Source organism: Lampetra fluviatilis, chromosome 6 (genome assembly GCF_964198595.1).
Source record: "Lampetra fluviatilis chromosome 6, kcLamFluv1.1, whole genome shotgun sequence".
In the NCBI taxonomy this organism is placed as follows: Eukaryota; Metazoa; Chordata; class Hyperoartia; order Petromyzontiformes; family Petromyzontidae; genus Lampetra; species Lampetra fluviatilis.
In genome coordinates this window covers 13217767-13319808 of record NC_136280.1, presented here as the reverse complement: position 1 = coordinate 13319808, position 102042 = coordinate 13217767, and the positions used below count along the sequence as shown (strand labels likewise).

Here is a 102042-nt window from a genome sequence, read left to right as displayed (position 1 = left end):
TATAAAAGGGAAATTTGTGAATGTGTCTGTTCGAAATGTTTAGCATACTTACCGACATGCAAATGTACAATATTTCCTATGAGTTTAACAATGTTTCCCTTTTTAAAACGGTAAAACAATTTATAGCAATGAGTTATGTGCATTTAAATATAATACATTTTTGACGACCGACTTATAAAACCGTTCGACTTATGAACAGGTCCCAGGAATGAAATCTGTTTATAAGTCGAGGGCTGCCCATATATTTTACAATATTAAAACATTTAATCCACCTCTCCACTTCTCCCACAACCACAGACCAACTCAATAAGAGCACGTCCGAACCGACGCAATCTCTTGCGGATGGTTAGTGATTTGGATTTAGGGATCTGCATTTTTTCTGCACTGTTCATGTCACTCTGCACCATGGCTTGCTTTTGTTCAGCATCGTGAGGCTTAAAGTCTGCCTTGACCGTGCTCTCGGACTCCAGGAGAGGGTTAACAGTGTAGTCTGCGTTTATAGGCGGAGACAATATGGAGCCCATGCTCGTCTCGGCTTCATTTTGGGTCGTCTCGGCTCCATTTTGGGTCGTCTCATCGATTGCCTCAATTGAAATAGGAAATTCCTCAACATCCTGAGGCTTGATGTCCATATTAATTATGATCTCCGACTCTGGGAGAGAGTCAGCAATTGATGCTGTAAGAGACACAGCAGTGTTCAAATCTTCCACCTGAATGCTGCATTTTGTGGTGGATGTTGAGCTAGTGGCTGTAGGCATCTCCCGTTCCAAAATGGTTTCGATGAATGACCCAATAGAGACAGAAGCCAGGAAGGCGTAAGTGCTTGGCTGAATGAAGGGGATTGGAATGGCGGCTGGAGGTGGAAGTGAAATGACACTGGACACCTTTGGAGCCAAAATGGGAATTGCCACTCCGGAAGAGCTGCTGCTCTTCCGGACTGGCAATGGATGAGCTGCACTCATCCATGGTTGCTTGAGAGCACTTTCCGGAGTTAGGCGGTCATCTGGGTTCCAGCTGAAAACAAAGAGACAAGTACCGATGAGAAGATCAGCAAAATATACATACCCATATTACACATTATGGTGATGCAATGAACTGACATCCACTTGACAAAGTAAGGGTTTGCAGGTAAGTGAAGTTAGGTATGGTAAGTCCTCGCTCAAAGTGTGCTTACACAACGCGTTATCGCGAAAATACATTGCTTCCATTTGGAAACGGGCTTTCCGAGTGGTTCACGGCAAATCACTTTCTTCAGCTGCGTGGCTGCAGAGAGATGCAGACTTGCTATACTTTGCAAAGGGGATGCGTATTTCCTTATGATATAGAAACTGACTTGAATTTGTTAAAGTTGAGGGAAAGTCAAAGAGTGGGATACTCACCATAGGATGGAGCTGATGAAGTCCAGGAACAATGGGTCTCTTGTTTTCAGAAACTCCTTGAGCGGGCAACACTGAGGGGTCTCCTGCAGACATTCCTCGGTGAGTTGCCCAAAGAAGTCTGCAGTGGGTACAATCGCAAACGATGTTATGCATTAGAATATTATTCATGTGTACAAGGCTGTGTTGTATAATTAAGGCTGTGAAGGACGTGGGGAAACAACCCAACTTTCACGTCATTGTGCAGCCAGATGAGTGATGTTATAACACCTAATCACATATTAAAAATAAATTTGCATTACTCACGGAAATACCGATGACCGTCTGGTGCAGCGTGCAGCATCTTTAAGGGTGGTGTTCCCAGAATCTGAAAATAAGCGATACATTTGCTCTTATGTCACTGGATAGTTGAGGAGTGTTTCTTTACGTATTTACATGCATGGTTTGTATCCTATTGATTCAATTATTCATAATTGAGTAAACACTTGAAGTCACGTAAAACTAAGCAGTAAGTTATCTCAAAGTAAAACGATCACCGAGGCAGTGATCATCGCCTGGCTGCGCCCTGAGTCAATAGCAAAACTCTGCATTCCTACGGCAACGGCGAATCTACTTCTATGTCAACCAATGTCGACTTCCCCAAAAAGTGGCACTCATTTTATCGACACTGGAGGGCTGAATAAACCCCCAATCAGATGTAAACTCACAACGTTGCGATTGCGAGCAAATTACTCAACCGCTGAGCAAACATAGAACTGCAACAACCAATCAAACATGAAACACTTTCCGTAATAAAATAGTTAAATCAATTAATTTCGAAACGAATCTTACCTTTGTGATCCCAGCGACCTCCTGAATCGTGCTGGTTATTGGCAGGAGTCGTTTCCCAACAGAGATCTCGGCCAGTAAGCAGCCAGCAGCCCACATGTCAACTGCTGTTCCGAACGGCAGGGCCAGCAAGACCTCAGGAGCCTGGTATCCGGCCGTCCCAAAGAAATGGTCCGCTGGAGAAAAATAAGAATACAGTACAGGTCTTTCATAGCTAATGCAATTTTTAAGTCTATGTCACTCTGCAGCACAGACACTTGAAATTAATTGTCAACCTTCTCAGTTTTATTATTGGCAACAAAAAAACGAAAATTCAGTCATTTGAAATATCAGGTCCCGCCATAGGTGGGCATTACTAGGTCCCAAGAATAAATGGACCAGCTCTAAAGGGTTAAGTGGACGATCGGAGTCACAGTTTTACTGCAAGAATCTCCAATGTGTTCTCGCCCTGTCCTGCATGATATGTGAAAGGACGTGATTTTACACGGAAGTGGACATTCCCAATGCGCTGTTGTGAAACGGAGATCGCAAGGTGTTGTAATCATACCTCGTGTAGAGCTACCATTCACACTGAGCACTGTGTTAAGCTCTTGTAATATCACATATGTTAATTTAACATTATCATCGTTTACGCAATTTGCATGAACGATGCTATAGAAAGCAAAATATTATTGTTCCATATAACAGGATCTATAGGAATGTATAAATGCATATAAAGTGAAACTTACGAGGTTCATTGTCAAAAAAACTTCCTCCGAAGTCGGCCAATCGGATAGCTGCCGTGTGGTGACCTTGCACCAAGATGTTTTCCTGAAAGAAATATAAGAATGGAAGCATTTTATATATATGTTATTTAACCAGACGAGGATCTGTTAAAATGATCACTGTCTGCATAGAAAATGGCGTTCATTTTTGCACTGTCCATCTAACGTTATAAGTGTTTATGCATTATCTATGTCCATTTGTAATGGAGAGGGAAGCAGGGGGATCAATAACTCTCCTAAAAATGATCCAATATGAAATCTTGCAATGAAGTTGTTCATGAAAACAAGACGCTTATAATGAGAATTGCCAAAGCGACTCTTCTCATCAGCAATAACAGAGTTGTTCCACAATGCAGGATGGTAAAACAAACCTCAATAATTATGTATAAAAAGAAAAATAGGGCCACAGAACATTGGTGGTTTTATAGACTCGACAGTTCCCATGGATAATGGGAGTCATGGGTAATATTGTCACGGATAAGAGCTCCACTGTATGAGGCAGCTGCTGTGATGGGAATTAAACTGGCCAGTGTATGTGCATCATGCAGTGTATGTGCATGAGGCACATACACTGCTAAATCTGCTTAAAAGATCACGGTGAAGGTGCAGCCCTGCAATTACTTGCTCACCCCTCTACTTCTAGAAAGGCCTCCACCATAGAGAGCTGAAGAGAGCCCCTCTAGATGGTTTTGGGCTACTGTTACACAGCGTCAAATGTCTCGGAAGAAGGAGAAGTACCCACACTTCACCCCGCCACTCGTGACATGATTAACTGTGGCGTACCTGTTTATACTGATGGGTGTACAGAGGTGGTGGGTGGGTGGGGTTGGGATTTGAGAACCTGTCCACTGTTATAATTGCCAAGACGGAGGATCAATTTAACCAATTCCCTCTGGGTTTCAAGTCTAGTGTGCGATCCATGACACCATATGAGCGTCCCTTAGACCTGTTTAATTCCTCAAAGAGATATTAATGATAAACCCTTACCAGCTTGAGGTCCCCGTGGACTATGCCGTTCGTCTTCAGGAAGGCCAGCACTTCCATCAGGGACTGGGCATATCTCTTGACGGAGGACAGAATAAATGCTCCGTTCGCTTTCAGAACGTCAAAGAGGCTGCCCATGCTGATAACAGAAAACGAACACAGTGCAACATGGTTAAACAGCATGAAGCACAAAGGCACCAGCTCATCCACACATGCAAGTACTGGAACACTGAGGGTGAGGTAAGGCATTCGACGGGTAACAATTACTTGAATACGTGCTGACTGCAGAGTTTTTTACCACTGGGCCATGACTGGGTCCCGAGAATTGACAAACCAGCTATGAAATGGTTAATGCAGCTACTTGTTAACAATGCAGTGTAGCATAGCTAAGGATTGTGTACTGATGTGGATCAATCAGCTGCCAAGCTTATATTTGTATACATCCTGCAAGTGCCACGGTTGTAATGGACTTGGTGTTATTACCTGATGTAGTCCAACACGAGATAATGGTAATCTCCCACGACAAAGTCTTCCTCGAACCGGATGATGCTATTGTGTCTCAGCACTTTGAGGAAGACAGCCTCGCGATATGCTTGCACTTCCTTGATGCTGCGTGAAGAAATACAAACACTTATGAGAATGTTGGAAATTGCATCATCATTAAAATAGAAAACGTATTGCGTCTTGTCTAGGTAAGCACACGTCAGTTTCTCTGACAGGAAGCTACTTTTCAGTGAAGATTGTGAAGCACATCATTACTTGGTCTCTCACCTTAATGTGATGTCAGTCTTCTTGAAGGCCATCTCCTTGTGGTCCCTGTGGTCCCAGCATTTGTACACCTCGCCAAATCCTCCATCGTCTAGTTTTTCCAAAACCGTATAACGATTGTTGAGGAGATTAGTCGCCATCTGGTCAAGAGAGAGTGTTGCAGTAACAGCAAGATCAATAAGTACAGTGACAGTTTCGATAGTAGCTTCCTAACCCATCATTACTCTGAGTGATACAGCAGAAGGCCTACCTCAAAATCAGTTTTAATTTATAATCAATATGAGGTTTGCTCAGCCAAGCATTCCCCTAGGGTTGATCAAATAGGAACCACTTTATGAGTCGAGAGAGGTTGCCTAATGGAGAGACTGGTCCTGGCTAGAGAAATGTGGATTTGACGGCACTTGCTCATGGCCACACGTGGGGGTTTGTGAGTTTATTTGAACAAACACTTTGATTATTTAAAATAATCAGGGCCTATTAACGGGCTATGACATTAATTTGGCGAAATAAGTGCTCAAATAGTCCTGAGCAATTGTTGCACCCAGTCTGATCAATTGTAAGCAAGCACAGCCCTTCAATTGCATGCTCAAATAGCTTATGGTGAAAGGGGCTCCACGGGAGGGATCTCTATCGAGTAGTCTACCTGCTCTTTCACGCTAATGAGACGTATTGATAAAGGTGGGAGTGGCCACATTCTACCACATCACACACAACTTGCCAAATTCCGAACTGTGGTGTAACATTTTCACTTCTGGGTGAACATTAAATACACCCAAGATGAGGGCCTCCGTGGAGATGGATCAATGAAATCAGCTCGTTTGTAGTTACTAGATGGATCATTGCATCGAAGGACTTGTGGGAGATGGTAAAGGCTTATCAGACCTTCATCCACCAGTGAATTGATCATGTTTGATTATAACCTTTATTTCCTTCTTGCATACATTCCGTAAGTTCATGACATTTCTCTCCCTTATCTACTTCTCTCATATCGCTAAATAGGTATCTCTTACTCTTTGGTTATTTCGGTAAAGTCACGTAGGTATAAAAATAATAGATCACGACGTTTCAATCGCAACACAAGCAATTGTCATCAGGTGGGACAACCACAGCAAGAAAAAGGTATCTCTTGTTTGTATGTTTTGTCAACTCCCTTTTCATTTGTTTCGTGCCTATTTATCTCATTCATACTATGTATCTTTTCTACAACTCATATGTAGGCTCTAAATCTTATTTGTATCTCGTTTATCTAATTTCACGACTTATTTTTGTCTGCATCTCATATCATATCCCTACATGTCTATCTCTTGCATGTGTTTAATTTCATGTCACTGCATCACTGAATTTGTATCAGGATGGTGCTGCTGCATTGGGATGTTTGAGAAAATTCCATTAGTGAGAGGTTCACTTCGTATTGGGATGAAACCAGACAATCCATAGAAAAAGCACATCGTGGGTATAACACGAACAAGCTCTACACTGATGGATTAATTCCACGAGTCTCTGAACCAAAATCTCTCCCATTTTCCTATCTACTGGCAAAGCACAGACCTCCCTGCAAATATGTGCCTGTGCATATATCAAATTGCTTGCTCATATCGCTTATGGTGAAATGGGCTCCATGAGACGTATTGATAGAGGTGGGAGTCGCCACACTCTACCACATCACACACAACATTCTGCCAAACTATGACCTGTGGTGTAATATTTTCACTGCTGGGTGAAAATTAAATACACTCAAAGGGAGGGCATCCGTGGAGATGGAGCAATGAAATCAGATCGTTTTTAGATACTACATTGGAGTGTTACATCGAAGGACTTCTGGGAGATGGTAAAGGCTTATCAGGCCTTCATCCACCAGTGAATTGATCATGTCTGATGATAGCCTTTATTTCCAGCTTGCATACATTCCACAAGTTTCTAGACATTTCTCTCCCTTATCTACTTCTCTCATATCGCTAAATAGGTATCTTAAGTTTGGATATTTTGTCAACTCTATTTTTAGTTATTTCTTGCCTATATATCTCATTCATGCTATGTCTCTTGTCTACAACTCGTATGTAGGATCCTTACACCTCTAAATCTTATTTGTATCTCGTTTATCTATTTTTACGACTTAATTTTGTCTGTATCTCATATATCCCTACATGTCTTTCTCTTGTTTGTGTCTAATTTCATCTCACTGCGTCACCCATGTAGGTGTGATACACACGTGATAAAGCTAAAGCACAGGCATAGGAATGCAGTACAGACAGGACATGAATACATCTGTCCACCATCTCCACTCTTCAGTTTTCTCTTCCCCTCTTCGTCATCCCAGTTATTTCACCCAGGAAAGCATCACTGACTTTTTCTCAGGATTGTGCTGCTGCATTGGGATGTTTGAGCAAATTCTATGAATGAGACTCTTAGGTCTTTTCGGTAAAGTCACGTAGGTAACAATAAAAATAAATAATAATAAAATACAAATAATAGAAATAATAATAGAAATAAAATAATAAATCACGACGTTTTGGGAGCAACACAAGCGTCTGTCATCAGGTGGGACAACCACAGCAAGAAACAAATGCTGAAGTGGGCAAAAGAGCTGCTGTAACAAGAGACTATAATATAGGTAAGAGACGGGGTAGGGGGAGCGCTGCTCTAGCCTAGAGCAGCGTTCCCCCTACCCCACACCTCCTCCTCTATTTCTCCTCCCTGGCTCCTCCCCCGTCTCTTACCTATATAGCCTCTTGTTACAGCAGCTCTTTTGCCCACTTCAGCATTTGTTTCTTGCTGTGGTTGTCCCACCTGATGACGGACGCTTGTGTTGCGCCCGAAACGTCGTGATTTATTATTTTATTTCTATATATTTTTATTAATTTATATTTATTTTTACCTACGCGACTTTACCAAAAAAACCTAAGAGTATGAATCCTTACAGTCATGAAAGCTTCAAATCTAGAATCCATTATTGAAAGTTTTGCTTCGTATTGGAATGAAACCAGAGACTCGAGAGAAAAAACACATCGTGGAGATAACATTTACAAGCTCCACACTGATGGGTTAATTCCCCGAGTCTCTGAACCAAACTCTCTCCGGCGTTCCTATCCACTGGCAAAGCGCAGACCTCCCGTGCATATGTGTGCCCGTGCATATTTCAAATTGCGGTCTATATCATTTGCTAGATGTTTTCATTAAAAAAACGTTAGTTTAGTTTTTATTTATTTATTGAGAGTGATTTATTATCTTTCCTATAATTTGCACACCGATCATTGCTTTTGCACCGCGTGTTGTTGTAACTTTCTGACCCGCCCCTACTGGACGGCTGCGAAAAAGAGCTTCATAGCTCATCGGATTTCTCCAGCGTAAATAAAGATTCTGATACATGTAATTTTGGTATAAATCAAAGCTTTTTGTTTTCCTTAATAAATAAATAAATCGGTTATTACCTTGCGTTGAGAAGAAACAATCTCTTGTGAAGTTTGGGAGACTCGATACTGCTGCTCGCAGCCGTCGTGTGGATCCAAACGCTTTCAAGGTTGTCGTCACCAATCAGGTTAGTGACGTCAGCTGCACAGCCCCTCCCCCTTCTGGCGTAGCCACGCCCCTCCGGCTGTAGCCCCGCCCCTCCAACTGTAGCCCCGCCCCTCCAGCTGTAGCCCCGCCCCTCCAACTGTAGCCCCGCTAGGCCTCGGCAAGGTAAGCTAATTTACCCTATTCTTAGGTTTTTTTCGGTAAAGTCAAGTAGGTAAAAAATTAAAATTAATAAAAGTAAAATAAAAAAATATTTTATTTTATTTTTATTAATTTTAACTTTTTACCTACGTGACTTTACCGAAAAAACCTAAGAATATGAATCCTTGCAGTCACGAAAGCTTCAAATCTATAATTAATTTACCCTTTTTACCGAGTAAAAGGGTAAAGGTAAAGGGTAAAGGTGTCGACATGCCAAGGTGTAAGGTAAAGGGTAGGTAGGGTAAAGGTATCTCGGAAGAATTACCCGGTAGGGTAAAGCTATCGCAAAGCATTACCCGGTAAATACGGTACCTTGTTTACCGCTAAAAGCTCCGTGGCGCAGTCCGTGGCCTCCATTTAACAAGGAATATTTAAACAAACTTTATTAAAAACATTCCTTTATAAAATGTATTAGTAATGGAAGAACTCCACGACTCCAGCAAGTGGCCCCCAAGCTTGCCATAACGTAAGGGGCCGTGGCCAATTACAGCCAACGTCAGTTGACGGTGGACAACTAGACCCAAGCCGAAACATTACATATAAAAATAATGTTTAAAACATATATTTTTTTATGATATAATATAGTGAGTGTTGTCATCTGTATGACCTAAGTATAACAAGTTTGCAGTCGATACCACATTAGGAAGTGGGTAAAAATCGAGTTTCAAGATTAGAGGATACAACAACAATAACACAACAACGACAACAATGACGACAACAATAACGACAATAACGACAACAACAACAGACAGAGTGAGTTTAAAGAAAGCGTGTAAAATTGGAATCATCGAGAGTATTCTATATGATTAAAGCGCTCTACCCAGCATTTACCGTTATAAACCTTGTTCATGTGTAGTAGTTCCCTAGTAATTACCCTGTAATCGGGTAATTTGTATGGGGTAAGGGTAAAAGGTAGGGTAAAGGTAAGCTCGTTGCTTTTTATCTTTTAACTTTTACCTTGCAGAGGCCTAAGCCCCGCCCCTCTCAGGCCACTCCCCCAACACGGGCCCCGCCTCTATGGTGGCCACTGTCTCTCCCACGGGCACGGCTGCTGTACATTGACGCCCACGTTCTCTATCCGTGTCCTCCCCACATCTATTCCATCTCCATGGAGAAGCCGGAGCCGTGCAAGAAAGCTCGAGGTGGCCCGTGGCGGGGTACGTCTCCCCCCGCCTCAGCATCGCGTCCGCGGGAATCGCGTGCGCGCGGCCTAGTATTCCGCGGTGCCTACCGCCTTGCCTGGACTCTGCTGCCGGCCAAGGCGCGCGACCTGGTGTGGAAGATATCGGGGAGATGTGCGAGTGTGTGGGGAAGTGTTGGAACAACAAAAACAAAGACGTCAATATTACTTAGAATAAGTACAGGGTCATTAAGTAATATTGCACAACAAACGATCGAGGTATTTGACTTTGGTACGCGAAACAGACGTGAATAAATACTGCAACTGTAATATGACAAGTTTGATACAGGTGCACATAAGCTCTATATTTTCATTTAACAGTGATATAAACACACATCTAAAAAGGTTTATCCATATAAGGGATACTGTGTTAATACCGAAAAAAGTAGTAATTGCTTGTCGGTAATATTGTTTAAATTTGTCTGTTCAATTAAAATGGATTAAGTGAACATTTAATGTTTATTTTTGCGCAGTCATTGGTGACCAGGCTGATTATATTAACTCCCTAAACTTGAGGATCTAATTGAACAGTAATATCTTAATAGCTCACTCTTGAAGAGAGAACTACTTGGAGGTGCGACGAACCACAACTGGGCCAATCAGCCAGCTGGTCAGCCAGTGGGAAATCCCTTCCCCCCCCATCCAAGCTCTGCAGTCCCCTATATATGAAGGTGTTATCGTCCAATTCATGAGTCGTTACGTAAGAAAACCCATACGTGGGAGCCAAGCCTGGTGTCTCGAACGCAGCACCCAACCCCATGGTCCATTAAACCACATTGTCTGTGTAACAACTCCAGGAGACTGACTTTTGATGGTTCTTTATTGAAGACACATTCACTTGACAGCGAAGACCCCGACTCCAGCAGCAGCCCCGAGCCTCTCCTGTCGACCTCTTTTATCCTCAGCGTGGCCATCCCTTGACCCTTGGCCACGCACCTACTCTTGAACCCTCTCGCTGGCTCTCGATCCTTCTCGTAGACCCCAGATCATTCCCTTGCCTGTCCCTTAACCTGTCATTACCCCCTGTAGCCCCGAGTCTCATCCTTTGCGAATTCCCCTGTCATTACCCCCTGTGACTGCTCGTCCCCTGTACTGCCTTTACACCTGTAAAATAAACTCATGTCATGAACAGAATCTTTGTCTCTATCTTCCCTCTCTTTACCTCTCACTCTTTTTGTCTCTTGCTCATATACATTTCTTAGTTTTCCTGTATTTTTCTCACCCCGTCTCTCCCTCTGACTCACCACTTTCTTTTCCCCTTTGTCTCTCACCTTCCTTAAGTTACGTGTCTTCTCTCGTGTTGTGTCTCACCCTCTCTGAGTGTGTATCTTGCTGTGTTCTGTTCTATTCTGATTAATCTCACTCTTTCACTCTGTTCTTAGATGGCAGAAGATAATGTGTGGCCCACACTAAAAAACCTACAGCTACGTGAAATATCAGGATCGGCCACAAGAGGGCATTGCCAGGTCTTAAGACTAAATAGACCAGCTCTAAGCGTTAAGTGCATTGTCGGAGTTGATTTCACTGTAAAAGATAGAAATTTCCAATGGGATATTGAGAGATCACAAGAAGTTGTAATAATATCCTTACCTCACGTAGAGTTACCATGCACATGTATCACTGAGCACAGGTAATATTACGTATGTTAATTTAATTAGCACAACACATTCCTGGAATTTTATTGTGAATATAGCTTACATTTGGCTTATGCATGAGGTTGGTGATGGAATGGCAGCCTAAGAAGAGAACGTGTTCAAAATTGACCACTGTGGAGATGCAGCAATGACATCGGTTGATGTGGAGTGAGATGGAAGGTAGCAGGGTTGGACCATGTGGGATGGTGATGTGGACAATGGATGATGCAAAAATGTAATTTCGCATGTATTCTCTATCACCACAATGCAGAACCCCATAGACCATTCAAGGAAACTCGGGAATTATTTATAATAAAACAAGCTTTTATTTCAACTCAAACATTGCAGTTTTACAGACATTACAAAACCACTACTGCCAATACATGTAGTGAAGACTGCCCATCTCTACAGGCTCACTCCTCAACCTTCAAACCTAGAGGTTGGGTTAACGGACCACACAGGGATGGGAGTCTGAATGACGAGGTCTAGCATCAAGAGCTGCGGTGATGCTGGTGTATGTGCATCAGATGCCCATAATCTGTGGACGTGCAATCCAGCGAGTGGGTGCTGAATCTGGGTCCCATGTAAGCAGGTGCGCATACCATCCTAGTTTCTTTGTTTCATGAACCTTAAACCAAAGTGAGAAACTACATGGGTGCTTGTCATTACTTGTAAACTCTTTAGATTTATACAATACAGATTTATGAAACAGCAAAGAAATCTGTGCCCATTTTCTCATGATATCCAGCTACATGGCACGATTGCCAGAGGATATCACTCACAATATATCCAGGTTTGAAATCAACCCAGCCGTTCATCATATCTCCAGGGCCAACAAAATGAGGACTCATTTTGTGGGAAGTTATAGTGGTCATTCTACAAGGAAACTGGTCTCCACCATGGGAATGTGTAATTTCCACAACTCATTCAAGGATGTCAAATGAGATTATATTATCACCACAAACATGCTTATTTGGGAGTGCCTCATATAACCTTGCAGGTGCCTGACCATATTTATATTCTGTAAGATTGACACTGCACAACATATCATCTGTAAAATATGGTACTGTACACCGCACGCTTGAATAAATTCTGCTTAACATAGGACACGATGGCCCATCTGCTTTGTGCCCTTTTGATTCATCAGCCATAACAAAAAAACACAATAATCACTTTATACATTTGTAACGTAATAAACCAACATTGTAATGCAAAACATGTTTTGGCATTATCAAATAATTACAATTCGTACACCCACGTTGGCAATGTAATGAAGCAATTGCAAACAATAGGATATTTGAAAAGAACGCAGCTTGGAAAATTATTGGATTATGTTTTTACACCTTTACTTGCATGTGTATGTTTTTCTTCTTCAAATCAAGTTCCTGCATTTTTCGTTTTAACACGTGGTCCCACAAAGCACAGGTTGATATTAAAATTAACGTTCAGTATGTGACTGGGCGGCTTTGAATGGCTGTGGCCAAAGGCACTCAACCAATATCGTTTCAGCCACCAGTTATTGAAGCAGGTTGTTACCAGGTTGTTACCGGGGGTATCAAGTTTTCTGTTGGTCTGTGTCTCAAGTGTAGGGAGCAATACAAGCAATCGTCATCAGTTATGATCTAAACGTGATATTTTGATTATTTTTTATTCACTTTATTTAAATTTTGATTATTTTATTGTTCTATCTACACAACTTTACCGAAAGACCCAAAGAATATGAATTCCTGCAGTCACGAAAGCTTTAAGTCAAGATTTTGTATGGAGTTGGTCTAAGTCTGGTTACCAGTTATTGCACACACAAATAAAATTCAGCTTTGTAACACATGAAAAAGCTATTACACGTTCACCAGAAAAGTATGAACACAACTAAAATTATAGAATTAAGAAAGACAAGTTTGTCGCAAAGTTACAACAGGAAACGTGGATGCATTTCTGAAGAAGCTAGTCCCTGAATTAAGATTGATGCTTAATTGAGATGTTAAAGTGGTGTAGCTGTAATGCAGCAAGCACACAGTTCAGACAAAGTTGTGTTAACGTAACACAATATTCTATTTCCTTAAGACTTGTTTTTTTAATTCTCTTCACACCTTAACGAGACTTGTGCATAAGTACTTTGTGATTATATATATTACATTTTAGAATAAGTGACAGCTAAACGCACTTGCCCCGACTGCAAGGTAAAATCTTTACAATGTATGATATATTCATATTAATATATGCAATCACACACACACAGACAGCTCGGGTTCAATTCCTGGCAGTTTCACACATCAGTGGAGAATTGGTATGTGAATACGGGATGGACCACCCCTTCCCTAGGTCACCACAGCCTGAAATGAAAAGCAACTCTTTGTTGCTGATGTTGATGATCCCAACACCACAGCAGGTACAGTACTCGTTAAAGACTGAGTCAACCTAGAGGAAGCCAAGGACAGTTTTCAAATCCCCATGCCACTGGTGTCAATTATGGCTCGGATTCAAATTCGAGTTGCAAGGATTAGGGTGTGGTGAGCGAACCACGATGTTACTACTTCCCATGCACACACGCACGCACACACACATTAATACTGACATTTACAACAAAGGTGCCGATTCTACAGGGTGGGGCGTTATATCATTCCACAAGGCCAAGGCTCTTAAACCACATTAGCACCGATGTATAACTCACATTTACTGTCATGAAGACACATATACAAACACATACATTGGGGGATGTTAGTTGACAGGTACAGTATATACTTTCCCATGACCTTCAGTTTTTTTTACTGCTAAAGCTGCAGTATTTCTTTCAATCTCAGGGATGTAGGTGAATTGTTTGAACCCTGTTCTCAAACTCATGATTGTGTGAAGTTGCCACTCGTGAAGACCATCTGTAAAATGTCACTGCCAGGTCCTAAGAATCGTACCCCACACTTTTTCTGGCGTGGTGTTTTGACATGTGCTCACAAACCATATAGAGGTATCTTCAAATTATGTACTAAAAAAAATCGCTATTGTATGTACATCAATCAGCCAGCACAGTAGTTAGTGTGTCCAATTCACAAGCAGGTTTCCGAGCTAGAATCGTGTGGTAAAGTGTCAAGTCAATCCATCATCCTGCCATGGTCAGTAAACTTCGTACAACCCTGCAGGAACTCAACAGTGGTGGTTGTCCCATGAGAACGCGACTTGCGTAACAGAAATGTGAAATTTCCACCAACAACCCAGGGTCATCAGAGACGAGGGTGGCTCCAAATTACTCCAAGAGATATTTTGATTCGCTGACGTATCAATATTATACACATGACACGGATGGATAGCCTACCAGTAAATCAGACTCCTGGGATTTAATGACTTGTGTCTCACTGTGACACAATAACTGGAAGGAAAATGGTCAAACTTCCAGGCACTTCCATTCATTCAAACACTCTGTTGTGTTCCACAATAGGGACCCAAGTATTAAAGACTTGTGGGAGCCCCTCCTTGCTTAGCCAATAGCTGTGTCGTCGGCAGAGGCGTGGCTACTATAGGTAGATATGGCCACTAGCAAAAAGGCTTTTGCCTCCAGCGCGTGGCCAGTAAAAGCGAGGTGTCCATAACCTTCTCTCTGCCTACGCCTGACCAATATTTCCCATCGTCTTATCGTGTTGATCCCCAAGCTCACCGTGGGATCATAAGGAGGACATCACTGCCAGGAAATGGAAGGGCCTACTGCTGGCCCCGATCACAACGCGTGTGTGTGTGTTTGCGTCTGCACGTTAATCTGCTTGCAAGCGTTGCTGGGAGTGCCGTGCGTTCCTTGCGTCCCGTGTGTCGCGTGCGTGGCCGCCGTGGCACCGTGCCCCCCGTGAGCACGAGCGTGGCTGTAGAGCGCGACCCCACCCACGACGAGGGCGCTGCCCGCGGCGGAGACGACGCTCACGGGGTTCCCGAACACGAGCACGCTGAGCCAGATGGAAAGCGCGTGCTTCGTGGTGCTCGCAACGCTGCTCGCGGGAACATGCGTGGATGCACGGGGAAAACACAGGGAGACGCGATCAACGACAGGCATACGTACACATGGCTAAACAGGGGCACACCGATTACACACATCTACACATTGATGTACACGGAAACACGCGTATATTGATACACAGGGAAACACGCGTATATTGATACACAGAGTACACAGATACACTTCGACACACATGGTTACACACGGATGTACCCATATAAAAACAGGTACACAAAGACGCATTTGCAAGGGCACACAGATCCACACAGGTACACAATTAGGTACACAAATAAATGAGTGCATGGACATGCAGATACAACACGGGCATGGGCAAACGCATTGACATGGGTGGATGTGCTTTTGCGAATTGTGTGTTGGTGGTCAGGGAAGGTCTGTGTATCGTGTGGGCAGTGTGTTGTGTCGTGTTGTGTGCTTTATGTGTGTGGTGTGCGTTGTATGTGAGTTACGTGGCATGTGTGGTGTGTGATGTATGTGTTGGTGCAGTACGGTGTGTGATGCATGTGTGCGGGGTATGTCCATGTTGAGCCTACCTGAACGTGACGGGGGAGATGTATCCCATGAGAGCGAACGCGCACACGCTCTGTGCATGGAAGAGAGCTCCGTCAGTCACGAGTAGGCCAGCCAGGTCTGGCGTGATGGGCACGGCTAGCCACACCATGTCCTGCACACACCACATATACGTAGTTCCTAATACATAACACCCACCATACCACACTCCACGCTGTCCTGCAGACAAACACATTGAATACATCACACCATGTCCTGCACACACCAAAGATCCCCTGTGTAGCCTTCAGCAGAATGTGGAGGCAAGCGCCGTTAGCGAGCACCTACGAAGGCCGCCACGGCACACAAAGGTGGGTGGTCAGCATCATTCCCAGCCGCACTTTATCTCCCCAGTGGCGATGTTTACACACCACACCAGGTACTCATTTGAGGTAAAGTCGACCTAGTGGAGGCCCAGGACCGGTTCAGAAAATTGTCAGCGGGAATCTAACTCGGGTCGCCGGGTTCGTACCACAGGGCTCTAAGCGCTGCTCTACCGCTCGCAACATGTCCTGCACACGCACGCACGCACCGAATAACTTCCCGTATATTACACACCACAGCGCACATCATACCACACCATGTCCTGCACACACCACATACACCCACATGCGCCCCACACGCAGACTCTGGGTGGAGAGAACATGAGTGCTGTACCGTCATGAGCAACCAGGCAGGGATCATCATCAACACGGCGGCTCCACTCGTATAGAACTGCAACTCCGCAGGCCTGCACACACACACACCCACACGATGAGACAAAGATCCTCCGTGTAGCCTTTTAGCAGAATTGAGGAAAATGCCGTTCGCAAGCACGTATGAAGGCTGACACGGCACACGAGGGGGGCGAGTGGCCAGCCTTTGTCTCCCCGGTACTCGTGTTTGTACACCGCAACAGGGACCCATTTGAGGCTGAGTCGATCTAGGGGAAGGCATAGGACTGGTTCAGATATTCGTCTGAACCGGTCCAGACGTCTTGGAAAAGGTCGAATTACCCACACTTGACTCCACCGTACGCAACCTGCTAATCAACTAACTGTGGTGTGCCCAGTTGCACTGCTGAGTAGACAGAGGTGGGGTTTACGAAACTTGTCCCGTTGTTTCAACTGCCGCACCGGGAGATCGAACTGGTGACTTCTGCATTGGAAGTCCAGTGTGCAGACCATTACACGTGTCAATTCGGCACATGCTCGTTACATGAAAGTGTGCTTGTGTAACTACGTATGTATGTGGCTGCGTTGGCTGGGTCATGTAACCTGCATGCCCAGCCACCTCTTTCCCAAGCGGTTTCTGTTGGGCCGGATAGAGGGGGCTAAACGATGTATGGCACTGGCTAGAGAACAGATAGGCTGATGTGGTACAGGAGAATGTGGAGCCGAGTGGACTTGCTGAAGACTGGTACCAGCAGTGTCAAGATCTGCCTCATGGAGGAGGCTCGTGAAGTACGTTACTGTGCAGTCGGAGGCAGTCGTCCTCCAACAAGAGAGGAGCGGCGATGCTCATGTAATAATCCTTCTTGAGACGGCTTCGGAATCAGTCCTTTTTATTTCCACTTCCACAAATACACTTTACTCACACACTCTCCGTTGCTGGCAGACAACGGAGAGAGGGCAGACTTCACACCAAGTCCCCACCGCGCACGTGGCACCCAGAGCCCCCGTACGCGCGTGACCCTGCTCTTGTCGTTCCCAAGTCTGCTCCCGATCATTCCCTCTCTCTCTCTCTTAATCCCTTCGTCACGTGGTACCCCCCAGCCAATCCTCCATGGACAGCCTTGACCGTTCTCGATGGTTTCCTGTCAATCCCGGGACCACGCCTCTGATCCGGCTCCCCATTAGCTGGGGCCCCGAATGGCCAGGCCAATCACCCCTGCTGACATGCCGTGATCACGCCGGGGCCATGCTCCCTGTCTCAACCCTTATTGGCTACAAAGCAGGACCGGCAAGCCAATCCCCACGTGAACCCTCTATGGCTGTTATTACACTCACAACAACAAGCAGAGCGCTGGACTGCTAAAAAGCAGAAAGTTAGTACAGTGGGGTGGACGTCCGTCAGTCATGTCAGTCATGTCAGTCAACCCTTGGCAACTGGGTCTGTGCCGTGACCTCCTGCCAGTTAGCCTTCGACACTTAACGTGAGCTAAAAGTACACCTAGCCTGGCACAAGTAGAATGGTGGTTGTTGTGAATATGTGCGTGCATGTGCATGCTCGTGTGAATGGCGTGGGTTTGAGCATGTGTGCTACTCACGTAAATCGATATTTGTCACCACTCAGAAGCTTCTTGGAGAACACGTTCTGTAAACTGCACACAGATGCACATGTGAAACACCGTTAGCAACTTTCCCATTCCCACTATACACACACACACTAACTCAATGTCAAAAAGCGGCCAGGTGTAGCGCTGGATGACCAGCGCTACACCTGCACGCTATGCGTCTTGCCTGCGCTATCCCAGCGCTCACCAAGCCCCACTAGGGCTGGTACTACACACACAACGGGGTGTACGAGATGACGGTGCATCGCACGCCACGGCCCTTCCGGGCCGGCACCATACAGTGACATCCCCAATGTCACTACACTTGCACCGGGACTCGTGCCCACCACATTTCGCCACTGCACCCCCGGGAGCCGGTGGCATTGACGAAGTGTAGGTGGTGTGAGAGATGTGAGAGGTGGGTGATAGGTGTGGAAAGTGGGAGAGAGGTGTGTGAGGTGGGAGAGGTGTGTGAAGAGAGAGAGGCAGGAGCAAGAGAGGGGGGAGAGTGAGACAGGAGAGAGAGGTACCAGTCAACGATGTTGGTGGAGAGGGCAGCACTGAAACCCAGCGAGCTGAATCCGACCTCGGTGGCTGTGCACATGGACAGGCCCAGCATGACGGGCATGAGCGACGCGGACACACGCCAACCTGCACGCACAAAGATCACCCGTATAGACTTAACAGACTGTAGGAGCAAGTGCCGTTAGCGAGAACTTACGAAGACCAGCACGGCACACCAGGGGTTGGGTGGTCAGCACCATTCCCGGCCGCGTTTGGCTTTTGGTAATGTTTTCACGTAGCCTTGAAGTGCACCTGGCCTGGCACAGGCGCCATGGTGACCTCACCGCCACTTAGGGGTGAGGATCCAGTTGTCAACCGCCCCCTGTGGTTAAACCATGGAGATTTAACTGCACATCTTTGTGTTCATGTTTCTGTTGCGTTGGGTTTCTCTTCAGTTACAGGTCTGAATGATCATCCCCTTAGAATTATTGTTCCCTCCGTAGTGTAAAGGTTAAAGCCCTCTCCATATATGTGGCTCCCAGAGGCATGTGGGATCAGTAAACATTTATGGCCGTGCCGTGCTGAGTAATTAATGGACTCATCCTGGTTCCTGCTTACTGCACAAAACATATGTGCAGTGAGCGCAGGGTGTGTACTCGTGTGCATGGTGTGTAGGGTGTGCATGGGTGTGCAGGGTGTGTATGGGTGTGCAGGGAGTGTCTGGGTATCCAGGGTGTGTACCGGTGTGCTCTCCAAGGATGAAGCGTGACATGAGAACGGTGAAGATCGGTGCGGAACTTTTCACCGTCTCAGCGAACGACACCGCCACGTTCTTGAGGCAAACAAGGCCCAGCACCACCGTGGCACACCTACAACCACAACAACGCACTTACTCACAACCACAACAACAAGCAACAACCACAATACACTCACAACAACAGCCATAGTGATCGTCATCACCATCATCACTACTTTTGAGAACCAGGACAACCGTGGCACAACTACAGCCCCAATGACCACAACAAACTGACCAGCAACACTGCAACAACACACTTGTATCAACAACAACAACACAATAGTCACAATGATCATCATCATCACCAGCACTGCCTCTGATGACTGGAACGATAAGGGAACATTACTGCACCCACATTTAACTTTGTATGTTGTCTTGGTGTGGTCTGGGACTGTTTTTGTTGTTGTTTTGCTGCCTGGCCCAAGCTTGCATTGAGTGTTGAAAAATCAGCAGGAATGTATGTACTTACGTAATTTGTATTTTAATACTTTGTGTTTATTATTTTTCGTGATTTGCTTAGCTTTTCTCTATTTTGCACTTCTATCGATTTTTTTTTGGGATTGTTCATTGTTTGTTGTTGTAACCTGCTGACCTGCCCCGACTGGACATATGTGAAAAAAAAATTCACGTCGTCGAGATGTTAACTACCTCGCCTGGTATGCAGGTGGTATGAAGGAGGTAGTGGGTATGATCCCGACCCTGACGTCAAGATATTTGAAGTTTGCATGTTCTCCCTGTGGTCGCGTGTAATTTTTCTCCGGGTCCTCCGGTTTTTCCCCCCACATTTAGAATCAACATCACGGCGTTTAGAGAATTTGGCTGTTATACATTTACACACGAGAAGCCACCTCCGTGAGTTATCATTGTGGCCAGGTCACTTCTGAAACAGAGCTATATAGCCGAGTGGGCCTTACCTGGTAATACATTTTAAAAAATTTGGCTTCATCAGATTCTTCCTTCAGTCAAAATACAGATTCTAAATTCTGAGACCGAACGCACTGCCCCACGATGTGCTGCACCTCATGCCGCCCATGAGCGTCATGGCGGAGACGAAGTTGGGGGGGAAGTCCTTGTGGGAAGACTTCCGGAGGCACATCTGTATCAAGCCGATGACCGACGTGGAGACCATCTGCACCGCTCCTACACACACCCACAAAAGTATGATACACACAGTACATGTCAGCACTACTCCTACAAAGACCAAGAGCCCCGTATAGCATTTAGCAGACTGTTGGGGCGAGTGCTGTTTGCGAGCACCTATGAAGGCCGGCACGGCACACAATGTGGTGGATGACCAGCACTACACCTGGCGCGCCTTTGTCTCCCGAGTAGTAATATCTACACACCGCCCCAGGTACTCATTTGAGGCAAAGTCGACCTAGGGGAGGCTCAGGACCAGTTCTGATAATCGTCAACAGTGATGACCGTGAGCAGGAATCGAACTCAGGTCACTGGATTCGTAATTCAGCACAATAGCTGCTGCACAACCACACACAAAACCACACACATAAAAATCTCGGACAAAATTCCCTTTTGAGCCGAGACAGAATCTTGAGGCAAGTGTTGTTAGCGAGCGCCTATTCAAGTCAGCACTCGAGACGCACGAGTGGGGAAGACGACCTGGTTGTGTCTACATTGGGAATCTGACCTCGACCCCCCTGCAACGTCACACGACGGGGTGGTGTGGCCATCACCACGCCTGGCCCCTTTGTCTCCCCAATGTTGATGTTAGCACACTGCACCGAGGATTTATTTAAGGCTTAATCGACCAGGAGGAGGCGCGGGACCGGTTCAGATCTCTCGCCATTGATGGTAGGCATGGCCAGGAGTCAAACTGAGGGAACCGGGTAAGTCGCATAGTGCGCCAACCACTGCACCGCCACAAATGCCCCCACCTCCAACAACAGCCGCCGTTCGCTACTCAGTAACGGTGACGTCTCCACGGCGCTTGTGCTAGCCGAGGTGCATGATGAGGCTTGAAGTGTTGATGGCTCACTCGCAGAAGGTTACAGGTATCATGGGTTGACTGAGATGACTGGCAGATGCACCACCTGTCCTCCCCAATATGCCAACTGCCTGCGTTTTAGTCACTCCGGCACTGCGCTCATCATTGTGAGCATCGCTCCTCTGCCCCCCACTGTTGTTGGAGGCCGACTGCTTCCAACTTCCCAGGAGCGTCCTTCACGAGCCTCCTCCACAGAGGCCGATCTGAACACTGCTGGTACCAGTCAACAGCAAGTCCACTCAGTCCTACATCCTTCTGTTCCCACAGCAGCCAATCTCTTCTCCAGCACGTACCGCGATCGTTTAGCCCCCCCCTATCCAGCCACTCGCGCACAAACACAGTGCATCCTCGCCCATGTCCGCATGCGGTGCGTGCGTGTGTCTGTACGTACCCAGCGTGGCGGGCTCGCCGCCCAGCAGCGAGAGGATGTACTTGTTGAGCACCAGCGTGCAGAAGCTGAGCCCGTACCACAGGCACAGGTAGGTGAAGGCATGGCCGCCCCACAGCCCTGATCCGTGCTCCAGCTCTACTGTCTCCTGCAGGGTCACCCGGACCGAGCCCTGATGCGGGTTATGGGGTCACGGGGTAACAGGGGACATGGGGGGGTAATGGGTAACGGTGGCCACGGGGGTCACGGGGCTAATGTGTAATGGGTAACAATGGTCAGAGAGGTAATGGGTAATGGTTAGCGGGGGTGATGGGAGTCGTGGGTAATGAATGGGTCACAGTGGTTATGGGGGACATGGAGGTAATGACCCTGTGGGTATAGGTGACCAGGCTGAGACCATCAGCTCGCTAAATTTGAGAACCCAGTTTAATCACAGGTGGCGAAAACTCTTGATATGAACCAAGTGGTGGTGGCAGTTCAGGATCTCTTAACCCTGAACCATTCGGCCACTTCACTCAAATCAGAGATATCCATTGTAATTTATATGACCCCTCTCTGGTCTTCGCACCTGATTGGTTCACAGTGACGACATCATATTTACCCCTGTACTTAAGACCGAAAAAGGAGGATTTCTCCATAATTCTGGTTGTCGCCTAATGAGGCTTGTAATTACCAGCGAAGCATCGTACTCGAATTGTTAATGTTGTGGGTTTACTCTCCAACACACCGGTGTGCTGAACAAGTAACTGATTGGCATGTTTTGTTTAGGTGAAAAACCTTACTAATTGGCTGTGTCCTGTGGTGGCGGGTTTAAAGAAATACTTATATTTACGTGATCTAACCCAAAAAAACTCTATTATGGACACCTCACTCTGTTCTGTTTAACAGATGTAATGCAGAGACAGGTACGGTTAAAAGTTACAGAGCCTCCCGCTCAAACGGGTGGCGAGCGGATGGCGACTTTCGGATGGCCAGTGGTGGAAATTCTACATTACTATGGTAAAGTTATACTTGATCTAATAGATGGGCTATTGATACTGGGTTCATCAAGTGTACCCTCAATTGAAATTTGAACTTGTGACTTTATGACTTCTGGTTGAGTACTCTAACCACAGCGCCACCTGGGCAGATGGGACACGTTGGAGGTAACACGGGAAGTGGAGGCAACACGGAACAGTGGGGATAATACAAAGTGGGGTTACCAGGCAACACGTATGTGAATCAGTGTGTGGCCACATACGCGTGTGCATGTTAATGTGGGGGGGCAGTGGTGCAGTGGTTATTGCACTCTGCTACGAACCTGACGACCTGGGTTCTATTGCCAGTCACGGCTAACATCAGGTGATCATAGAACCAAAACGTTGGGCAGTTCACGAGCATTGGTTCAAGCAAGCCTGACTGCGAATGATACGGTGAATGTTTAAAATCGGTCCAGAGTTTGCGAGTCAGGAACCAATGCTGTTTATAGGATACACTCCCAGAAGGCCGTACGGCAAATGGGATTTGTCAAAATATGTTTTCATGTGGAGAGACAAATATGTGATGGAGGCATTATTTTATTTTGCTATTTCATGTTTAGGTTAACCAACCTCAAATAATGCTGGTTACACCACACTCAAGTAAACCATTCTGGCATTAATAGGTTCTCACTAACAGCACTTTCCATAAATATTTATGCAGACTATAAAGGTCATACTCTTTGGCAATCTTTGGAAGAACGTAATCAACCAGGTACGGTGTTGACTGTTGTGTTAGCCGACTCTCTGTGTTGTATTGTATTATATTTCTAAGTTTACTAGGTTTGTTTTCTACCTGATGACGATTGCTTGTGTTGCAATCAAAACGTCGCATTCTATTATTTAATTTATTTTCTTTCTATGTGACTTTACCGAAAGAACCAAAGAGTAATGCCTGCAGTCACGAAAGCTTCAAATCAAGTTTATAAAGGTCATGTTTGTCTTTACTAGTGTTAATGTATTGGTGCATGTGACTGTGTATGCATACACGTATACTAGGCAGGTATGGATGCATCTATTAATCAATTCAATTTTATTATCTCACTCACGAAACATGCACAGAATTGTGCCTGTGTGAATAAATTATGTACAGTTCATGCCAATTTATCATGTTTTTGTATTGTTTGTTGTTGTAATGTTCTTACTCGCTCCTACTGGACATTTGTGAAAAAGAGCTCATTGGATTCCTCCAGTATAAATATTCTGATTCTTATATGCATATACAAATAATGTTGCATTTAGGCTAATGGGGCCAACAAAACTGTACAAACGAGAAATAATAAATTACGACATAAAAATCGAGGCAACAAAGAATCGATCATTGAATCAAATCACGACCCCACGTCGTGACATTTCATCAAACCTCTGGGCTGGGGGGAGAGGGTCACTTATTACATGTACATTATGTTACTCTACATGCATTTGTGAATGTTAATGGCGAAACACATGGGCAACAATGGAGGGAAGAGAAGCGACGCTCACAACAATGAGCGCAGCGCCAGGCAACTAAGATGCAGGGAGTTGGCACAGTGGGCACCACAAAGGGGGGCATCTGCCAGTCATCTCAGTTAGCCAACCCATGGCACCTCAGTCTGTCCCGTGACGGCGAGCCTTCCGCACTTCAAGTGACAACCTCAAAGTGACCCTTAGTCATGTCACCGCTACCGAATGGCGATTGGTGACTGTTCATGCGACTGTGTATATGAAGCGGTAGTGCAGTGGTTAGCACGCTGCTCTATAAACCCGGGGACCCGATTTCGATTCCTGCTCATGGCCAACGCCAGTGACGATTTTGTGAACCGGTCCTGGGCCTCCCCTAGGTCGACTCAGCCTCAAATGAAGTCCTGGTGCGGTGTGTAAACATCGCCACTAGGAAAACTAATGTGGCCGGGCGCGGTGCTGGCCACCCAACCCCTCGTGTGCTGTGCTGGCATTCATAAGTGCGGATGTGTGTGTCTACCTCTGCAACTTTGTCAGGTGTCAGAGATGGTGGTAATAGAACTTCTTTCTCCTCCGGTCGCTCCATTATCTACACAGTGCCACAAGAGGAGACAATGACCATTCAGTCAGCAAGCGCTTGCAAAGGCTGGCATGGTGCACGAAGGGCTCGTGCGACCAGCACCACCTATCCAGGCCACCTTTGCATTCCCTGTGAAGATGCACACGAATCATATTGGGTACGTACGTGAAGTTGAGTCAACCTAGCGGTAGCCCGCAATTAATTCTAGTACCTCATTAACTGATAGTGATGATTTGTAACATAGCCATGAAGTCGGGGTCAAAGTGTAGTGCATTAAACATTACAGCACCATTGCAAAATCCCCCGTTATCGCCTTTAATAGGCCATTAGGGCAAGTGCTGTTAGCGAATATCACCGATAAAGGCCGGCACAACACGCAAGGAGGTGGTGTGGCTGACACCACACCCGGCCGCCTTTGTCTCCCGAGTGCTGATGTTTACACACCACACCAGGTATTCATTTTAGGCTGAGTCACCCTAAGGGTCCTAGACTGGTTCGGATATTCGCCACCAATGTTGGACGTGGCTCGGATATTTGATGTGGTGGAAGGCTTTTGACCTACTTACAAAGTGAAAGCATACACAAGTGGAAACACACAACAAAATCACACACACAACAAAAGCACACACACAATCCCGCATATAACAGCACGTTCATGTGCCAGTGCCACGTCATCCGTACACTAAAATCGACATAGAATTAACATCATTAACTCTTCATGCACGTGTTAACACCAATAAGGTACAGTACAACGAATCCGGGTAGGGGGAGTCGTGGCGCTAAAGTTGCCGCCTATGAAATACAAAAAACCCGGACGCATTTGTGTGAACTAGAATATCTGAGAATAACAGCAGAGCGGAGAGCTACGTGTCAACACGTGGTCTTGAGTGGTGCATTATTATTATTATTGACTACACGACTGGTAAAAGCCAGTACCTTGATTTCCTGGGAAGACTAACAGATGTCCAAGGACAGCAGCTGCCTCAAAAAAAGGGTTTTGAATGTCCTGGGAAAACCACCTCAGGTCGCAGCCTGAAGCAGCAGAGTGGTTAGTGCACTGCTGTGCTATGAACCCTGGCCAATTCAGTTAAATTCCCGGCCACAGCTAAAAACCAGTGGCGAGTGATAGCTGAACAGGTCCTACCCGCCCCCCCCACAACACCCTCCCTCCCCGCTTCACCAACACACACTGACCAGCGTGGTGAAGTATGCCCAAACAACTCCCCACGATCGACACAGCGTGGGGGGGGAGCCTTCTTGCAATAAAAAAGGCTGCAAATAATGACAACCGATTGAACCGACATTTTATTTGTGGTTTCAAACATGGGCACGCGATGCAAAAACTCAAACGCAACACAAATTTCCGTCGCGCCAAACCGAAAGGGATTTGCCGCGCCTGCCGCCCGGTGGGTCTCAACACCAAACATACCGCCATCGCGAAACCCTTTTGCGCAAACAAATAAGTAATATTTAAGAAAACTTTTTTAAACACGCTTTAATGAAATGTACCCAACTAGCAATGGAAGAACTCCACGACTCCAGCAAGTGGCCCCGAAGCTTGCCATAACGAAAGGGGCCGTGGTGATTTACAGCCAACGTCAGTTGAGCGTGGACAATTAGAGCCAAGCCGAAACATAACATATAAAAAAGAATGTTTAAAAATATATGTTTTTTTTTTCGTGATAAAATATTGTATTGTCATCGGTATGACATAAGTATACCAAGTTTGCAGTCGATACCACATTGGGAAGTGGATAAAAATTGAGTTACAAGATTTGAGGATACAACAGACAAAGTGAGTTAATAAAAAGCGTGTAATAATAAAAAAATCCCCGTACCTTCACTGTGGAGTTGACGAAACAAAACATCCTGTAAGTGTACATCCTGGCCACCCTGTAGGAGGGCATGACTTGCGTACGCAAGTGCATGAACGAGACGGTCCCCGCAAGCTTTGAGGGGGCCCTCAGCGAAAGACTTCTCCCCTAAGTACGACGACGTCGAAAAGAAAATGTAAAAAATAAAATTTCCCGCAAGTTAGTGTTAACAGTCTCCTGAAACGATGGCGCTGTGCAAGAGAGGGATAACGAGAAGCGCAAGATGAGAGCCCCCGCCGCCCTAAGTTGCGCGTGAATGTCGACTGGGCTCTCTCCTGGGGCAAATGTCAAAAGAGACCAGAGAGCTGAAACATTTCTTGGCATGTGCCTTCAATATAAAGTGACCGAAAACCCCCTACAGATAACCACGTGACTGACACACCCTCTCACAATCACAAAAACACTGCTGACCTGAGCTCGCACTCAAAATGCACATAGGTGCTTTATAGTGTGCAAACATTTGCACACACACACACATGCGCCAAAGCACACACACATATACACACTAAATCAAGAGACAAACACACAAATCCCCCTCAAATACTTTTGGAGCAAGAACCGACAAGCTTTAGGCGAGAGCGTGGCACAAGAGGGGCTGGTTTGGTCATCACCGCACAACAAACACATGGCATTTTGTTTTATTCTGGCTAAGGGGCTTTCAGGGGAGGTATTGTTACAGAGCACCTATTAAGGAAAGCACAATGGCATAAGTAATGACATTGCAACAGCAAACACCTATACAATTATATTATGATGTGGCACACAAATCAAAATGACACTGCCGCGCTGATTACATTTTAAGGGACATGCAATGACTTGATTTTCACACACACAAGTGCAGTTATATAATTTTAAGACGCATAGGACATACACAAAGTATTGGCGCAGTGGGTTTGCACAATGCAGTCCGAATTCAGTGACGAGAGTTCGATTCCTGGCCACGGCCAAAACTAGTGACGATTATATGAACTGGTCCTGGGCCTCCCCTAGGTCGACTCAGCCTCAAACGAGTACCTGGTGCGATGTGTAAACATCACCACTAGGGAGACAAAGGCGGTCGGACGTGGTGTTGGCCACCCACCCCCACGTGTGCTGTGCTGGCCTTCATAGGTGCTCGCTAACAGCATTTTCCCCAACAGTCTGTTAAGGCTATAAAGGGGATCTTTGTCTTTGCATCGGAGCATAAGGATGATGTCCACATTGGTTATTGATACGCTACCAATGCATGAGTCTATTACTGTGTATGTGTTGTGCCATACCAAGGCGCCGTATGCGGCCTTACCTGTCGCCACGATCACGGCTAACAAAAGTGGCTAGTGATATCTGAATTGGTCATGGGGATCCTCCTCTCGGTCTATTCCGCCTTAAACGAGGACATCTGTAAAAAAGAGCTTCATAGCTCATCCAATTCCACCAGGATAAATAAAGATTCTGATAAACACCAGCAGTGGGCTGATAAAGGGCTGTCAAATACCATTATTATTATAATTCCACATTCACACACTCAAAAACACGTACAACCAAACGCACACGCAAACAGAAGGAAATGTGCTAACTTGGCACAACCTTGAAAAAAATACACCTTCCGTAATACACGTGCAAAGACAAAGACGATATTTACACATCGCACCAGGTACACTATTGAGGCCGAGTCGACCTCAGGGAGGCCCAGGACCGATTAGAATAATCGTCACTGGTGTTGTGCCATGAGCGGGACTCGAACTCGGGTCGCCGGGTTTGTAGCGCGGTGCACTAACCATTACACTACCGCTCCCCACGAATACACGTACACACGCACGCGCGCACAAGGAGCAATAACTGCGCCTGAGCGAAAACACCTGAGCGTACCCACCCCCTTCTATATCCGCCACACCTCCAGGCAAAAGAAAAACACGCTGAACGTAGTGTCGCCTGTTTCTTCTCCCCCCCGGCCCACCCCCGATGAGAACACGGAGTTCACGCCCGGTGAACGCGCAGCTTGCAGGGGGGAGACGGCGGTGGTCGCGTGACAGCAAAAAAAATAAGCAGCAACAAAAACACGCACAAGAGAGAATAACGACCGCGCGCGTGGAGACGGAGCGATGAGACCGGTTCCCGTGCAGCAGTGAGACGCAGTTGTGGACCTCACAACGACGTCTTCGCATTGGGAGTGTACAAGAAAGCCTGGTGTGGGTTTGCGCAAAACGATGGTTGTACCGGACGTTACTTCACAATAACAAATAGGCAGATGTTAAAGGTGACGATTACATGAACCGGTCCTGGGCAGGTTCGCATAATCATGTATCATTAACACATTCATGCATTCCGCACCCCTGATTAGCATTATTGGCTACGTATGGTTCCAAAGAAGTTCAACATACAAGTGTAATTACGTATGACCGCAATGCCGTGCCGGGATATCTTGTAAACTAGATCTTCAAGAGTGCCCTTCCTGGATGAATGTTTAATAAATAAACAAAAAAAATCATAATCAAAAAAGGACGTGCATTTGTCTAAGTGGGCTTGGGCAGGAAACATCGCGAGAAGGGTCGATGGCCAATGGGTGAGGCTTGGTGATGGAACGACAGCCAAAGGAGAAAGAAAGAGCGTTGGCTGAGAGGGGTGACCACCGTGGAGACGGAGCGATGAGATCAGTCCCTGTGCAGCAGCGAGATGGCCGGTAGCAGCACTGGACTGTGAGCGACGGCGATAGCTTGGGGTGGCCTTTATCTAGCAGTGGATAGGCAATGGCTGATGAACGTACAGTTCTTGAAATAATGTGGGCGGATATACGTGTCTCATATGTCAGGGGACTTCTTTGGGCTACCCATAACAATTTAACACGAATGAAAACAAACTGAACATTGCACTCACATAGCTCACAAAGCATAAAATATCCAAGGCAGCCAACTTGTTGATCGGCAAGTCCTCACGGCGCACAGAAAGGTCATTGGCTGGGCAGTCCCAGCTTCCGACTGTACCCTACGGCAGCCAAACTCTGGCAATTGCATTGTCTCATCCAAAATTGGATGACTATTTTTGGTTGGTGGTTTTATTTTGACCTTTCTTTTACACTGGTCTACACATTTTGTAAAATATTGTAGAGATATTTAAAAAAATGCTATTTAGATATCACTCGAAGGTGTAAATGCACACACTTTGGCCTTCATGGAAACGGTGGGGTTTTAAGCAGAGCCCGGTATTTTGAAGACACACTGTGCTGTGTACACGCCACATCAGTGGCAACGCGTGCGGTATGGAACAGAGCTCACAGTGACGAGGTCACGAGTTTACATTCCAGTCGGGGTCACTGACGACCACCAACAGCATCATCACTATCATCTTAATCGCAAATATCTTCAGAATCATTAGCTGCATTGTAGTTGTCATTATCATTATTAATGCATCAACAGCACTGCCACAAGCATCATCCTTCTCCTTAATTCGAGCATGGTCAACATTATCACCATCTTCATCATCTCGACCAGCATGGTCAGCACTGTCACCATGACTACCAGCATTGTGAGCATTAACACAAGTATCATCATATCTGCATTATTGTAGCCATGATCACTATCCCCAGCACCTCTAGCAGCAGCATGGCTGTCATCATCATCTCCTGCATCATCAGTAGCAACGTCGTCACATAGATCATCAACACTACTACATGCAGCAGTATCATCATATCAGACGCACTGTTGCCATCATCAACATCATCACCAGCATTGGCAATATCATCATCAGGCCTCCCAGATCGGTAAACAATCACCACTCGATGCAGATAATTCCACAGTGATTGCTGTATTAGGTGAGGACGCACCTGCCCTTGCCAGAACAATGTGGAATATCCATCACTGGTTCAGGACCAGAAAATCGAGTCGGGCATCCTAAGAGTATCAACCATCCTGCCCATCCCACCCATCTCCTGGTGTGATACCGTCGACACCATGGCCTTGAATGCTGTCGACCTAGTCACCTTTACAGCGGTGTTGGCAGCATGGTTAACCAAGAAAGCCCTTTAAATGGCAGTGGCATAAAAACCACACTGAACCAGTTAGTTCACTTACACAACGGCTGTTGACAACTCGTGAATCACTTAAAGCAAATTTACAGAATCAAATGGGTCTATTCTCTTCAATTAAATAATTAAATGTACGCACTGCAAACCCGCTGCACACGATGTCAATCAATGACTGGATTATGGCCTCATCACGCCGAGTCGGTCGTTGAGATTGTTTGACCATACCGCACCACGCTGGTCGGCGCAGGTTGGTGAAAATGCTCTCAATTTTAGGGGCGATTTAACGATAGATCCATTCGTTCGTTCATTCGTATCGATACAGTCCTTGCAACTCAAGAGTTCCTTCTCATAGCTCATGATACCTACACAGTTAGATGCAATGTGTTTTGGACCGACCAAACAGTATGCTGACGTTACACAACTGTACAAACCGAGGCAGAATAAAAACGCCGCAAAGGAGACGGTGAGAACGAGGTGGTAAAACAAACAACAGTAAAAAAAAAATTCATCAATAACATTGTGCCCTTAAAAATATATATGTAATAGGCAACGTTTTGGGCAATGGCCCTTCTTCACAGCAGAAGGGCCAGAGAAGTTACGTGCTGTGATGTGCTGTGAAGAGGGCAGTTGCCCGAAACGTCGTCTATTATATACCCATTATATATTTTAGGGCAATGTCATTGACGAACGTGTCGATTTTTGTATGTGCCATGTGTGCTTCTGCACCACTGCCAATGCGCCATCATGAAATAATTTGTTCAAATAAAGATTAGATTCTTGAAACCGATCGCAACTCCCTAAATATAAATAAATCACCGAATCGTCAGGGATGGGCCATTATCATCCTGTTGTACGTATTTATTTTTTAAAATTTATTTTGTCCTTAATATTTGTAAATTAAAATTGCCCAAAATTTCTACCAGTGCTGTCAGGGGATTGCATTTTAAAATGCATTATCAACTTAAACTAAATAAATTCTGAGTCTTCAGTCTCAATCAAGCACGGGTGCAGTGGTAACCTCTGTCCGCATTTCTGAGCCAGTGGAGATAATTCCACATTTTTATGGAAGAGACCAGTCCATCCATAGCACAACCTCTACTTTACTTCCACCTAAAGTGCGAATATTGTGCCGAGCTGACTCAACCGGGATATGAACTCACAAGCTTCTGATAGATATTAAGTCATGCACTCGAACTACAACCACCACCAGGCTAAATTGCTATTATTGCACAGGAATTACGCCATTCACACAGCAACGATCAAGGCACAAGTACTGGCCCTTTGTCAATGCACGAATTGACAAAGACCTCAGCACACCACCGCCGTTTCCAACGGTCCTACAATGGAATAAACCATCTCACTCCTGCACACGAACTGATCTCATTGCTCCATCTCCGCGGTGGTCATCCTCTCAGCCATGGTCTCTCCTTCGGGCATAATTCCATCACCTGTCTCATCCATCGGCCATCATCCCTTCCAGTGATGTCCTGCTCAAGCCCACTTAGGCAAAACCACGTCCTTGTTTTGTTGTTTAGTTAACACATTCCTGCGGAGGGAGCTGGTAGGAACGTTGGGTTGCTCGGTCAATGGCCAGGGTCAACGGCGGCGTGGTGTATTCCGCAAAAATAGCCGACTGTGAGGGTGGGCACCACGGGGTGACCAGCCACTTCCTACCCAGCCCCACCCCTCCCACCCCCCACCCCCCACCCAGCCCCACCCTCCCCACCCAGCCCCTCTCCACCCAGCCCCTCCCCACCCTCCCTACCCAGCCCCTCCCCACCCTCCCCACCCAACCCCTCCCTGCACGACGGACACAATAATCCCCTGTGGGCTGGTGTAACCAGGAGGTTCCTACCAGTATTAAATATTTATCCAGGAAGGCTCTCTTGGAACATATAGTTTACAAGATGTCTCGGTACTGTGGTCATAAGTACATGTGTAAGAATGACGCATGAATGACTCTTATTTGAAATGCACCTTGAACGTCTGGCCCTTGTTATTGTTAAGTAACATCCAATACAACATTGCATGATTTGTTTTTGACAAGTTCACAATCTGTCCTGTACACTGTAAAGATAATATGCTGTCTTGTGATCTATAACCTTTTTATTCATACTGTTGAATAAAGGTTACGTGTACACATTCACGGACAGACGCACTGGTTACATGTACAGTTGCAATAATACACATATATACTTACAAAAAGAATAACACACACACTCATGTACAATATCCGTAGACACATGCTATAAGACAAAGATACCCCGTATAGCCTTAAAAAATGTTTGAGGCAACCGCTGTTAGTGAGCACCTATGAATGCCGGCACGGAACATGAAGTGTTGGATGTCCAGCACCATGCCTGGCAGCCTTTGTCTCCCAAGTAGAAATGTTTACACACATCACCAGGTACTCATTGGAGGCTGAGTAAACCAAGGGAAGGTCCAATATCGGTTCAGTTAATAGTCATTGGTGTTGGTGGCCTTGAGCGGGAATTGAACTCGGGTTGCCCGGTTTGTAGCCAAGTGCGTGAACAACAACACTACCGCTCCCCACATGCAAAAATACATACACACGTATACATATGGATGCTATGTTATACATAACAGACACCTCCTCGGCATTGGTATTATAATACAAACCCTTACACATATCCTCCTCATGTGATATGGTGTTTTTCTTACTTCGTTGCTGTACTTTGTTTTGTTTGTTTTTGATTGTGTCATTTTGGTGACTCAGCTCAATCTGGCAGATTCATCTCTCTTGAGTGCTCACCTGGTTTAACAAAGTAAACTTGAACTCGAAACGCTTATACACACATTAAGGTACAAAGAGGCGACACCCGTCAACAACAAAAAAAAACAAGACCCCCTTATAGCTTTAACAGACTGTTGGGACAAGTGCTGTTAGCGAGCACCTATGAAAGCCAGCACAGTGCATGAAGTGGTGAGTGGCCAGAACCATGCCTTAGTCTCCCCAGTGGTGATGTTTACACACCCCACCAGGTACGCATTTGAGGCTGAGTCGACCTAGGCGAGGCCCAGGACCGATTCAGATAATCGTCACTGGTGTTGACTGTGAGCGGGAATCGAATTCGGGTCCCCAGGTTCGAAGCGCAGAGCACTAACCGCTACACTCCCACACCTCCTAGAGCACGGTTGGCTATGTATAGTTCGAAATAAGTTCAACATACATACTCTACCGCTCCCCAACAACAAGAACAACCGCCATTCGCCACTACGTGGCGGTGACGTCACCATGGCGCTTGTGCCAGGCTATGTGCACGTTAGGCCGCGTGAAGTGTCGAACGCTCGCTGGCAGGAGGTCACGGGGGCAGATCCAGGTGCCACGGGTCGACGGACAGATGACTGGCCAATGCACTACTGTTCCAACTTGCTGTGCTTTAGCCACCCGGCGCTCCGCTCGTTGTTGTGAGCGTCGCTCCTCCGCCCTCCGTTGTTGTTTGAGGGCGACTGCCTCCAACTGCCCAGTCGCATCCTTCACGAGCCCCCTCCACAGAGGCCGATCTTGACACCGCTGGTACCAGTCATCAGCAAGTCCACTCAGCTCCACATCCTCTTGTACCACATTACTCCATCTCTTCCCTAGTCCGTGCCGTGCCTATTTAGCCCCCCGGCCGAACAAAACCTGTTTAGGCATGCGGTGGCTGGGCATGCAGGCTACATGACCCAGCCAATGTAGCCTTACCTGCCGGAGGAGCTCACTGATGTGACTTTGTCCAGATCGTCCAAGGATTCGTGAGCTCCTCACACAATCCAGCCTGGTTAAGCCCAGAATGGATCGTAGGCAGGCCAGCCTAAATGTTTATAACCGGCGAAGATGTTCCATTAGGGGGGGTCCACGTTTCGCAAGCGAAGAGAAGGGAGGGCATGGCCGAGAAGACCTGAAGCTTCGTGTGGAGTGACAGACCAGGTAGCTTCCACACAGCATTACGCAACCGATGATAAGATGCCACTCGACTGATTCAGAGTGAGACCTCTGCTGTCAAACCAGAGCCGGTCATGAGCACACTGCCCGGGTATGGGAAACTCTCCACTCCTGCCCCATCACCAATTGGGAGTTTTGGGGGTGGAGTGTCTGATGGTACAAAATACCCAGGCAGGTGCTCAGTTTTGGTGGGGCTGATGGTAAGGCCCCACCTCTTAGTGGCACGCTCCAGGTTCAGCAGCAGCACCTCCAACTCCTCTTCTGAGTGAGCAGCAATTACCAGATCATCGGCATACGTAACATTGTTGACCAATAGGGAGCCATCCCTTGACCGCACCCAGGCATCGATCAGCCTCCCATTGTATCTGTACCAGATGGAAATTCCTTTGGTACAGCCATCGAAGGCTTCACGAACTACGTGGTCGATATAGATGTTAAATAATGTGGGAGCCAGAGGACATCCCTGTCACACCCCAAGGTGAACAGGGAATGGCTCCGACTCCCAGCCACGTAGTTTTACCCGGGCCCACTTACCATCATGAAGCTCCTTAATGATCGTAAGCAGAGAGTCAGGGACTCCGAAAGCACGAAGAAGAACCCAGAGCCCAGACCTACTGATGGTATCATAGGCCTTGGCCAGTTCAATAAAGTAGAGTTGGAGGTCTTGTTGGAATTCCCTATATCTCTGCTGTAGCAGACGGACAGAAAATTTGGCATCTGTGCAGGACCACCCTTTCCTGAAACCATATTGGGGCTTGCTCCCCACACCTGTAAACACACACACAGGGGAAAGCACATACACACGAGGTGCATTGACGAGCACCCTTTACTATTCTGCCCAACACCAAACACCTGTATTAGGCGAACAGCTTGATGTGAATTTGAGGCTGAATAGTAAAGTGTATTCAAATGTGATTAAGTAAATTAGAACAGAGAGATGTATGTATAAGGGTGCCACAGTGGCAAGAAGTTAACTACCTCGTCTGATATACATGAGGTCATGGGTTCGACCCCGACCCTGACGCCTATATATGTGGAGTTTGCATGTTTTCCCTGTGGTGCCGTGGAATTTTCTCCGGGTCATCCGTTTTCCCTTCAAATTTAGAAACATGCGTTTAGAGCAGGGGTCGGCAACCAAAATAACAAGAAGAGCCATTTCTTTCCAATTCGGTACAAAATTCAGTATTTCAAGAGCCGCAATGCATCTGAGTACATACTGTACATACGTACATATCGTCAAGAAGCAGCCCGTAAAGAGCCGCATGCGGCTCCGGAGCCGTAGGTTTCCGACCCCTGGTTTAGAGTATTTGGCTACAATACTTTTCCACGTGATAAGACACTTCGTTGAGCTATCATTTGCGGCAAGGTCGCTTCTAAAAAAACAGCGATACAACTTAGTGGGCCTTACCGAGTAAAATAAAAAGTTGTATAGTATGTTGAACTTCTTTCGCACTATACGTACCCAACCATGCTAATCAATGGTGCGGGGGAACGACAACAAACTAAACACAAAACGCAGATTTCAAGAAATTCGTTTTCTATTCAGAACGAAATGAGTTTTCAATTTAGAGAAGGTGCTATGAACAGCATAGCAGAGAACATAAATGGGAGCTGTGATGATGCATCCATTTCATTATTCATTAACGAAACATTGCAATTGACCAGTTTTTTTGCCGTAAGATTATTTAGGCCCTCTTAAAATTGCGGCTGTGCCTGCATCCTGCCTCCTGAAGACAGGAAACCCCCGAGAGGACCCATCATGGTTGACTATTATTACTGAAGGATCCACCGACACACCCAGTGCAATATGGACATACGCATTTTTCTGATAAATTCCTAACATACAATATAAGACACCTAGAAGAGAGAGATGCAAACAAGATAGAGGTGTAATTCGAAATGATAGCAAAAGATGCAGACAGGAGACCCATTTAGTAAGACAACAGAGAATTAGCCAAGAGATGCATAAGGATGTATGTGTTAGACATGAGCTGTATGCAAGGAGATGAGGAAGATACAGATGAGATATACATGTATAAAAGCAACAATATGAGATGATAGTGTAGGAGATGTACATATGACACAAGATGATAAACGATTGATATGCATTCCGAATGGTCACACCCAGGATGGAACACAGGGAGGCTATCCTGAATGTTTCAAGCTGTTGCAGGTCTTCCAGTAAGCAGGTTTCACTTTTTGTAAATATAGAAAGAGAGCGCATGATCGTTTTTGCAAAGCCCCAGAGCTTTGTGTCTAGCAACAGGCTTGTCGCTACGCACACAGCCAGTGCAAATATAATGCTGCTTTACTCATTTGGGGTGAAACTTCCACTGTTGTGGTCACACTGCCCAAGTATGGAAACCTGTCCATAACCACCCCATGACCACCCCCGTGACCCATGGAGAGTTGGGGTAGTGGGGTGTTTGATAACACAAAATGTACCCAGGCAGGTGGCAAGTTCCAGGGTGAGCAGCAATCTCTGAGTCCTTAGAGCGAGCAGAAAATATTAGATCGTTGACCAGTAGTGATCAACGCCTTAACTGCACCCGAGCATCGATTCGCCTGCCATGGCATCTGTATTAGATGGGGATTTCACAAGTACAGCCATGGAAAGCTTTTCAAGCTACGTTGGTCGAAAAATATATGTGTGTGATGTGGCCAGAGGTTATTCTTGTCAAAGGTGAACGGAATGGCTCCGACTCCTAGCCATGTAGCTTTACCCAAGCCTGCCCACTATGGTTAAGTTTCCGAAGGCCGGTACCGCACACGAGGGGTGGTTGGCCAACACGACACCCGACTGCCTTTGTCTCCCTAGTGGCAATGTTTACACACCTGACCAGATACTCATTTGAGGTTGAATCGACCTAGGGGAGGTCCAGAACCGGTTCAGATATTTGTCACCGATCCGATGGTGGTCATGAGCGGGAATTCAACTCGGGTCGCTAGGTTCGTAACGCAGCGCGCTAACCGCTACCCTACCGCTCTCACATACACGTTCTACTTCAGCTGTTACCTGTTGTTGACTGTAATGGCGCAGCAAAATTATAATCTCATAAACACACATTATGGCACAAGGCTTAATACACATGCACACAAATAAAACTACACATCGTACACGCACGCCCTAACCACTCATAATACGCATAGCATACATTGTACACAAACAGTATAAATGCACGATCTCCCTCTCTGTGCCTGTGTTACTCTCTCTCTATGTATCTTGGTGATATCTGTCTGCTTATATGTCTGTCTATAGTTTTCTGGTTAGATTTTTTGTTGCTATTTCATTTATACCTGATGATGATTGCTTGTGTTGCAATCGAAACGTCGTATGCTATTATTTAATTTATTATTTTATCTTTATACGTGACTTTACCGAAAGAACCAAAAAGTATAAATGCACACAAGCCTACTCAGACACCTACACATACAGGTATACACAACGACCCTTGCATCGTCATACTTGCACACACTTGAATGCCTTCTCATTCACATGTAAAATCACACATGCTGCCCATACATACTTCTACACACATGTATACAGCCATTATGTCAATCCACCGCTGGACGAGGGTCTCCCCATGTGGGTGATTGGGGTTATTTGACTATACTTCAGCATGATGGTCAGTGCGGGTTGGTCAAGGTGGGGAGCATAGACGTGGGAGCATAGTAAAGTACAATAATGGATGTTGCTGCACTGCCGAGCACGCAGCCCCTTCACCTGCCTATGGCAACGTGGCACACACACACATATACAATACAACAACCGACGTCACCACAGCGCTTGTGCCAGTCTATGTGCACTTTAAGGGCACGTGAAGTGTCGAACGCCCGCTGGCAGGTCACGCGACAGACCCAGGTGCTATGGGTTGACTGAGACTGGCCAATGCACCACTTGTGCTCCCTACTGTGCCAACTACATGTGTTTTAGGCACCCAGTTATCTGCTCATTGTTGAGCGTCGCTCCCTCTGCCATCCGTTGTTGCTGGAGGGCGTCTGCCTCCAACTGCCCAGTAGCATCCTTCACGAGCTTCCTCCACAGAGGCCAATCTTGACACCGCTGGTAACAGTTATTGGCAAGTCCACTCAGCTCCATATCCTGTCGTGCCACATCATTCCATCTCTTTTCTAGCTCGTGCCGTGCCTGTTTAGTCACCTCTATCCAGCCGAACAAAAGCTGTTTGGGAATGCAGTGGCTGGGTATGTGGGCTACATGACCCAGCCAACACAGCTTTGCCTGCCGGAGGAGCTCACCGATGTGACTGTGTCCATATCTTACGAGGATTTATGAGCTCCTCACATAATCAGCCTGGTAAAACCCAGGATGGATCATAGGCAGGCCAGCCTGAATGTTTCTAACACATGTTCCATTCGGGGGTCCACGTTTCGCAAGCATAGAGAGGGCATGATTGTGGCCCACAAGACCCGAAGCTTCGTGTGCAGCGACAGACCAGGTAGCTTCCACACAGCATTAGGCAGCTGATGATAAGATAATGCCGCTCAACTGATTTGGAGTAAGACCTCTGCTGCCAAACCAGAGCTGGTCATAAGCACACTGCCCAGGTATGAAAACCTCTCCACTCCACAACTACCCCACCAATGGGGTAGTTGGGGTAGTTGAGGGAGTGGAGTGGTTGATCACATAAAATACCCAGGCAGGTGCTTCGTTTTGGTGGGGCTGATGGTAAGGCCCCACATTGTAGTGGCACGCTCCAATATATAATACATATACAGTACTCCACAGACAGTGGTTACTTCATGAGATGTGACGTGTGGAATTTTCCTAAGATATTATTTTATTTATAAAGAGATCAGCACACAATTCCTCAACTAGCTTTAACATTCTGCTTCAATTAAACGTCATGGTACGGTCTTAACAAAACAAAAAAAAGCCCATTTTCCAATCCAACAGTCTAGATGGTCCTTTTTGCTCCCACTCTTCATTATGGCATCTTACGTCACTTTAATGCAGTTTTCTCCGATTTCAAATCTCTTTCCTTGGCAGTGTAAAAGAAAGCTACGCTCCCCCACAAATTACCTGGTGTCTTTTCTTGGATTTTCTGTTTGCACTTAGTCACATATTCACTTTAAGATGTTTTTTGTTCATGTTTTTGTTTTTTGTTTGTTGCGGTTGCACCCGATTCAAGAGCTGAATGGCTCACAGGGCTATACCTAATAAATGAACTTGAACTTGAAGATCCCACACCTCCGATTAGCACGGTCGCCTACGAAATAAGGTGAACATATATATTTAAGTGGAAACGGCTGTTGATACCAAATTAGCAGACCGTTTTAATTATATGTTTGCAGAGACGTGAAATGACTCAATGGTGGAATAATTATTCGGTAAAAAAAAAAGATCAGACAAAAATGGTTTCAAGGATTAGACCCATTCACATCTTGTTCCTACGATGCCAGTGAACGGAATGTGAATAGTTCAGAACATAATTCAACTAACCACATGGGCAACTACACCCTCGAAAAGCCAAACAAACGAGCGTCAAAAACATAAATTGTGCCAGGCTTTTATCGACAACGGAAAGGCATTTAATTCGGTGGAAACAAAATCAGTCGTACCATGCTCCCTCAAATGAAGGTCATTATATATCTTTTGCAAATAAAAAAAAGTCAACAAATAATTTACAAAGAACCGCTACATAGAACATAGTAATACAACATAGGATAGGAAGTTTCGATTTAAAGCTTTCGTGACTGCAGGGATTCATCTTCTTGGTTCTTTCGGTAAAGTCACGTAGAAGGGAAATAATAAAAATAAAACATAATAAAATAATTCTCACGACGTTTCGGCCACAACGCAAGCAGCCGTCCTCAGGTGAAGAAACAGGTCTGTCGAGAAGAGGACGGCTGCTTGCGTTGTGGCCGAAACGTCGTGAGAATGGTATTTAATAATGTTTTATTTAATTATTTTATTATTTACCTTCTACGTGACTTTACCGAAAGAACCAAGAAGATAGGATAGGAAGATTTGAGAGTGGCTTTCGAGAGCTCCCTCCAGTGGCAGACCTTCCGCCAGCTGTAGCGTGAGCAGGCAATTGCAGGGCTACCCCTCTAGCCCTTCTACATGCTACATACAACATGCGAGTCCACACACAAGTACCACGAGGACCGAATAAGACAAGGGGCTGGAGCGGTGGTGCAGTGGTTTTTCGTGACCTACCGCACTATGAACTCTGGCCCCAACCTGAGTTCGATTCCCCGGGCGCGGCTATCAAAGCTGTCAACCCACACGGCTTACCCCGTATTCTTGTACAGGGAAATTGAGTTTTCAGGTCCATACGACGTACTGGCGTTTCAATATGGGCAACAACAACAACCAAAATGTGTATTTGTTTGTGTGTTTCTCCCTTGTGATGTGACTTTGTAGGACGAACGTTGAGATGTATAAATGACACGGGGTGACCGATAAGGTTTGAATTGTTCTGTAATAAGGTAGGGGCACTGATGAGGGATTCACGGTGATGGGCTATCATCTCCCCCCTGACTAACGTGAAGGTAAAAAACAACCTGACGGCCGAAACGGCGTGGGCCTTCAACCAGCAGTGGACCGTGCAATAATAACAACAATTACTGTCATTGACACAGCAATGCACAAACACTACATTCTTACACGGCACGACTCTGTCTGCCGTATGCATGAAGACCATCAATTATGTACTTACACACACACACGCGTTAACCACCGCGAAAGCATTAAAGCGCAGATCACGGTTTTAAGCAGCGAAATAACTCAAGCGAAATAACCCGCACTTCATAAAAGACCATCAATGATGTACTTACACACGAACACCCTTAAACACAGAAGGAGAAATAACAAAAATTCACTTACACGTAGCGGCCGTACTTGCCTGGATTCCCCGCCGCAGCCCGGCGCTGGGCCCCTCGCCAAGGAGCTGCGGTGCGGGGTGGGGGGTCGTCACCCTTCAGCTACACCGCTGGTAACAAAACCAACCATGCAAACTTCTACCGCGTTTGTCATTTACAACGACAACAACGACAACACATTAAGACAAAAAGGAAAAACATCCGTCGGTGGGAAGCTACGGCGTTCCTTATGTACGGTGGTCATGTAACAAGCGGCCGGTCAATGTGTGAGAGCGACTCCTACTGACGATGGTGATGATGCCAGGGGGCTGTCACCCACCACGGCCACCCCAAAACCGTGTGGTCCCAACTCTCATCCACCGATATTACCTCGCTACCTGTGCCCCAACTTGTTCCGACGCCTCTTACTCCCACTTGTATTATTAGATTATTGACTATTATTTTTTTATTTGATCAGCTAAGGCCCCATTGAGGTGTGTAGCTATTTTTTTTTAGGAGCGACTTGGCCATAAATGATATCTCAATGAGGTGGCTTATCATGTGGAAATGTATAGCAGCCAAATGTTCCAAACGCGCGTTTCTAAACGTGGAGCGAAACTAAATTAAAGTATATATTTTTTCTACCAGGTAAGGCCAACTGATCTGTGTAGCTATTTTCAGAAGCGACCTGGCCACAGATTATAGCTCAACGAGGTAACTTATAATGTGGTCATTTATAGCGGCCAAATGCTCTAAACGCGCGTTTCTAAACGTGGGGGGAAGGACCGTATGACCACGGGGAGAACACAAACTCCAAACATACAAGCGTCAGAGGGTCGGGATCGAACCCACGACCTCCTGCATACCACGACTAAAATATTAAAACAAATACTTGCATATGTACCGAACTCTTTCATGTTACACGTGCACTGTTTTTGACTCGCGCGTCTTTCGTTTACGACCGTTAAATGCCTCGTTTGTTAATTGTGCAATATTCCTGAAGGACTCTGTACTCGACCCCTGCAATGTGAACTTTTTAAAATTGTTTTATTGTTGCTGCTGTGCTCAGGCAATGCATCGCGGATCTCCTGTGTAAAATAGCCGGGAAGCTAAACGTTATCTATTATCAAAAATAACAATTATACGTAAACATTTTAAAGTTACAATTGTTTATTATCATCATTAAAAATGCCTCCAGATAGGATAGTTTCGCGAACTATGACCCACACATCGAACAGAGGGGAGGGTCCTTGTCTATAACTATTTGCCCCAGTAAACGTGCCAACGTTGTTGGGCCAATTGTTGGACCCAACGTTGACTCAACGTTCCATGTTTACTGGGTGGCAGTTAACCGTCATGGATTTAAGCAAGCCTTACTCTCGCTGGTGAGACAGTGAATGTTGAAATCTGTCCCAGAGGTTTGCTTTTGTTGAACTCATGCGGCTGAAAATTATACACTTCCGGAATCCAAATGTAAAAAGTGTTTGTTTCCTTGCAAGCAATTTATAAAATGAGCTGGTTAGTCCAAATTATTTGATGATGCTGCTGCATTGGCAGCGGTGTACAAGCGTAAATCACATACCACTTTAAACACATTCGTCAATAACACTGCCTTGAAAAAAAGGCAACGTTTCGGGCAATGGCTATTGGTTTTATGAAGAAGGGCCATTGCACGAAACGTCGCATATTGCATATATTATTTCCCTTTTACGTCAGTATTATTGACGAATGTGATGCGTTGTTGGTTAGTCCACCAGCCTATGAAAAAGCTTTCCACGCAAATGTTTTCCAGCTGCATTTGTTTGAGCAGCAGTGGGGATGTTGGCCCATTGGGGGCTCAATGCAGACATTATTTTTTTAGGTGGGCATCCCCATCGCAATGTAAAAAGTCCGAGTGAGCTAACAGAAGATATATCCAAAATTGTTTTTTGGGTTATTTCGTGTAAATATAAGTGTGTCATTAAACCCACCACCACCCGAAACAGCCAATTAGTAAGGTTTTTCACGTAAATAATAAAACATGCCAATTCGTTACTAGTTCAGCAACTGGTGTATTTGAGAGTAAACTCACAACATTTACAATTTGAGTACGATGTTTCGCCGGTAATTACAACCAACATCATCAGACAACAGCCAGAATTGTGGGGAAAGCCTCCTGTTTCGATCTTAGATTATATATGACAAGAAACATAGATGTAGTAAGATATGAGTATTGTGGACAAACATCGAGATGTAGTGAGATGAGAGGAAAGAGATCAGAGAATAATTCACTTTTTAAATTTAATGATGCTCATGTTTATTCGGAGGTGATTTTGAACTGATGTTTTGCTGGTATGCTTCTAGATTTGAAGTGTTCGTGACTGCAAGGATCCATACTCTTTCGTTCTTTCGGTAAAGTCATGTAGGTGAAAAATAAGAGTAATAAAATACAAATGTAGTTATTTTAATTTGTATTTTTTTCACCTACGTGACTTTACCGAAAGAACCAAAGAGTATGATATGCTTCTGCCTAGCGCCACCACTATTTTTCAGAACAGTCTCGACCAGTTTCGACTTTCAGTTTCTTTAGCAGCGTGGCCTTAAAACCCCCAATGTTGGGCTGGTTTATATTATTTATTATCTGCATCTCATCAGTAGAGTGTAGCCTCGTAAATATGAGGGTTTTTTTTGCAAGAAAACTCGTGCAAGAAATGTAAGTCTGTAATGAGTCCCTCGCCCAATTTACCCTCCACTTTTCAGCCTGGCTACTGGGTCCTTCCATGCATGCTATATAGGTTTATCAGTAGTGTCCACTGACTCAGACGCAGAGGATTGTGAGAGTGTAAGCCCATCATTACTATCACTCCTCCCAGGTCAGTTAAATACGTATTGTCTTGTTGGAAGGCAACACAACAGTGTTTGTTTCATGGTTAGATTGATACCATTGCCATGGGAATGTGGAATTTCAACCATTGGCTACGGGGTACCCGACTGGAGATGAGCACCACCTGATTGCTCGTTTATATCGTAGCAAGTTAAATTGAGCCTAGTTGCATAAAAACTCCTTAGCATTAACGTTGCAAATTTTACAGTAGTTTGTTATTTAAGAGGGAATCACTTGCACAGTGATTAGCGCACTGCATGACATTCGGTGTATCCCAAATGTAATACTGGTAGGAACCTCCTGGTTACACCAGCCCACAGGGGATTATTGTGTCCGTCCGTCGTGCAGGGAGGGGCTGGGTGGGGAGTGGAAGGTGGTTAGGGGCTGGGTGGGGAGGGTGGGGCTGGGTGGAGAGGGGAGGGTGGGGAGGGGCTGGGTGGGGAGGGTGGGGAGGGGCTGGGTGGGGAGGGTGGGGTTGGGTTGGGGGGTAGGAGGGGTGGGGCTGGGTGGGGAGGGGCTGGTCATCCCGTGGTGCCCTTATAAAACTCAACGTTTAACCTACTCACGCCGGCTTGTGCCCGCCTTCACAGTCGGCCATATTCGCGGAATACACCACGCCGCCGTTGACCCTGGCCATTGACCGAGCAACCCAACGTTCCTACCAGCTCCCTCCGCAGGAATGTGTTCCCGGGCCATGGCTAACATCAATGGCGCTTGATATCTGAACCGATCCTTAGCGCTGCCTTTTCTAAACCCACACTGACCAATGTTGAAAGTACCATCCAGTACGTGTATAGTCAAATAAACAACACGAGTCACACAGCATTGGAGGGCCTTTATCCATCAGTGGGTTGACAAAGGGCTGTGAATTATGAATGTTATGTAATGGAGTATAAGCTGAAGTTTGAGTGTAGCACACTTCCTGGTCAATTGCACGATTTCTAAGGTACCTTTTGGGATGAAATTAGATTTAAGGGGTAATTATGGGATTACTCTATTTAAAAAAGTTGTGCTAACATTTTTAAATGAGCTATTTCACATAATTGTAAAAATGTCCTTATGTATATATTGTACATTTTAAATGAATGGGTGGTTCATATTGGCTGTCAGGTCACTCGGTGAGTGAAGTACCATTGATATCTTGGATGTCATTCCCTGAAGATGTGTGTCTTTCTCAGGAGGATCATGAGAGTTGACAAGGCACCGAGCTAGCTTGACTCAAGCCATGGGTTTAACTCAGGGAATGGGTGTATGTCAGGAGGCTGTGTTGTTTCAAGACATGAAACCAGCGCATTCGAATCACACGTTTAAGCCGTCTGTCTATTTTAAGTGGCTTTAAATTACTATGATCAAATAACCGAGAATGTACCAGAACTTCAAGCCAAAAATGTTAATCCTGGATTATAATTGGATGGGCGACCACACATCAGGTTGTCTTAGGCGGCTGTATGGCAGTGCATCACATCTGAGTCCAAGGGATTTAGTGCAAGGCTGTTGACTTTAGGAGTACCAAAATAACATATTCATATTCTTTGGGTCATTTGGTATGTCGTGAACTGAACATATTCAGTTCACGACATAACTCTGCTAGCACAACTTGGATACAAGCTGCGATTGTCAAATTGAAATGCCATGTCACCTCATATTGTATAGTAATTATTTAAAACACTATTACAGGCTTAAGCCATTTTACATGCCACACACATACACAATGGAAATGTAACTGTTTTGTTAAGAGTTTAAGAAAGCATACGCACAACATAGTGTACAATACATTTATTTAGCAAAAATATAAACGTGCGTACATTTGCAAAATCTTCACATGTGAAAGAAAAATGAGTGGCAAGAACATGCGACGGTCAAAACACAAGTTATTGTTCAACACATACGTAACAGCAACCATGCATAAATAACAAAGCATAAATACACTGGGTGTAGTTTTGCGGCGCACGCATGGAATACATGGGATTGGAGATGGGGTTGGTGGATCATGTATTGACGAGACACCCACATGTAGGGTCAGTGATTCCTTGTAGAAGGCAGGACTGCAACGAGGTTCCAGCTGGCATCTGTGTGCATGATTTATTTGTACCGCGATCTTGTGGTATTGTGTTGAACTTCATGACAGTACACTACACAATTTTAACAGAAGTAGGCTGACTGAGATATTTGTCCGGGTTTGTTCTGTGGAAAAAGTGGCACCTTACCGTGCAGTAACATTTGAGTGTTCTCCAATCACACATTGTTTTTTTATCCAAAGTAACTACCCAGTGGAGTGTGCAAATTAAGGGCAGTTCAGGTGTAATGTCAGATTCGGTATTGATATACCAGACTGAACGTCTAATGCAGAATTCAGGAGTGAACTGTACCTATAGGTGCTTGCTTATAGCATGTTCATTAACATTTCACGAAGCGAGACAATAAATGTTTGTCTTTTGTAAAAAAAAAAGTGTCTGGGTGGGTACATGTATAGACAGTGGAGTCTCCTTTAAAGGCCTTGAAATACGAGGTTAATTAATTGTCTTGAAGCACGATTCTCAAACACAGCAATGACGCAAAAGAGCGAGGCGTGCACCACGGATAAATTAGTCGCAGAAGGGCAGACAGAAGACTGCGCACACAGCAGACAAGGGAGTGCAGCTGTACGCAGAGCAGACAGCGGGTTATGCTTGTGTGGGGGAGAGGGGGCTTAGCGGTTAGCATGCTGCGCTACAAATCCGGCGACCTGCGCCCGATTCCCACTCAACACTGGTGATGATTATCTGAACCGGTCCTGGGCCTCCCCTAAGTCGACTGAGCCTCAAATAATGAGTACCTGGTGCGGTGTTATAAATATCACCATTGGGAAGACAAAAGTGGCCAGGCGTGGTGATTGCCACCAACACCATGTGTACCGTGCCGGCCTCCAGAGGTGTTAGCGAACAGCACTTGCCCTAACAGTCTGTTAAAGGGGGATCTTTGGAGTGGAGAGAGGTGCAATTGTGGTTCGTGCAATGCACTCAAATCTCACTGACCTAGGTTTAATTCCTGGCAAGAGCAGCATGTTGAAAATGGTTTCTGAACCTGGCTTGTCTCCTCTAGATAAAATCAGACTAAAATCAGTAAATCATGCAATGGAGATATGGCTATTAACATGAACACAGGAGACGCAAAGACCATCATTTAGTTTGCAATGCTATCCCTAATAGGTGCTTGCTGACATTGGTATAGGCACTTACTCCGAAAGCTTAAACCTAAACTGTACGATGATTGTCTTTGCATGTGATTGTGTGGATCTGTGGGTTAGAGTTTGTGCATGTGTGTAGGAACTGGTCCCGGGCCTTCCCAAGGTAAATTCAGCCCTAAATGAGTACTTGGTGTGGTGTATAAATAACAGCACTGGCAAGTCTTCTTGGTTCTTTCGGTAAAGTCACGTAGAAGGGAAATAATAACAATAATAAAAATAAAACATCATAAAATACAATTCTCACGACGTTTCGGCCACAACACAAGCAGCCGTCCTCAGGTGAAGAAACAGAGCTGTCGGAAAGACAGCATCCCAATGAACACCGCCAAGCTTGGCAGCGTATATTTAAGCTGGGTCGGGGGGAGGAGAGCACTGGCAAGATAAAGGTAAATGGGTGTGGTGCTGATCACACCACCCCATCGTGCCCTGTGTCGGCCTTATTAGGTGCTTTATAAAACCACTTGCCCAAAGATCAAACGCCCCACCTGCTCTCTCCACTGACACAATGAAGAGCATAGGTGGTGCATCTGCCAGTAATCTCAATTAGTTAACCCATTATACCTGGATTATCCCCATGACCCCCTGTCAGCTAGCCTTCCACACTTCAAGTGGCCACATATTGCACCTAACCAGGCACAAACGCCTTGGTGACATCACCACCACTTAGTGGTGAAAGACAATTGTGTGAGTATGTGTGTGCTGGCGTGTGAGTGAGTGTGCGTGTGTCAGTGAGACGGAGTGTGCCTGTGTGCCACGTGTTAGTGTATTCTAGGCTCCGCGAGAAGAAGCTTCCTCAATCGTTCCCCTTCCTCTTCCAGAAGCTGAACCCTGTGCACAAGGCAAATGAAACACACACACATGTAAACAACACAAATACCCGGCAACAACTTGAATATAAACATTAGCAAATGTCTGGATTTGTGAGTGTATACCTTTGTGGTGTGTGAGTGAGCAGATTAATGCTTGAATGTTTGTGGGAGTAACTGTAAAGCTTTTAAATGGTGGATACATTTTCATTTGTATAGGTAGGTGTATGTGGATATGGTGCTGTTAGGGTGCCTGGGTATTTTGTACCATCGGGCACTCCGCCCCCACAACTCCCAATCGGTGATGGGGCAGTTGTGGAGAGAGTAGAGAGTTTCCCATACCTGGGCAGTGTGCTCATGACCAGCTCCAGTTTATCAGCAGAGGTCTCACTCCGAATCAGTCGAGCGGCAATATCTTTTCATCGGTTGCGTAACGCTGTGTGGAAGCTACCTGGTCTGTCGCTCCGCACGAAGCTTCAGGTCTTCTCGGCCACGGTCATTCCCTCCCTTCTCTACGCTTGCGAAACGTGGACCCCCCTAGTGGAGCATCTTCGCCGGTTGGAAACATTTAGGCTGGCCTGCCTACGATCCATCCTGGGTTTGACCAGGCTGGATTGTGTGAGGAGCTCACAAGTCCTTGAAAGATCTGGGCAAAGTCCCATCAGTGAGCTCCTCCGGCAGGCAAGGCTGCGTTGGCTGGGTCATGTAGCCCGCATGCCCAGCCACCGCATGCCTAAACAGCTTTTGTTCGGCCGGATCGAGGGGGCTAAACGGGCGCGGCACGGGCTAGAGAAGAGATGGAGTGATGTGGTACAGGAGGACGTGGAGCTGAGTGGACTTGCCGATGACTGGTACCAGCGGTGTCAAGATCGGCCTCAGTGGAGGAGGCTCGTGAAGGACGCTACTGGGCAGTTGGAGGCAGTCGCCCTCCAACAACAACGGAGGGCGGAGGAGCGACGCTCACAACAACGAGCGGAGCGCCGGGTGGCTAAAGCACAGCAAGTTGGCACAGTAGGGGGCACAGGTGGTGCATCAGCCAGTCATCTCGGTCATCTCGGTCAGTCGACCCGTGGCACCTGGGTCTGCCCCGTGACCTCCTGCCAGCGGGCGTTCGACACTTCACGTGGCCTCAAGGTGCACATGGCCTGGCACAAGCGTCGTGGTGACGTCACCGCCACTTAGTGGCGAATGGCGGTTGTTGTTGTTGTTAGGGTGGCACAAGTGTCGTGGTGACGTCACCGCCACTTAGTGGCGAATGGCGGTTGTTGTTGTTAGGGTGTATGTGTGTGTATGAGTGTTTTTGGTGCTCACAAACAGCACTTGCCCGAACAGTATGTTAAGTATATACACGGGGGATCTTTGTGTATGAGTGTCTGGTGAATGATTGTGTGTAAGTGTATGAATGGATGTGTGTGTAGATATGAGGTGGTGTATGGGTGTGTATGTAAGTGGGGAATGGTAGTGTAGTGGTTCATGCACTGTATTACAAACCTGGCAACCTGAGTTTGATTCCTGATCACGCCCCACACCAGTGACTATTATCTGAACTGGTCCTGGGCCTCCCCTAGGTCGACTCAGCCTCAACTGAGTACCTGGTGCGGTGTGTAAAATATCAGCACTGGGGAGACAGCTGGGCGTGGTGCTGGCCACCCACCCCCTCGTGTGCCGTGTCGGCTTTCATAGGTGCTCGCTATGAAAGCTAAGAGTAGAGGTGTGTGTATCGGTGTGTTGTGCCGTTGCCTGTGCTGCGCGTGCTGGGTGAGCCTCGTCTGCTCGCGCAAGGAGAACTTTAGGTCGGCGACTTCTTGGGTGAGGTCACGTACGGACGCCAAAGACACGTGGAGCTCCTGCACCACTCGCTCCCTCCACGCGCGTTCCTATACAAAGACAAATATCCCCTTTATAGCCTTAACAGACTGTTGGACAAGTGCTGTTAGCGAGCACCTATGAAGGCCGGCACAGCACACGAGGGCGTGTGTGGCCAACACACTCCCATACACACACACAAAGATGCCTCGTGCAGCCTACATCGACAGGCCAAGTGCTGTTAGCGAGCACCTATGAAGGCCGGCACAGCACACGAGGGCGTGTGTGGCCAACACACTCCCATACACATACACAAAGATGTCTTGTGCAGCCTACATCGACAGGCCAAGTGTTGTTAGCGAGCACCTATGAAGGCCGACATGGTACACGACTGTGTCATGTAGCCAGTGCCACTCCCCACCTTGTTTGTGTCCCCAGTGCTGATGTTTACACACCGCACCAGGTACTCATTTTAGGCTGAGTCACCCTCAGGGCCCTGGATAAATTCGTATATTCGCCACCGATGTTGGAAGTGTTTGGGATATTTGATGTGGTTCAAGGGTTCGTAGCGTAGTGCATTAACCACTTGCAGGACAAGTGATGTCAGTTCGCCAATAGAAATGCTGATCCAATACACAAAAGGGTTGGGTGTGGCCAGAACCACGCATGTCCAGCTCTCTTTCCCCACCCTTGTACAGATGTCCAAAGTGAACTCGGGGAGAGGGCTGCATCAAGTTCAGATACCACTTGTCACTGACGGACTTCATGGTTGAGAACTGAAACGCAGGTCATCAGGAATGTGGTGCAACACACAGACCATGGTAGACATACACACATATAGAGCATTATATGTGCACTCAACACAAGGAATTCCCTTTCAGCCTATATGATTATGGGACTGGTGCTGTTAGCAAGCACCTAGTAAAGGTGGTGCAGCGATACAAGAATATAGATCGCCCCACAGAAGTGCAGTGCGCTAATCACTGCAACGCCACTCCCAAAACATGCATACGACACACACCAAACATAATCTCCGTGTAATGTAACTGTGGCATCTGTGCCTGCTTACGTTCTTGGCAAGATAAACCCATCGAATTGTGTGTAAAAATATATGATTTATAATTTGAACATACTGCAATTAGATCAGGTTAAGCCCTGCATTCAACAGAGATTCTACACTCGTCACCAAGGCAGAAAAAAATTAAAATTTTGAATTGAACCGCAAAGCCCCAAAGTGTGACATTTAATTGAACCGTTATGTGCCTATTAGGTTCACTCTGAGACAATGCAGAGTCTCGCTAACAGAAGGTCCGGGGGGTAAAGAGACCCAAGCAAATTTCTCTGGAGAGGTGAAGTCTCGCTGACCTTGCTGGCTGAGCTCTGCGCCAGCTTCAGGTCATGCGAGATGGTGGCCACAGCCTTATCCCGCGCTGACAGCTCTCCCAGGAAGGCGTCCCGGGCGCAGCGCAGGCGGGTGTGCCAGCAAACACGGCCAGCGTTGTATCGCCTTTGGGGGGGGTGGGGGTAAGGGAAATATGGGGCAGACAAGAAGCGGGGCCTCTCTGCACGAGTTCATTAAGTTACTCCAAAGCTGGGTGACTCAGAGGTGAGAGCACTGAGCTGGCACAGCAGAGATCCTGGGTTCGAATTTGCACAACCACCTATGGTTAAAGCAGGTTCTCAAGTACCGTTTCTTGATGGTCTCAGCCCTGCCACCATTTATGCACTGTATGCTGAACTTCTTTCGCATTGTAGGTAGCCAACTGTGTTCATCGGAGGTGCGGGGGAAGGAAAATGACCGCCCAAAACAAATCATTTTAAATGTTGGTTCTGCACTTAATTTGGACAAATTTCAGCTGGAGGCATAAAATATTGGTTTGAATGTCATGTCAGAAATACTTCTTGTAGTGGCAGAGCAAGTGGGAAAATGTGGCTCCTTACTGTGGAAAATAGAGTTCACTTCAGGGGAACTGAGAGGTAGCTCTGTAATATCTGCTTCTGTGGATCGTTCTCTAACAAATAGATCTGTTGTCTCATGACAAGACACCGAAAGCACAACCTGGATTAAATTGGAGAAATGTCGAAAAAAGAAATAATAATGTATGTGAGAGGAGAGAATGAGATTGAGAGAGAAAAAGATTGGAGAGAGATGGCCAGTGGGAGAGAGGGAAGGGGGAGGAGTGAGAGTGTAATAGTCCAGGATAAGGGGGCAAAGAGAGAGGGCGAGAGAGAGGAGGGGAGTGCAGGGCATGAATGGAAGAGGATGAAGTGAGAGTGAGCTGGTAAAAGTGAGACAGAATGTGAATATCAGCTGGTGAGGGTATACGCAGGACAGAAACATCTAATGTGGACAGAGAGAGATTGAGGGAAGATAGAAAGGACAGGAAGATGCATGAGGGAAGGTGATGTAAAGGAAAGGGAGAGAGTGACAGAGTAAAAAAAACCGGCAGATCGTGAGCACGCAAGCAACCCAGCGAGGAAGGACTAGAATCTGACAGAAACAAACTCGAAAAAATCTACACGAAATGGGACTGTGGGTCGTTTGGATTTTAGAACAGTTCATATTCTGCTATTACTCCCTCTGCTGGCCACTCAAGTAAAGTCAATTACAATGCAGATTTACAAACATTTCGGATTTCCGACATTAGGGCTATTGACGGTCTGCAGCATATCGCAAAACGCACCTCATGTATTTGTCTGTTCTCTGTAGGGCTCGCTCCAACTCCATGCGTAAACCAGCCTCCTGGCCCTAAACGCGTACACGCACGTTAAACACATTCAAGGAGCATACACAGTCTTGTAGACCGCCAGTAGCAAGCAGCAATTAAATCCGATGAACAACCAAAAGAAAAGAGCAAGTGCCAAAAATGAGTTGACTTAGAAGAAGAGTGTCTAGACTAGAGACAATACGAACTAAAGCAATAAGATAATGACACAGTGTATCCAAACGAGACAACTCCAGTGGTTTGGATACATGTCTATAATGGATCCAGAATGGATACCACACGTGGCGTTCCACACTGAAGCACACAGAACAAGAAATAGAAGAGATGCGGCGAGTTGACGGGGTGAAAAATCAATCCCCACTACCTGCACGGTACGTGGGGAGGCCCTCACCCAGCAGTGGAGTGGCAAGGGGCTGTACGTGTACATGTGCACACGTGAATTCTATACACATGGACAGATGTAATAATAAGTTGCAGCACACACACACCTGGGAGAGAAGCTGATCAGGTGCGTCTTGCAGTTTTGATTGGTCAGGTGGGCTGTCTTGATTTGGTTTCTTCTGCACAGCTGATCTGTCTTCCCGTTCCACAAGACGAAGCCTTAGCTCCTTCAGCTCCTCCTCCTGATTCCTGACCCTCTCCTTCAGCATCTGACATGCACGTGCATGCACACACGCGAACACATATAACTAGACATGCAATAACAACTTCAGCATCCGTAATTCACCACCAAATGAAGCCTCAGTGGAAGGTGCACTGACATGAGGTCATGGGTAAACCGAGCCAGTTCCTGTGAGTGAAGAGATGAAAGATCAAGAATGGGATATCATAGATAAGACTGCGCTGCAATACCTTAGCATGCTGGAGTGACCAGCAATTGTGCGAACTAAACCAAAACATTTTCAATTTGCTTTGTTTAATCTACCGTGGTGTAATGGTTAGCACAATGGACTTAGAATCTGAAACTCGCTAAGTCGATCTCCTAGTGAGGCAAGTTTCTTAAATCCCACTGCCTCTATCTACCCAAAAATATAGATGGGTACACCAGTTCGTTGATTGGCAGGTCACATGTGATATAAAGTGTAGATACTCCCACTTCTTCCAAGATGTACGGCTATTGTAGAAGAGTCAGCCGCAATAAGCTCTAGAGGTGCTCTCTCGCGCGCCCTCTAGAGGAAATCCTTCCACCAATAGTGGTGTGAGCAAGGAATTGCAGGGCTGCACCTTTACCTATCTCCTCAATACACCAGAGGCCCCGTAGAACCTAACATGAGCCTCCTCCATATAGGCTGTCTCATGCACCGCTAGACCAACTAGCAACAAGTCCGCTCAACCCCAGATCCTACCCTTTACCTATCACATTTTTCTCTAGCCCATCTCATGTGGTTGTAAAATTATAATTTTCATAACCGGCTCTTTGTTCACAAATGAGCCAGTGCAGTGCGAAATAAGTTCAACATACATACATGGTGACAATGGTCTTATGTCAGGAAATGTAACATATTTCACGTAACAATGGCTGCATATAATTATATTTATCTACTCCTAAGCCAGTCATTTAAATAGCACATTGTTAATTGAGACCACTTAATGTGCTCGTCTTTTGGCTGTGCATGTCTGATAACCAGTATCTGTTAATGGATAACTGCCCATGTAAATTCAACACTGTTCACATATCTACTTTCTTCAATGTTTGTTTTCAAGCACCACAATATAATGTAAAATCTGCAACTATAATAAGTCAGTCAATCACTTCAATTGCTTTACTCTCTCTCTACCCTGATACAGGCCAATCTGTGAAACTTTAGTCTATGATACACGTTTATACTGGTAGGAACCTCCTGGTTACACCAGCCCACATGGGATTATTGTGTTCGTCCGTCCGTCGTGCAGGGAGGGGCTGGGTGGGGAGGGGAGGGTGGGGAGGGGCTGGGTCGGGAGGGTGGAGCTGGGTGGGGGGTGGGAGGGGTGGGGCTGGGTGGGGAGGGGAGGGGCTGGGTGGAGAGGGGAGGGTGGGGAGGGGCTGGGTAGGGGGTGGGAGGGGTGGGGCTGGGTGGGGAGGGGCTGGTCATCCCGTGGTACCCTTATAAAACTCAACGTTTAACTTACTCACGCCGGCTTATGCCCGCCCTCACAGTCGGGCATATTTGTGGAATACACCACGCCGCCGTTGACCCTGACCATTGACCGAGCAACCCAATGTTCCTACCAGCTCCCTCCGCAGGAATGTGTTATATAGTAGTGTTCATGACAAAAGTGGAAAGCTTTGATCAGTGCAGTTCCTTATCGTTTAAATTCATAATCGTAACCATGGCTTCACTACGAGTCAACACAGTGGACTTCATGGCCTCCTGCTGTCGACTCCCTGCCCCTGTTCAGGTCCAAGACATTCCTTTTTTACCTTTATGACTGACTGCCTCTCTCTATAAAATAAATCTGCCCATCTCAGGGCAGAGATGAGAGAGCAATTAAAGCAATTGACTGACTTATTATATCTTGATTTGACGCTTTCGTGACTGCAGCAATCCATACTCTTTGGTTCTTTCGGTAAAGTCACGTAGGTATAAAATAAAATAAATCACGACGTTTGGGGCGCAACACAAGCGTCCGTCATCAGGTGGGGAAAGCGTGACGGACCCTTGTGTTGCGCCCGAAACGTCGCGATTTATTTTATACCTACGTGACTTTACCGAAAGAACCAAAGAGTATGACTTATTATAATTGGAGATTTTGTTTCTGTGCGGCGTGCTGTGTACAGAAACAGTGAGCATATTGACTTCATATAGGCGCCACGGTGGCGAGATGTTATCTACCTCGCCTGGTATACAGGAGGTCGTGGATTCGATCCCGACCCTGACACCTGTACATCTGGAGTTTCATGTCCTCCCCATGGTTGCGTGGATTTTTCTCAGGGTCCTCTGGTTTTTCCCTCCACATTTAGAAACATGCGTTTAGAGTATTTTGTTGCTATACATTTCCACATGATAAGACATTTCATTGAGCTGTCATTTGTGGCCAGGTGATTTCTCAAAAAATATATAACTCAGTGGGCCTTATCTTGTCAAATAAAATGTTTAACAGTTTAAATAGAGGTGCGATGACATTGAGATGCTCTAATCTCCTTCTAAGGTAAAGGTACCATCTTTGCCTGGGCTTGGCTGCTTGGGATATTCTTTCCCCACGCACTTTTCCTTTGTGCCTCTTCTCCTGTCGCACTCACTTTACTTATAGTTCATTCCACCATTGGAACCTCCTTTGCCAGTAGCAAAATATGATAATAGTTGTTTTACCCTTTTATCTGGCAACAAAACTGATATCTTTTTTACAAGCAGTCATGTTTGCATTGACCACAATACCTGCGGTCAGAATGCAAACAAAAAACACAAGTCTGATAATGTATGACTGCAGGTATTGTGGTCAATGCAAACATGACTCCTTGTAAAAAGGTGTCAGTTTTGTTGCCAGATAAAAGGGTAAAAAACCAATTATCATATTTTGCTACTGGCAAAGGAGGTTCCAATGGTGTAAATGCTTACCCCGAGCTCTCATACTCTGATGGTGCATTGTCTTTGAGTTGTGCGCCTTTTGGCGTCATCTGGTCCAACACCATGTGAGACTAGGCTCTAAGGAAAGCTGTCTCGGGTGTGGACCAATGAATTTCAAGGACAGTACATACATTATCAGAGTCATGTTTTTTTTGTTTGCATTCTGACCGCAGGTATTGTGGTCAATGCAAACATGACTCCTTGTAAAAAAGGTGTCAGTTTTGTTGCCAGATAAAAGGGTAAAAAAACAATTATCATATAGTTTATTCGTCGTTTAAAGCAAATAGAACATGGAAGGTGAATGATGTAGATATGATTTGAGGTTGCGCATAGTAGGACGTGTGTGCAGCATGAGGGAGGGCCAATTACAGAAACAGGCAATGGAATAGTCCTGACAAGTTTGGCAACCAAGAGGAAAAATTCAGACCAAATGGGGGGGTCCCTGTTACGGCAGAGGTTGAGAAGTGTTGGAGGTCAGATGCATGGTGGAGGGTAGAAAGCGTTGGCGAGGCATGGTAGCATCAGCGACTTTAGCCGTGACGACATCTTGATCTTTATCTCTGCAAGGGCCTCGCTCGGTCCGGATGGAGTGTGCGTTACCGTGCGACGCGCGTGTCCCTGCTGCAGCTCCGCCTGCAGCTGCTGGTGGTGCCACTGCAGCTTGTGCTCCTGCAGCTCCAAGCGCAGCTTACTCAGCTCCTTCTCCAGGGCAGACACCTTCAACAGGACAGCAGTGGGAATACAACATGAGGCACGACTACACCAATGATAGAACAATACTCACGATGGCAGTAACGATACAGCAAAACGTACCAAAGCCAGACTCATTTTGGGCAGAGCTTCGACAGTTATAAGGGATGTCCGTAAAACTGAAAACAAGTAAAATTCACATTTTAATTATAGTTTCATCCGAGTCACTTACCCACCGCCATGTGCAGACGTTGACCATGGAAATATGTGGAAGACTGCACAGATATCCTGATGGCCTTCAATAATTATATATAATCTTGCATATTTATAAGACAAAAATGGAATAAATGTTAAAAAAATTAGAGTGAGTACTAATAGAGCGTGTCGGATGAGCATGGTGCCAAAAACCAAGGTTTGCACAATTACATGCAACAAATAAGTACAACGCATAGCTTTAGAATTGCTATTGCACATACGCACATTATCTCCTACTATGAGCAATGTAATTCGCGTGTAAACAGTGTTCTGAGTGAAGTTATTACTTATTTATTTTGTATGTTATTTTATTTATAGTTATTTAGTTATTATACGCAACCTAGCTTTTACAGGCTTACTCCAAATTCTGATCAACTTGAATCTGGTTTCGAGAGGTTTTACCGTACAACAAATTCACGATCACGTGACTTCCCAATTCAACAATGCAACCTCTATCGGTCACAACGCACTAAAGCTGATCACAGTGACAACAAAACCATTATTATACAACTGATGTTACACTTGTATTGAAAAGCCTAAAAAACCCTGTCAAACCACAAACGCAAATACAAAACTATCAAAATAACCACAAACTGCTGGTCCATTAGCGACACGGATGAAGTGTAAAGTGTCAACTACATAATTGGGTCCGCTATATAGCTCATCATGCAGGTTCTCCAGCTCTGAGGAGCGGTGGCGCAGAGGTTAGCAAGCTGCCCCACAAATCCGGTGACCCGAATTCCATTCCCGTTCACAACCAACAACACCACTGACAATTCGCTGTACCAGTCCTGGGCCTCCTTTAAGTCGACTAAGCCTCAAAGGAGTACTTGATGCCGTGTGTAAACATCGCCACTGGGGAGACCAAGGTAGTCGGACGTGTTGCTGGCCACCCACCTCCTTGTGCATCAAGGGCCTGCAGTAAAGGAGGTAAGTGTATCGGCATTTTCTGTTGTTGTGTGTGTATCGGTGTATCAGTCGACCCGTGGCACCTGGGTCTGCCCCGTGACCTCCTGCCAGCGGGCGTTCGACACTACACATGGCCTCAAGGTGCACATAGCCTGGCACAAGCGTCGTGGTGACGTCACGGCCACTTAGTGGCGAATGGCGGTTGTTGTTGTTGTTGTTGCCTGTGCTGCACGTGCTGGGTGAGGGTCGTCTGTTCAGGGCTATGTGGGGGATCTTTGTCTCATCTTGTGTTCACCTGTGCCACTTGTTCTGCGTCTTCAGCACGCTTGTGCCCTGCGGTGCCATGCATCTCCTCGTGCTGACTCTCGAGCTGGCGCTGTAGGCTCTCCACGCGCCCGTGCTGCCGCTCTGCCTCCTGCTCCCCGCGTAGCAGCCGCTCCTCCCACTGCCGCTCACACTCCGCCGCCTGTGCCGGTGCCGGCGGTTTCAGCGACACCGGTCAACACGGCAATAGCGCACGTGTGTGTGTGTGTCTGTGTGCGTGTGTCTGTATCGTGGTGTGGAGCAGTTGTGCAGTGGTTACTGGACTGCGCTACAAACCCGACGACCCGAGTTCAATTCCCGCTCACGACCAAATAACAGTGGCGAATATTTTAATCCCAAAAGTCTGTTAAGGCTATACGGGGGATCTTTGCCTTTATTGGTGTATATGTGAGTGTGTCTGTTGGTACATGTATTTCTTTGTGTGTTTATAACTGCATGTATTCATGTGTATGTCTGTGTGTGTATGTGATTGTGTGTGTGCATCTCTAAGTAGCGGGGAGCGATAGTGTAGCGGTTTTCACGCCGCGCTACAAACCCGGCAACCCGAGTTCGATTCCCGCTCACGGCCAACACCAGTGATGATTATCTGAACCAGTCCCGGGCCTCCCCTGGGTCGACTCGGCCTCAAATGAGTACCTAGTGTGGTGTGTAAACATTGCTACTAGGGAGAAAAAAGCGGCTGGGAGTGGTGTTGGCCACCCACCCCTCATGTGCCGTGCTGGCCTTCATAGGTGCTCACTACCAGCACTTGCCCCAACAATCTGATAAAGCTATACGAGGGACCTTTGTCTTTTGCATCTCTAAGTCAGATTAGCCCAGCGCTACTGATCTGTCCACTGACGATTGGCTTGTCGTCTGTAAGATATGCCTGCCCTACATCTATGCTGGAGGTGGGCGTCCACCTTGGACCCCATTCAAACCCATATTAGCTTGATATCAGTCAGCTGTTTAAAGTTTAAAGCAGGAAAAAATTATCCCGTTATTTGCAGTTAGGTGGCATCTTCCCCACCTCTTGCTGGGCTCACAGAACATGGGTAAGTTTCAGAACTATGGCTCTGCTGTGTACCCGGTTCACATTTCCCTAAAGCCCTAGCTGTTCCAGCTGAGAGAAAGCGGTGGGCCCATTCTCACCATCTGAACCCACGGATCACTTGTCAACCCTCAAAAATTGTTCACGGACCACATGGTGTTTTGTGAAAAAATGTGTATCTACCACAGACTCGTGGACCATATCCCATGGCCTTGTAAACCACCAGTGATCTATGGACCGCTGGTCTACAGTATCCCACAACTAAGGCTGAGGAGGCAGCCTACGCTTGGAAGTTTGTTGAGCCGTTCAGCACTACAAGGATGAGTGGTGGTCGCCGATTGCTAAGATGATCACAAATTAATCTAGAAATGCATTTAAAAAATAGTTTGCAGCACCACCCAATTTCCATCCCTAAGGGCAATGATGGTGACTTCAAAGATCATGTTTGCAGAATTGATGGGCATTTCCATGATGTTTTGTAGGAGGGGGAACCCCTCAATCCAAACAGCGTGAGGCACAGTGGGGTTGACTCTGCTAGGGCTCACAGACCACAAAGGTTGCAGGAACCCAACTGGATTATTTTAAAACAAACTGGGCTACATGAGCAGCTCGGAGATCCTTGCAAGAGCTGGACATGGTCCCATCAGTAAAGTCCTCCAACAGCGATAATTCATTAGCTGTGTCATGTGGCCCGCATGCTCACCCACCACATGCTTGAGTGGCTGCTCTTTGGGCAGATAGAGGGGCCTAAAATGGCATGGGCTAGCGAAGCGATGGGGTGGTGTGGTATGTGGGACTGGAGAAGAGTGGACTTGCCAATGAATGAAATTAGCAGTGTCAAGATTAGCCTCTGTGGGGGTGCTTAATGAAGGATGCTACCGAGCAGACGGAGGCATCTACTTATTATTTTGAAAGACACAGTACAGCAAGCTGGCACAACACACACCACGGGGGTACATCTGCTAGTCATCTCAGTCAGTTAACCCGTAGTATCTGGATTTGTCCGGTGAACTACTGCCAGCGTGCCTTTGACAACTACACTTGGCCTCAAAGTGCACCTAGCCTGGCGCTAGAGCTGTGATGACATCGTCGCCACTCAGTAACACATGGCTGCTGCTGTCGCTGTCGCTCTTGTGGGTGGTGTGAGCGAGCGTGTTTGTGCCGCACCTTGTCCAGGAGCTGCGTGTTCTGCATCTGCAGCTGCCGCACGGTCATGTTAAGCGCGTCCCTCTCGCCCTCCACCACTGAGAGGCGCTCGGCCAGCACGGACGGGTGTGTGAGTACACGGTGTGTGCACGCGCCCAGTAGCTGAGTACGCGCACACACAGAGACAAAGATATAGCCAACCGTGCTAATTGGAGGTGCGTGGGTAGGACAACAAACAAAACACAAAAGGCAGTTCTAAAGAAATGACTTTCAATCCAGATTTAAAAGTGCATAGCTCCAGTGGCTTCCAGATTTAAAAGGCCGCAGAAGCGCATCTGAAAGGCTAGTGTTGTTCGCGAGCACCTATGAAGGCCAGCACGGCATACAAGGGGGTGGATGACCTACACCACTCCCAGCCGCCTTTGTCTCCCCAGTACTGATGTTTACGCACCGAAACAGGTACTGATTTAAGGCTGAGTCGACCTAGGAGAGGCCCAGGACTGGTTCAAATATTCGCCAAAGTTATTGGTCACGAGTGAGAATCGAACTCGGATCGCCAGGTTCATAGCGCAGGGAGGTAACCACTGTACTGCCGCACTCATACACATACATGTACGCGTACAAAAACACACAAGCACGTGCACATACACACATTCACACATTCACAAGTCACACGCGAGACAGACCCAGGCACTGTGGATGCAGGGGTGAAAGTCTCACTCAACCCAAACAACTCACCTCCTTCTGCAGCAGCTGCGACTTCTCCTCCACCTCCGTCTCCGCCTCCCTCTCATCTCCCACGTTGACTACCTCCTCCTTTGCTTCTCGTGCCACCACGGGGGCGCCGCCCTCCCTGCGGCTGTCCCCATCTTCCCCGGAGCTGTCGCTGTCCTCGCTGGTGCTGTTGCTGTCTTCCCCATCGCCATGCCTCTCCCCGTCTCGCTCGCGTGCCTGCAGCTCAGCGAGCAGCGCCTCGACCTCCTCGTTGCGCTCGCCCAGCTCCTCACGCGACACCTCGGCACTGCGTAGCTTCCGCGCCAGCTCTGCGTTCTGCCGGTGGAGCTCCTCGATCTGCGCATGACAGCTGCAGGGAGGAGGACGGAAACCCCCTCGACGTGACCAAAACGTGCCAATTAGTTACTACTTCAGCACACCGGTGTGTTGGAGAGTAAACCCACAACATTTACAATTTGAGTAGGACGTTTGGCTGGTGATTACAACCAGCTTCATCAGGCGATTTGCCTGAATTGTGTTCACCAGCCGACACAAACTTTACTAATTGGCTGTGTCAGATGGTGGTGGGTTAATGACACATTTATATTTACGTGATCTAACCAAAATAACATTTATTATGAATAATGGTCGTAAAAGCCTTTGTGTTAAAGTGCCATCAGAGCTAACTTTCACCATGACGACACTCACAACACCTTACGCTCAGAGATATATATATAGTTTTGATTTACTACCTGGAGAAGAATGCTTCCAATACGGGCATGGGGCATGTTGCCTGTTATAATATATGGATCAAAAGCATGAAAACTAACAAAGACAATAAAACGAAATCATGAAAAGTACGTAAAGAAGCATGGAGAGCTGCATGCTTGGAATTATACTGAGACAGAAGGAGGAAGACATGAATCAGGGAACAAACACAAATTAGAGACATCATATTAACTGCAACATATGGGCATCAGGGATGAAAAAAAATAAAAGACGTTCAATTGTACGCGACTCCATGAAACAGCATTACAACAGCAATAAAAACCCACCTCTACAACGCGTAAATCCTGTCCGTACTGTTGTATGGCTCAGAGATGTGGTCAATGGCAGCTACTCTCTGTGCAGGAAACTGGATGCATTCGACCGGTGGTGTCTGCGATGGATACTCCGCATCCACTTCAGCGAGCGCATCACCAACGCTGAGGTCCATTATCAAAAAGTATCTCCTCTGGCAGTGACGGAAATGGTCAGGGTCAGGAGACTTCACCTCTTCGGACACACGCTGCCCCAGGCGGACACCTCAGCTGATCATACCAAAGCACTGCGTGGGCCATCATCATCAGCCGACCGAGGAACTAGAGCCGACCTCGGGGCAGACCATGGTTGAGGCCGATATCAAACATCATGGGTCTTGGACTGTGCTCAGCTTGGCGGCGTGCTCAGGATAGGGGTTGCCTGGCAGCCAGGACACAGCGCTGTAAGGGATGATGGCCGATGGATGAAACCGGTGATGGAATGGCAGCCAAAGAGAGACAGCAAAATCTCCTATTGAGCAAAAGTTGACCAGAAGCAATTGACAGAAGAACACGAATACACGGGGCCACCATCTAGATACTTGTGATAACAATGCATCCTGTAGTATTCTAAATATGACATGTTATTTGCTACATGTGTAGTGACATAGCGCAGACTGTTGTACAACAGCTGCAACTGCAGGTGGGCACTTAGCGCACACGCCGTTGAGCATATACACAGGTGTGCCGGCAGGGCGGAGGAACTGGGGCAAGGGTCACGGTAGACCTCGTGGGGAAGCCCCTAGAACCCTCTGGTGGGTTCGAGAAGGGAGGCGCGGCTAGGGCAGAGCCAAGCCGCGCCGAGGGGAATATAAGCAGCAGAGAGTGAGAGATCCAGGCTGCCAGTTCTGGGAGTGGACTCGTCTCATCGTCGCTGTCGTCATCACCGCCTTCGTCACTGCCGCCTTTCTCACTACCGCCTTCGCCTGATCATTGCGTGGCCGGACAGTAGTTGGCTGTCTCGGTCGATGCCGTCGGTGCAACGTGGACAGGGTCGTGTCTGGGCCGGGTCATGCGGCAGCGTGGTCGTGAGAGAGAGGGGGCCCGAGTTGGTGGCGTGAACTCAACAACAACCTCGTCTCCAACTGAGTGTGTGTGCGACCCATGCCACCCGCACACACACACAAGCCTTGAGCAAGAAGCAAGAAAAGACCTACGACACTACACATGTATTGCTTTGATTTAAATACAATACATCAAAACCACAAACACACACTCACCACATGAAGAATGGTCATCTTCTGTATATAGCCCTGAGCCAGGAGTGGGAATTCCACATTCTTCTGGCAGAGCAAACTAAAGTTAAAATTTCGAGTTGAGACTTAAGAAAACATTTTTATTTATTTGGTCTAGTTTTATCTCATTTGTATTGTCGTGTCTCATTTGTAAAGTCTTCTTGACTCCATTAGCCTAAATTTTAAATTAGTCAAGTTCTTGTAATATTGCTCAATTCAAGCATCGTATCTATTACACCCTCAATAGTGCTGTTTGTTGCTGGCTACTTGGCACTTTTGGCCTGTGCTCAGCAACCGTTGTTTGACATAAAAAAAAACATGGCACGTATTTTATTGATCACGAGAGGATGAAGGGCTGAGTCGACCAGGACTTGAACTGTCAAGATTTTGATTTAAATATCACACTCTAACCACAGGACCACCCATTTGGATAAATTAAGAAAACAGGGGCCACATGTATCTTTGCATATGTGAAGAGAGTACAGGGGAGTAGCGGCCACAGGGAGTAATGACATGAGAATTAGCATGGGAAGAGACTAGGGGCCACAAAGGGTAATGACAGGTTAATGGACAGACAGGGTGAATGATCTGGGGTCTACGGGAAGGATCGAGAATAGGGATGTGGCCAAGTGACAGAAGGGAGCAGGTGTGGATCAGGGACCGAGAGCCATCGAGAAGGTTCTAGAAAGGGGGCGTGGCCATGGGTAAAGGGGTGGCCACGCATAGATAAAAGGGGTCGAGACGAGAGGCTGCTGGAGTCGGGGTCTTCGCCTGTCAAGTGTTCGTGACTTCAATAAAGATCACCGACAAGAAACGGTCTTCTGGGGTCATTACACATGATACATGCAGGGACTGTTATGCAGTAGCTATTAAGACTGGCATGGCCCACAAAGGGGTGGTGAATTCAGCACAAAGCTTGTCCAGATGCCTTTGTGTTTCTCCATGGTTGATAACCCCAGACTACAATAGGAGCTCACTTAAGTCTGACTTGATTTAGAGAGAGAAGGCCCAGTTCACGCACACGCATGCATGGAAAACACTGACGAGGGGACACCGTTTGTGAGGGTGGCTGCCGTTGCTGCTGCTGTTGCTGTTGAGCATCTCCAGCTCCTGTTCCTGCAGCTGCAGCCTCAGCGTGAGCGCGCTCCTCTCATCCGACAGCAGCTGCCGAGATTTCTGCATGCCCACCAGTGCAGCACACGCACACACACAAGCAGCCACGGGAACGATTCACCGCTGAGTGGCGGTAACATCACCGTGACACTTACTGCCAAGCTGTGCACTTTGAGGTCACGTGGAGTGACGAAGACTCACTGGCAGATCACAGAAGAGGCCCATGTATTCGCATTTACTTGTACGGCCCCTTTGTCAATTCACTGTTGGATGAGGGCCTCTGCACACATGTGCAAATTATGTGTTTTTCTTTTACCATTCTTCACCATACTGGGAAATGCAGGTTTGTAGAGGCAAGGAGCATACACATGGAAGCATAGAAACACAGTAAAACAAATAATATATCTACATTGCCCACAAGGTAGCTCCACAGCCGCACGACGTGTTTCGTGAATGGTCACCCAACCAAGCACTAACCAGGCTCAAACCTACTCGGCTTCGAGATCTGCCAAAATCAGGTGGATTCTGGGTGATTTGATTATGGGCCCATGAGTTCATGGTTGACCTATTGGGGCAACTGGCAGGTGCACCACCCATGCCAACTCACTGTGTTTTATCTGTCCAATTTTCTGCTTGTTGTTATAAGCATCGCACCTCAATTATTTTGCATCAATTGGAGGAGAGCTGCCATCAACTACCGATTAACATCTTTCACAAGTATTCTACACACGCAAGCTGATAATGAGCTTCTGGTACCAGTCCTTGGCAAGTCCACTCAGCTCCAGGTCCTCCTGTACCCACATTAGCCGATTTATTTTCCAGCCCAAGCTCCACTTATATAGCCTCCTCTAGCCAGACAAAACTGGCTTGGCATGCACTCTACATGACCAGCCAATGCAGCCTAGTCTGCCCAGGAAGACCACTAATAGGACTCTAGTTATAGTATCTATGAGCACCTTACACGATCTAACCTTCATTAATACTGAATGCATGAATCCATATGTGTTCCTGTAAGGAAGACCATGTTTTGCAACCTTACACATTTGCACTTTGCTGACAGTGACCGTTTATGCTGTGTGTTAGTACCTCTGCCTTGTGGTAGAGGTTTTTGTATTTTTCCACTTTGTCACCGATCGTCATGATGTCTGAGGTCTGCGGTGGCGTCTTCCAGGAGCAACCCAACACCTCATGCTGGGACTTAAGCTGCAAACAGAGAGGCACACAAACGCAAATATATACACACACACACACAAAGGCAAAATCCCCCGTATAACCTTTAATAGGCTGTTGTGGTAGGTGCTGTAAGCAGACACGTATTTTGTCTGGAACTGCACACAAGGGAGTGGTTGGCCAGGACCACGTCCGGCCGTCTTTGTCTCCCCAGTGCTGATGATTAATACACACAGCACCAGGTATTAATTTAAGACTGAATTGACCTAGGAGAGGCCCAGTACCAGTTCAGATATTCTTTACTGATGTTGGCTGTGAGCGGGAATTAAATTTGGCTCACTGGGTTAGTAGAGCAGTGCACTATCCACAACACTATCGCTCTCCACACACACACACAACGACAAAGGTCCCCCATAGAACCTCTTATATACTGTTGGGGAAAGTTAGCAAGTACCGATTTGGGAGTGGGGTGGTCAACACCATCACCGGCCACCTATATAAAGATACAGACACATACGTGTGCACAAACAAGTATGTACGCGCATAAAGATGTCGCCACACATACACATGAAGGCATGAAAAATATACACAAAATGACTGACAGAACACACACATGCAAGCACAGACATGCAACCAAAGGCACACACAAGAACACATACACATGCACAAAAAAAGACCAAGGCAAGCATACAATCATGTGCACGCAGAGGCACAAAAACACATGCTCACAAAAAACACACAGACACACAGATGCACACACAGGCATGCACATACAGGCATGCACACACAGGCATGCACACACAGGCATGCACACACAGGCATGCACACACAGACGCACACACAGGCATGCACACACAGGCATGCACACGCAGACGCACACACAGGCATGCACACACAGACGCACACACAGGCATGCACACACAGACGCACACACAGTCATGCACAAATGCGTACACACCGGGCTTGGTGGCGATCGCTTGTAATCCAGAAAAATGTGTAGGCAGGGTTGATGGATCACACAAAGACCATCATGCTAGTGATTAATGGAGAGTGATGGTCATATCAAGTGAGTAATAATCATGGCGATGATGATGATTCCGTGTTGTGGGCAGCAGACGGCAATGGAGTATGGTCAAATGACCCCCACTACCGACATGGTGAGGGGAGACCCTGATCCAGCAATCGATTGACAAAATGGTTCTAAATGTACATGACAACTGTAATGAATATGAGTCTGAAGCAGAGGGTGATAGTGATAACCGAATGATATCAATGACAGTGGTGATGAAGATTACCAGCAGACAAGCTCTCTCGACGAGAAGAAAGGCCACCTGCTCACTGGGAGAGGCCCCAATAATCTCTTCCATGCCCTGTCGTCTCAACATCTCCACGATCTCCTTGCGTTCAGTGTCTGCTCATACACACGCACATCATGTCACAAGATGAAGCATCCATTCAGATCTCTCTCGTAAGAGTGTAACCCTTCCAATTGGAGAATGCCCCACAGAAGTCTATAGCGAATAGCTATCTCTTGAGATTCATACAAGTGACCTCTGTTTCACACAGTAGCAGGCAGCACTTACCCTGCTAAATGTTTGTCATGACAGTCAAACTGATATTTTAATTCTCAGAGATTAAGAGCAGAAACAAATGTAATCTCATGTTTTATTTTTTCAGTCCAGGATGAGTCAATCATCTCACTGCATTTGAGTAGCCCTAAAAAGTGTAAAGGTAATTCTGTTAGATACAGATAGTATGTGGCCAGCAACATTCTCAGCCACCTTTGCATCTCCAGTGACCTCACACATTGTGCCATGTATTAATGTAAGATTGAATCAAACAAGAGCATATGCTATTGATGTTACATTCAGTCAGGAATCAAACTCAGGTTATTGATATTGTAGAACAGTGTACGAACCATTGGTCCTCACTTATGCCGTGCATATACACAATGACAACAGCAACCATTTGCCGCTAAGTGGCGGTGATGTGGCCATGATGCTTATGCCAGGCTAGCATTGAAGGCTTGTTGCTAGGTCACGTGACAGATCCAGATGTGAGGATTTAAATGACTGGCCAATGCACCACCTGTGCTGTCCTCTGTCCCAACACCTCTGATTAGCATGGTTGGCTACGCACGGTGCAAAATATGTTCAACATACATACAACACACACGCACAAACACACGCACCCATCTGTGCGTGCATGGCCTCCAGTTCCTGCTTAAGAGTTTCATTCTCGGCCTCCAGTCCCATCTCCCGGTCTTCTGTCAGGGAGCGCACGTGGTCAACATATCGCTCCACCTGCATAGGGGCACAGACACACGAACACATGTGGACATGGGCAAATGAATACACAGGGTGATAGATACACCAACACACAGGGATATGAACGCAAGGAAATACTAACACATGAACACAGAGGGACATGGATACACGAACACCCAAGGAGACGAACACACGGGGACCAGGAGTGGACAGTAGGCAATGGATGGTATTGAGTTTGTAATGGCAACAAGTTGAATTCCTGGGTGGAAGTTCACTCAGACTATCATTCCTCTGGGGTTGACAAAATAGGTACTAATTAGTGCAAAGTCTAACACTGCTCAGGGCCACCAATGGAGATGGGCACCACCTCCCAAGCTCGTCTAAGAGACACATTGACTTTTTAAGGAGGATGATGTCGAGTGTTCTGTGCATTGAGTAGCCTGCGTATAAATAGTGTAAGAAGCATTCATCATCAGCTGTAATCGATCCACTGCTGGACGGGGGCCTCCCAAGCCGTTGCCATCGCTCACGGTCTCGCAATGTTACAATACACATAGTTCCTGCACACACATTATTTCATCACTCCATTTCTCCACAGTGGACATCCTCTCAGGCAAGTTACCTTCTCTGTTTTTTGTCCTTTGACTGCCAGTCCGTTGTTAGTCTCAACCACCCTGCTGTTATACCTTTGAATGATATATCCTGCCTCTAACTTGTGTAAGTTTTCTGATCCTCGTGTTTCTTTTTCTGAGTAGAGAATAAGCTGTGCCTGTGTGTGTAGATCTGTGTGATGCTACATTAATACCTCCTGCATGTCGCTCGCCTGCTGCAGTTTTAGCCTCTCCAGCTCCTGCAGGGTAAGGCGGTACAGGTGCCACCCTTGCCCCTGCACACAGTCACAAAGAAAAAGATCCCCCACATAACTTTAACGGACTGTGGGGTCAAGTGTACCTATTCGCAGATATTATCAAGGCTGGCACAACCCATGAGGTTGCGGTTTTATCAGCACCACGCCCGGCTACCTTTGTCTTCGCAGTGTTGATGTTCACACACCGCACAAGATAATTATGGTTGAATCGACCTAAGGGAGGCACAGGAAAGGTTCAGGTCCAATGTGCCACTGATGTTCACCGTAAAAAGAAAACAAACCCAAGTTTTCATATTCTTGGTTCTTTCGGTAAAGTCACGTAGAAGGGAAAACAATAAAATAATAAAAAAACAAAAAAATTCTTGCTGTGGTTTTCATACCTGATGATGATCGCTTGTGTTGCAATCAAAACGTCGTGATAATTTTATTGTTAAACCCAAGTTTCTCAAGTTTGTGCGGGAATTGGTGGCACATCGTTCCCCACAGACAACATACACACCCAGACACCATCTATTGCCTACCTTTTTAATCTACCTTAAACGTCTCATTCATTTATACCACTCCACTCTGTTTTCCCTTGATGCCCCCTATATAACTCATAATTGTGACTTATACATTAACTCAAATCTGTCTCCCCTGGATTTCTGGAGAGACCATCACTGGGCTGTCTTTATTCTAAAGGTCCTCATAAACAAATCTGACAATTACCTGTAGGACCACTTAGTTCCACAAACTCCTTCTTTTAGCCCCAGAAGTTCCTCCTTATTCCTAATCAAATTCAATTTTCTTAAACTGTTTAGTAAAAAAGTCTTCCCGCGTTGCTGCTCCACATTTATGGAATACCCTTACTGCGTATCTACATCTCAGTTCTCCGACTTCACTCCCCCTCTTAATTTCCCTATTAAACCTAAACAAAGAGCATACTTGCACCTGTACCTAACCTTTTTCTGGCACCTCTTGCACTCACCTCGTTTGTTGTGCAATATCCCTTAAGGATCCTGTATTCGTACTCTGCAATCATATTTCATCTCTGTTTTCGCTGTGCTCACGAACCATGGATCTCCCTGGCTAAACGGGACTATCTGTGTAACAAATAAAATAAACTCAAACTAAACTCAAATAGGACATACACACTGCATTTATAGATTCTCAGCATTGGGCAGTGCCGGGCATCTTCTGAGCCGATGATGGAAAATCCACATGCAATCGATCCACGTGGATGCTGGTAGTGCTACCTGCACGTGTTATCATTTCGAGTGGTCCCTCGATTAGGAGTGATCACTTTATTTAACCAAGTGACAACTTCAATAACCGAATGGAAATTTGAAAAATCAAGTAACCATTTTCAACAAGTACTCACTCCACCTCAGAATGAGGGCCTCCACCTCCCCCCACCGCCTACACTGTGCGGATCATATGGGTTATTTGACCATACTTCACCACGCTGGCCAGTGAGGCTTGATGAACAAGTGGAAATAAATTGGTCACAGGCAGCTATTATCATCCACCCAAGATAATCCACTCCGCACCAGGGGAGCTCCTGCTGAGAGCTACACCCAGTCGTAAATGTATATGTCTCTTTTTCAGAAGCGACCTGGCCACAAATGATAGCCCAGCTAAGTGGCTTATCACGTGGAAATGTATAGAAGCCAAATACTCTCAACGTGTGATGTTGATTCTAAATGTGAAGGGAAAAAAGCGGAGGAACAGGAGACAACTCCACGCGACCAAGGGGAGAGACACCGCAAACTCCAAATAAACAGCACGCGTCAGTCACGGGGGTCGGGATCTAACCCACGACCTCCTGTATACCAGGAGAGGTAGTTAACATCTCGCCACCGTGGCGCCCCTCGAGCAACACTCGTCGACTCGTGGTTTAAATTCCAAATTTCTGTGCCAGCGGACCAATAGATCCACAGGAATGAAAAAAAACCCACCGTGTTGATAGAATAATCAATAATCAAGCTAAAGTAAATTCCAGTTTAAATAAGCTAAGTTGAAATTCTCATCTCCGCTCATGGTCCAGAGCCTGCGTTGCCAATTCCACATTGACATGGCAAAGACCAGTCCATCCATACTAGTCCATGGCAACCAGTCTATGAATGGACTTTCTTGTACAACAACCTTCTACCGAGTGCTGAATGGAATTTACGCCACAGTAATTACGAATAGTGAATAATTATAATCGTCTCCAGCTCTTTCGTCAATCCACTGCTGGATGAGGGCATTACTTCACCAAGCTGATTAGTGCGGATTGTTGAAAGACGGTGAGCATAGTATCGTACACCAAATTATTGTGCTGTACTGCCCTCTGCTGCCCAACTCATACACACGTTATCAATAACGTATTGCAATGATTAACCTTTATATTACAGATTAACGATTAAGATTGAACCCACGAGCGCATCCTAAATCCCCGTAATAATTGCGATCTCCCGCCAACACACCACCACCAAACATCATCATCACCTCCTTGTCCTCTTCATCTTCATCATCCTCCTCTTCACGCCCCGGCTCCTGCATCGCTACAGCAGCCTCATATACAACATCAACATGAACCACAACAGCAACAACAACAACAACAACCAAACAACAACTAACGCAACAAGTACAGCTATTCGGACAACCACCGGTTTTCACTGAGCAGAGGCTGGGTCAAACCACTATCGACATAGGGGGCTTCTATAATTTAGTTAAAAAAAAATAATTTCCGTAAATTAACAAGGTATATTTCTATAACTTACGTAATATATTTTTAATTATTTCTCATGGTAATAACAGATATATATTTAGTTTGGAATAGCTTTCCACGTAGGTGTAAATTTTCATAATTTAAACCCCCCAATTGTGACTTGGTAGGGTCCGCATGACCCCGGATGTGAATTCCTTTGGCGTGACGAGTTACCATGGCAACGGGAGACTCCAAAGATGGAGGGGGGGGGGGTCATTTCCGGGGGATGCAGGGGGGTCATTTTCAGGGGGTGCAGGGGGGGGTTAGAGCACGTGATGCAGTCCACGTGTTGTAGTGCAGCATGCAACACCGTCCAGTAGCGCAGTCATGTCGTGTACAATGCATAGAGATGACTTTACACTATGAGACCTCCTTTACCGGTAGCAAAATATAGTAATAGGTTTTTACCCTTTCATCTGGTACAAAAAACTGACACCTTTATACAAGGGGTCATGTTTGCAATAACCACAACACAAGCAGTCAAAATGCAAACAATAAGTATGACCCGTAAAAACAAAGTTTTTCGCTATAAATCCTTTATATGCGTGGCGGCTAGAGTCCTCTCTTTCTCTGGCTTGAGATGGCTGCCACCTATGGGTCAGGTGATTGCATTGCAACATTAAGCAATTGGTAATTCAATATAATATTTTTGTCCTAAAAAGTGTAAAATTTTGGAAAAAAATTTTCACGAACATTAATTGTCACGCACAACGAGTCTGTGTGGAAAATGTCAGCTCGATTGGATCACGGGAAGTGGGTTAAAAAACGACCGAAAGATTTGCACGGTCCTAAGCAAGCAAGCGAACTTAATATAAAGGATTTAAAAAGAAACAACTCTGATGATGATAATATGCACTGTCCTTGAAGTTGATTGGTCCACACCCGAGACAGCTTTTCTTAGAGCCTAGTCTCCATTGGTGTTGGACCAGATGACGCCAAAAGCGTACAACACAAAAACAGCGCACTATCAGAGTATTGAGAGCTCGGGGTAAGAATTTACACTATGAGACCTCCTTTACCAGTAGCAAAATTGTGTAAAGGTGTCAGTTTTTGTACCAGGTGAAAGGGTAAAAACGTATTACTACCAATGCATAGATGAGCAATGTGTAACGTTGCAGCATAATGCAACGCAAGGCAGAGGTTCAATGTGTAACAGGGCAGTGAAATGCATAGGTGTGCATTGTGCAACATTAAAGTGTAATTGAATGCACAGATGTGCATTGTATAATCTAAACTGTCGACCTATTTTTATTTTGACCAGGTAAGGCCCACTGAGCTATATCGCGTTTTTGCAGAAGCGACCTGGCCACAACGAAGTGGCTTATCACGTGAAAATGTATTGCAGTCAAAAACTTTACGTGTTTCTAAATGTGGAAGGAAAACCTGGAGGACCCGGAGAAAAGTCCACACGACCACGGGGAGAAACATTCAAACTCCAAATATATATAAGCGTCAGGGTCAGGCTCGAACCCACGATCTCCTGCATACCAGGCGGTTTCCAAAAATTATCTGGCTGTGGTTTTCACACCTGATGATGGTGATTTGCTTATGTTGCAATCGAAACGTCGTGGGAATTTTATTGTTCTATTTTTTTAAATTGTATTACTTCCCTATCTACGTGACTTTACTGAAAAAACCTAAGAGTATGAATCCATGCAGTCACGAAAGCTTCAAATCGAAATCTTAAAGTGACTACGCGATTTATTATTTTATTTATATATTTTTATTATTTCTATTATTTTTATTATTACTTCTATTATTTTTATTATTTATTTTTGCCTACGTGACTTTACCGAAAAAACTAAGAGTATGATTCCTTGCAGTTACGAAAGCTTCAAATCTCAAAGTGACCACGCGAACACCGCCATAAGGAGGGGGGTGGGGGGAGAGGGAAGATGGGGGGGGGGAAGGGGGATGGGGAGGGGGCAGAGGGGGGTGGGGAGGGGGCAGAGGGGGGTGGGCAGGGGGCAGAGGGGGGTGGGGAGGGGGCAGAGGGGGGTGGGGAAGTGGCAGAGGGGGGTGGGGAGGGGGCAGAGCGGGGTGGGGAGGGGGCAGAGGGGGGTGGGGAGGGGGCAGAGGGGGGTGGGGAGGGGGCAGAGGGGGTAGAGGGGGGTGGGGAGGGGGCAGAGGGGGCAGAGGGGGGTGGGGAGGGGGAAGAGGGGGGTGGGGAGGGGGCAGAGGGGGGTGGGCAGGGGGCAGAGGGGGGTGGGGAGGGGGCAGAGGGGGGTGGGGAAGTGGTAGAGGGGGGTGGGGAGGGGGCAGAGGGGGGTGGGGAGGGGGCAGAGGGGGGTGGGGAGGGGGCAGAGGGGGCAGAGGGGGCAGAGGGGGGTGGGGAGGGGGCAGAGGGGGGTGGGGAGGGGGCAGAGGGGGGTGGGGAGGGGGAAGAGGGGGGTGGGGAGGGGGAAGAGGGGGGTGGGCAGGGGGCAGAGGGGGGTGGGGAGGGGGCAGAGGGGGGTGGGGAAGTGGCAGAGGGGGGTGGGGAGGGGGCAGAGGGGGGTGGGGAGGGGGCAGAGGGGGGTGGGGAGGGGGCAGAGGGGGGTGGGGAGGGGGCAGAGGGGGGTGGGGAGGGGGCAGAGGGGGGTGGGGAGGTGGCAGAGGGGGGTGGGGAGGTGGCAGAGGGGGGTGGGGAGGGGGCAGAGGGGGGTGGGGAGGGGGCAGAGGGGGGTGGGGAGGGGGCAGAGGGGGGTGGGGAGGGGGCAGAGGGGGGTGGGGAGGGGGCAGAGGGGGGTGGGGAGGGGGCAGAGGGGGGTGGGGAGGGGGCAGAGGGGGGTGGGGAGGGGGCAGAGGGGGGTGGGGAGGGGGCAGAGGGGGGTGGGGAGGGGGCAGAGGGGGGTGGGGAGGGGGCAGAGGGGGGTGGGGAGGCCGCAGGGACAACCCCGCCAGGATGGCGGACGGCAAGCGGGTAAAGCTGACGCTGAAGCGACGGAAAGTTCAAAGCAACGGCGGCAACTCGTCCGGCAGCAGCGACAGAGCCTCGGCGGAGAAGTCTCCACGACTTGGGGACGGCAACGCCGCCGCCGCCACCGCTGTTTTCGGCTCCGCTTCGAGTCTGACGGCATCGTCCCACGAAGACACCGACCCTCGGATAGATTCCGTACCGAGCGAGGCGTTGGGGGACGGGCAGGGATGTGTAGGCCGCGACGGGGAGAGCGCGGGGTGAGCAGGTTACAGTTCAGTGCGCTGCTGTTATTATTGTTATTATTGTGCTTGACTGTATTTCGAATTAGCGGTGGTGGGTTTACTCTCCAGCGCACCGGTGTGCCCGAATTAGTAACTAATTGCCACGTTTTGTTTACGTTACAAACCCTTACTAAGTGGCTGTGTAGGGTGCTGGTGGGCTACCGACACATTTATATTTACACGATCGAAACCCTCTCACCCCCCCCCCCAAAAAAAAACATTTTTTACGAATATTTGTCGCGAAAGTTTACGTGTCAAGCTGGTGTAATTGCCCACCACCATGGACTACACACGCTGCTGACGAGTATGGGGAAGTATGGTCAAAAATGCGTTCGTGAATTCGCAAAGGCATGTACATTATCATAGCACAGTGTGCTGACTACTTCACCACCAATCTCGATTTGAAGTTTTCACCACCACTGACTTTCATTTATTAGGAGTTTTCCTGTGAGCCGTTCTGCTCTTGATTTGGGTTCAACCGCAACAAACAATAAAATTACAAGATACACCTAAAATACATTGAACACAAATCTAAACATCACATACATAAACAATACAATCCTACAGAAAAAGCACAACCCGTCCATGCTGCGTACAAAAAGTGCAAAACATCCATTTATATGTTTGATCCCGATAACAATCATAATACAATACAGATCAAAATTTTAAGTATAAATCTATACTAAATAAAAAAAATCGGGCCAACCCAAGCCCCTCTAAAACTTACTAAAACAATGCTTTTTAAACAACGTAACAGTTTTCCTTAACAAATATGATTAAAAATTTACAATAGCGACACACAACATCACTAAACCTAGCATCCTTCGCTAGCTGCATAAGTCAATCCATATCAGCCGGATTAACAATAGCAGTAGCAGCGTGCTGTAATCGAAATACATAAGTTCATACGTCGGTCATCTATAGCTATATTTTTATTTCAGGCCACAGGATAGCAGTGGCAGCTATGGTTGTACGACTCCTCGAGAGCATTTTTGAGTGATCGTCTTGTTGGTAACGATCCAAGTGCTGTTCAAATCATACTTCCTCTACTGCATTCTCCCGCATCTGTCGTGTTTCATGAACTGTACTGTAAACCGATTAACTTTAGTTTCATACGCAGTTGGTGCCCTTGAGTGTGTGCATTGTGTCAGTGGATCGCACACTTTCCTCTTGACTATAGTCACCCGAGTTCAATTCCTGGCCATGATTATGCTCAGCCATGCGTCGAAAGAGGATGTTCCAGGTGTCGCACATGAATAAGTAACCATGTAAAGAAGGAAACATATCACCGGATGGATTAACTGTGGACATATGTTGTATGTGGCAACGTAGTGTACATTGAAAACTTGAGTGCACCAGCCCAGGATATGGACTTGTCAGTTACACATAGCTTGAAGGGATGATGACCGATGGATAAGACAGGTAACAATAGCAAAGGAGAGCATGCACCTGAGAAGATAACTATTGTGCAGATGGAGCAATGAGATCAATTCATGTACGGGAGTGAGATGGATTGTGGCAAAATAGGACTGACGCATGGTGACAGCATGTGGAGGTCTTCATTTAGCGGTGGCCAGCTAATAGCTGATGATGCACATCAATGCCAATAGTCAACTTGTATCGTAGCCTGCACGAGGCACTCACGGTCAGCTCCGTCAAAAATGAGTTCCTTCTGCATTGTAGTCTCGGGCCTATGCAAGGTGGCTGGGCATACATAGTACTGGTACCAGTACCTAGCCTTTAACACGTGCACAACGAGCCCTTAATAGATGCTTGCTAACAGCAGTTCCTGCAGTCTGGAAGATGTTTACGTATACACAGGGGAGTATCTTTGTTCCTGCAGGGATTTGCAGGCTGTGTTTGAATTGCTGCTGCCGCGGTGTGGATCCCAAGTGTGGACTGACATGCCTGAGCTCCCACCGATGTGCGAGGTAGTGAACCATAAACATCACCACCATCATTATCGCGGTCAGCATCATTACCATCACTATTGTCACCATCGTCACCATCATCGCTGTCACCATCATCACCATTACCTTCAGCATGATCACTGTAAATGTATTGGCATTTCCATCATCATGGTTCGTTAGTATTTGTAACAAGGCACCATGACTTCTGCAAGTGTATTGCTGTGTACACACATTGTATGCAGTTTTTTGCAGTTTCATACCAATAACAAAACAGTGAATGTAAATTCGCGAAGTTAATCTAAACATCAATACAATTTGAAAGTGCATTTGAAGGCAGTACAATCCTGTAACAGTAATCTATTAAACACATTTTTTAAAATTACATAAAAAATCTCTTTAAATATACATTTTAAAAGTTCACGGTTTTTTTCTGGAGAGACGGATGAACACACGTTTGAACTCTAGATTACTACAGAGCTCCAGGAGGAGAGCTGCTTGTTGCTCTGCGACGTCAAAATGCCTGAAAAAAGTTTCAGGCTTTAATTAATTTATTAAGTATAAGTTTCTTTAGGCAGTAGATGCGTTCCATGAAAAAGGGGCACAAAGCCAAAACGCACGATACAGGTGCCTGCCGAGTAGTGCATACAGTAAACACAATGTTGCCCCATGACCGACCGCATCACCGCATAGGAATGAATTCAAACTGCAGATAGCAAATTGTTGGGTCGAAATAGGTTAGCCACATATATATAAGAAATCGCATAAACCAAACCTGCATAAAGCAAGGGAAGCCTGTACATCGAATCACTCTTCTATTACAATAAAATAATTAGTTTAAACCCTCAGTCGTGTATATTGATACGTGAAAGTAGCGTGACATCTGACAATTGAGCACCCATGTCCTTTGCACTCACAGGAGGATGACCCCAGTGAGCATAAATCTGCCACAGAAGCGATGCTGTTGCTGAATGGTGGGTGGCCAGCCAAGGTCACCTGGTCTCCGCTGCCACCACAGTCTTGAAGACTTCTCCATGGGACAATCACGAGTCACGCAAAACACTGGAGTTGGGCGATTATAAGTATCCGATTACCAGCTAGATTACTCGCCTAAATGGTAACAAAAATACGTGAACAAACGTCTCACCTCTTTTCTTTACTAGATTGGCCATTGGTCCTGGTTTTCCTCAGGTCATCCTTTTGTTGAGGTAGCTGTCCTGGGAAACCCATAAGTCTTCCTGGGAAACCCCTGGTGTCTGTCAGTTGCTTAATAATGATATTTCACTCAAGACAATGCACTTACGAATAGTTATCCCTTCTTGTGGTATTGTGATTTTTCGAATTTTTGTACCTCAGAGGTGGCCAATATTTCTCAATATGTGCCGCTCGACGCGAGGTGATGGGTGGGGTTTAACATGTCATTGACATCGTCTGTTTCGTCACGCTTGGTGTAGCTTGTAGGGGGTGGGGGATTTCCCACCTTCAGGAGGCAGAATGTGGTGGTGCCAGCTGTTTTTAAAGTGGCCTAAGAAATCAACCGCAACAAAAGATTTTTATTATACATTTTTGTTGATGAATCAACGTAATCGACTAACCATGAGCTCAAGAAAACGGGTCACCCAGGCTTTGGGGACCCCTACGATTAAAATGTTTTATGTTATCTAGATTTATATAGTGCCCTTTCCAAGGCGCTTTACAACAATTATACAATTGTACGTAAGAATGGTTTGAGATGAAGAATTGGGTTATTAAAAGTGGTCGTGTAATCTTCGTAACAGAACGGCAGGGAGTATTAAGCCAGGGGTTGGGATAGGCCTGGTTGTAGCTGGGGGGTGCCGGAAAGCTTAGGGGGCCGAAAAATATTGGGGCATATTCGAGGCGACAAAGGGGGGGTTGGCCAGGGGTGGGAGGCAGGTGGGGGAAGAGGGCCACTGCGAGCGAATCCCCCCGCACTGCGGCGTCCACGCAGTGCAGCAGCACAGCCCCCTCTGGAGTCTGGGCCCGTGACGAGGAAGAGGGCGCAGCGCCAGCCCGGCTCTCGCTGTGGATGCGAAGCTCCCATCCACGCCCGACACCGTGAAGACTCCCCCGGCAGGAGCCCAGTCACAGGTCCCTCCCGTCCCAGGGACCGCACAAAGCCTCGGTGACCTCGGGCAACCGAAGCCCAAGTGCCCTCTGCCACTCAGAGTTCAATTCAATCATCCTCCATGTACATCTACAGCTCTTTTTGTTAATTTACTGCTGGATGATGGCCTCCCACACTGGGGGTTATTGGTCATACCTCACTATGATGGCCAAGTACAGGTTGGTAAAGGCAGAGGGCATGAATGTGGGAGCGTAGACATGTACAGCACCGTAACTTAAAACTTTCGTGACTGCAGGAATTCATACTAGGTCTTTCGGTAAAGTCATGTAGATATAAATTTTTCAAAAAATCACGTTTCGATCGCAACACAAGCACGATTGCTTGTGTTGTGATCGAAACGTCGTGATTTTTATTATTTTGCGATCTCCGTGACTTTACCGAAAGACCCAAAGCGTATACACTACACCGGTGAATGTTGCTGCACTGAAGACCTGGTGGATGCTCATCTTGGCACGATCCAGGCTGACACCAGCGTAGGTTTTGAGATCCGAAAAGATCGGGTGATTCGATCGTGGGCCACTAATCCTTCAGGGATAAAATAAGTACCAATCTACTTTGCTGAAAGTCTATAGTGGTTGCCGTTGGGATATTTTAGTTAAGATTTAAAATATTTACATATATTTTTGTATACATCGCCGGAGTGCGCGCGTTTAGCAGCACGTGATCCGAATGATTGTATTCATCTTTTGTGGATTAAAGGTAATTTTGGACATGTGTAGTTTTTGAAACGTTATTTCAACATGTAAACGTGAGTGAAATACGCTGATGAGGTGTGGAGGATGTGAAGTGTTGGTTTGAGAGGCGATGCCCTGGTTGCGTATTCATTGATAGCCAAGATTGATCCACTGCTGGATGAAGTCCTCCCCAAGACGTAGCCATCTGACGGTGCTGCGATGTAAAAATCCACCTAGCATCTGCACTGCAGCCGATTTTACTGCTCCATCTCTTCAATGGAGGTTTGCTTGTGGCTACCACTTGTTATTCTTGACCGCTGGTCATCCCTTCCAGCAATGTGTGCTGCCCAAGCCCACTTTTACAACGTAAAAATTATAACTGAAAAATGTGCAAATGAGTATGGAAGGGTGTTCACTTTGAATTACATTGAGAAACAGAGAAGAGCATATGGATCAGAGAAACATGTCGTAGGCCATATCGACGAGAAAATAACCAGCAGAAGGCAGCAAGTCTAATACTGTACTTTCCTGCTGGTTAACTATTATATGCATTCTAACAAACACCAAGTTTTATCTCGGCACCACATTTCTCCCACAAGCTACTGCCTATAAAAATGGGAAATGCTTGAGCAGAATAAAAAAAAGAAAACATTTTCTCTTGTAGAGAACTGTAATATGCACATGTGCACAAATATTGACGCACATGCACGCACCAAGGACAGACAAAGGGCCGGCACACCACGACTCTTCTCATCAGACGCCAATTTATAATTGTTGGCTGCGATGTTACAGTCCATGGGGGCTCCAAACAAATATTTTCCCTGGTCAACATCAAGAGCTGGCAACACACGACGGTCGTTTGTCAATTTCCACAAAATGTAAATATAATTTTACGAGGACACTGTTGATAAGGTTCGAATGTGAAGAGATTATCGTGGTCAATGCTATGGACATCACTCTGCCTCCCAGCGTCGTTAAATCCCCTTTCTGCCAAATTGACACCCAACCTCAATCGTATACCAAGTCACCAGCTGTGCTCCATCCACAGCTGGATAAATGCACCACCATGCCATCACAAGGTTCTGCAAATACCACACTATCTCACTCCTTCACATGGACTCAGCGGATGTACTCTCACCAGCGTTCTATTGTCTACCAGTCACCATGTGTCCATTGTTCATCATCCCTTCGACCCATGTTATGTCCTGTCCAAGTAGACTTAATTTCTTTATAGACAATATCTCAGATTTCATTCATTCCTTGAACCAAGTGTTGCTCTTAATGCTTCGGTGTGATACCAAGCAACCATAATTTCACGTTGTGTTGAGCAGATCACTTTTCCACATCAGTGTTTAACGTTCCTAATCTGTATCATATCTGGAAAACTGTAATGATTAAAGATGTTCCTGTGGGCACATTGGTATGCGGTTTTTCTTCAAATCGAGTTTGCAACAAAGAAACCCTCAAGGTTGCTTATGGGACTTATTTAATAAATTGATTACAATCCCCTCCAATAATGCATGTGAATCATTTCGCACGGTACGTAGCCAAACGTGCTAATTGGAGTTATTCTACCACTTCAGTGGTCCCTGTAAGAATGTTTACTTTTATTAGCAACACTTTGCTAAAAGTTTGTTTTGCTCGTTTATTTTTGAAGTCCAACTATTCAGCCTTTCTTGAAGTTCGTATTATTTCTTGAAATTAATTGCCACCATTACGATAACTTCTGGGTGCAACACTAATTTACTGTTATTGGCGATGTGAAGACAGGCATCAGTAAAGTTGCTACCTCATGTGGTATCAATTTCTGCTGTGGCCTGTGGATTAACATGTTAAAATAATTAACATTAAACTTCAATCGAACCAGCAGAGCCACAAAAAATTCACATTACACAAACTTCAATCTTTTGTATGCATGAACTTATTTCGCACCGTATATAGCCAACCATGCCAATTCTGAAGTGCATGTGCTTGGTGACACCACACGTCCAGTCGATGTTGACATTTTAATATGTACTTTCAGAGAATTAATTCTAGAAATGAGTTGAGACAATGTGCAGTCACCATCTCCCCTTTAACATGCATGTAGGCTGTCACGACCAATATCATCCATAAGGTTTTTTTAGTTAGATCGCGTAAACGTCGTTAAAACACGCCACCACCCCATAGCCAACTTGGCAGGGTTGGTCACGTAAACAGAACATGGCAATTGTCACTAGTACAGCACACCCGTGTGTTGGAGAGCACTCTTGAGTACCGAGCCAGTACTCCGATTGGAAATGTTGCGGCTTGGCTCTCCAACACACCTGTGTGCTGTACTAGTAACGAATTGCCATGTTCTGTTTACGCAACAACCCTTACTAGTTGGCCGTGTCGGGTGGTGCGGGCTTTAACGACACATTTATGCGATCCAACCCAAAAAAACTTACGGACCATCTCCCCTTCAAGTTAATGGCATGTACAGGCAGCCGAGGTAAGACTGGATCTATTCTGGTTTAGCATTATTGCCCGAGGATTGCAATCCCAGACCAAACGCCATAATGCACTTGGGATTTCTTTACAGCATCGTTGTGATGTGAAAAAGCTTTAGTTGCCCAAATCACAGTGTCCAATTCGGACAGCTCTTTGCTCAATCATTCACATGTTTCTTTATATGGTTTTCTTTTACCAGATGGAATTAGATCCTATGCCACTGCTGTACCAAATTATACACTGGCTTTATATAGCATATAAATGCAACTGTCACAACAAGAAAAAGGAGCAATCATGTCAACCCATGTCTGCTAATAACCCATCCAAGCTAAATACATAACCTGACAGTTTTTCCATAGTGAATGCAATGCCAGTAATCGATCCACTGCTGGATGAAAGCCTCAACAAGCCGTCGCCATCCCCTCAGTATTGCGATGCAACAAGTGACAATTGCACAAAAGTGGCCCACATTTGATCATGGCCTTAGTCTTTAGGACTCGAAGGGCAAAGTCACAAGTGGGTAATAAGAGGGTAAATGACTGGAAAAACTACCCGGTGCTGCGACAATAAATGGACACGTGCAGAGGGGCGTGCATCACGTGTTGACGTTTATTTTAGCTGTTGCACAGACGTTTCCACACTCAAGAGCGACATCCGCGCTCCGATCACACAACTGCAGCGTATACACTCGACTCTGAAGAAGTGAAGCCGGGGAAAATGTGAGGGGGTGGGGGAAATCGGGATGAAATGCAAGACTTCGCGCCATCACAGGCAAGGATGGTCCAGTCGGCCCCGAGAGGCCGAGTACACTTACAGTGGTATACTACGCACAGACGCTAAGACAGAGCACGCGGGCAACGCGACACCATCACCCACGCGAGCGACATTTACTTTACGTAGAGGGGGGAGAAACAGCACGCACACACAAACATCAGCTGTTAGGAATGGCGATAAAATCAAGACGGCGGCCGCCGCGGCGTGTACTGTTGGTCGTGGGAGAGCAAGGGGGCGGCATAAGATGGCTGCTGCCGCACGATAGGCAAGGAGGAGGAGAGGGCGGCCTGCTGTGAAATGCTCTTCGTTTTCACTTGCAGGAGTCCATGTACGTGATCAGGTCGATCACACGGGTGCTGTAGCCAAACTCATTGTCGTACCTGAGCGAGAGAATAGCATGTGCAGGTAGGGGTGGGAGAGGTAGACAATACATCAACTTGGAGAAGTGCACGCTGTTCCTCCAATTGTCCCTGGTATACAGGAGGTCGTGGGTTTGATCCCTACGCCTCTATATATTTTCCCCGTGGTCATGCGTATTTTTCTCCGGGTCCTTTGGTTTTTCCCTCCACATTTAGAATCAACATGCGTTTATAATATTTGGCTGCTATACATCTCCACATAAGCCACTTCAATATGCTATCATTTGTGGCCAGGTGGCTTGTATAGGTCAGGTGGGCCTTACCTGGTCAATTAAAAAAAATAGTTTAGGTTCAGATTCAAGAAAATAAAATAAAGCTATGGGGAAGGATTGACCACTCCAAAAAATAAAATTGATTGTATCATGCTTGATGTATTTAATCAGAGGATATTGACCAGGGGGAAGACTTAAAACCAGACGGTGGGATACTGTAAAAGCATCAGCGACATTGACTGTGACAACTCTTGACACTCAAAACGTTATTCAATAACGTGTAAAGTTCATCTTCGATGGAGGATGCCGAGTTAGAATGCAGGACCCGCACTTCTAAGGGTAAGAGTTCAAATGCCAGTCGGCGGTTGACCGAGACCATCAACATAATCCATCTGGTGTATTGAAACTGGTACAGGCGTGTCACTACGAGACTTTGCTACAACGAGAAATTAGAATTGAGACCAATTTGTTCGCAAAACAGGCAAAATGTTCGCATATTGAGTGGAGACTGACCGATATATATATGTCTTGTAATGAACCCAGCAACCCTGGTTCGATTCCCAGCCACGGCTAACATCAGTGGTGATAGATATTTGAACCAGCGGTCCTTCATGGCCCCTGCTGTTCCCCTCCAGCCACTAACATCTACTTATGTTTTATTACTTTATTTGTATCTCCCATTAAAAAAGTTGTTTAAGAGTGGAAAAGTTTGGGGCTGGGAGTCAATGGCAAAATTATGATCTATAAGTTTAACGAGTTTTAGCTTAAAGCAATTTCCGCAGAACGGATTTTCGCTCGTTTAGCGCGATGCACCTGTACCACTTTCTGTAGCATGGTGGGTGCCAAATGTGCTTCCCCATACGATGTAGACTAGACGATTATCAGAAGTGGTTCTGCGATATATGCTTTTATGGGTCCTCTAAAACATGAAGGTTGTTATACACTACTCTGCAAGACATCCGGAAGGGTTAATCTCATTACACCATTTAGCACATTGGGGTTAAATGTGGGGAAAAAAACATTTAAAAAGCAAGGAATTGTTCCATGTTAAATGGATAATTTGCCTCCGTGTGTGGGTTGTGAGGAAAGTGGTGGAGCAACTAACCAGGAAATGAGTTTGACGAACTGCTTGTTGAGAGCGATGCCAGCTTGTGCGTCGAAGATGGACGAGTGGGTGTCGCCATTGAAGTCGGTGGACACGACCTACGGTCAAGCACACGCATGTTAGTGGTGACCGTGGATGGTGATTGGAGGTGGTGGGTTCTGGTAGTATTGGCTCGTTGTGCTCACCAAATCCTCGGTGTATCCCAGGATTCCCTTCAGTTCACCCTTGGATGCCTCGCGAACCTTGGCCTTGATTTCATCATACGAGGCCTGATGAACAAGAACAAACATCCATTAACAAACTGTTAGAGGCAAGTGCTGTTCATGAGCCTCTATGAAGGAGGCTGAAGTGGCGCACAAGGGGGTGGTGGTACGCCAAACCCAGTCACCATCATCTCCCCAGTGCGGATGTTAACAAATTGCACCAGCCACTCGTTTAAGGTCGAGTCGGATCAGGGGAGGACCCAGTGGTCCGGAATTTAACACTTGCGCACGGACACATGACATGTCCAACACGTAAATACACAAGCACACGCAAATTTGCATGCGCACAAACACACACAGGTGTTCCATAGCCAAAAGACACACATTCCACAAGACAGAATTAACCACCCTTGTCATGTCATTTCATCTGTATAACCAGGAATGTCCCTGGTAATTTACAAATACCCTGCTGACCCCACCTTACTTCAACTTTAACGAAACACCCCTCGCGATACCAACACCCCCCCCCCCCCAGCCCTGTACAAGTTGTGATCCAAAAAGCAATACGGAGGGGAGCTATTGAGTAGGGGTGCGTGCATGCGAATGTCTCTCGTTACCGGCTTGGCCAGACGGCACGTGAGGTCGACCACCGAGACGTTGGGAGTCGGCACGCGGAACGCCATGCCTGTCAGCTTTCTGCGGAAACATGGGCACACGTGTGGGGTTTACCCGGCGTTAAAACACAAGCTGAGAAAGCGGAGCATCTTGTGCGTCCACACGCCACCATTTGCATTTCTGGTCCTGCCTCCGTTCATCAGTTCTGCACCATGCAACCCTTGTGCCTCCCCGTGCACATCTCCTTGTGCCTCTCAATTTAGATCAGCTGTTAAATTCCAATGCATCCCCCTGTGCACGTGTATATGTACCCAAGCATCTCCCAAAGTGTCGATGTCAATCCTCGTGCATCCCTGTGCCTCCCAGTTAATCCCGGTACATTGGCATTTCTTTTTTCGTCTACAGCATCCTTATAAAATCGCCCTGTTCCATCTGTGCCCCCCCCCCCCCCCCATTCGTCTCCTGCGCAACCCCATTCCACTCCACGCATCCACGCGTTCATGCATTTCAACATTTTGCCATGCCCCCCCCTCTCCCCCACAATGCATCCTTGTTCACCCCCTACGAGTTTCTTGAATCCTCTGGCATCCCCGTTCAATCCTTTGGCTCCCTTTGTGTCCACTTATCTCCTACTTGCCTACCCTACCCCCTCTTTCACCTACCATTTCCTCCCATCATCTTCACCCTGCCATGGTTCATACCACATTACATAAACTATTGTAACCATGCCTTCTGCGATATCACCAAAGCTTTCACACCCATTGGTCCTCGTGTTCCTCGTGCATCTCCCCCCGTGTATTCACGTACCCATTGAGCTCGGGGATGACCATCCCCACGGCCTTGGCAGCGCCAGTCGAGGCCGGGATGATGTTCTGAGAAGCCCCGCGGCCGTCGCGCCACATCTTTGCAGAAGGCCCGTCCACAGTCTTCTGCGTTGCCGTGTACGAGTGCACCGTGGTCTGCACGCACGCAGAGAGCGATAACTCCCTGAAGCCTTGCTGTAAGAGCTGGGACCGTTGGTCTAGTAAAGCCATTAATAGAGCGAAAACTGTGAATCGACTACCTTTTAAATGCTCGATTTCTGTGTGCGCATTTCCCGGCTGAGTAAGCATGCATATGCTCCGTGTATATATATATGCAGGTTTCGCCATTGAGTTGGGTGTGTGCCCATGTTTACCATGAGCCCCTCCACAATGCCGAAGTTGTCGTTGATGACCTTGGCCAGAGGAGCCAGGCAGTTGGTCGTGCACGACGCGTTGCTGGAGACACAAAATGAGCAGAGGAGAGCTGTCAGTAAAAAAATAATGCACATGAAAGACAACTTGCAAGACGGGAGCTCTGCAACCAGATTAGGTGGCGAGATATTGTATGTAACTGTGCGCGATTGAGAGTGTAATTTGTATGTGTGAGTGTGAATGTTTGTAAGTGTGCGAGCATGTCCCAATGGAGTGCAAAACAAGGGTGTGGGTGTGCACATGCGAGCTTTATGAAGAACGTGTGCACAATTGTGCGGGTGTTAGCGCGTTACGCGCATCGCAGCAATGCAAATGTGTGTGTATGGACGGGGTAAATGGGAGTACACAACTGCCAGACAGTGTGCGTGCTGGGGTGTGAAAATTCCTGGGTCTATTCGATGACCTCCTGCAGCCTAGCCTTCCACACTTAACATAACGTCACAATGGTGCATAGCCCCATGCAAGTAGCGTAGCAACATCACCACCACTTAGTGGAGTGGCGGCTCTTGTCGTTTCGGTAGCAATAGCCGATGCAGGTGCGTGCTACGTACCTGACCACCTTCTGCGAGGGGTCGTACTTCTCGTGGTTCACTCCCATCACGAACATGGGCGCATCGGCAGACGGAGCTGAGATGATGACGTGCTTTGCACCGCCCTTCAGGTGCAGCTGATCAGCACGGAAACGGAAAAACGGGGGTTAACGAGCGGACAGAAACCCTGCCACCCCCTCCCCACCCCACGAACCATGCTACACGCGCATGTGCGAGAATGCAAGCATGTGCAAGAGAGCAATACTTACAGAGGCCTTATCGATGGTGGTGAACACACCGGTAGACTCCACCACGTAATCGGCACCATGCTTACCCCATGGGATGTTGGAGGGGTCACGCCTGTACACAGACACACGATCACCATTAGCACGCACTTCCTTGTCCATTTCCCCCAATCTTCCCTTGATTCTACTGCTCCATGCCTCTCAAGGCACTTGCATGGCACAAAACCTCTTCTGACTGGTCCCGGGATGGCTCTTTTACCATTTTGGTGAAGGAGGCATTGAAGACTGTTTTATTTCGTGTGCCAAAGCGGTCTTTAATTGTAAACAATTTTTGCTACTCAACAAAGCACACACTGGGGGAATCCTGTTGTTATATCTGGGCCACAGCACCAGTTCCTCACTCCCTGCATGAAATTAAATGCAAAGCATTTGGGGTAATCAGTAATCCAGCTCACTTAATCACTCCAGTTACTCGCTCCATGGCAATCCATCACCTCCGTGTCACTCATATTGCTACGGACCGTGGTTTTTGTTTTGTTTGATCAAAACCGTGTTCAACTAATCATCCTTCTACCACCAAGTGTATCGGTGAATATATTGTATTGGTGTGCACAACAATAATAAAAATGTATAGCCCTCGGTCAATCAACTGTTGGATGAAGGCCTCTTCATGCAGTGTCAGTCGTTGAATGATACATATCATCATACGGATTAGTGCGGGTCGGTGAAGGAGGGGTCCCCAGGACCAGTTGAAATATCACTCCTCACCGATGCCATCCGTGGATTTGTAGCAGTTTGCCAACCACTCGCAGTCCTCCCTACAACCGCTTTGTGCGTGTGCTGCATCATAAGGTGGTGTGGAGGCAAGTATTGTGCAGGCATGCGCCACTGTATATGTGCTACGATTTATATTAAATACATGATTTGGGACATGCCGGGTGTGAAGGCGTGCTCTATAGTAAAACAAAAACTCATGGTTTGACAATAACACTGCCTTATTATCAGAATAGTTGTTTTTACTGGAGGAATCCGATGAGCTATACATTTATTTATTACAGATGTCCAGTAGGGACGGGTCAGAATGTTACAACAATATGGAAAGTATATACCGATACGATGTATTTTAAGTCCATTTTACACATTTTTGTTTATAAGGAAGTGTTATTGATGAACGTGTTGTGTTTTTGTCATTTGTACACTACTGCCAACGCAGTTATCACAATACAGTTTGTTCCATAGCCAGAATATCCACCTAGGCAAGTGTGTATGTGTGTGTGCAAGGTTGAATGCTGCAATGATTGCCTCTGATATGCTGCACCCATGTGTGTTGCACAGTTGTACACACAAGTGCATGTCACTTACTCCGAGTAGACGGCGACGGCATGTCCATTGATCAACAGCTTCCCATCCTCAACCTTCACGTCTCCCTTGAATCGTCCATGGGTAGAGTCATACTTGAACATGTAGACCTAGAAAACACACCCATCCAACATAAGAATTCACCAACCCCACCTCCAGCCCAGGTACCATGAATTGTCACAATTATATTCTGCATAGCAATTAACCTTACATGCTTTTATTCAGATACCAGATGCTTTCTGCCTGGCTCCAAGCCACCAGCTCGCACTCGCCCACATAAACACATACGCTCGACTCTGGGCACACGTTAGAAACAGCTGGATGAAGACCTCCCCTCAACCCTTAAAATGTTTAATCCAGGTCACCCACGGGGGAAAAAAAAACCACATATTCATACTCTTTGGGTCTTTGGGTAAAGTCACATAGATAAAAAAAAAATCACGAAGTTTCGATCGCAACACAAGCAATCGTCTTCAAGTGAAAAAAACCCAGCAGAACTGCTGTATTTTTTTCATCTCGACGGGGTTTCCCCCCCACCTCTATCGCCCGATGAAACAAAATGGATTTTATTGAAATAGACACACCCAGTTACATGCGCGCTGAGGCTTTGGGCTCTGGAGGGCAGTGCAACACAGGAAGCAATATCTGCACCAACGTTGCCAACGGCTTTCACTGTAGAACCGACCCAACCGGTTTGTTTAACCGGAAGACGAAACCACGGTGCGTGGGGCGGAGGGTTGCATGGGTGTGTGGCAGAACCATGGGGGATAGGCACCGTGAAATGGACTCTACAGCCCAACCCTTGTTGGATAACAACAAGAGTTGCTCTTTCCAGATTAACATTAACGGTTGGCCCCTCAGGGATGGTTTTCGTCACAGCATCGCCATTTATTTTTCGTAGCCTGCATCGACCTTGGAGAGGGGGCTCTGGCTGTGTTCACATGCCAATTTCCCAGGACTGATGGGCAAGTCATCATCAGGACTGAAAGCCCAGGTGGCAGGCTTTGTAGTGCTGTGCGCTCGATAACCACTCTACCACTGCAAATACAGTGTGCGCGCACAGGAAAATGCTGTTAGTGAGCACAAAATTAATTCTGGAATTATTGAAGACCCAACGAAGAAAGGAAAGGCCGAGTTTCTCTTTGCACCGATGACAGTGGACCACTGAACAGTGTGCAAACACCATGGTGGAAGGTGTAGATATTTCCACCACAAATGGAAGATCTAAGGACTCAAACTCAGAATGCAGTGAGGTGAAAAAAAAAAAATCAGGCACATCACCGATGACTACCCAATACACACACACACATTCTGGTGGAACAAAACTCCACTCGTGCCATGGAATGGCTTGCACAATTAAAATACAATTAGTCTGTTGCTTTTTTTAAATGCCATGCAATAAAGGATAATAATGCTGGCACGATATTAGTGGGGTGGTGGAGAGAGGGGGGGATGTGGCCAGCACCACACCTATCTGCCCTTGGTCAACCCTGTACTAACGTTTTTACGCAGCGTCACACTTGGAATAATTAAGGTCAGAATCAACCTAGGCGAGGGTAACGGCAGGTTCAGATAACACTTGCCACCAATATTAACCATGGCGGGGATTGACCCCGATTTTCCGGGAGCACCGAAATGCACAAAGCAATGTGTATCTAAACAAACAGACAGAAAAAATATTATCATAAATTCGGCATCAAAACGTGGCCAGTCTCACCCTGCTCGGTCTTGATCAATGCCGACCACAACCCGCACCAAGGTTATTTAAACACAGGGGGTGTCATCAGATGTCAATATAATCAGCCCGACCCACAGCCAATGAGTGATGAGGTCACACATCCCCTTAAAATAGCAGCTCTGGTCACCCCACCAATATCCTTAAAGAGCCTCCCCCTTCTTGATAAAAAGCCCCACTGCTCCCTGCCCAGAACGATCAGTACAAAATAAACAGCCGGGCTATGTCTATTGATGTTATGTATATGTGCCATCTGCTTATGTGCAAATACACCAGCAGCAATGTGGCTTAAAATAAAAATGTTGGTGCAGCCATGCTCAAACAGGAATTTCATGCAAAAGTGAAGAATATCTTATTTTCTCCATAGCTCTCCATGGGACCAGAACAGCCTCGTCAGAAGAGCCAGCACTGTGGAGATCCGGTAAAAAAAAAAACTCTGGTCCAGCCAGCCATCAAACAAAATATTTCTCAAGTTTAGCAAGTTGATGGCTTCTTCAGCCTGATTACCAATGACTACACAAACCGAGTACATTAAAATCGGCCATTATTTGAGCATCACTAAGAATAAACCAGCGAGGCTTTGCTGGGCCGAGTTCACGTGTGTGTTTAACAGAGCTGGTACTTTTTGGTTGACAAAGGATTCTGGATTATAAATGGTATTGTGCGTGAGTGTGTATATGGTGGGGTGGGAGTAGTGGTGCAATAGGCGCTCTAGCACCACTTGCCCTAACACTGTTAAGGCTATATGGGGGATCTTTGTCCATGTCTTTTGTCGTGGTGCAAAAGGTTAGCAAATTGCATTACAAACCCAGCAACCGGGCTTCGATTCCTGACCACGGCTAACATAGTCGGGCGAGAAATATCCAAACTGGTCATTGGGCTCCCCATAGTTAGAACCGTGCCTTATAATGAGCATCTCGGAGAATGTGTAAATATGAGCAATGGAGAGACAAAGGTGATCAGGGGCGATTCTGTACACACCACACCCCCTTTGTGCACCATTCCAGCGGCTCAAAACAGCACTTTCCCCCAGCAATTTGTTCAAGGCTACATAGGGGAATTCTGATTTTGCCTGTGTGGTTGGTAGCAAGATGAAGGAACTCACCATGTATTCCAGGTCAATGAAGGGGTCGTTGATGGCAACCACATTCACGTCTTCCTTTTGCACGGCAGCACGAGCCACCAGGCGGCCAATACGGCCAAACCTGTGACATGGCCAAACACAGGCACACAGAAATAAATCCTACATTAGAACACAAAAGCCAACAACCTCTGTCCTCGTTTTACCCATGACACCTTGGTGTTTCACCTCTTCAAGAGCGGAATCTTTCACCACAAGTACGAATAAATTCTACCATTATTACAATTTGAGGAGCTGCTCGAGTTTGGCTCCAGAGCATTGGGCATTTACACTCACCTAATGCCTTAAGTCCGGCATTGAGTGGCTTATGGCTCAACCATTGCAGTTGTGCAGGCATTTATCTTTCTAGATTTCAGGCAATGATTACCTCACACGATTGTGCTCCAGCGCATGCATGATCTAGAGTGCAAAGACTACATTTATTACCCATTGTTCAAACTTTTTTTATATAGAGGGCTGGGAGCAGTACCGTAGTGGTTAGCGTACTACGCTATGAAGAGCAACCTGAAATTTTAATATTGGCCATGGCCCACGGCAGTGGCGAGTGATATCCGAACCTGTGGTGGCCCTTCCAAAAGCAACCTGCACTGATCAAGCGTGGTGAAATTGTCAATTAACCCCAATGACTGACACTGCATCGATTGCCAAAGGCCCGCACAAATGATTGGTTTTACAGCACACCAAGCTGAACATTAAAAACGATTCCGATTTGATTTTGCAAAGGGGGGCAACTGAATGTCGTTCGCGGTCGTTTACGCGCATCGGTGACAGTGGACGCCCTGTAGCTAGGAGCTCATCACGATTCAGACAAAGTGAGAAAGACCAAGTTACTGCTGCAGACGTCAGAGTAACACACGGTGACAGAGCATGCGCTTGTGCAACACGCGTACGTGACCACACTGCAAAAGCGTAGACCACATTGCAAATAAAGGAAGTGGTGGAGAGTTGGCGCATCTTACTGTAGGAAGCATTTTCCGACATTCATTATATTTTTTTAATGTAGACTTTTCCAAGAATAGGCTTGGGCTGAGAAAACCTAAACTTGCTAGCAAGGTTGTTTGCATTTCTCTCAATTGTATTTAAATTAGAAAGTGAAATCCTGTTGTCAAAAGAGAAAGGGTAGATTTGGAGAGTTCACAAGAATCGGTGCGAATGGCCCAGATTGGAAGGCGTTACACGACTGCTTTTGCAACAGCGTCCACATTTGTCAATGCCCTGCTCATCACACGTCAACCACATTTTTTTTCAAGATACAAGCATAATTAAGTTAAAACTTAATTTTATACGAGGATTTCCGTGCTACCATGGTTACTGGGATGAAACCACCAACTCGTTACCTTTGAAAGCCAGTGGCTACAACTCAGATTTAATCCCAAGCTCAAAGCAGTTTCAGCTCTATGCCCCCCGGCTACCTCAAGACATAGGCATGTTGGGGCGAGTACGTGTGCAGTGAAATCTCTGCCCCAACCGCTTTTTGCTTTCCACAAGATTGTGCATCAAACCACGCTGGATGCCCGTATCCCCAACAGCATCTGGGGGATCCCGTTTGGCTTTTCTTACCGCAATGTGTGATGCATGACGGCCACCAGTCACGCGCAGGAATGGTTAAGATTATTATCGATTCCTATACAGATGCACATGCATTGAAATCGTTTGAGAGAAAAGTATAAAAAACGTGAAAACTACCATCCAAAATGCTAGCTGACTGGGTGACAGAGCGAACGGTTTGCAATAAGAAAGTTGGAAGTTAAATCCCAGTTGGGCAGGCTGAGTAAGCCCCATCTCTGGAATCTACACAATTAGTACCACTTAGTGGGGAATTCAAAAGCGGTTATCAAAAGGCGACTCTCGTCACTGCCATTGGTGTGGAATTTCCAGCACCAACCCATCGCTGTAAACAAGAGATCAACACGGATTTCTGTAAAAAAAAAAGAGTAGACAATTTCACTGTATCCAAAATATAAAACGATGGCAAAAACTTCAGAAGAATAGAATTGCAAACTTGAATCGTGGCAAGTGATCAAATAACTAGGGGGGTGAATTGTAACCTGCCTTCGCATGAACGAGCTTGTGTTTGTACTGTCGTAACGGTTTGAGGTCATGTCTGTGTGCAACAGACTGCAAATGCCTGTGACGGTTGTATATAAAAAAAATCGTCAGGTCTGAATCTCTTTTGGTTTCCCTGTACAGGAGATGGAAAACCGTAGGACAATTTTCAGCAAGTTGTTTTATGCGAAAGAATAAGTTCTCCTTTTTATCTGGCAACAAAACAGGTGTTAAGTTGTTAAAACACAAAACTGAAACCTTTTACAAGGAATGTCTGCATTAACCAAAATACTTGTGGTCAAAATTCAAACAAAAAACACTGGCAATATATGCATTGTGTTAGACCAGAGGCTCAAAAGAAAGCCGTCTCGTGTGGACCAGTTTCAAAGACAATGCATATATTATCAGTATGTTTTTTTGTTTGCATTTTGACCACAAGTATTGTGGTTAATGCAGACATGATTCCTTATAAAAGGCTTCAGTTCGGTGTTTTAACAACTTAACACAGCTGTTTTGTTGCCAGAAAAAAGGGGAAAAACCTATTCTCATATTTTGGTACTGGCAAAGGAGGTCCCATGTTGTTTTATGTAACCAACCCCTGGGCTTGAATCCACAATCTCAGCCGTGCCAGCCAATATTTTAACACAGCACAATGTCCACTGATAAATACAATTAGTAAAATGTCACAAAATTAGATATTTCCATTCTGAACTCGCAGTGCTAGTATTGCACCAGACCGACCCAGACATTTTTTCATCAGTGCACGAGGGCGTGGCAGGCGCGGTCTTTGCAATCAGAGCTGTGGGCCAAGGTTCGTTTGGAGTTTGCTTTTGGTAGCACGCCTCTCCCAGGGTTTCTGTCGCGCAGCTGCGTACCCATAGGAACCAGTGACTGCGGCTTGGGAATTGTCGGTTGTGCCTGCTTGGACATGGTTCAGCTCACCACAGGAACGCCAACTGGCCTGCCTCCAGAAAAATCCAGTTATTATTAAACAGTCTGAATTTTCACATCAGGTAGTTCCTAAATGGGGCTGGCGTGTAGAGGTGAAAGCAGCTCAGGTACACACGAGTGTTCTGTTACAGCACCTAGGCTTCATCTCTACGCCCATGCACGCAAGAAAACTGTGCTCACGAATGCGCTTTATAAAAAAACAGGCAGTGTCTGGTGCAAGGTGTAGTATTAGTCCAAAGCTTTATTACCCATGTGACAAAGGCACCATTGGACAAAGGCACCATTGGGTGCCTTTGTCACATGGTTGATTACACACCTTGCGGATGAGTAACGCGACAGTTTCTGGGAGGCTCAACGTGGAACACATGAGCTCGAAGCCTTTCCCTCCATCAGCCCGGTTCACTTGTTAGACAGCCACACCCACACAGGGAGGAATTGGTCTCACGCTGCCATTAGTCCCACCAATTCCTCTGCCAGCCCAGCCCTACACCCTGGACTCAGGAAGCCCACCTTTTGCATGCATCACAAGTGAAGCTCAAAATATTTAACCTGAATAGGACAAATTTTTTTTTACAAATGCTTTGGGACATGTCATGCCAATACCCGGACTGTTCTGGCCGAACCGGGTCATTTGGTAACTTTACTTTGAGTGCGAAGTAAAAAACAGTGTTGTTTTGTGCAAAACATCAGGGGTTCGCAAAAAGGCATTTGGAAGATAAAGCTGGTGCTTGCTGGTGACACCCTATTCAAACCCGGACCAAGGCTACCTCGTTTAATGAACTACTACTGCTTACATAGATTAATCTGCAATTTGGACCACAAGTGGATGATTTATTGCCATGACCCTGCAACTTTAACCCACACCACTAGCACATTGGGAGGGGAGCAGGGGGTATAGTAGTTCGAGTACTGCCACGGTTAACAGCGATGGCCTTTTTTTTTGCAGAGTTGACACCGATTGTGATTTAAAAACTTGGAATCTTCCAATTGTGACCGATGTGTTTCTATTCAAAAGGTGTCAACCAGCCTTTCTATCCATTTTACTGGCGACAGTGAGTGATCGTGTAAATTCCAGAAATCTTATACAAAAGGCGAGAAGGCTGAAAATGTGGCATTTAAAACAAAAGTGTGTATTCTTACAATTACAATATGAAAAACTAAATATTTCAATGTTAGCACACAACAATTGTAACGGTGGTGATAATTGGTTTCACACATAGGACATGGTCATCCTAACAACCTTTACATTGCTGAAATCTCAGTATGAACATTTACAAATAAACAATAACCATAATGTCTCCCAGGGAGTGGGACGTTCAAACAGACAGAAATAAAATTTCGATTTAAAGCTTTCGTGACTGCAGGGATTCATCTTCTTGGTTCTTTCGGTAAAGTCATGTAGAAGGGAAATAATAAAATAATATATTATTTTATTGTTTTATTAGACAAAGCCCACCACCATCTGCTTGTATACAGTATATATTCACATGCAGCCATCGTGGTACAGGCGGGGCTGTTAGGGAAATTATTTTCACATGGCCGCAACCTAGCAGAAACGCTATTTTTGACAGCAAGCCAGCACCAAATCTCAAAAAAAGCCAGAGGCATAAAAAGGGCTGCACTGATGAACCTTTGGAACTTTTGACGTGAATGTGTTTGCTCAGCCGTGCTCAAGCTCGCGGCCACTATTGCTGCTGCAAACCCAACCATTAAATGAGCTGCTCAGACTCCAATCAGGGCAAAGGGGGAAAAATCCATTGAGTGCTTCCATTTATCCACCGAGAGCCAAGAAAGATGCAAAACCCGAGGGTGATTCAGAAAAATAGTTAAATCTATACGGCAGCTCCTGAATATTTCATCATGGCCGATGACGTCACGGCTCTTGGGCTGCAGCACTGCGCCACCGCCATTTCGTGGACAGGAAAAAGGTGTCTCGTGTGAAATAAAACTAGGTGGCTGGGGGAGGATCAGAGGGCTTATGTCCACGTCAGAACAAAGCGCCGGCACTGTCCATATCCTGGATTTGAGCCCTGGGGCTGAGTGTATCACTGTGAGCTCAGTGTATCCCAGATACTGGACCAGGACCCGCTGAGATAACCAGTTAGAATTCAGGTTTCTGACAACTTTCGATTAAACAAAGTTGACAAGGGTAGGGGGGAGTGGATATAATTTATTTACAATTTTTGAAAAAACACGAGTGCTTAAAATTTGGTTAAATGCTCATAATTTAAGGATTGCCATTTGGCAAACCGCTGTACCATAGTACAAATGAGTGCCATCAAGTGCTGGATGAGAGTTTACAATTGTTGCAACTCCAGAAGCAAATTTTGTGGAGTCATCTAATAGGGCCGTTCCCTGACATGACAATGTTCTGCTGTATTCTTGGGATTTTTCGGTAAAGTCACGTAGGTGACTGAGTCACGTAGGTGACTTTACCGAAAAAACCTAAGAATATGAATCCTTGCAGTCACGAAAGCTTCAAATCTAGAATATTCTCCCTTGGTGACACAGCTCTATTGGAATGGGATGCACATTAGCCGGATATAAATGAGATAACTTTATTCCGAATATTACATAATTACTGTTGCGCATCCACCAGTTGACGATACCATCAGCCCCTGTTGTACATGCATTACATCAATGCAAGACTGTTTATGGGAGGGTGAAGTGGGCGATTGTGTTTAAGTCTTTTCACCACCATCTCGAATCGGTTGAGGAAAAAGTCTGCAAATCTATTTGTTGCCCTGGATCCACGCCTTGGCAAAGGTCATGCTTAGGTGTGCTGTGCAATTAATAAAAAATAAAACACAAAGCCATTTGTAAAATGATCCCAATGCAGAACCTCTCCTGAATACAAAAACCAAAAGTTTTGAAATTGAAAGCTTTTCTGGGAAAAGCAAACGAATTTCTCTCATTATTGCCGAATTGTGTGTCTACACTAAAACAGTTGAAATGAAAGTGCACCGGACAATACCGCAGCACTGCGGGAAGAAATTTTTCGCGTGAATCTGGTTAGATTTTTTGTTCCATTGGTTTTAATTGTTGCCACCGGTCCTGGGCAATGCAGCAAAACGAAGGCACATCAGACCACGCTTCAACAATGACACAAAAAGAACCATTGTCTACATAATCCCCCCCACGGTGAACAGGTAGGAGGTTTGTAGTTGCCGTTGAGAGGGTGGGGGGCGGCAGGACCTTTACAGTGTTCTTACCCCAGACTGCAAGGGCAGACAAGAGTTAATGGGCAATGAAGTGGGAGGGTCGAGAATGGAGAAGGTCACCTTGAGTGGTTTTGCAGGGAATGCAGCAGTATTAGAGTGGAAACATTTTGAGTCAATGAGGCCTTTTGGAGTTGCGACCGATAAATGGGATGGCCACATCGGGGTCACGGTACAGAGTCCTCTGTGCGTTCGATCGTGTTGCAAGCGTGCGCACACAATCCCCGTTACACGATAACCAGACGGTAAACACGTTAATCGTTTTCACTTGTTGGTGCCGTCGTTGTTGTTTGTTTGTTACCGTGTTGCACACAGCTGGTTTAGATCGACCAAACTGTTTGCACAACCCAGAAAAGAAAAATATGCAATTTAAACAACAAAATAACAAGCGCCAAGGTCAACTTAATAAGTGACGAGGCAAAAACGAGCTGCACTCATTGTTAATTGTTAAATTGACACTGCGTGCATGCTGGGAGCAATTGTGCCGCTCGGCCAATTGGAATCGAGTGGTGGGGGCCCTTTGGTGACATTTGACACTCTACCGAGGGGGCGGTGGTGGCAGAAGGTTGGCGATTGTATTCAGCGAGGGGGTGGTGGCAGACTGGAGGTGCAGAATTCTCTCCGCACAGCAACAGCATCGTCCTCACAACCAATATCCACCCAATGAGGGGCGAGCAAGTGACGTCACCTGGTAACGCACGTCTCTGCAGAATGAGGATGTGATGGGGATGCTGTAGAGGGAGGCCCCTTGCCGTGGAGCCAATCCGATTGAAGGAGAGTGTGGCCTCTGCGTCACGCCGTATGACTCCCCCCTCCCCCGACGAAATGTCACTCCTCCTCCGCCACCCCCCACCCAACCCGCCCCAATTATATTTTCCGTGCACGTCCGCGCAATGTCCCCGATTGGCCCTTTCCGCCTCAAGCTCTTTTCATTCATTCATTTTGCTTTCTTGCTTGGCATTACGGCAAAAAAAAAGATGTTACCCCAATTCAGTATGATGCCTAACTCTCCCCAGCTGCTAATGTCAGCTGGGTTTCGGGTTGAACCAGCACCCTCCCTCAGTTTGCTGTATTCAAATGTAAGGTTTGATCATCAGCCATGGTCAATCGACTGCTGAATGAAGCCTCGAACAAGCAATCACTATTTCAAGATCCTGCAATGTATAACAATGCATCTCGCATCTGCCTACGAGCCGATTTAATTTCTCCGTCTCTTTCGGGAAGGATTTTGTTTTAAAAGAGACCAGGTGTTACAATTTATCATACCACAGCTGGGGTTGACGAATATTCACACGATTTTTTTAAATTTCGATTTAAAGCTTTCGTGACTGCAGGGAATATTCATAGCTTTACCACTTGCCTCAACCGGTTCCACAGCGATGCACGCGCAATTAAAAATGTTAAATGGTGGCGTAGGTTGCAATGGCAGACGCATGTTTAATCATTGTTGGCAGTTGCAAAGAAAAACAATACATCTTAAAGGGAATTTTCACAAATTCGTGGGCTGAAAACCCCACCCCACCCACAAAGAGAAGAGGGGCACGAATATATTAGAACTCATGGTAATTTTTTGTCGTCATGGGGGGGGGAGGGTCACGACTTATTTCCAATTGCCGCAACCCCCTCCCCCCAAACCGGTAGAACGTGAGTCACTGCAGATAAGCAGTGGCTGGGATGTAGAAAGGAGTCATTCCAACATTTTTTTTATTTTTTACCAGTGCAGTGAGCACACCCACGCTTTCACATCATTACATTCACAGCCCTTTCAGTCAATCCACTGCTGGATGATGACGAGGGCTTGCCTGCCTGCCTGCCCCCGCCTTCATTTGCATCACGAGTGCGTCACTTGCAGACGAACGTGCAGCGAAGGGCGCGAGAATTGACCCAAATTTCGGCCACGAATCAATGAGTCACCCGTTGCAAATGTTCTACGGTGCCTGGGGGGCCCTTCGTGACACGGCCGTGCCACGTTTGCACGTGGAAATCACCGCGTATTTTGCACGGACAACAGCCCCGCTTCGTGTCAATCCACTGCTGGATGACAGCGGACCTCTCACCGCGACCTCAGCACGCTGGGTCAGTCCGGGTTTGCTGGTGAATGTGGGTGGTAAAACAATTCAAGTAGAGTACAATGTGGGCAGTAAAAGATACATGTTCTGAGGCCGTGACCTCATTTTTACAAACTTCACAGAATCATTTATTTTTTTACAAATACTTCTACGTCACGATGACACCTCTGGTGATGCAAATTTTTTAAAAATATTTTGACATTTAATTAATGCACTGCTACTTACAAATATGGTAAAAATGCAGTCTCTAAAATCCATGCATGGCAAAAAAGACCAAGGCTGATGAAAATATATATAAAAAAGGTCCAAACATATATTAAAAACTGCACGTAAAAAGTGCAAATTACACAACTTTATATAATCACAGCAGTTGATATTAGTATTTGACGACACGTTAATTGGTCGTTGACAGCTTTGAGATAACAAACATAGACGGTGCCAAATTCCTCGCCCCTGCCAAAGGCGACCTTCCGGGCATTCCAAGGTCGCTGATCGGGGGCGCCTTCTCGAATTACCGTCATCTTATTCACCAACCATCTGACGAGAAAATAATCGATCGGGCAGCCTACGACACCGGGGTTGCTCGTGCGTTCATTGAACTCACCCATTGATGCCGATGTTCACCATTTTGTAGCGGATGTCAGTGGATTGCGGACGAGATGGTTGTCTGACGGGAGCTGGGCGAAACTGGCGACGTCTGGAAGCCGAAGAGCGAGCGACGAGAAGTCCGCTCGTCCGGTTCCCGCCTTTATATGGCAGGGGGGCTTAACAAGTCACGCCCACCGCGCGCACAGCCAATGAGACGCGCCCGTATAATATATGCATGAGGTATTATATAATTTTATATTGACCGTATTAGGAAGCGAATAAATAATGTTAATAAGAGGGTATACACCTGCATTCCTTATATGGGCATTCCACCGCTGCGAATCTGATTGGCCCGAAGCCGCCCGTGCGTGGTGAATAAATTACGCCGTTCGCTCCTTTTTAGGACAGCGTTATGTTAATGAGGTATTCAAAAGACGGGGCGATTGTGTCAGACATTATGATACGTCGATGTATCGCCTTATATGGTAGTGCGCGTGACGCTAATGAAAGTGACGCGCTGCATAAATTATGTTAACTACGCTGCACTGCTACGTGCCGAGAAGCACAACGCTGCCGCGATCGATTCTGCGCCGGGGGGAATATTGCGGCATGAATCGATTTACTTCTCATCATTGACTGGATCTCTCGTCGTCTTCGTCACCTTCAACGGCGTTCCGACGTCAGCCCTTGATCGATCCACTGCTGGATGAGAGCCTCGTTAAGTCGTGACGGTAGCGGATAAGGAAATGCACCCAGAAAAAACATTTGTATACAACATCAAAACCATTCCGCAGAAACTTCGCAATGCCACGGCTTTCATCAGTGGCGAGTGATAATATCTGAAGCCACGTGTTAAGGCCACCCCTCTTTAGCGTGTCCTCCACCCACTTACGCGTTCATCAACCCGCACTGACCAAACGTGGTGAAGTATGGTCACAACCCCAGTGATTTAACGGCGTAAGGTAGTCCCATCCGTAAGCGGTGGATTAACCAACAACAACAAAAATCCCACCGTAAATGCGTGGGATTTTCTGCATATTTTACGTGGATATTCCATCTGAAACTCAAGTTTCCACGTTGTCAATAATGCACGACTCTCATTGACCTTGTGGCTACTACTGCACGTTTCGTAATGCGCCAACGGGAAGAGGGCATTTAGAGCTAATGCACCGTCTGGCACGCACGGTGTGCTGACAGAGTGATGTTAGCGAGCACCTATTGAAGGCTGACACTGCACTTGTACTGCGTAAAGAGTGCCTTGAAAGAGGTTTGGGATGGGAATGCCGAGGTGGATGT

General features: G+C 46.5%; 4 protein-coding genes across 9 annotated transcripts; 1 reads left to right on the top strand and 3 right to left on the bottom strand.

The window, feature by feature from the left end:
- Window positions 1-12610: 12610 nt before the first annotated feature.
- LOC144933169 (solute carrier family 35 member E2B-like) lies at window positions 12611-41718 on the bottom strand. 3 transcript variants are annotated; one of them, XM_078857781.1, is made up of 10 exons: window positions 41445-41718; window positions 24715-24783; window positions 21742-21910; window positions 20365-20485; window positions 19291-19418; window positions 18576-18696; window positions 18040-18093; window positions 16449-16521; window positions 15776-15906; window positions 12611-15216 (listed from the first exon to the last, which is right to left on the bottom strand). In XM_078857781.1, the coding sequence occupies exons 2-10, from the start codon at window positions 24778-24780 to the stop codon at window positions 14955-14957; spliced, it is 1125 nt and encodes a 374-aa protein (XP_078713907.1). In that variant the 5' UTR covers window positions 24781-24783; window positions 41445-41718; the 3' UTR covers window positions 12611-14954. The 3 variants fall into 3 exon arrangements, with proteins under 3 accessions (XP_078713907.1, XP_078713908.1, XP_078713906.1); XM_078857782.1 differs by having other exon boundaries at window positions 41464-41718; XM_078857780.1 differs by lacking the exon at window positions 41445-41718 and adding an exon at window positions 26613-26772.
- Window positions 41719-46054: 4336 nt separating this feature from the next.
- Window positions 46055-71829, bottom strand: LOC144933167 (uncharacterized). 4 transcript variants are annotated; one of them, XM_078857779.1, is made up of 17 exons: window positions 71661-71829; window positions 69129-69209; window positions 68248-68359; window positions 67352-67467; window positions 67015-67032; window positions 66511-66549; window positions 65973-66089; window positions 64828-64949; window positions 61484-61829; window positions 60767-60907; window positions 58541-58711; window positions 56992-57108; window positions 53335-53496; window positions 52805-52869; window positions 51486-51627; window positions 50055-50191; window positions 46055-48336 (listed from the first exon to the last, which is right to left on the bottom strand). In XM_078857779.1, the coding sequence occupies exons 1-17, from the start codon at window positions 71712-71714 to the stop codon at window positions 48267-48269; spliced, it is 2010 nt and encodes a 669-aa protein (XP_078713905.1). In that variant the 5' UTR covers window positions 71715-71829; the 3' UTR covers window positions 46055-48266. The 4 variants fall into 4 exon arrangements, with proteins under 4 accessions (XP_078713905.1, XP_078713902.1, XP_078713903.1 ...); XM_078857776.1 differs by lacking the exon at window positions 46055-48336 and having other exon boundaries at window positions 49571-50191; XM_078857777.1 differs by lacking the exons at window positions 46055-48336; window positions 66511-66549 and having other exon boundaries at window positions 49572-50191.
- Window positions 71830-74776: 2947 nt separating this feature from the next.
- LOC144933166 (uncharacterized) lies at window positions 74777-79867 on the top strand. The gene is made up of 3 exons (XM_078857775.1): window positions 74777-75078; window positions 76946-77033; window positions 77929-79867. Exons 1-3 carry the CDS (start codon window positions 74807-74809, stop codon window positions 78031-78033), a joined length of 465 nt encoding a protein of 154 aa, XP_078713901.1. The 5' UTR covers window positions 74777-74806; the 3' UTR covers window positions 78034-79867.
- Window positions 79868-82892: 3025 nt separating this feature from the next.
- GAPDH (glyceraldehyde-3-phosphate dehydrogenase) lies at window positions 82893-100915 on the bottom strand. The gene is made up of 11 exons (XM_078857774.1): window positions 100763-100915; window positions 91839-91938; window positions 89002-89108; window positions 87664-87754; window positions 87416-87531; window positions 86807-86888; window positions 86437-86588; window positions 85632-85710; window positions 84997-85080; window positions 84812-84909; window positions 82893-83455 (listed from the first exon to the last, which is right to left on the bottom strand). Exons 1-11 carry the CDS (start codon window positions 100783-100785, stop codon window positions 83386-83388), a joined length of 1002 nt encoding a protein of 333 aa, XP_078713900.1. The 5' UTR covers window positions 100786-100915; the 3' UTR covers window positions 82893-83385.
- Between the last annotated feature and the right edge of the window lie 1127 nt (window positions 100916-102042).

Excerpts from the sequence above, each read along its gene's own strand:
- LOC144933169 (XM_078857780.1), bottom strand. The coding sequence starts at position 26,702 with ATGCACTTGCGTACGCAAGTCATGCCCTCCTACAGGGTGGCCAGGATG. Across the intron at positions 18,697-19,290 it reads CATCCTTGGAGAGCACACCG|GTTGGCGTGTGTCCGCGTCG; the intron begins GTACACACCCTG and ends TTGTGCGTGCAG. Across the intron at positions 15,217-15,775 it reads ATCTCCCCCGTCACGTTCAG|CGTTGCGAGCACCACGAAGC; the intron begins GTAGGCTCAACA and ends TCCCGCGAGCAG.
- LOC144933167 (XM_078857776.1), bottom strand. The coding sequence starts at position 71,714 with ATGCAGGAGCCGGGGCGTGAAGAGGAGGATGATGAAGATGAAGAGGAC. Across the intron at positions 68,360-69,128 it reads AGGCGAGCGACATGCAGGAG|GTGGAGCGATATGTTGACCA; the intron begins GTATTAATGTAG and ends GCCCCTATGCAG. Across the intron at positions 57,109-58,540 it reads ACGCAGAACAAGTGGCACAG|GTGTCTGCCCTGGAGAAGGA; the intron begins GTGAACACAAGA and ends GTCCTGTTGAAG.
- GAPDH (XM_078857774.1), bottom strand. The coding sequence starts at position 100,785 with ATGGTGAACATCGGCATCAATGG. Across the intron at positions 89,109-91,838 it reads TCATTGACCTGGAATACATG|GTCTACATGTTCAAGTATGA; the intron begins GTGAGTTCCTTC and ends TGTGTTTTCTAG. Across the intron at positions 86,589-86,806 it reads GCATTGTGGAGGGGCTCATG|ACCACGGTGCACTCGTACAC; the intron begins GTAAACATGGGC and ends GCGTGCGTGCAG.
- LOC144933166 (XM_078857775.1), top strand. The coding sequence starts at position 74,807 with ATGGCGGACGGCAAGCGGGTAAAGCTGACGCTGAAGCGACGGAAAGTT. Across the intron at positions 75,079-76,945 it reads CGCGACGGGGAGAGCGCGGG|GGATTTGCAGGCTGTGTTTG; the intron begins GTGAGCAGGTTA and ends TTGTTCCTGCAG. Across the intron at positions 77,034-77,928 it reads AGCTCCCACCGATGTGCGAG|GAGGATGACCCCAGTGAGCA; the intron begins GTAGTGAACCAT and ends TTGCACTCACAG.